This window comes from Bradysia coprophila, unplaced genomic scaffold (assembly GCF_014529535.1).
Source record: "Bradysia coprophila strain Holo2 unplaced genomic scaffold, BU_Bcop_v1 contig_324, whole genome shotgun sequence".
Taxonomy (NCBI): domain Eukaryota; kingdom Metazoa; phylum Arthropoda; class Insecta; order Diptera; family Sciaridae; genus Bradysia; species Bradysia coprophila.
In genome coordinates, this window is record NW_023503584.1 from 3,718,939 (window position 1) to 3,843,881 (window position 124,943).

At 35.0% G+C, this 124,943-nt stretch overlaps 5 protein-coding genes and 1 long non-coding RNA gene across 9 annotated transcripts; 5 read left to right on the forward strand and 1 right to left on the reverse strand.

The window, feature by feature from the left end:
- Positions 1-2,807: 2,807 nt before the first annotated feature.
- On the reverse strand, positions 2,808-74,669 carry LOC119079468 (slo-interacting protein 1). Its single transcript, XM_037187398.1, has 8 exons — positions 74,035-74,669; positions 69,948-70,458; positions 8,711-9,091; positions 5,120-5,308; positions 4,954-5,052; positions 3,804-4,887; positions 3,539-3,741; positions 2,808-3,457 (listed from the first exon to the last, which is right to left on the reverse strand). Exons 2-8 carry the CDS (start codon positions 69,975-69,977, stop codon positions 2,813-2,815), a joined length of 2,631 nt encoding a protein of 876 aa, XP_037043293.1. The 5' UTR covers positions 69,978-70,458; positions 74,035-74,669; the 3' UTR covers positions 2,808-2,812.
- LOC119079489 (protein anon-37Cs-like) lies at positions 18,444-23,239 on the forward strand. 2 transcript variants are annotated; one of them, XM_037187434.1, is made up of 3 exons: positions 18,444-18,747; positions 21,645-22,813; positions 22,876-23,239. In XM_037187434.1, the coding sequence occupies exons 2-3, from the start codon at positions 21,667-21,669 to the stop codon at positions 23,175-23,177; spliced, it is 1,449 nt and encodes a 482-aa protein (XP_037043329.1). In that variant the 5' UTR covers positions 18,444-18,747; positions 21,645-21,666; the 3' UTR covers positions 23,178-23,239. The 2 variants fall into 2 exon arrangements, with proteins under 2 accessions (XP_037043329.1, XP_037043328.1); XM_037187433.1 differs by lacking the exon at positions 18,444-18,747 and adding an exon at positions 21,460-21,572.
- LOC119079462 (xanthine dehydrogenase 1-like) lies at positions 27,074-33,217 on the forward strand. 2 transcript variants are annotated; one of them, XM_037187390.1, is made up of 11 exons: positions 27,074-27,198; positions 28,168-28,340; positions 28,399-28,713; positions 28,780-28,981; positions 29,039-29,262; positions 29,323-29,556; positions 29,627-30,196; positions 30,251-31,301; positions 31,362-31,953; positions 32,006-32,220; positions 32,282-33,217. In XM_037187390.1, exons 2-11 carry the CDS (start codon positions 28,248-28,250, stop codon positions 32,461-32,463), a joined length of 3,678 nt encoding a protein of 1,225 aa, XP_037043285.1. In that variant the 5' UTR covers positions 27,074-27,198; positions 28,168-28,247; the 3' UTR covers positions 32,464-33,217. The 2 variants fall into 2 exon arrangements, with proteins under 2 accessions (XP_037043285.1, XP_037043284.1); XM_037187389.1 differs by lacking the exon at positions 27,074-27,198 and adding an exon at positions 27,349-27,605.
- A 5,341-nt stretch (positions 74,670-80,010) lies between the features above and the next one.
- On the forward strand, positions 80,011-82,142 carry LOC119079477 (zinc finger protein 566-like). Its single transcript, XM_037187414.1, has 5 exons — positions 80,011-80,290; positions 80,378-80,579; positions 80,642-80,745; positions 80,806-80,922; positions 80,987-82,142. The coding sequence occupies exons 1-5, from the start codon at positions 80,111-80,113 to the stop codon at positions 82,115-82,117; spliced, it is 1,734 nt and encodes a 577-aa protein (XP_037043309.1). The 5' UTR covers positions 80,011-80,110; the 3' UTR covers positions 82,118-82,142.
- Positions 82,143-86,936: 4,794 nt separating this feature from the next.
- LOC119079491 (GATOR complex protein NPRL2-like) lies at positions 86,937-94,423 on the forward strand. 2 transcript variants are annotated; one of them, XM_037187436.1, is made up of 7 exons: positions 86,937-87,072; positions 92,579-92,898; positions 92,964-93,120; positions 93,199-93,325; positions 93,399-93,535; positions 93,592-93,820; positions 93,879-94,423. In XM_037187436.1, the coding sequence occupies exons 2-7, from the start codon at positions 92,618-92,620 to the stop codon at positions 94,382-94,384; spliced, it is 1,437 nt and encodes a 478-aa protein (XP_037043331.1). In that variant the 5' UTR covers positions 86,937-87,072; positions 92,579-92,617; the 3' UTR covers positions 94,385-94,423. The 2 variants fall into 2 exon arrangements, with proteins under 2 accessions (XP_037043331.1, XP_037043332.1); XM_037187437.1 differs by lacking the exon at positions 86,937-87,072 and adding an exon at positions 88,838-89,065.
- An 8,108-nt stretch (positions 94,424-102,531) lies between these two features.
- On the forward strand, positions 102,532-103,094 carry LOC119079555. The gene is made up of 2 exons (XR_005088181.1): positions 102,532-102,641; positions 102,853-103,094. It is a non-coding gene; the product is annotated as an uncharacterized LOC119079555 (long non-coding RNA).
- The last annotated feature ends 21,849 nt before the right edge of the window (positions 103,095-124,943 follow it).

The window sequence follows — 124,943 nt, forward strand, 5'->3', positions numbered from 1 at the left end:
AATTATGTGTGTTAACATTAATGTGTTCAGTTTATTTAGATTTATTTGTTCCTTTAAATGTAATTACATTCTCATTAACTTTCTAATTTTACTTTTTGTTTTAACGATTTTCTGTTCATATAATTTCTTGTTCGACATTTTATTTTAATTTTTAATTCTTTTTCTGTGTAATTAATTTTAAGTTTTCTTTTTCATCTTCTTATTCTTTCCTTGTTCATTACAATAATTCTAACATCTCATCTAATGCTTTTATAATAATTTTTTTTTGTGTATATAAATATAGGTTCTACATACGAATTCATATTACAAAAAAGTTCTTTTATTTGCAAATTCAAAAAATTTTTATTTTGATTTTTTTTTTTATGAGAAACAAACACATTTTCAATGCATAACCAAATTCGTAAATTTTAAAAACAAAAATATTTATCGCGCAATACCACCATCGAGAAAATTAATTGTTATTCTCTCCACACAGACTCAAATCACATAATCAGTTGATTACCGAGTCTGTTATTTCTTTTGATTAAGTATATTTTTTAAACGCCAACAACAACTGGAACAAAATGTGAGACTGAATGTCAACAATAAAACTTTTAAGCTTTTTTTGATGAAGTTAGACTTAAATATTTGATTTGCCTTTCACAATGAGATTTTTGGAAGATACAGACATTGAAACATGATTCACTATTATTTGCGAGGCGAAAATTTTTCGAAAATTTCGAGTAGTTAGAAGGGCTGTTTTAGTCGTGAATGAAACTGGGTACAAAAGTTCACTGATTCTCTAATGAAACGATCGGTTTGTCGTCTGTCTTGGACATTTTTCGTCTGTCTTGGTCATTCGCCATCTGTCATGACTCCCAGTTTATAGTTCGACTAGTTCCTTTTCGGTAGCTCCAAATCTTACGAGGGTCAATTTTTACAGAATTTTTTTGCTAGCTCATTTGGAACGTCTTGCGATCGAGAACTCGGGGCAACAAAGATTTTGTAGAATTTCGAAAATGGGCATGGTAGGGTCGGCCCTTCCAGAGCTAGGGCCCTATAGGTTTTTTTCAGTCTTTCGACGATATCTACCGAAATACGCACGCAATAGCTGCTTGTGATATATTAAATGAAAGGTAGAACGAGTAGAACAAAGTTGCTGAACATTGTTTTTGGATAAGATGCAACGTGGGCTTGTTGGGAGGGCTCAAAGGTTACTCGGCCCTAAGTATTTTTTGCACATAAATCGAATAAATCTCATCCGATTTTGCTAGTTTTTGTTTCATTTGAGAGATAATTGAATTCCGAATAGAATGATTGCAAAAAAAATTTCAAATTTGGGCCCTTGGACTAAGGCCGCTACTCGGCCCTAAGTGTTTTTAATCGTAGCTCTTTCGAATTGACTTCGACACACTAGAGCTACGCAGATGTTTTTTGTATTTATATTCGAATTTAAACTGAAATAAATGAAATGAAATGAAAAGTGTTTTTTTGCACATAAATCGAATAAATCTCATCCGATTTTGCTAGTTTTTGTTTCATTTGAGAGATAATTGAATTCCGAATAGTATGATTGCAAAAAAATTTTCAAATTTGGGCCCTTGGACTAAGGCCGCTACTCGGCCCTAAGTGTTTTTTGCACATAAATCGAATAAATCTCATCCGATTTTGCTAGAGTTTGTTTCATTTGAGAGATAATTGAATGCCGAATAGAATGATGGCAAAAAAGTTTCAAATTTGGGCCCTTGGACTAAGGCAGCTACTCGGCCCTAAGTGCTTTTTGCACATAAATCGAGTAAATCTCAACCGATTTTGCTAGTTTTTCTTTCATTTGAGAGGTAATTGAATACCCAATGGAAAGTTGGCAAAAAATTTTGGGTTTCTAAAATAATGTCGTAAATTGTTGGTTTTATTTGAGAGGTACTTCGTACGGGCTTTCGTAATTGCGCTATGCGCAATTTTAAAAATGAACACTTTCAGTAAATTTGACCATGCCCAACTTGACTTGCATTTTGGTAACAGACGCATTAGAGGGTTGTAGACGTATTAGGGTTCTGGGCGTATTACGGCTACGGACGTATTATGGTTACGGACGAAATAGGATTACGGGTCGTACGGGGCTAAGTCGCAGCAAACGCTCCGACTGTTCTGATGCCTTGTTTTGAATATTGTTTTGTTCAATCTGGTGCATCGAAGCTCGGATATTTTTTAGAATAAAAAAACACATTTCAACCATCTTCATCTGTCAGTCCAATGGCACTAGTTTGCATATCTCGTGGGGTAAGTGAACTTTTGTTCCCGGTTTAATACACGACTGACTTAAAGGAAGTGAAAAACATGGCTTTCCCTCTCGAAGTCCGAATAGAAAACAATTTGACGAACATTCAGAATCAAACGGCGAATCAGCTTTTAGTTTCTCATAATATCCCATCCGTCTCTATCACTCCATTTTTAGTGGACTAATCAAACGTCTGTCGATATTAAAATCCTTGTTCTACGCAAAGGTTTTTTTAAAGAGATTCGTGGTGTTCTGGATCGAAAATTAATGTTACAACCTGCATCGACAACTCAAATTTAATTGATTGCATTCGATAGGCATCAACTATCACACTTTTAACAGATGTTAAATATTCGGTCGACCTGACACGAATCTCTTCGAAATTTTTGCATTGTTCGGCTTTGCAGACAGAACCTCATTTGACAAACCGAATTGAAAAACTTCTGCCAAATATCTTTTCAATTACATAAGTATTGCCTCTCATATCTTTACGCGAAAAATAAAAACAAGAAACGAAACCCAAAGTTATTGTCCGAATGGAAAAATAAAATTTAACTAAACCGTTGTGACCGATAACAGGCCAGCTAATTTATTGCTATCGTTAGCGACAACTGTTACTGATTTTTCATTGTGTGCAGCATTATTACTCACAGTCACTGCATTCAAAGAGTCATCTTTTTTCTTATTTTTCACCGTTTTTCGATGGCTTGTGCTGTTCATTTGAACCACTCGATTCCCTAAATTCTTTGGCATTGTAGCATTTGTGTAATATGCTGAATGTACCATATTCACTGCTGGCGCTGCTGTGTTAACTGTATTCGATTGATGATTGATTATTCGTTGATGTTCTGGCAGATGGGAAATGGTGTGATGGAGTTGCTGTTGATGCATCTTTGATTCGTCGATTTGATAGTTTTTCGCTGCAATTAATGTCTCCTGTCTGTAGCGACGTTCCTTCGATTTTTCAGCATGTTTCTTTCGTTCCTCTTTGGTCCAGTATCGGCCAGTTTTCACTTCCGAAATGGTATCATCGTCGGTCGTGAAATCATTCCGTTCCTCGTTTATTTTAATGGCACGATCGCGTAACAGCCGATTACGTATCGGACGTCTTGCTATATACCGCGTACCATCTGGTCGGCGTTTGACCTTCCATTCCATACGTTCTTCACTCGGCTGCGGTTGAATCGTATGTGTGTACAACTAGAAATCGTGATTATCATTAGTACAACTCATGGAAATTCTTCAAAGTTTTCGAAGATATGAAAACTGAACGGTACTCACCTGTTGGCCGCTAACGAATTGGTATTGACTTAAGCTAGGCGCTGTGTAATTCTTTGTTGAAACACTGGAATTTTGACGAATTAGCGCTTGTCGGAACAGTCTCTGTTGCAACAACATCGTTTGTTGCAGGTTCGCAAAGTTTGTGTACATCGTATCAGCGGGAATATTAACAGTGCCTGAGTTCGGTTGTGGAAAATGGTTGCCTGGAAATCAAATTGTTTTTGAAAATTGAATTGAAAGTTAAAAAAATCCATCGAGGACATACTTGATCCATCAACTGTCCTGTTTGCATCTAACGTTCGACTTGCATGATGTTTAGGACTGGATGCCGTTCCCTTGCCTGCATCTTTCTTCGACTGTTTCTGACTCTTTCCACCTTTGGTATCTGCCACACCGTCTCTATCCCTACCTGATCGACCATCGCGACTTTCCTTCGACTTATCACATAACACTAACGTTGATCGATATTGCTCCTGATCTTTGTCATCCGTATTCAAATTCAATTCCAATGTTAACGTGTTACTGTTACACGAACCGCCTGTGTTGTAAGCACTGGAACTGTTCTCGTGATCGTCGGCACTTGAATTGCTTTTCACAGTTTTCGTCCAATTTGTTTGCTTCTGAGTGGCTGCCGGAAACGAGCACGGTCGATTAAAATTTACATTTTGGCAACCGTTGCTCATTTTCAACCACTGCTCGACGGCATTCGGTGGGTCATCATTGGCTTTGTATGGGGCACAGTAGATCGGCTCTAATTCGGAGTCTTCTGGTATTGTCTCGTAGATGTGTTCCGTATCCGACTCGATGGGTGGCGGGATGTAGGGAAACTGTGGCAGTCGACGTTTTTGCTGGTTCGAAATGTCAGATAACTTTAGTGTTGGCTCATTGGAATCGCATGACTTTGTCATCGTGTCTACTGGTACCCGATAAATTCCAGATGAAGATTGATCGGAATTCACGTTGTTTGACGCTTGGCGTTGATTATGCTTGTGTAACAAGATGTGCTCGATTCGATGATCGAGCATAGAAATTTCTTGGCTAACCGATTGCAGATGGGCTTTGATCGATGAGTGGTTCAGATCATCTCCATTCATTAGTGCTTCAGCCGACAATGGCAACGTAGGAAGTACCCGCGACTCTTCGATGTTGTTATTCGGTTGTTGCTTGGGCTTTTCCGTTTTTTGTGTGTTGCACGGCTTGGTGGTGGACTGATTAGATTTGAGGTCATTTGGTGGCTCTGTTACGTCATTTAGTGGTAACGTTCGATCATCTAACATTTGTTCGATAAGGCAATTTTCATAGGTTGCATCCTCGTCGAAAAATTCTCCGGTTTCTAGATATTCTTCGTCCTGAAAACAGACGAATGAGAGTCAAATACTGAACCAGATAGAAAAGCAATCTCAAATTATTCTCACCGTAAATAAGCATCGACTAACTAGGAGTGTCACAGCATTTTTATTTTCGGCAAAAAGTGATTCAGTGTCCTCTTTCGTGGATACATCTCGTCCATTAACCTTTTGATGTAAAAGAAACAGGTCAGCCACACATTCTCAGTTAAAAATTTCGTACGCGAACATTTACCTGTAAGATTTGATCTCCTTGTCGAAGACGTCCATCCCGGCCAGCTACACTATCCGGCATAATATCGCTAATATACACCTCGGTACAGGTGTCGGCATCATCTGAACCAGATCCAGAGCCATTGCCCGAACTGTAGCTGACGGTCAGTCCAATTCGTTCATGACTTTGGCTTTTCCTTAGTGTCACTTCCTGCAATGAAGAAATTTTGAAATCGTCACTCAATTTCTTAGTGTCATAGCATTAAGGACTATGGTTGAAGATTATTCCACATCGAATTTTTCGACAGAATATTTTCTTTTACACGCCGACAAGTACGTTCCATTTCAAAGTCTCTCTTTCAACGCTCATATATGTGCGTAAGTATACTACGAAAGTGCACTTCTTATTTTCTACTTCACCTCCTTCGGTTTCATCATGCAGAGAAAAATATTTTTAGCCGAAGTGCCCTTAACCACGCGAACGTATATGGCAACGATACACGTCTCGGCGGTGAATTAAATCCTTAAAGTTTTAATGTTGTGGTTTTGATTTCGCTTTTGAATGCACAAAGAACGCATTAAAGCTCAACAACGATTTTCTTTTAAATTTTACCAATGAAATTTCGCTGTAACCTCGAACAGATTGAAGCTCTACCATTGAAGTAGAACGATTTTGTTAATCTTTTCGTCAAAAGAATTTTTGTTTTCAATCATGCTGACCATAGTGGTACAGACTAAGCTTAAGCAAAATAAAATTTGGTTAGAACGATTTTCGCTAGATTTTACGGTTTCAGATACAAAAAGAAAACCAGTCTTTCGACCGACAAAAAAAAAGCTTACATAGATGGGCGTGCTTCAATGCTTACAAGATTTATTTGCAGTTTATGTTTATTTACACTTCAACCACTATCCATCCAATGAATTGATGATTGAAGTGACTTCGCTCATATTGGCGCTAGACATCTAAATTGCACCGAAACATCTATTGATTACTATTCCTTTGATCTGTATACGTTCTGTACTTAAAAGCTTCGTTGAAAATTACTTTTATTTTAGGTTAAAGTCAGTGTAAAAAAAGTTTATTGACTCATAGCACCAATATCTTGTTCCTTGTTGAATGGAATAGCACGAAGTCAAGTTGAAATAGCTTCATTTCCAGGACATAATTCTTCACAAACACACCCATCAAGCTACTTATATCATCAAAAAATATGGAAAAATCAAAGGGAAAATTATGAAAACTTATTAAACTATGAAATGTTAAACGAACTAAAGTGTATGTCTCGTCTCATTCTGACTGTGAATTGTGTACTTGACAGAAATGCTATTATGAAACTGATCAAAGGGTGAATTGTTTTATAAAACAAATGCGCTGGTTGCATTATGCATTACGATATGGTGGCGTATGCATGTAATGGGCTTGATACGATATGAAAATAATTTTGTGTTGTTTTTATAAGTCAAGAGTTGGTGCTTAAACTATTTTATTGTAATTTCTTTTTGTTGGATTTTTAAAATTGAAATAGTTTGTTTTCTAGATTGTGACATCATTGTCATCAAATGTATGTCGGGAGTTGTGGGAAACTTTAACAATTTATTGCTCAACAACAGTTGGTGCGGAAAAAACTCACAAAGGAAGTTCTGATCAGCGAACTCTGGGTATCCTTTGCATCTAAGTAAGATTTATAAATTTCACGATATCTGACCAATAATCTGCAAAGTCTTAATTATGGCAAAGTATCGAAAAATGCTGAAATCGTTGGAGTAAATTGACGCACCATATAGTTCATAGCATCTTTGAAAAATTCTAAGAAAATCACAACAAACCGGCATTCAATGATTTAGAATATTTTTGTTTTTATTGGAATTAGAATTCTTCTTTGATTTATTTTGTTGTAGCGAAGCTTCACGTATAGCAAAAATACTGTCTCTATCTAGTGTTGAAATATTACGACTTCGTCGCTCGTTTCTAACTAACGATAGAGAAAATATTGTTCCTAACTTATGCTAAGACTGCTAAGAGGTTGTTTTTAGCAAATTCAATTCCAGAACTCGTCTCCGGCTCGTGCCGGACATCAATCATACTATTTGTAGAATAGAAGGATTCTTTTCAATTTCGACTGACCGAAATCGGCGCTATTTTTTCCAGGACTCTTTCGTGTATGCCTCTAAAAGTAATTATACCTAGAAAGGAAATTTGTACGACGAACTGTGGTCCCAACATCAGTTTGTATAAGATACACATTTCGAATAATTTTACACCAATACATGTATGCGATGACGCTATTTCGCTTTTGATAGTTCAACAATTTGACCTCTTAATTAAGCGGGCAAACAGACATACCAATAAACATTTGGTATTTCATGTTCGGACCACATATTTTACGTAATTTTGTTCGAAATTTCCTCTCTAGGTATAATTACTCTAAGGTATGCCTAGTTAGGCCTCGGCGCTTTGGCCCCAAAACTAGTCTCAGATATTTTTGATCTTTCATACCTGGCTGGTGGTAAGCGGCCGAAAGTCGAAAAATGGGGTTTCGTAGTCCGGATTTCATTTCCGTAAGCTGGCGAGAACACGGGCGTGTATGGGTTCGTTAGAAAGCTGAGGCCGAGTACTCCTGAGCACCTGAAACTTCAGGTCAGGTCAGGTTTTTATTTATGAAGAAACCTGACATGACCTGAACCTGAATTTATGAAACCTGTCAGGTTTCAGGTTGACCTAAATTTTTCATTAAAATTTTCAGGTCAACCTGTCAGGTTTCAGGTCAGGTCAGACCTGATACTTCTAATCAGGTTTCAGGTAAAATCAGGTCAGGTCAAAGTTGATTGAATCAGGTTCAGGTCGAAGCAGGTTCAGGTATTTTCAGGTCAGGTTCAGCTAAACCTGACCTGTTCCTAGCCTTATTAATTACAAACGTAAGTGTAAGTGAAACGACACTATTTACGCTTCTTTTGTTGACAATATGTAGAACGATGTGGAACAAAGCACCTAGCAGGGTAATAGACCCTGATTATCCTGCTAGGTGCTTTGTGTGGAACAATTAAAACTGTAGAATGCTAACCATCTTAATCATCTTAAATTCATAGAAACTCCTTATTATCTTTTGGAACATTAAAGTATAGTAAAGTCTTATATACGTCTGGTGCATAGAGAGCTATTTTCTAGGAACGAAAATACTGTGCTAAATTGTTCGACCAATTCAATATATTGCGATTAAATTCGACGAGTAAAAAATTGTAGAATATTGATTTCAGATTTCATGCAGCGTTGTATTTTCGTTGATAAAAAGGAATGAATTGGAATGGATAACTTGACCCAATAATATATGAATAGCGTTTCCCGCAACTCCCACTGCATCATCTCTCAAGTTTTTATTTTTTTAAGCTTTAGCCATGTATGTATCTCAAGTACACTTGCATATAAGTCAACAATGAGAAAAATAAACATTGACAAATAAAAGCTAAAATAGGATGCGACTGTTCAAATCAAAAAGTTTTTGCATAACTCGATTATTGCGATAAATAAGAAAAACGAAATGAAAGCCACCCACATCCGACTCGCTATTGTCATAACCGAGAGATGATTGATTTTTTTGTAAAAATAAAATCTCACCTCAATATCAATAGCCGGTGTCAAGCACTCATTAAACCCATTGCACGGATGATCGCTTATCGGTGATTCGTTGAAAATTAATTCGTTATCGAATGAAAATTGTTCCGTTTGTATTCCTATCGACACCAGGTTCTTTTTCGATCCATTCTCCAGCTCATGGTTTTTCACTTCTTCTGCGGACACATCATTGACTGTAGGCTTCTCAACTGCTATAGTTTCTAATGATTCACCGATGTCTTTTTTTGTTTCAACTGAGGGAGTCTTAATAATTAGCTCATCATTCAACCGGCGCCGAACTTCGACCAAAATCGGTTCGGGTGCATTAAGAAATTCATTGACAGCCTCCTCGTGTGCTAAGTTGCTCACATCACGACCATTCACCTGAAAATGAAGAGAAAATAATTAATGTAGATTTTCGGAAAATTTTGAAGGGAGTCAGGCCCTGACGTGGTGTTGGTTTGTGGTTGTTGTTCATGTTCAATTTAGTGATCATAGTTTTCAGAATTAGAATTGCAAAATGGGTACTGGATTATAATGAAAGACTTTTCCCACCCAATTATTTCATTGTTCAAATTTGTTGATGCAAGTCACCGCACTACAGTCTTAATCTTACTGTCAGAAGTTCGACTGCCGCTGAATCAGATACGTAGATGGTAACATAAAAGTCTGAGTAAAAGTTTAATTGTACTTACTACATTTTGTAAATATCTGATTCGCATTGAAAGTGGTCTTACAAACTCGTTGACAAAGTTATACAAGACGATATTTTCATGCAATAATTATCATTTGAAGAAAGTTATGCGAGAGCGAGTTGTGTATGGAGTAAGGATGGCGAAAAAAAATCAATGGAAATTGCCTCAACTTAACTTTATCGCTTAGCAACGACGCGGAAAATTGATGGATATTATGATGATGTCTTAGACAGGAATAGTGTACCGCGCTACTTCAATTTCGTTTAAATTATTTAAGATAATTAAGAGACACTGCAAAAATTCTTAAATTAAACTTTACGTCGTAATACCAATTAATGACATTAAAGGTATACCGCAGCATCCCCGACGTATTTATCCATAATACTCTCATCTAAAATATGATTAAAATTAGCCGAAGTAGCTCAAGTTTTACATTCAATTTTTGTGTGAAAATTGCGAATGTAAGGAAAATCTCTTGAAACAAAGTAATAACTTCGTAAGAACGAGAAAGCTTTTCTTGTGTTTCACGCAAACAATTCTTAACAACAGTTTAAGTACCTAAATTTTCCATATATCCATGTTTTCTCGGTATAACGTCTTACGGTGTGTATACACATTCAACTTGCAATTCACTTCTGAAAGTATCGTTACTCTTTCGTGTAAAGTTGGGTAGAATTATTCCGCTCAAATTATTGAATGGTAAACCCATTTCTCCTTGTAAGTTAATAATCCGTTTAACAACTCATTAACATAATTGGCAATTATTTGTTAATGGATCAAAACTAGTGAAATCAGAGCAGAGCTTAATTACCTTGCCGCAGTTGTATGCAATAATTTTTTCCTCTACTTATTTTGATTTCCAGCAACTTCGTTACGGAGATATGATTTTCCTTTGTTGAAAATTTTAATTTAATTTTTTTTTGCTTGTTCTTTCAAAACTTTAAAACGCAGACCAACACCAGAAGATGTAAGGGTTCATTAAGTTTTTGGTAATTTTCTCGTTTTTTTTTTCCGAAGGATATAAAACGCGTGTTTTATAACTTTGAATGGGGAAAGAAATTGTGAAAAAGTAACGTCGAGAAAATTCGCTTTTTATTTCTTTAAAGAAAAAAAGTCGGACGTTTCGTAGAATAACATATCTGCGTTATGTGTATGAGTTTATGGCAAGATGGTGCTAATTGCAATGAACGAGAGGATGAGAGCTATATAGTACAGCTTAAGTAAAAAGTTTTTTTTTTCTTCTTTTTCGCTAAATAAAATAAAAATGAAAAGTTGATTATGGAGTACTTTCGCCAGACGTCTACAAACGAGAGAAAAAAAAAATTAAAGAAAAAAAGACGGCAACGACTATTAAGGAACAAAATACTTCACTGGTGCACTCGTTTTTTTTTTGCTTGTTTAAAATTGATTCGATTTCGCTAAGAGATACTTTAAAATGGTATGGGTGCGCGCTCGTCTGGTTAGGCAAAAAGGGAATTACAAAGTTTTTCTTGTTAAAAAGTTAAATGTGACAAGAAATGCTGTCATATACCCGTCGACCGATCGATTCGTTTTTCTTCAACGTCTTCAAAGCAAATTGTTATTTACATTCCTCATCGTCATTGAATTTACCGAAAGAATGTTCTTGTTCTGGCGTCAACATTTATCTACTTTAATGACTGACAGTGACATGCCAGCCATCACTTTCTATTTTATTTATTGTCATTATCAACACTCACTCGTTCAAATATATATATATTCGTTGTCATAATATTCCGCAGACAAAATACCATTGTGTGTACTACCGAAAATATCTATCATCCCTAATGGCATCGAACAACCTCTTCATACATTTATAGAGACATAATAGAAAAGACGATATGTGTGTGCGATGAACGTTCTGTTGAGCAAACAATACAAAATCTTTAATGAAAATACAATTTGAGCTTTAAATATTCTGTGTCACAAGTCCATAATCACATTAGAGTGAAGGAATTAAGTTTATATCACTCAATGTAAGAGCATCAGCGCTTCCCAAAAAAGAGCTTGCATTCAATTCGGTTTCGGAGAGATGTTTATCATTCAACCCGAAGTGAAAATAATAATTAGCCTGATGCATACGTAAGGAGAAAATCATACCGCTGGTTTAACAATGATATATATACAGACAGACACTCCTGCCCGCACACTCAGTGGAACTCATAGAATTAAAAAAAAAATCGAAATTTTCTTCACCCACTCTCCCCTTTAGCATGTCGAATAGAAGTGCTCCATTGAAAGACAGACATATTGCCACCTTTTTAACGTCTCTTATTCCTTTGACTTAGATCCGAAAGAGATAATTCAATTCTGTTTTGCGTTCTATCAACGCAACACCCGTAAATTACGATGCAAAAATATTTGAATTGAAATTCAACATCATACCAGCCAGCCACTTCTGAACATAGTTGAATGTCTTCAGGCTATCGTACGAGTATGTTATAAAAATGACGATTTCAATCATATTTTCCCTCACATTTTCATCTCAAATTTCCATAATCTTTCTATGACAATGTATGGAACAGCGGGTTATATACATCCTAATATTTATATGTATACACACATCGAACAATACCATCAGTATAAGTATGGTGTTTCAATATTGAACAAACTGAAGGAAAAGCGATTTTAAAGCTTGATGTTGGGAAGATGAACGGTATTCTCGGTTCCATAATGTTGACGTTTATTTTGTTGATGTTGTCATTTGATGTTATATACGAACTCCCCACAGTAGACAATTGTATGTTATGAGAGGGAGAGGTTAAATCTACTTGAGAAATATTCTATGAATGTGCTTGTTTAAGCATTTTTTTTCTTCTCCAGCAGTAATGTGTTTCAGTTTTCAGTTTATGATATATGTGTGCTGGAAGCTGTATGTGTCATGAGAATAAATTTTCAGGAACAAATCAAAGAAGTTGGACTTTGTGTTTAAAATGGTTCGAAAGTTATTTTGCCGGTAAATGTCTGCATTAAATGGAATAAAGTGCCGCCAGTTATAACCTTAGATACAAATTTTCAGTGAAAGTTGGCTAAATTGAAATAGAGTCAATAATGGTTGTGTACGTACGTACAGACTGTACGGTACAGTATCCATGCAAGGCAGGGCCTATTTTACGGAAACATGTTTCTCAAGTTTTTGAAAGTTTCCAAAATGTTTCTGAAAAGTTTCTTAAAGTTTCTCAAAGTTTCTTAAAGTTTCTAGAAAAGTTTCCTTAAGGAACTTTAAGAAACTTTAAGAAACTTTAAGAAACATTTTGGAAACTTTCAAAAACTTGAGAAACATGTTTCCGTAAAATAGGCCCTGATGCAAGGACAAATATTTGTAGAATTGCTTTTCGGACGTTATTTTGAGCATCAAAATTATTTATGTCGTCTTGCCGGAATGGTACGCCCACGTACGTATAGAAAGTGAAAGCCGTTTCTAAAATTTCGGGCGATAGTTAACACAGCAACTTGGAGATATAATTTCAGGTTGAAAATCGCTCGAAGAAATTCTAAAATTGAAAGAACTTCAGACTTTTTGACAACCTTTTCTAGCAGTTTTTGTTAGTAAAATCTCGCTGTGGATTGAATTGATCCAGAATCAGGGACTATTTTGTGGAATCGCAGTCTCAAATATTTCTAAAAATTCTCGAAAAACATTTATCAAGGAGTAGCTCCTACTTTCAAGGCTTCAGCAGCGGTTGATTTCTCTCGCCTCTCACAACTGATTCAGTATTACATATAACATCAAATTTTCTAAAATTGATAGTGTACTGTACAGTATACGGCTTCCATACAGTTCAAAGAAAATGTTCGTCGAAAGTTTTTTCTTGTTGAAATTGCTGAATGGTAAGATGCATTGAGAAATACATCCTTCAAAACTTGGAAATCTTTAGGAAGTTTAAAATAACACAATGCACATCATTAAATGTTCTAAAACTCTAGCAGCAGATTAACGATGGTTTTTTCTCTCTCCCTATTTTACATTCGATTTTTATTTTCTAAGCCATTGAAACTTGTAGAAATTCCATTTATTCAGCACAAACAGTTTTTCTTTCACTGAAAAAGTTTCCAATTCATACGTTCTGTTGCTGAGGAACGGTTAACAACGTTCGGAATGGGCGGTAAAAGTTTTATGATAGGACACATAGAGGATAATATAAGTATATTCGGGTGACTGTGTGGAATTTACATCCAGTCGTGCTATCTCTAAAACTTTCAAATAGTTACACTCGGTGATGAGGATATATTATTGTTGTGATTGTATGTAGGTATTACCAGTAAAAATCAAGTTCAAAAGTCGTAAAATAAAGTTGAGTTTAAGTGTGGCGCCACAAAGTAATAAAAGTTTATGCATTGCATTGACACCTAACTGGAAATTTGTGAATTTTGTTTTGATTCGTGACTGGAAATTTCCGAGCAAATGGTTAGAAAAGTTTTAGCCAAAAATACCAATTCCTCAATTACTTTCGTAGTTGAAGTTACCATATATGTGCCAGAAGCAAAATAGTACAAACCGCGAAACTTTTAAAGCAAACTGTGATTAGTCGGGTGATAAAACTTTGAAGACATTTTGCTGGATAATATATGGGACTTGAATAAATATGTCGAGCAATGGGAACATTTCCTGGAGCTATTTTCGACCACAACAAAGTATCACATGTTTTGTGTGTTGCTTGGTGTACTTTGTATTTATATATTCGATCGCATCAACAGAATTGTTATTTACTTGTTCCGTAACTTTTCCATTCATTGCATCGGAATACACCATTGAGCAGAGTTTAAATGTCTGCTTAACCAGCAATATAAATCTACAGCAAGAGTTAGTACGTATGTATCGTTTGACATTCACAAATTTAAGTGACCGAATTAAAATCAATTTCGTTAATGGGTTCATAATTAAACAATTGGTTATGCTGTTATGCAATCACAGATGAAATGAATTATTTATTGAAATAACTGGGTTTTGGAAATTGGCAAGCACCACAATCAATTACGAATGACAACAATGCAATCGATTATTATGAAGCAATATATTGCAATATTTCGAATCGATAGGAATAGGAGTTGATGGAACTGGTTCACCATTTATGGGCCAACATATTTTTGAAGCGAAATCTTTAGTTTAAATAAATGTTTTGGGTAAATCGTTTTTCTGAAGAGACATGAGACTTTTATTAGACTAATTTTGGACTACACTTGACAAGACTCTGAGTAAAGACAAATCTATGAACTGACCAGCATCCAAATTTATCTGTATCCAGTGAATAAGTGCGAGTATACTGTGTTATAGCAAACCGAAATCAGCTATTGAAACATAACAGGGAAATGTTTTGGGATTTGGTTCCTATTTCTATTTTAAGAAATAGTAGAATTAGTAAAACCATATAAGCCAGCGGATTTGTATGCGTTGGCCAACCAGTAAAACAGCTGAAGCAAACTTACACGCAATGACAATGCCTATATTTCCAATAATTTGATACTCAAACTGCAGGAAACGTTTTGAGATTCGGTTCACAAAGATTTTTATTTTAAGAAATTTGGAGCTTTCAAGTAGGGTTAATGTCAGCCAAACTTAAGTCTAAGTTTCCTTCAGCTCTTTTAATAGCTCCTTCACTCATACAAACATGCTGCTTCTACGACTTCACCATGGCCATTTTTTAAAGTGTCATTTCTAAAAATTCCTAAAAAAAATTTAAAAAAATCCTTGAAAAATTCCTCAAATCCTTAACAGACACACATTAACAGTTTTACTATTCAAATTATTGCTTGATTTGATCGAAGATTTTCAGCTTCATTTGTTTTGAGCATGCTTTTGCTATATAAGACCTCATCAGTCAGAGCTTGTCGTTTATTCTTGCTGTCGTTGTCGATAACAGATGACAGCCGTTTGTAACAGGTTAAAAATTCCTAAAATCCTTGAAAATTCTTGAAACTTCTGAAAAGTTCTTAAATTCCATAATTTCCTAGAAGCTAATTCTTAAACATAGCTAACGCCGACCCGTACGAAACACCTATTCGTATCAAAAGCCTTTAATGTAAAACTCTTCATTTCTCTTACTTCATTTTCTTCTCTGCTGAAAAACTATTCTCCCTTTAAAATCAGTTACATTATCCACTCTTTGCCTTGTTATCATATACAACTAAATTGCCGGAGGCAATATAGACAGCCCCGTACGAAGTCAAATTTCAAAAATTCCTATTTAAACAGCTATGTACCGCTATATTTAACTATATTTCACTGTAAATAAACATTTCACAGATAAATATATGCTATTATATAGCTCTATATGTCTGTATATAGCTCAATATAGCTGTATATGGGTATATATAGATGTCCATATATGGAATCCCTGAAACCCCACACACATAACTAATTATTTCCATGTTAACAGAAACTCTCTTAGTACCATTTTTCCCAAGATACTTCAATTTTACTAAAATCCAATATGGCCGCCGGCAGCCATTTTGTTAGGAAACCGAAAATAGTACCGGCGCTTTACATTCGCTAATACCTTTCAAACAAAAAAAAATTCATGAAATTCGGTCAAAATTTACTCGAGATATTGTCAAAATACACCACGTTCACTGTACTTCCGAGTAGCCAGATAAGAGCTCACTCCAAGAGACCTAGCTCACGCTCCGGAGAACATAATTTCATGAACTTTTTTTTCCCTGATTGGTACGGTCAATACCTATCTAATAAAGGGAAAACAGACGAAATATGTTCAAATTTGGCCGACCTACAAGCAAAAACTGCTTGCCGCCCTGTGCCTGTTCCACACCAAGGGGTCTAACTCACGAGTCGGTCATCCGATTTCCATAAACTTTTTTTTTATCGATCGGTATTGTAAATACCTTTCATTTAACGTATCATTTACAAGTTTAACGTTTAAATGTCCGGAGATATCTTCGAAAAACCGTAAAGCACTTATTGGGCCACAGCTCGGTAGGGGTCGATCCAAAATCACTCATCTTCGAACTTAGCCTGTCTTTTGACATTACCAAACTGGGAAAAAAAGAATTTTCAAAATTGGATGCGTTTTACTCAAGTTATCGTGCAGACAGACAGACGGACAGACGGACAGACAGACGGACATTTTTTTTTCGCGGATTTGGCATCTCTAGACAACCACAATCGGTTTCCCCTTACTCAGGTAGTCCAATTCGACGTGTTACAAACGTATGCGTAAACCTATAAGACCCCAGTACTTCGTACGGGTCTAAAAATAGGCCCTGCTTTATACTGGTTTAAAGTCAGGCACATATGCGCGCAGTACTAGTAAAACTAGTACTAGTATATAAGTAATGGGTTCTATTAGTGGACCAGCTAGTAAAACAGCTAAAGCAAACTTAGGCACAAATTCGGATGACGCTAACTGTATTTCGAATAATTTGATACTCAAACGGTCAATTACAGTTAATAAAATAGAATTCTTGTAAATACATCCTTATAAGAACATGTTTCACCATGATCGTTTAAGACATATCGTTTGAATTTGTAATAGGGTAGACTATACATATGTATCGCGAAAGTATCCATGCGCAGCCGTTTGGATTTAAATTGTCATATTGTGGAGATGTAAAACCTTTTCTGAGGCTCGCCCGTGTTGTAACCCGTTCCACTGATTAAATTTGATTTTTTTTTTTTCATAAAGGTGAGCATGTGAAGCAACCCCGAAACAATTGAACGTTTGACCGTACATACCACATTACAACATGAAATAAATCGAAATGAATCCGTCGATGTTTTTTTTATAATTAGATTTTTGTTCTGTTACCGCACGTATGTGTTATATACAGTCAAATTCAACAGAAAGCAAATTTCATATTCAATTTGTTTCCAATTGTGTTTGTTTATGTAATGAATGTACCAGTCTGTACAATAACAAAAGTTGCCAATTCATTATACATTGTTGGATGGGAATAAATCAAAAGCCCTTAATGAAGCTGTTAACATTTTTCCCACGTATATGCCATATAAATGACCCATAAATTGCACCTTGATAAATGCGATTAAAATATTAATTACAGAGCAAACAAAAGACCGTGGTACACAATTGGAAGTTTGAAAATTAAATTTTAAAACAAGAACATAAACAATACGAACACAGAGGAGAATATAACACCGAATACACACAACAGCATATTAACCCATCCCGAAACAACAATACTATACGATACATGGCAACAGACAATACACAATAAAATCCCATATTTTCGGTATTTATGAGATATTAAACAACATAAAACTCTTTGTAATGGAATTGAATAACATTAGCATTAATTACAGTTAGAAGAGACGAAATGAATGGAAAATGCGTTCTTCCTATCTCTTGCGTATATAGACATAAAAGGTTGATTTATGTTCCATAAGGCAAGAACTCCACTTCTCGGGACACACTTTCACAACTGCTATATTTAAATAATAATTAAAATCCTTTTTCATATTTCCATCCTTCATTCAATTCATTCATTTATACTTTCTTTGAAATTAATTACGTTGCTGATGGAAGAAAAGTACGGGTAACAATAAAAGGTTTCCATCCGAAAAATGTCTTGCTACAACGATGCGAGAACACGACACGGAAGGTAACTTTATAGTTGGGAAACAATTCATTTTCTCGACTGTTATACCATTTAATATTTTAGCTTATTCACGAAAGCTAAACCTGCCTTCTTCATTCGACCGAAAGAGTTTCTACCGCCACCGTATCGTTCGCATCAAAATGTTATTTTGCGAACCCCATTAAGGAAGTGCTCTTCCTCACAGGCCAATGAAACCATTATTAGAAACACTTGGGTCTTTACACTGATGCATGATAAAATTAAATGGAAACAATGAAACGTTATACTTTATCGCCGAGTCTTCCTTTGCATAAAAAGGATATTGTACGTACTCGTTTGCACGATGAGGTTAAAATCATTTTGAAGTTACCACCACACGACGAGAACGGATTGTATGACGTGACATGTTTTCATTATGAAACTAGACGCAATGACCCCTTAATGCAATCAACAAATTCAACGACATTGCAAGTTCTGGGGAAACAGAAACAAACAAACAAAAGATTGAATTTAATTATTAATTTAAAGGAAACACAGACCAAAAGTCGACACTTTTACTGAAATTAGAAAAGTTTCCACATAACATTGCTGGCTGGATGTTTGCTGTGGTTATAGATTCTCTGTGCGATAATTTTCGAGAAAACAACCACAATGGGTGGTCACTGTTGTACGCCGTTCCCACACTCTAACGATGTAAATGGCGACAAATAGGAGTCTTTAAAAAAAAAATTCTAATTGAAAATATTACGCCAGCAGAATTTAGAAGACACACAATTTGTGAGTAGCAATCTCTTTAATGACAATATGGCCTGGAGGTAAAACTTTCTGTAGATTAGATAAGAATAAATTATTATGCAAATTATGGTCTTAGTACGGGATATTAGGAAGAACATAAGCGACATAAGAATGGACAATGTTCACAATAAAATCTTCAATTTTGGTAAATAACAAGAAAAATAATTTAATTCCAAGGACAATTTATCAAGGGCTAATCTAGTCGTTTGGTTGGTATATGTTAGGTTTCAGTTATTGACGAAATTGTGAGTGCTCAATCGAGAACGCAGAATATTCAAGGAATCAAATGTGCGATGAAAGACCGTCGCGGGTCTTTAATTAGCCTTTAATTCCTAGAATTTTTCGTTGAAATTAATTTGATAGTGATTTATAGTGCGGGCATGGAAATCATGTTTTTTTTCCGGTACCTGAGTCAAAGTTTCCCGGTAACCAACCACAAAAAACTGACTTCCCAGTGCACACATTTTCCGGTGGTTTTTTCGGCGAAGGGTTCATTTCCCAGTATAGCGCAATTTTTTCCACCGCTAAAGTGCGTCTTCATCAAGAATTGAAAACGAAGCAAACTTTCGAAATTAACCTTTCACAGACGGCAAGCATATGAACAGTTTTACTATTCAAACTATTACTTCATTTGATCGAAGATTTTCATAGATTGATTTCAGAAATCTTTTACTTCATTTGTTTTGAACATGATTTGTGCTATATAAGACCACTCATTTACAGCTTGTAGTTTATTCTTTATGAACAATTTCTTTTGGCTATACCTGAAAGAGTCTCAATAAATTGCTTCTAAGTTACAGTTTAATAAGAAAATAACCAACGTAAATTATTTGATGTTGAAATATAGCTCTTCAAGCGAGGGGTCACCGACGTCAAAATAAACCCAAAATAATCCCAAATATTCCCAATAATCCAAAATAATCCCTGGAAGTCGGTGACCCCTCATCTTCAAGCAGCCAAGTTAAAATCTTCTTTTTAACTCAATTACGAAAAGTGAAACTTTCGTTATTTTTATTGAGAAATAGTCATTTACATAACAGGAGATAAAAAGGTGAAAAGGCTAGTTTTCGTGTGAATTTTGTTGATCCGAATCGAAGCCGATGCCAATCAAAAACCTGAATTTTGCAAATTTTATACCGAGTTTTGTAATTATTTATGTTAAGGCCTTAAAAACTTTCTACAATCGCTAAACCGAACTGGTGTGCATACGTTATTTTGCACCAGCTGGTCCCATTTGGAATTGTATGTGACCAGCTGGTGCAAAATAACGTATGCACACCAGTTCGGTTTAGCGATTGTAATAGAAAGGTCATAAAACTCGATTAAAAAGAACGATTTTCGAACACCAAACATAAAACATAAATCTACGTTTTTAGGTACACGATATGTATTTTACAACTCGATTTACAATCTATTGTGACAATTTACACAGAACTTAAAAAGTTTTTATCACTCGGTGACATAAATAACTATTTTTAAACTCAACAGTCAAAGTAATGGTCCATTCGTATTATTCTTCTCTTCTATCTGCCAATCACAATCATTCCGGAAACAATTCATTGTGAAATTCTTTAGTTTAACTCTAAATTTTATTGCTAATAAATATCCTACCAAAAAAAGCCTAACAAAAGAATTTCTCTTCATTGGCATTTTACCCTATTACCCAAAAATATTTGGATATTGGTCAACGTTAACTCAGTGATTTAAATCTCTTAGTTACTTTGAACAAACGGAAAGTTCTATTTTTTGTGTGCGCAAATTTTTTTCCAGTTGCCTTTTTTGCCTTTACGCTCAATTGCTTACCTTGTTTTCCCATTTCACATTGAATATCACGGAGCTTATACATATTTTTATAAAAGTCGGAAACGAGGTTTGGTAAAGCGTTTTAGTTTAAAGTTTTACAACATTTAGCTTTGACATAGATGGATACAGTTAGATATTCAGTATGCTGTGCTGTTGTAAGTGAGCGAATATATTTCCCAGTCATTTCAGTGTTATTGTATGCTGTTTAAAAAGGGATGAAGAAATAAAATAGTTTTTCTTCTTCTCTTCTTGCAGCATCATTTTAAATATAAACGCTCACTCTGTTCGTATGTATCTATATAGACGTCGTTCTTGTGATTATTTGTGGATGATGAACCAGATAGGGCACATAATACATAAATTCGGAATGGTACACTGAGCCAAAGACCGCAGAGGACGGATAAAATGTTGGGTAAATAATATGCGAATATAGGAGTAGTGTAAACTGCTACAAAATGATGATGAATGTTTAGAAACTTAATGAGTTATCTAGATCGGGTAATGAGTTTTGCTAGTTTCTATGGGTTTAAATGTTTGTTTGTGAGCAAATAGCGTCAAGCATTAACTGAAAGAGCGTATTACATTTGTGTCGTCTTTAAAACGGTCTTATGTGTAACTGGGCAAAAAAAATTATTAATTAAAGGATTTCAGAACTTAATGAATGGATGGATGCAATGAATTGTTAAAATGGAGATTATTAGGTCATGATGATTGTTTACCGGAAAATTAAAATTCAGTATGAACTAGAGATGGTTTGGATGTTTGATAAAACTTTTTTTTTGTTTTGAAGTACTTTGTACGGTCAGAAAGAGAGTTTTCTGTAAACAAAATATATATGTTCTCGACAGCAGTATCTGCCGTCTGTGACTGTATGAAGCTTTCTGATATTACATTTTGGTTGTGGCATCTACAGTAAACATTCATTTTAAAAAGTCATAAATTTTAAGTTTAACAACAACAACCATGAAAATTCTCAGTTTTGCAACGATCTTTCGGAATACATTGTGAGACAAATCGTGTAGCAAAACCAATCGTCCGGAACGCTATAACCCCGAACAAAAAAAAATTATTTACAGATGGCTTACATTGAATCACACAATGCAATCGATTCAAATAAAAAATTTATCTACAAATTCAATGGATTCGAGTCACGAAGTAAAAGGCGAACATCCATCAGTGGTGATTATTGGCGCTGGTATGGCAGGAATATCGGCCGCTGAAACATTACTCAAAAATGGAATTGCAAATATCAAAATTCTTGAAGCTAGTGAGAGATATGGCGGACGTGTTTATACAAAAATGTGGAACAACGGTCGTTGTGAGCTGGGAGCCAAATGCGTTGATTTTCCAGTCGACGAAAGAGTTTTCCAGACCTATGGAGACATGAGGATATGTAGTGATAAGTCACCGGATTTGAAGTTTTTTAAAAGTGATGGCACTTTGATTGATGTTAAGATCAGTGCATGTGTAAGGGAAGAGTTTTCTAATTTAAAAGATTCCTTCGGACATATGAAATCTATAATCGATCCGTCAACGGATAATTTAACGAGCATAATCAGAAATGTACAGAAGAAATGCACGCATTCTAAAACAGACGATGTGCTGTGTGTAATCTACGCAGTTTTGAATTCACTTCGCTCTCGGTTTGGAACTGACCTGCAAAATGTTAACTTAGATCTTAGCAAGAATAAGATTCTGAAGAACAACAAAATCGACCTTCCGTCTGGTTGTTCCAGCTTTTTCGACACCGCTATTACACCGGAAATCAAAGACCTAATTCTTTTGGGTTCCCCTGTCGGATCGATAAAACGGATGTACCAATGTCCACAACGGTTCATCCGAACTGAAATTTTGAATGGAAGGTCTATCGATTCAGATTACGTTATTTGTACAATACCACTGCCAACATTAATGGCATTGGGAAATGATATGTTCAGTCCACCGTTGTCGCAGATCAAATTTTATTCGATGAAAAAGATTGGCATTGGAAATGTTGAGAGAATTTTTTTATTGTTCCGTGAACCAATCGCTGCTTGGTTCGACGGTCCATTGAATTTTGCTTGGCATCCGAATGAGTTGGAAAATAGAAATCATTGGTCGACTGGAATTTGTACAGTAACAGAACTTGTTAATGGGAGTAATATTTTGGAAATTACGGTAGCCGGATTCCAGGCCGAAGATGTATGTCTATCTTCAGATGAAAAAGCTGTGTCCGATATCCACTCAATTCTACGAAAATTTTTAGGTATTTACGTTTGACAATACTTTCTTATATCACTGTCACATTTTCCTAATTTATTTCGAAAGGAAACGCTAAAATTCCTTATCCAATTGACATTCTACGTTCGCAATGGTCCAAAGATATACGTACGTTAGGCAGCATTGTCTATCCTAAAGGCAGCGCTACCATTGACGATTTGGTAACACAAGAACAAACGGGTGATTACGGATGCCCCGATTATCCACGACTGTTATTTGCTGGAGATTCAACGATAAGTGAACATTTTGGTACGATTCATGGGGCTAGGTTAAGTGGTATTCGAGAAGCAAATCGTATAGTGGAGAACGTCCATACCGGCACTTTTAGACGAAATTATACCTTCCGATAAGTCAATAAATTGTTTTGCCAAATATTTGTTTCTGTAATTAAAGACAGGTGAACAGATGCGCTACAGGAACAAATTGAAATGTTTTCTTTTACAGTCGAAGAAATTTAGTTTTCGGGTTTTCCAAAGATATTAATCTTATTTAACCCACACTTTATCCCACAACAATGGAATCCACAAATTTAAATTTAGTTAACACAGCGGTCACAATGACGGCGCTGTAGTCACGATTTCAAAATGTGATATAGGGTGGATAAACTAAATTTTGGTTTTAGCTACATTTTCGCTTGGTTTTTAATTATTACATTAGGATTCTAAATTAAGAATATCTTTATGCAATATAAAACGTTTGAGTTTGAAAAAAGAGGTTTTGTATCAGTGAACAATATAGGAAAACGTTCAGTACGTCTCAACAAACAAGAGAACGTAAAACATATTTGTACATTTAGCCACCCTACGTCCGTCATAGCTTCTATTGTCTTCAAAAACATATTGTGCGCTTGTCATGATATGTAGTTATCAGAAGTTTGTTTATTTATGTGTCTCATCTAAAATGCTCGCCAGCAAAATTTTGATCATTAAATTCAACGGCAAAATTGATCTAAATGTTAAAATAATTGTGAATAAAAGTGAAGTTACTGTGGTTTTGTTTTCTCCTCATAAAGGAATTTGCATCAGTTCGATGTTAAGTGCGGAGCACCATTAGAAAAAAAACTTGTCGCTTAAGAATGGTCAAAAAGTTGCTGGATGCAGTAGCTACAACTAATGCTTTGCAGGATATAGAATAAAAATTAGAGAAACGCCAAGAGCCGTCCATTTGAAATCTTCATCATCATCATTTCAACTAAAGGCTTTTTTTTTAAACGAAACGGAAGTTCGCTTGTATCATTCGGAACATTCTTTTTGCAAAATTACAATTTGGCATAGTAAATAAATTCAACTCTTTGTATAAGTGAAGCTCATGATTGAGCTCAATCATGAAAACAGAATCTGGCCAGGAATAAGATAAGAATATGAATATGACGAACTTCAAAGTTCATGATTTATAAATGCCTGCTCATGCAGTTATGCTTGCTGTTACGATTTCCAAAGAATTTTAATATCAAACAGAAGTACAATTTCCGAATCGGTTTTCTATTTATTTTATTGTATTTCCGACCTCGTTCTAGAGTAATAAAATTTTCTGTGGATCATTTGTAACTTCATGAAAATATTAAGATGGAAAACCTCAGAAACATTCACATAAAAATTATGTTTTCCTAACTAGTGTTGAAATAGCCTTTTTGCATTCATTAGGAAAATAACTACTGGACAGTCGAGACGGTTTACTTGTAGTCCGAAATTATATTTTGGCTTCGTAGAACACAGATAAACACAAGAGGAATTATATGATATGCGGTACAGTAAATAAATAGAAAGTTGGACTAAGTGTTGCTTTAAAAAAAAATCTTCTGGAAGTGTATCCATCCACACCACACAGCACTGAAGTATCGTCAAAGTCAAATCTACAATATTGTATTGTTTGGTGATTTGTCATATTTTGGAGTTTCTTCACACTTTGGCGATTTTTCTTGACAATTCATCATATTTAGTTGATTTGTTAAATCATCAAGAAAAGTCTCAGAAGTGTGAAGATACGCCATAAAGACAAATTTTCAATTCTCTATGATCCTTGGAGTTTCTTTACTATTGGGCGATATTTCTTGGTTTTTCTTCACAATATGACGATTTTTCTTGTTGAGTTTTCGAATCAACCATAATCAACCATAATGATGAATTGCCAAGAAGAATCGATAGAGTGTTAAGAAGAGAAAAATCGCCAGAGTGTGAAGAAACGCCAAAGTGTAAAAATACGTTTTTAAAATGTCTTTACATTATCTTTCGTAAAATGATAGTTTCCTCGGGATCTTTCGTTAAAGTATGAATTTCCCAGGATCGAACAAGATGCCTTTACTTTACCTGACGTAAAATGAGAGTTTCCTTAGGATCGAACCAGGCAGCATTTCGTAACCTTTATAAAAGGATAGATTCACTAGCATCGAACAAATACCGCCAAATACGATACCTTTCGTAAAAGGATAAATTTCCAAGGATTGAACAAAATCATTGTGGTTGATTTGTTTAATCACCACGAAGAATTGCCAAAGTGTGAAGAAACGCAACAAAGATAAATTTATCATTATTTGTTTCTGTCGGCGTTTCTTCACACCTTGCCGATTTTTTATTTTTGGCGATTCTTCACGGGAATCTTGATTCACGACGGCTACGAGCTTTAGCGAAAAAGAATGTTGTTCCGATCCAAATCTGAGAGCGAACCTCCGTTTCGTTTAAAAAAAGCCTCACTTGAAATGATGATGATGAAGATTTCAGATGGACGGCTCTTGGTGTTTCTCTAATTTTTATTCTATATCCTGCAAAGCATTAGTTGGACCTACTGCGTCCAGCAACTTTTTGATCATTCTTAAGCGACAAGTTTTTTTTCTAATGGTGCTCCGCACTTTTCATCGAGTTGATGCAAATTCCTTTATGAGGAGAAAACAAAACCACAGTAACTTCACTTTTATTCACAATTATTTTAACATTTAGATCAATTTTGTCGTTGAATTTAATGATCAAAATTTTGCTGGCGAGCATTTTAGATGAGACACATAAATAAACAAACTTCTGATAACTACATATCATGACAAGCGCACAATATGTTTTTGAAGACAATAGAAGCTATGACGGACGTAGGGTGGCTAAATGTACAAATATGTTTTACTTTCTCTTGTTTGTTGAGACGTACTGAACGTTTTCCTATATTGTTCACTGATACAAAACCTCTTTTTTCAAACTCAAACGTTTTATATTGCATAAAGATATTCTTAATTTAGAATCCTAATGTAATAATTAAAAACCAAGCGAAAATGTAGCTAAAACCAAAATTTAGTTTATCCACCCTATATCACATTTTGAAATCGTGACTACAGCGCCGTCATTGTGACCGCTGTGTTAACTAAATTTAAATTTGTGGATTCCATTGTTGTGGGATAAAGTGTGGGTTAAATAAGATTAATATCTATGGAAAACCCGAAAACTAAATTTCTTCGACTGTAGATATCTCATTTCACAAAGTGCCAGTTGAAAAAGGAATGACACAGAAATCATTTAACTCGTCAGTATACATATTTATTAGTCCCTCATAAGTCTACGGAATGTGTAGACTCCCTCTTTTGTTTTTGACCCGCCTGGACCAGTTGGTCCTCATTATACCACTTCGCGAATTAACTTCTACAAGAAAATCCAACGTGACGAAAATTATGTATTTTTTTCAAGATCGTTGTCTTATGTTACAGCAAAATGTATGTTTAAACGAATTAAGTAAAAGATTTTGGATCAAACACTAGATAATAGTTGATGTAACAGATTTAATCGTTAAGTATGGCGTGGCGATACTGTTGTTTCGAAAAGGTTTTTCAATCATCAAATTTAAATATTTGAGAAAAATTTAATAGCTTTTAGTGCTGACTTTTTGTCGTTCATAAATCCTTCCATGAAATTATTTAAGGCAAACAATTTATTATTCAAATTTCTCCCTTTTTATATATCAAAACAATTACAACTTTTAGTGTTAAATATTCATCAAATAAATAGAGGATGTAAATATATATCCGTGGCTTATTCCGTGGAATAGCCAATAAAGAAAATAAAAATTCTAAAAACGTTTTCAATATCGCTTGTTGACTTTTTAGTTATAAACAGATAGGAAAGTTTTAACCTTACCCAAGGTCGTCGGTATGAGGTAACATTGAACCCATTAATAATAATGATAACTCCTTTTTATCGATTTCATTTTTTTCTGTACTCTCGTTTTGTTTTGGTCAATTTATTTACCGAATAGTATGGACGTGGTACAAACATTAATTAGATGAGTTTGTAGTTTCTTTCACAACAGAAATACATTTTTTTTTGTTCATCAGTAATCATTTCTACATATTTCAACTAAATTGTGGTAATTCCACCGCTTATTATTCGGACGGATGAGGTAAATATGTAGAAAAAAAGATGGCTCAAAAAATTGACGATGATTTTTTCACAAAATGTGTCTCTACTATTTCCGACATGCGTAATAAATACATTCATAGCCAACAAATTTTTGTTCATCAGTTTTTTTTCGATCGTCTTCAATCAATTCACCTATAATTACATTGTCACCTTAAATTTTATGCTTAGTTGTACAAAGGCTACGGCTAGAAACGGCACTAAAAAAATTTATTCAGATTTTAGAGTCGTAGAATTTGAAAATTCAGTCTTTGAAGATGAGATTTTTTAAAAATTGCAAACAGAAAAACGCGGTTGCAATCAGTGATTCTGTGAGTGGTGACAACTTAAAGAATGCTGTTGAATGTGGTTCAGACGTATTTTTGACGATCAATGGAAAGCCATATCAAGGTAAACGATCTTCAATCGAGAAGAAATCATTGTGTTCCTTTGATAGAATGAGATTTCTACATCTTAGCGAAAAGGGATTATTTATATCTCTTCACAAGAACGATAGAGAAATTGCGTTTCAGATTTATCGGTTCAACCATAGCACTGTCAAGAACCGAAGCTGACTTTGACGTCGCTCAAATAGAGGGCTGATACAGTGCTATGGTTCAACTGACAAACATATTTTTATGCTTTAATGTACTTATCACCTATGTGAGATTACTTTCGTGAATTTAGCATGTAAAGCCTGTACGATACTTGGAGATTTACTTATTATAACTATAGAGTGTGACTTATTGCTTTCACTTCCACTCAATCCATCAGAGCGTACGTTTGTCGATCTATTTTCCAGTTTAAAGTATAGGACGTCATTTATGAATTGTCCCCAAGTAAAAGCCATTATTGCTGGTAATCCCTCCGATATGCCAAAATCACAAATTTCCAAGCAATATCGTTATAAGTGCTATTAAAATTGTATGAAACGGAAATGTTTAACATTCTCAACCACTATTTCAATTTCAAGTCAACGCAACGACTGTTCCAGCGGACACCAGCCTAAACACATTCATCAGAAGTCATGCCCAATTAAGTGGAACAAAATTTATGTGCTCTGAAGGAGGTTGTGGAGCATGCATTGTTAGTGTTAAGGGAATACATCCAGCCTCGAAAGAAGAGAAAACATGGGCTGTCAATTCTGTAAATGTTTTGCTTGTTCAAATCAGAATTTTAAATTTTTAAATAATAAAAACGTTAGTGCTTGACTCCCATATTTTCCTGTCATGGATTGGATATTACAACGGTGGAAGGAGTTGGTAATAGAAAAAATGGTTACCATGACATACAAAAGAGGTTGGCTCATCTGAACGGAACTCAATGTGGTTACTGTTCGCCTGGCATGGTAATGAACATGTACAGTTTGTTGGAATCGAAAAATGGGAAAATTTCGATGGAAGAAATTGAAAATTCATTTGGAGGAAACATATGTCGGTGCACTGGATACCGACCGATTTTGGATGCATTTAAGTCTCTAGCCTTCGATGCCGATGAGAAGTTGGTGCAGGCATGTATGGTAAGTCCACATTTCTTGATCTTTCTAAACATTTTTTGAGTTAACAAATGACCAATGATGTTCAAGGACATCGAAGATTTGCCTAAGATGTGCCCTGAAACAGGATCTGCATGTGCCGGTCGTTGTCATAAATCAAAAGAGACTTTGAGGCTCAACTTCGATGATGAAAAACTCTGGCATAAGGTCACTTCTATCGACGAAATTTTTGACATTTTCGCAAAATCTGATGACACTCCGTATATGCTGGTTGCGGGAAATACTGCTCATGGTACGAATAGAACTAAGCAGATAAATCAGTCGACTAAATGACAAATTCACCCCATAGGAGTATATCGTCGCAACGATAACATCAAAGTATTTATTGATGTCACCGCTGTCGAAACGCTTCGATCTCATTCCATTGGCACTGCTGAATTAGTCTTGGGAGGTAATGTTTCCCTTACGGAAGCAATGGAAATCCTGACAAATGCATCGAAGAATCATGGTTTTGAATACTGTAAGCATCTCGTCGATCACATCGATCTTATTGCAAATGTACCAGTGAGAAATGTAAGTTGCGGAGCGAGTTGGAATATTTAGAGCGTGAAATAACGGAAATCATTTTGATAGTCTGGAACAATTGCCGGAAATTTGAGTATCAAACATGGGAATATTGAGTTTCCGTCCGATCTCTTCTTGATGCTAGAAGCGGCTAACGCTAAACTCACTATTGCGAGTGGCCCTAACGATACGACAGTGGTCTCAGTGGCTGATTACGTTTATCTGAACATGGAGAAGAAAATCATATTGAATGTCATTATTCCTGCATACGACCCCTCAGTATATAGTTATAGGTCGTACAAGGTATCTATCCGCTTCCGCAGTAGAGAATGTTAAGAGAACGTTAACACAAATATTTTGAACATATATACAGATCATGCCACGTGCTCAGAATGCGCATGCTTATGTGAATGCCGGCTTTCTCGTCAAATTCGAGCAAGGTGTTGTCGGGTCCGCGAATATATGCTTCGGCGGAATATCACCAGAATTCGTTCACGCCCGAAAAGCAGAAGCATTTCTAATCGGAAAGAATTTGTACGAGAATGACATACTGCAAGAGACTCTGCATTGCATTGCATCCGAATTAAATCCTGATTGGGTGCTACCGGATGCAAGTCCAGAGTACCGAAAGAATCTGGCCGCAGCATTATTCTACAAATTTGTCCTGAACACTTGTCCCATGGACAAAATCAGTCCCGAGTTTGTTTCCGGTGGAACGATATTGGACAGAGCAATATCGAGTGGTACGCAGTCCTATGATTCTTTCGAGGACCGCTTTCCGTTAACCGAAACAGTGCCGAAGTACGAAGGCTTGATTCAATGTTCGGGTGAATTGCAGTACGTCAATGACATGAAACCAATGAAAGATGAATTGTGGGCTGCATTTGTTCAAGCTACTGAATTGCATTGTTCCATTGAAAGTATCGACGCTTCAGAAGCTTTGGTAAGTGAATTGTGAGACAAAATGTTTAAGTTTTCTGATAGATGAATGTTTTAGAGTATTTCCGGAGTCGAAGCATTTTTCTCTGCTGATGATATACCAGGCGACAATAATTTTGTTCCAATATCTGCTGGAGCAACATTAGGATCGTCAAATGTTGAAGAAATCTTCCTTAGCAAAGGAAACCCAGTGATTTACAACGGTCAGCCAGTTGGTATTATTTTAGCTGAAACATTTTCACTGGCTGTGGCTGCAGCAAAGAAAGTGAAAATCTCGTACAACCAACCGGATCAAAAGAAGCCAATAATTACCTCACTTCCCGATGCTCAGGAGCAGAAAGCTGATGACAGATACATTCCCTTGCCTTTCAAGATAACTCCGACCAGTGACGAAATAGACACGGAAAATGCGACGAAAGTGTCTGGAAAATTTTACATTGGTTCCCAATACCATTACACAATGGAACCGCAGACATGTGTCTGTATACCAGCGGAAGATGGCATACAAGTAAATTCATCGACGCAATGGGTACACTTTGTTCAAATTGCCGTGTCCCGTTGCTTGAACATTCCGAACAATCAGGTGAACATGGTTTTTCGACGAATCGGTGGTGGATATGGTGCTAAAAGTACAAGATCTGCTCTGATTGCTTGTTCTTGTGCAGTTGCCTGTAAGCTTACGAACCGTCCCATTCGCTTCGTGTTGACGTTGGAAGAGAATATGGAAGTTGTTGGCAAGAGGTACAGTCTATTTAATGAATACGATGTGGACGTGGACGACGACGGTCGCGTCTTGAAATTGGTGAACAATTTTTCTCAAGATTTCGGATCAAGTTTGAACGATGGATTCGTTTTCCATACGATTGCTTTTATGAAAAACATTTATGTGAGCGATATGTGGGACGTTTCTTGCAAAGCCCTTCTGTCGGACACACCGTGTAACACATTCTGTCGTGCTCCTGGTACTACGGAAGGAATTGCAATGATAGAAAATATTATGGAGCACATTGCACGGGTAACTGGCAAAGACCCCTTAACGGTTCGAATGGCCAATATGCCGGAAGATCATAAAATGCGGACGATGCTGCCGGATTTTCTTAAAGATATTGGTATGGGTAAAAGGTAACCGAAAAAGTGTGCACTTGTTAACGAAACCTATTATTCAACAGATTTCGATGAACGAAAAGCTGCCGTTGACGAATTCAATCGAAATAATCGTTGGCGCAAACGTGGCATTGCTTTTGTTCCGATGGAATATTTCCAACCCTACTTTGGTACTATGCCCGCATTCGTTGCAATCTATCCTGAAGATGGAACCGTTTCGGTTACTCATGGAGGCATTGAATGCGGCCAGGGCATAAATACCAAAGTCGCTCAGGTAGTTGCTCACTGCTTAAACATTCCATTGTCTTACGTAAGCATCAAGGCAATGGATAATGTTGTCGGGGCGAATTCCTTCCCGACTGGGGGAAGTATTGCCAGTGAAGCTGTTTGCTTAGCGGTGAAAAAGTCATGTGAAATACTGCTGGAACGCATGAAACCGATTCGTGAAGAATTGGGCGACCCGCAATGGAAAGAGTTAACACAGACGTGCTACGAAAGGCTCATAGACTTAACTTGCAAGTCGCTATTTCATAAAGACGAAGTGGTTGAATACACGATTTGGGGATGTAGTTGCGCCGAAGTTGAACTAGACATTCTCACAGGCAATTTGCAACTCAGACGCGTCGATATATTGGAAGATACAGGCGAAAGTATGAGGTAGGCATTCAAGTACGTAATAAAGACTTCGATGATGAGTTTCCTTTACAAGCCCTGGAATCGATGTTGGACAAGTGGAAGGCGCATTTGTCATGGGTATTGGCTACTGGCTTACTGAATATATCATGTATGGTCCGGAAAAGGGTGACCTGCTAACAAACCGAACCTGGACGTACAAACCTCCGGGAGCGAAAGATATTCCCATCGACTTTCGCGTGACATTCTTGCATGACAGTTCTAATTCAGACGGTGTTCTTCGATCAAAGGGTAAAGTGAACCGCGTTCCTAACAATACTGAAACTAAAGGTTTTCTTCTCATCATCTTTAGCTACCGGCGAGCCGCCATTGTGTATGTCAGTTGTTGTTATTTTTGCGTTGAGACACGCATTGGAATCGGCCCGATCTGATGCTGGAATCGAGGACGTTTGGTTCGAAATGGGATCGTCTTCGACGCCAGACAAGCTGTTCCTAAATGCGGGAAATTCATTGGAACATTTCCGACTTAATTGAAACAATTTTCATTCAACTTTCACACTGTAATCCGCATTTTATGAATGTTAAATGTTTGCAAACGAATAACTGCTTAGTGATGCATTAATCCGAAGCGTTTTTTTTTCTCTCTTTATTTATGCGATTTATGTGGGGAGAAAAATACGGACAGCCTAAATGATCAAACTTTTTCTTAAGCAATGGAAACCAGCTGTGCAAAAAAAAAAGAAAAACTTACTTGAAGGAGTCGTAACATGAAATCATTTAGTGTGTAGCAATAACGAAAGAGCTGCTGAATTACACCCTATATTTGCATAAGGTTCTATTCACTTCAAACACCTATCCGATTTTGTATAAAAGAACATGCTCTATTTCCATAATTATTCAACACATTTCATGCCTTGACAAGTCCTGTGTTCTCTTAAGAAATTACTTGCTTTGCTCATACAACATTCCAGACACATTTTAATCTTCCTTCATGGATATTTCTCGCAGCTAAGCATACATTTACTCTTCGAATTTTCCATTTTCGTGCAGTGTTACATTAAACAGACGAAAAGCATAAATGTATTACGACACCTTCACATTCATTTCTTTTTTCCTGTGTACCTTTACCACACCGTACACTACACAGGCTATGTAATACTCAAACTTATGCAAAACGAGAGACGATAAAAAAGCCGAATTTCTGGTTGATTTATGATGCTGCTATTCACAACAAATTGTACAGCCATTTGCATCCATGAATTTTAGTATAAATTTTGATGAATGTTAAGCAATGTTTTAAGATTTAAATGCTCATGAGGAAACTTATCGGTAGCACATATAATCTTCCTTAATCTATCCATCCCATTTGGTTGAATTACGTTATTGCAATCGAATTTATGGTATAGAAATAAGATTATGAAGATATGGATAGCGGGCGGGGTGAAATGGGTGTATTTTAACGGAAGAACATGATGTACATGTAAAGTGTATGCACACTATAGGTCGTATGTCATTTTATACAGTTATATATTGGACCCGTACGACGAACCGGGGATAATACGTTTAAACTTGAGGTGCGAGCGTTTTGGATAAATTTATAGAACAAAAAGGATGTTCGTCCGTTTCATTATCTTTTAAACGGTATGACAAGCTCTGAGCAAAACGGTCTTATATAGGAAAACGCATGTTCAGAAAATATGAAGTAAAAGATTTGAAATAAATCTCTTGAAAATGTTTAGATGAAGTAATAGATCCGACGGTACAACTGCTGATATATTTTGTCTGTGAAAGGTTAATTGAGAAATATTTCTACTTACTCTATTACTTCAGTTAAGACCTCTCTAATAAGATTCATAGCTCTCTAAGGTCATCAGGTAACGACAGTAGAAACTGAAAACTGATTCAGTGCGAGCGTTAAAAGCGTGAATTGTAAAACTGTTAACGGTGTAAGCAAGAACAAGAGTTTGTGACTGCAAAATGTTTTGCAAGCTGAAGCTTTTCTTGACCAAAAAAAAAACATGACAATCTAGGGCAGCACTGGCTACCACATAGCATCAGGCATTTAGCCTATGTACGCAACATCTTGGTCGGAAAGCGTAAACATTATGTGAGAGTAGCTAATATAGGAATATTAATGGATAAGCCCAAAAGGCGCAATCGATTTCATGATATAGTCAGCCTGGGCCTGTGAAAATCGACTATGAAATGACAGTCTTAGAGCTTCGATATCTCGCACGACACAAAATCGACAATTCATGCAAAATTATTGCTAAGAAACATATAACGTTTCGTACGAGTCACCTGCTGCCGGCGCCGGCATGATAAATTTGAATAAACGAAAAGTTCCGCGGCGCGGTATAAGAGCGAACGAAGTGTAATTCGGAAGCTATAAAAATCAATTTGTGAATCTAAATTTGACTCTTATAAAAGTTCGAGGATCTGAGTTAATATATTTTTGCATAAATTATCCGTATCGGAAAATGATACTCTTTGCCAGTCGTATATACTTATAGTATACGAAAGCTCAAAAACAACGAACTTCTGTTTCGGGTTTCAATGTTTCTTATTATTAACCTTCGAGTACGACTAAAATAATCTTTTTGCTGGTCTGATATTTGCGGACTAGACTGACAGTAAATGGCAGCTTTTGTCATATTTAAAAAATATTTTGTCAGCGACGCTTTTCTGCTCGTTCATATACCATTTTCATTTTACTAGAAAATATATTGCCTGCAGATGCAAATCTCTTGGAAACACCCAAAAGCAAACAGCAAAATAAGAAAATTTCTCTCGATTCACTGTATTGTGTAGATGATAACCTTGCCCGTTAAAGGCCAATTTTCCTTTTATTTGTTTTAAAATTTAAATCACAAAATTCATCATCACCACTTCGTCTCTACATTCGTTTTTATATACCACCGTTTGACACGACCGACAAGTGCACAGACCATTCATATTCTAATAGCATGTCGAAATAATTGAATTCAACGATGATATTTTTCGTTTATATTGGAGGAGTAAATGTTTTTTAGTGACTGGTTGTATTGATTCCATTCAAAGGTCATAACATCGCTAAATGAATGTGAGGATTTATACAGAATGTAATTGATATAGGAGCTCATTCTATGGAAGAAATAATAATATAACTCGTTGTGGCTATTAATCATCCCTCTTCAAATGCCAACCCTGCCTCGTGCCATGCCAATCTCACACGAGCAGCATGTTCCATTCTTATCCTGCTGAGTTGCTATATTGTTTACGAGAAATCTGATAAACATTTATGCCAGTGATACGACTGTTAGACGGTTAGCATAAAACATATTATCACCGTCATTCTGCTAATTTTACTGGTCGCTCTTACTTTCAGACGCCTGAAAGATAGATGAGTTGTTCAACTTTCTCCGATTTTCTGGTAGAGACTCCGTTTCGATTTATTTTTCTTTTTTTTTGTGTGTACACACCCACACAGTTATTACAATCGATTAATAGCTGTGCCGCTTGCTGAAAAGCATGAACACAGTAGAAACTTATGTTATACGTCGGTAGGTACTTGAAAATGATTTTCTCGGAAACTGTGTGTACGTTACCGGGTACAACGATCCAATAAAAGTTATTGAAGTTCCATTTATTCGTCTTCTGTAGTAACATCAATAAAATTCAATCTTGCTATAGCTGCTTTGCAAATTTTCTGCTTTCGGTTACACACCGAGATCCTCCCGTTGGAATGCATTCACTACTAAATTTGTAAAAGTTAAACAAATAGAATAAAATGGAGATGCTACAATCCGACGGAAAACAACATTTTTATTTTGCTGTCAGTGCCAGACATTATGTTCCCGAGAGGACACATTAAGTTCGCCTAACATTTTGTTATGCTATTTCCGAAAGGGCGTCTGGTGGCATTGCCTCAAAAATATTCAAGAATCAAATAAAATATTGAAAATGTGAAGAGAATCAATGAAATATTGATGTGATGCTTTCGTATCTCTTTACCACACTGTATTTATTACAGCCAAACAAATCTTGTAAACAAATGCTGTTACTTAACACTACTCTTGTTCGTTGCGGGGTTGACGGTGTCAATGGTACTCTTCTCAAAGCCATATATACCATAATAGAAGGAAATTGATTTCGGAAATGCACGTACTACAACAGAAAACAAAAGTATCACAACATTCTGCAATAACCATAAATTTCAACTGGCATGATATTGTATATGATGAACCAACAGAAAATGATACCGAGAGGGAAGGATGTTTTTCCCCAAAGTAGTAGTTTTCGTAACAATTGAATTTTTCTCGGTTCACCAGATGTTGTTTCAGAAAATTTATATTATGTTCCATGCATATATGTATATAGAGAGAGGCGAAGCAATATGATTATGGTATGTGCGACTGGAAGGGTTTTTCCTTGGGATGAATGCGATGATTTTAAAACTATACATACGAAAGGATCGACGTAATAAAAGATAATGCGTTTGATGTCTATTACATTATTAGATTACCGGGAAGTCACATGTCCCAATGGATATTTGGGAAATAGCCGAATAACTAAATTTCCTCATTTACCAAAATTTCGTTCCAATATTGGCCGTATCCCTTGGCTGTAATTTTAAATTGAATTCGGAAATAGTTGAAAAACTACAAAGAATCTATAAAATTGAACATAAAATGTTATTGGAGCGCAGAAGAGCCATTATGCGGTTGAAAAAATTAGAGCAATTACGATAGTGAATCAAGAGAAAACTGCTGGAATAAAAAACCGCACTGCCACATCGAGTTTCGAGAATTGTTAGGTTCGGGATTAATTGAAATGAAGTTCAGTAAATTATATGCTTTCATAAAGTGGCACACTGTCACAGTCAGCTGTATATCCGTTTCTGCTGAACGTACACCCATCAAGTTGATGTTAACAGCTTTAACTTCGTTCAAATTTTAGGGTAGAATGAACATGACGGTGATGACAATAATTGCCTGGAACATAATTTGATTGAATATATTGAACATTCACTCTGATTTACATTTTGTATCGCGCGCTGTTTTCGTAAATCTACATAATGAAAATACACGCAGACCATCTCTCTACGTGCACACCGTGCTTGATACGAATGTACATTTGACTTGATACGTGATCGAAGTGTGAATAAAATGAACTGTTAAGAGTCGCACGAAAATCAGATCAGAAACAGTTTGTGATTTACTCATCTGAAAACTTACCAGTAATAATTAAGTGATGGACAGACGTTTCAAAACATCTAGATCTGTGTAAATTTGAGAGTTCACTTTGTCGTGAATCCTCCCAAGATTACACGTTGTAAGTAGCAGTACGTTGTAAGCTCAGTTCAATTAAAATTGATCGGTTGAGTCAGTGCATTTAACGGTTAGTGCATAACTATCCTCATTAAATGGTGAAACGGTAGTGCATACCCTGGTGATAATACTAATTGGAAATAATCTAAGAAACAAAAGAAACCGCTCAACCACCCATTGCGTCGTGTCGTATAGAATTATCGTATCTTATAAATGCTGAACCAACTGTGAAAAGGTTGTGAATTGTTTCTAAAGTGCGCAATGTTCGTCTGAAATCGTAAAAAACAATATTCATTCAATGCACACAGACTATAATCCACATCCACTAAAGCTAATCGAAATAATTAGCTCGAACACACAAGACTGAACGAAAGTACCATCGATGCAATTATCAATTGCTTTTCATTAACGATATTCAGTTGAATGTAATCAGCTAGGAAACGTCACAAAACCCATAAACTGATTATAAAAATGTCCCGTACATGAACTTCATACAATCCATCCTACATAATGCATGTGAAAATGCAATCTCTATTTATCACAGCAAAACGTGTGTTAAATCCATGAAATAAATGGCACAACGCTGGATATGTCTGGGTAATGGAAAATGTACAAACTCGATAATGTATTATGTGTGCAATATTCAAACGAACACACAGAAAACGAACCATCAAATCAATTCAAATAAAATTCCAAAAATTTCCACCGCACTGTGTGTGTATACCACCCATCCATTGATTCCCTTCAACATATCAAGTGTATCCGCGTTTCGCGTTTATTACATATTCCATTTCAAAATCAGCCCGCCCACACTCTCCGTTTAAAAGCCATTCTTTTAACACTATACCAAAGCCCCTCATAGCAATTATAGCGTCAATCATGCATTGGAAAATGGCAAACAATTTTATTATGCCGAAGAGGAAATGAAAATTATCAAGCATCATAGTTTTCATTTCAGCTAATTAGTCGCTTGGGCTATTTGTGGACGCAGCCGAAAACAAAAGCGAGTGGAACAACGCTTTTTATGGTACAGAGTGGTGACTGTCAGTGGAGTGGTGTCGTTAATGTAATGAGAGTTTGAACGGTAAACTCTAAATATGCTAAGTTAGTATATATACGGTGCATGTGACAAGTCAACGCCGTGTTGGCCTGGTGGTTGTGAATTATAACCAAAAGCTTACAAAATAATCTTATCGTTTCCATAAAATGTTAAATGGCTTACAGTAAATAAGAGTCAGTTCGTCTGTCGAGGAAGAGCTTAAATTCAGTTCATAAAATTTCGCAACATTTCGAAGAAAAATGAGTCAAGTGCTGAGAAACGATCCGCCACATTTCGTTTCCGATTCCCGTTCCGCAGAAACTAGAGGTGAATTTATCGTGGTGCGTGATCTTAACGGATTACGTGTTACGGTGACTTTATATATATCACGGGAAAATTGTTTTTAGTTTTCTGAAATATATTTTTCAAATCTGAAGAACAAACACCCTCCGAAGCATATATACACGAAGCATGCTTTCTGTTTATGAAACCATAAATTAATCCAGAGAAGCGTATCTCCCCGAACATACATCGTCGATTTATTATTATTTTATTTTGTAATGGCAACGAACAACGAACATAAACTTCTCAGCTAAATTGCTTATGTTCGCTAAAAATCACCTCCAAAATACATAATCATGTGGATGGGATACGGTTACTACATCGAATGAATTTTTATCTCGCACATAAAGACAAAAATGCTGCTCCACGTACAATATACGTTTTTGCTGGCACTACTTTGAATTTTTGATGTCAAATGTTATTCGATGAAATAAACCACCAAAGATTTCGAGCACATACACTGTACCCTCGACTGTACCCATCATATATATAAATTTCTTCCCGAAGAAAAGTAAAGCGGAAAAAAATTGCGACTAAGAACAAACCGCACACATAACTTTCAGTCGAACGCGCTCATAACATTATGGCTTTATTATCCTCAGACTGCTTTTCCACACACACACGACGACGACGACGACTATGTTTTATTATCCAACCAAATGATGTTTTTATTGAAGACATAAAATTACGATAAGAGCAGCCCATTATTATTTTGAAACGGGGAAAAGGTAGATTTATATCAGCCCGTTTCTTTTCCAGTTCGGCTGATACCTTTTTCATTATGGGCAATTTATTTCGGTGTCGTTGATCGCACGTTAAAGTGGTGCCGCGATATAAGGAACCATTAAGTACCCGAGTGCTCCAATGAATTAAGGTTTTTATTGAGATGATGATCTTATGACAAGAAATTATCTTTTTTAATGACGAGAAAATTGGTAGTCATTTTGGACAATTATTATGATTAGATTTGACACAATAAAGCGATAAAAATCACTGTCACAACGAAGGATGATGGAATGGATATAAAGTGGGGACTTTTTTTTATTTTAAACAGAGGTGTTTGATAATTGAATCGGCATAATCGTAAGCAATGTAGAGCAAGTCAAACATTCGTTATCTTGTTTATTATTTACTACAGACTTGACATGTCAATGAGAACTGCCAGAAATATGATTGACTTGTTAATCATAAAAGGAAACCGACTTTTGGAAATGGCTTTTGTTGGTACGTGTTGTCCAAAAATAGTGTATTACCGCATGAGTATATCGCTATTATTCGCAGTATTCGTTCGACTGTTATTTGGAATGTTAAAATTCTGTTCGCTTTGTTTTACGTTAGATAGATAGATAATTCGAAGAACTACTTAAATTCTTCGAACAGCTACCTAGTGTTAAAATTTTGTAAAAATTTCATTCGACAGACTTCACATGGCAATCTTCTGTGAACGATTGGCATAGGTTTGCAATGGTTTATTGAATATTATGCACCTGTGTCCAAATGTTTATTTTGACGAGTTGGTGATTGTGATCCTAAGCCGAAGGCGCGGATCATAATCAAACTCGTCAAAATAAACATTTGGACATAGGTGCATATCATTTTTTATGTGTCGATGCAAAGATAAACCCAAACTCCCTCTCCGTGCTGATGCATAATGTTAGTCTTAACACACAGAGACATATAATAGTATATTACTTCCGAGGTTCCAAGTTGTGTATTTGATAATTGGGGTGTTACAGCCCGACCCGAGTATATTTTACACCTCTGTTCAAAATATTTATTTTCCTTTACTAGGGAGTGAAAATGGAAGAGAAAAACGTTATACTACACTCGGGAAATAATTTGATATTTCGTATATACTATTTACGATTTAGAAATTATGTAACCGAGCCGATTCACCCATCAAATTCAAAAAGATATTTTTAGGAAATGTAAAACTTAGTTGTAGAGTATTGATTAGATTGGAATGGTTACTTCTCATAATTTATAATGGCATTGAATATTGGTCCCGTCAAAACGTGTTTAGGAAAATAAATGATTTGACTGGGTAACGTTTTTAAACTATTTCAATTTTTTCACTGATGGTGGGTCAGATAGAGGTCGGTGCGGTGGGTATGAATAGTAGATTCGGTCTGATCGTTGATTCTACAATGAGGGAAAAAATGATACAAAAAAGAAGAACCAAAGGGTTGATTATAGTAGTAGTGATACTGAGGGTACTATACCACCAGTGGAACAAAGGTGTACTGCATAATCTATGGTTATAAGCCGGGCTATTCACTATTTATACTGTCCGATTTTGCAGACGCCATGACAGTATGATTATCGAGTCTGTTACTTCTTCAAGAGAATGATGCAAAATCTTATACTTCATTTGTTTTAAAATGCTTTCACTATATAAGATCAGATTAGTGAGAATTCTTATTTCATTTTTGTAGTGTCTTTGTGATGTTACAGGTTTCTACGCCAAAATGAACATACTTTGACGTCAATTCTGTAATTGAGCAATCCAACTTGCGTTGGCGAATTTTCATTTAAAGAAGAATGAGTTAGAAGCGATACAAAGAATTTCGTTGTAATGAAAAATTCACGGCACAGTTTAACGATAGGATGACTGACGCCTTTCATTGTACTTCGCAATAAAGAGCATTCATGAAAATATGCAAGACATCTTCTGATAAAGAAGAAAAAAGAACAACCGTACAACTTAAGATTACAACCCCTATATCGTACACAATACACTTTTTTCTGTTTGTGTTTCGGATACATCGCTCATGTGTTCGCTATGAATCGATCCAATATGAAAAATCGATGACTTATATATGTACATTGTTCGGATTATTTTATTATTCGAAAAGCACTCAATACCTCCATACCCATTTAATATCACAACAAAAAAGTGTATAAATTCACAGTGTGCCTATTTTTTGTGTAAGCACATTGAAAAATCAAATTTCACCCGAATCCGACAAAAAATATATCGCACCCAACCCGAATCGTGTTATGCGATTCCATTTTTTATGGTAATGAACTTATTAAAAAGTTTTGCTAACGCACCACCCCTTCAAACTTCAAAACTGCTTTCAATATACGTTATATCATAATAGAAATTGTGTACAGCTCAAATTTGTTGTATACACAAGGTGTGGGTATTAGAGGTGTATTGTAACACTGAAAAACTGGAACGGCAACCGTTAGAATAAATCACTTAAAGCGCTCGCAGGCATGATGAATATTATTAAAATAAGATGAGGGTAAATTGTAGGAGTTGTCGCTCTTCTCCTGTATTCTCCTAACTGAATTTTTAAAATATTTATTTCCTAAAGCCTTTGTATCTTTTCCATTCGAATTTTTTTTTTTATTTTGTTGCCTTGTGTCATTGATATAATAAAATATTTACGGAAGGCTCTTCTGCAGCCTCTTTTCTTGCAAATTTTCTTTACTAAAAGAAAAAAATGAAAATTATGGAAAAACCTGTGCCGTCCAATTTTTCCGCAATGTTGTTGTTGTTGTTGGTTTTTTTTTATCATTTCCCAGTTTATGTTGGGGCGCTATAGTAAACATAAAGTGTGGGTTGGTGTAGTTAAGATAACAATGACTTAAATTGTCGTTAAATATTGTTCGCTTGCGATTGTATATAAGAAGAAGAAAATGTTTGCATGGGACATGGTCGTGTAGCGGGTATAAGGTCATTCGGAAAAGTGTGGTTTCGTGTCAGTTAATAATATTTATGTTTCCCACAAGGGAATTTTAAATGTTTCAAATTTAATCACGAATTACTTAATCAACATTTAAATGGTGCATTTAGTCGGATTTTAGTTCATTTTATGGCATTTTCTGCGTATAATTTAAATAAATTCATCGAGAAGCGGATTATTTGCAATATGCCATTACTTTATGTGCACACCAATAAGTCGTTCGGGCGGAAATAAATTACGTGCTGTGTCAGATTGTAACAACATCTTTACACGAAGTATTTTATGGCACTATATTCGTAAAGTGAATTCATGGATTTTATACACCGTCAACAGTAAATATAAATGAAGGAAACGATAAGCTTTCGTTCCAATGAAAATGACAACTTTTCGCCATAATTTATACAATTTATTGAGCAACAGTGATTAGGATTATAACATTTAGAGTTTTACTTGTTGAGTTGGTGACGTATCTTAATTGAATTTGGTGGAAATCTTGAGCAAAATTCAAGAAATCAAATGACATTGTGTTTAAAGTTGCTGAAGGAAAGAGGAAAGTAAAATTCGACATGTTTTTATTTTTAACAGTTGTTGTGGTTTGTAATTGTAACACAAAATTTGTCTAACAATTTAAAATCTAGATTTTCAATTTTAGTATTTTACGTGTTACGGCATGTTTCATTTTCATTTACATTGCCTAATCTCGTAAAGCATTGTACTTACGAGGTTCCAAGTTGTTATTTGACAAGTGGGGAATACAGCCCTCCCCTTCGGGTCGGGCTGTAACACCCCACTGATCAAATACACAACTTGGAATCTCGGAAGTAATATACTATCACTCGCGTTGTGAGCAGGTACAGTGAGTAAATCTCTAAAATGTTTGATTTCCGTATATTTAGCTAATCCTTCTGTCACATCTTTTGACAGCTTTTTACGTTTTAGTACGTTTTCTCTCCCAGTAGCAAAAACCCAATCCCAGCAAAAAAAGAAACTATATTAAATGCCGCAAATGCATTTGAAAACGAACATTCGGTGAAATACTTTTTTATCACACCAAATGTTTATCATTTTATACAAATATGATCATCTTTATAATAACATCGGTGAAAAAAAAACCTTATTTTGTCATGCAAAAATATAGATAAAAATTGACAAAATTGCCTACCACAAAAATATGTCGTCGATTCTCATGCATTTTTTATGCATAGCAAAAGAAGACAGGATCAAGCAACGTAATATTTTGTCTCACATAAAAGTTCAACTTTCTTGTAAGACAAATATTACGTTGCTTGTTCCTGTCTTCTTTACCTATGCATAAAAAATGCATATAAATCGACGACATATTTTCGTGGTCGGCAATTTTGTCAATTTTAATTTTGTTTTCGAGATCTCAAAATTGTTTCTTCCCCCGAAGTAATCCATGAATCGTCTGTATTCAATTCTTTTTGCATTTAGAAAAAGTTGCATTGAATGCAAACAGAATTGAATACAGACGATTCATGGATTATTTCGGGGGAAGAAACAATTTTGAGATCTCGAAAACAAAAGTGAAATTGACCAATTTATCAACCTCAAAAATATGTTGTCGATTTATATGCATTTTTTATGCATAGCAAAAGAAGACAGGAACAAGCAACGTAATATTTGTCTTACAAGAAAGTTGAACTTTTATGTGAGACAAAATATTACGTTGCTTGATCCTGTCTTCTTTTGCTATGCATAAAAAATGCATATAAATCGACAACATATTTTGAGGTTGATAAATTTGTCAATTTTTATCTATATTTTTGCATGACAAAATTAGGTTTTTTTTTTCACTGATGTTATTATAAAGATGAACATATTTGTATAAAATGATAAACATTTAGTGTGATAAAAAAGTATTTCACCGAATGTTCGTTTTCAAATGCATTTGCGGCATTCGATATAGTTTCTTTTTTTGCTGGGATTGGGTTTTTGCTACTGGGAGAGAAAACGTACTAAAACGTAAAAAGCTGTCAAAAGATGTGACAGAAGGATTAGCTAAATATACTGAAATCAAACATTTTAGAGATTTACTCACTGTAATTAACAAAAATTCAGAAAATTAAAATCTAGATTTTCATTTGTTTAACGAAGTTCTTGTGGAATCAATTAAAAACTACAAGAACTCCCAAATCAGAAAATATGTCGAATTTCTTTTTTATCTCCCCGTACACAGTTAGACACATGTAAGTCTGCAACGTATGGTGGAAGTGTTAGAGGAACTTCAATATTAGTAACGATATAGATTGAGAAAGTCAAATAAGAAACAAGTGCTTTTAAGCACTACAACACCTGTTTAAAGGCTCTCTTTTGAGCAGGGAGACGAAATTTAAACTCTATAACACAATAGTAAGGCATATCCTTGTATGGATGGATGTGAAACATGAAAACGCACTCAATGTAAACAACAAAGAGCTGAGTGGTTTTTTTGGTGGTGAAACGTAGGAGCAATCAAATCAACTATGCTTAAATGGGGAGGCCATTTAGTAAGAATGTATAATGATAGAGCAACAAAAAGAATACTTGACAAGAATTGTAACATGATTGGAAGTTGAACAAGAGGTAGAAAGAGGGATCAACACTCTTGAAGATGACGTATTGAAGCTGAAGGTCAGCAATTGGAAGAGGGAAGCCGAATATCTCCAGCAGTGGTGAAGTGTGGAGCAGACGGCCAAAACGGATCAATAGGGCTGATAAGTAAATAAGTAAGTTACTCCAATGGAAGCTCCCAAATTATGTCGAATGGGAATATTGCTTATAGGATCCTCGCTGTCCAACTGGCATTAAATTTACACCATAATTCTGCGTCCCAGTTTACACAGATCTGCGTTTTTCAATTGTCAAATTTGGCTCTGAGATTAGTTCAAACTTCAGAAAAAACTATTTGTCCTTCTCCTCAGCTATTATTAAGGAGATAGCTGATTAACTGCTGTGAGTTAGATCGCGCACGGAGGTCTCCGTTGGGCCTATTGTGCTACTATCGACGATTTGTTTCGGTTCTTTGCTGATTCCTGGAATCTACCTGAACTAGCGATGAAGTTCAGGACGTCCTTGGGTAGCATATGTTTGATGGACTGGTATTGAATGGTGTAGCTGCCTAGATGCTTCATCCTGTTTAGAATGTAGGCAGGGCAGTCATTATTTCAATGATGAATGGCTAACTCAGCTCGCTTTGATACAACCGTGAAGAGAATTTGTTCCAAAATCTCTTCAGCTAACAGTAGTGTTAAGCAGTATATGAAGAAAGATAAAAGTTGCAATTATTTTCTTCAATGGGTTCACCGCATCGTGGCCCATTTAATTATCCATACAGAATGTTTGTTGAAATGAAAGAGTTGCCCAAGCAGATGATTGAAAATAATCCGATTAACAAGTTTAAAATACAGGATACCCTTTATCTGGTGCGATAATTCAATTATTTTACAACATCGCACTGATCTCGGAAAAATCCGGATAGCATGCCACAGTGCCAATTCAAATTAAAATAATGTTTCGAACCGAAAACCATGAGATAATCCCACAATACGCATAAAAAGGGAGGAACAAAAAAGAACAAAACTCAATTTTCATAAATCTCTAAATAAATACACCGAATCCCTCTATTCATATAATTTGTGGTGCTACTAAACATCGATACAATATTCACCGGCCATCAATTCAATTCATTTTGTTCGTATGTTCATCCTCACAATGGTGCAGAAAAAAATCCAATCTCGTTTCAAAGTCCTTAATCTCTTTTTACAGCAACAACAACAAAAAAAGTTCGGCTATACCTATACGTTCGTCCATGCCTGGATTGCCTTCACTCTTGCCGTTCCGTTCCGAACGAATTGAATTATCTTCGCTAATTCCACAGAACCATCGCATGCTAACTATCCATATTATAAACTAGGCTATATTCATAATGGGATCGGATGTATCACGTCACATATATACACACATTGTTGTGCGTTAGTTATTGGCGTGCGTACGTCTATAAATCGTTTCGTTCCTCTTTTTCGGATCTTATTATGGTCATTATACGGATCAAAATGGAGGAGAGAATGTAAGCGAATTTGGACTCCCCAAAAAATTATTATCATAAAAATGTCAAAGACATAAACCATTTATCAATCTCATCCTTATACTTTAATCCTCCGCATGTATAGGGTTTTTTAACGCTCTCTCTCTCTGTGTGTGTCTATCTATGCAAATATACAATGTACGAACGTGTGTAGTATACAGAACGTTCGGTTAGGTGAGTATAGAAATCGGTACCTTTCCTTGTAAGTTCAGTGTCGTTATTCATCATAATTTAACCCACCTTCGTCTGAGCATGCAGTACAATGAATATATTATAATTTATGAGATTATGGTATGTATATAACCCATTGTCATCTCTTGGATATATCTGGATAAAATGTCATGGCTGGTAAAAAAAGTATATATTAAGTATGACTATGTGCCTTGTAAACATAAAAACTGAAAACAAAATTTATTCAGAACGAAGGAAAAAATGTTGTTTGTGCAACGAATATTCTTTTGTTAGAAAATCGAATTATGCCAGGAATACGATTCCTTTTCGGTTCTCTGCATTTGTAAAATGTTAGAAAGCAGCGAAATGTTTAATATCAAGAAAAAAAACGAGCCATCAGAACAGTCGGAGCGTTTGCTGCGACTGAGCCCCGTACAAACCCGTATATCTATTGCGTACGTGACCCTAGTGCGTCTGTCACCCTACTTTGACCGTAAGCCTATGCGCCGGTTAAAGTAGTTAAAGTAAAATTATTATGTAATGTGTACATCTTAGAAATTGCACATAGCGCAATTACGAAGCCCCGTACGACGTTCCTTTCAAATAAAACAAAAATTTCAAATAGCCCTAAAATTTTAATTTATTGAGTATAAATACACATAGGGCCTAGTATCGGCCTCAGTCCGAGGATCCAAATTTTTTTTTTCAACTACATTCTATTCGGCCTTTGATTACCTTCCAAATGAAACAAAAAATACGAAAAACGGATGAAATTTGCTCGAGTTATATGTAAAATACACATAGGGCCCTAGTAGCGGCCTTAGTCCGAGGACCCAAATTTAATTTTTTTTCAACAACATTCTATTCGGCCTTTGATTACCTTCCAAATGAAACAAAAATTACGAAAAACGGATGAAATTTGCTCGAGTTATATGTAAAATACACATAGGGCCCTAGTAGCGGCCTTAGTCCAAGGACCCAAATTTAATTTTTTTTTCAACAACATTCTATTCGGTGTTCGATTATCTTTCAAATGAAACAAAAATTACGAAAAACGGATGAAATTTACTCGAGTTGTATGTAAAATACGCATAGGGCCCTAGTAGCGGCCTTAGTCCGAGGACCCAAATTTATTTTTTTTTCAACAACATTCTATTCGGCCTTTGATTACCTTCCAAATGAAACAAAAATTACGAAAAACGGATGAAATTTGCTCGAGTTATATGTAAAATACACATAGGGCCCTAGTAGCGGCCTTAGTCCGAGGACCCAAATTTAATTTTTTTTTCAACAACATTCTATTCGGTGTTCGATTATCTTTCAAATGAAACAAAAATTACGAAAAACGGATGAAATTTACTCGAGTTGTATGTAACATACGCATAGGGCCCTAGTAGCGGCCTTAGTCCGAGGACCCAAATTTATTTTTTTTTCAACAACATTCTATTCGGCCTTTGATTACCTTCCAAATGAAACAAAAATTACGAAAAACGGATGAAATTTGCTCGAGTTATATGTAAAATACACATAGGGCCCTAGTAGCGGCCTTAGTCCGAGGACCCAAATTTAATTTTTTTTCAACAACATTCTATTCGGCCTTTGATTACCTTTCAAATGAAACAAAAATTACGAAAAACGGATGAAATTTGCTCGAGTTATATGTAAAATACACATAGGGCCCTAGTAGGCCTTAGTCCGAGGACCCAAATTTAATTTTTTTTCAACAATATTCTATTCGGCCTTTGATTACCTTCCAAATGAAACAAAAATTACGAAAAACGGATGAAATTTGCTCGAGTTATATGTAAAATACACATAGGGCCCTAGTAGCGGCCTTAGTCCAAGGACCCAAATTTAATTTTTTTTTCAACAACATTCTATTCGGTGTTCGATTATCTTTCAAATGAAACAAAAATTACGAAAAACGGATGAAATTTACTTGAGTTCTATGTAAAATACACATAGGGCCCTAGTAGCTTTTCACTTCTAAGGCCCTAACTCACGGTCCACTCACCCGATTTTAAAAAACTTTTTTTTCCTGGATTGGTATTGACAATACCTATCATTTGCCGTGTCATTTACATTTCCATCGTTTATTTTGCCATAAATATCACCAAAAGACCTTAAATCACTTTGGTGGCCCTAACTCACGAAGGGCCGACCCGAATATGCCCATCTTCGAACTTAGCCTCACTATTTTGACTATCTTTCAGGGGAAAAAAAAATTTTTGAAATCGGATTTGATTTACTCAAGATATCGACGTGACGGACAGACGGACAGACGGACAGACGGCCCAAATTTTTATTGCAGATTCGTCATCTATAAACATAGGCAAACACTTTGCCCTTACCGTCTGCTTCGAATTCCATCAATTACACACGGCATCGTAATCCTATAAGCCCCTTCGTACTTCGTACGGGGCTAAAAATTACGAAATTCAGAGAAAATGTAAAATTAAATTCGTTTTCGAAATAAATGTTGTAAACTGTACCGACTTTTGTTGCCCGAAACTTGATGAATTCACATCGTATGAAATAAAAGTATTGCTACGTCCTCTACTATTAAGAAAAATAAGAGATGAGCGCTACCTTGCCACACGTCTCATTTGTACAAACGCGAATGTAGTCGCACTTTTCGGGTCCTAGGTATGAAAAATACTATTTCGTATAATTTCTTCCCACTAGACGGGCTGTCGGGTTGTCTCATGTTCCACTTTTTCAACATTTCAACAATTCCAGCCAGTCCATATTTTTGAAAGAGACTAGTATTTTGCCATCCCTCAGCCTAAACATAATTGATGATTGAATTCATGGAATTTTTCTCAATTTCTCGATCCAAATGAAAGACTTTTTAGTTAGTCGAACGTTTCGCAAACTTTATTGTTGCATCATCAGCGACGAATGTCTAAAAGATTTTACAAAAATAATGCATCAGAAACACTCTCTACTGTACAATCATTAAATTCATTGAAAAATTAATCGGAAAAGGATTGGGAAAACTTACAAATAATTGAATTAAAACGAAAACTTTGGTCGTATGGACCAGTATCAATGTTTACTATTTACAACTTTGACACTTTTGCATCTGAACTGTATCAAACTCGTGGAAATCATAAAAAACAGAAAAAGAGAATGCTTTCGTCCTAAGTGGAGCGATGAAACTTTAACACAACAGACTCTTGTAGGATGCACTTATGTTATCCGTGTCTCTTCTAAAGTTCATCGTATTCGAACGAGTCAATATATGTAATGACTCTAACACTTTGCGTTTGGTGTATGTGTGCTGAACTTCCAAAATAGAAGCTTTTCCTCTATCTGGCACATGACCAGTGTCGTAGAAATGATGAACTATGGCTGTGACTTCTTCGAGGCTATTGGTTAAGTTGTAGGTTGTTATGTCATCTTCATGCTGGTCGATTTTTGTAAAATCTTTTAGACATTCGTCGCTGATGATGCAACAATAAAGTTTGCGAAACGTTCGACTAACTAAAAAGTCTTTCATTTGGATCGAGAAATTGAGAAAAATTCCATGAATTCAATTTACCATTCACGATCAAGAAGAACCACCAATATTTGGTCCTCTCAAATAATTGATGATTTCGGCGCTATTTAGTTTCTTCGATTCATGCTCCCTTCGATAGTAAATGCGGGCCTGACCGCACGTGCGGTAATCAATAGCCCACAACGCTTAAAAAAGTGATTAAAATCATCAGTCATGATAGTGTCAAACACGATTTGTTTTGTAATGTGTTTTGAGTTGTAAATACGAAATTTCACAGCTTTAGGGTAAATCTACCGGATACGAGCCCAATAACTTTCCGTTATTCTAGGCGTCCGTAAGTAATTTAGATTCGGTTCATAGGGCAATAACATCAGCTAAGGTGACGGCGAGCTGCTGGGAAACTCGCGTTGGTATGATACATAATGATACATAAGATGACGCATTTTGTATAAGTAGTGGCGATAGTTATGCCAGTACCACTACACCAATCAGAAGACACGAAAGCGTTATCAGAAAAGATAAGTTAATTGACCGAGTCAAAATCGTCGATCATAACAGTAACTTGCCGACGTTCGAACGGAAAAGTGTTTAAAATTGCTGGGATGAGACTTGTCAATTCGTGGACTGAATGGGAAACATTAGAAGAGGTGGTCGTCGGTAGAGCGGACAATTCTTGCTTCCCACCGATCGAACCAAATTTTATGGAACCGACAATGCATCACAAAGAAATCGAGGATCGATTACCATGGCCGATGGGACGAAAGAGACAGGAAATCATCGATGGGGCGAACCAACAATTAGACATGCTCGTTGCGATTTTGGAGGGTGAGGGAATTGATGTAAGGCGACCAGCGTCAGTTGATCATTGTATTGCGACAAAAACACCGTCATGGTCAGTTGAATCACAATACGGAACTGCTTGTCCGAGAGATGTCATGATTACTTTGGGTGATATGATATTCGAGGCTAATATGGCGAAACGATCGAGATTTTTCGAATATCTTCCATACAGGAACGTAATTCGAGATCTGTGGACGCGGGACAAAACTATGTTGTGGAAAGCCATGCCAAAGGCTAGCTTCGACAGTGATTGCTTCGATGTTGATTTTTGGACTAGAGAAAAGACTGCAGGTGACTGCAGGTACACACTTACGGAAAAGGAACCGATCATGGAGGCGGCCGATATTATTCGATGTGGCAAAGATATCTTCATTCAGAAGAGCTTAGTCACCAATGACGCTGCAATAGAATGGCTTTCACGAGAACTGGGTGACAAATTTCGCGTACATCGAATGTATTTCCCGCAAAATCTTCACCCTGTTCACATTGATGCTACATTTGTCCCACTGAGACCCGGCCTATGTTTGACAAATCCGGATCGATTACCCGACAAAGATTCGGCAAAACTTTGGTTGGACAATGACTGGAAATTTATAGTTGCACCGCAGCCGGTATTCGAAGTTCCACCTCCATTTTGTCAGTGCTCAAAATGGCTGTCAATGAATCTATTGTCTATATCTCCAACTAAAGTGATTGTTGAAGAAAATGAGAAACCGCTACGCCATTTGTTGGAGGATAATGGCTTTGATGTCATAGATATACCATTTCGAAAGGTGTACGAATTTGGTGGTGCTTTACACTGCACAACGTGGGATATTCGTCGGAATGACAGCTGCAAAGACTACTTTCCATATCAATAGCAAAGATGTTGTTCAGGTTTAGTTGAAAAGACGGTAATTTTCTGTAATTTTGTTCTTTAGAAACTATAAATTAAAGATTAGTCGACATGTCTCGCTTGATTCCTGCATTTTTCAATTAATTCGATAAAGTCAAGAACACATGAGCAATTCTCCTTCGCTACAATTAGATGTAAATAGTAGATGTAAACATAGCTCGGTTTTGCCCGGTGAATTTTGACAAGTCAACCCACATAAATTATATGGGTAGGGTAGACCTGTCGAAATTTGCACAGTGAACTTCACCGGAAATTGCTGTACGCTTTCTAAGAATCAAAATGGGCTACATTTAAACACGTGATTGTCAGACCGGCGTAGCGTAATATGGCACACGGCGTGAACACAGTCACAGTGATCAAACTTCTTAAAAAGATAATTCGGACACATTTTTATCTTATCGCATTTTGTAAAAGGAGAAATTAAGTATAGAGAACTATGCAAAAAGGTATCTGTTACATTAAAAATTTACGTGCTACTCTGCGAAAAATTGATTTCGAAATTTGCCTATTTTCACGCCGTGTGCCAATTTCTCCGACACCGTCAGAACGTCAATTTATTAATTGGAAATTTCGATAATGTGTTTCGACGAACTCTGCCTGATGCAATTTTACATAGCGAAATTTTGTGTTTAAACAAATGAAGTAGAAGATCAATCTGTTAAGAATTTTAAGCACCTACGAGAATTGAGCCTTTTTTAGACAAACATATAATTACTCTAATTTCGCTAAGTTTGTCTAAATTTATCTAAAGTATGTATTACAAATTTAGACAGATTTACCGAAATTTAGATAAACTTGGCGAAACTTAGATAAACTTAGCGAAGCTAGAGTAACACTCAGTACTATTACAATAAATGAAATTACGTTTGAAAAGAGAGCAATAAACCCATTGCAAATTTGTAGACTACATTTGGACAGGAAAATATTCGTTTTTTGATGATTTCTCTGAATTAAATTATTTTTTTTGAAAAAGTAAAGCTTAACACTCAAAAATGTGTTACTTTCAAAGGAAAAATTGGTTTGTGGGTGATAACTGAGCAGATTACATAAATTCACACAATCTGCACATATTTCTCCAAGTGGATTAAGTCAATGACACTATTATGTCATTGGATTAAGTTATGACTCACAAACCAATTTTTCCTATAAAAGTAACACATTATGAGTGCTTTAATGGTTTTACTTTTTCAAAAGAAGATATTTGGTTCAATGAAATCATTGAAAAACGAATATTATTCCGCCTAAATGTAGGCTATAAATTTGCAAAAAGTCCATTGCTCTTAAGTACGATTCTGATTAACCCCATGATCTAAGGATTTGACTGTTTTATTTTGCTACAAACCAAGTTGTTTCAATCAGGAAGTTTTTCGATAATGTCCACCAACTACATCATTTCTTATTATAATACAAAACATGTTTTTTACAGCAACCAAACGAGAAAAAAAAAACCAACTTTCTGAATCCAAGCTAATTAATTTATATGGAGGCTGTGTGTAGAAGTCAAGAAAAAAACATAAATTCATACATTTAAACACCCACAAACAAAATTACGTCTCGAAGCAGGATAAAAGTTCCAGTTTCTTATTTGATTTGAGCACAGGTTGTTTTTATTGTACTTATTGATTGCTCCATTACATCTTCGAGTCGATCTTCTTATTCAGATCTTATATACAAATTCAAGCTGTTTGACTTCAAAAGAAAAACAAATTCGTTTTTCTTGCGAACAAATATTTACTTAGCATTGCGATTGCGATTATTTTTTTGTTTTTTTCTTTCTTTGATTATTTTGTTTAGATTACGCGAACAAAATTTTTGATTTGAAAGATGCTTTTGAATCGATAATTTTATTACAATGTATTTGGATTGTAAGACGTGTTCTTGTGTGTCAACATCGCCATTTTGTCAGATAGAAAACTGCCGAAAAATTGGGAATGTTGCACTTGCTACCGTACATTACTGTTGTAGGACTATGTGTCATTCAATGGGATTATTTGATTTTCTAACAATAAAACTGGGAAAATTTATTTAAAATTTATTTGTCATGGTAAATTTGATTGATTTTTGGATATAGCTAGTAAAATCCCGAAAATTTTTATTTTGATAATTTTGTGAATCTTAAGCTTTCATCACTATAGTCTTCATGTTTCCATACTATTCATGTTTCAGGCACTCCTCCCGACACCCTTAGCATGTAAAATCCCTTGAATAACTCAGGATAAACATGAAAAGTGGTCGTTGTCATTCGCTTATTGACCTCGGATGCGCCTCGGATCATCAAACGTCACTCGAAAACTCCACTTTTCTTCTTGTTATACCTAGTTATGTATTTATCTGTATCGTGCCATACCGTTGGTTGGTTGAACACGGAGCGTCACGTAGGAGTATATGTTTTTCGAGTAAACGAAATGTGTGTCTATCTATGCTCAATATTTGCATACTAAATGGACAGCACTTTCGATATTATTTTTGGGGATTCTCTTACTCTCTTTGATGATGCAGTACAGTTGCCCTTAAATATAAATTCACCAACTACTCTACCCTATAGCCATAGCCAAAATCCAAAAGATGTGCGTAAACTAGCGATTGTAATACAGAGTCAAATGTTACGTTAGTTCTTATAAAATGACATTTGTATAGTACACTAAAACCGAATTTTAAACCCTGTAACGAAAGCATGTACACATCGCTGCATTCATATTTACATCACCAAATTTTTCTTATCAAAATATTGTCCGTCGCATAAACAAAGCCCGTCTCAGATGGTACTTAAACATTAAAAATTATGCTTTACACAGCGTTCAAATGACATGCAGCAACAAAAAAAATTGGACTGGGTATTTAAATGTATAAGTTAAACATCATTAACAATCCGGGGACAAGAAAAAAGTTTACTTGTTCCAAATCGTGAAGAAAAGAAACAGTTACTATGACAAAAGTTTCTTGACAACTTTTCATGAAGTGGTAGTGAGGAACATTGCTTAATCATTACATAAGTTACTTATGGAATCGATTATGAAAGGAAGACGAGAAAAAAATGGATGGAATAAGCACATAAGAGTTTCTTTTTACTGCTCATTATTTCTATTCCGTTCTTGAATAGCATTGCTAATGTGTAATTAAGAGATCAACAACTTTTTAGAATTTCTTTTATAGGAAATGAGATTAATGATAATTAATGTAGAATGAAAATCGGTGAAACCAAGATTGCTGTAAATGAAAAATTTAGCAGACTGTGTACGAACAAATGACTATTAAGTCTTTGAGCGAAATACTTCAGCTGAATGATTTATTAAGAAAAGAATGACACTTGCCGGCGAGATTTTCAAATGCAATCTTCTAATTAAGAACAACTAATTAGTGCACTATCCGTTTTCAGTAGAATTGACAGACGTGCTACTTGTTCTCCACTGTATTTTAATCTGTCTGCTAAATTTCATTAAAATTTGAAAAACAATTTTTTTCTTGGTTTTGTAGTACCTTGCACGTGACTCAAGATTTGAGTATTTTCTGTTTTCATAAAGTCCACATGTTTACCACTCGAGACTCTCGAGTCGAGAGAGTGAAACAGAAATGTCTTTCGTGGAATTACATGATCCGACAAGTTCAATTCATTCCACATGCGATTATTATACATGTGGTAACGTATGTAGAAAGTGGAATCAATATTTCGAATTAGACTGTAATGGTCCGATCTCATAATCCCACGAATATAGTGGAAAAAAGACAAAACCATCAAATCTTGATATTTATTTCAAGTTTCAAGCCAAATGGTGCAATTAAGAAAGACAAAAGCAAAAAAAGACTCTATCGAAGTTAATGAATGAAAAAGATTTCCAAATATACTTCCACTGCAGTCATGATAGAGAACGTAAACGGGAACATTTATTCCAGGCGCGGATCCACCTATGTGCGGTCGAGGCGGTCGCCGGGGGTCAGAAAAAGATTTTGACATAGAAAAAAATTTTTAAACTAAAAGCCGTCTGGGTCAGAAACTGTTTCTCTTCTATCCGCCTGGGTCAGAGCAAAAGCTGAATCCGCCCCTGATTTATTCATCTTTCTTGCGTAGCGTTTCAAGCTCGATTCATCGAGACTAGGATTCGGTCCTTGAGAATTTCAATGGAGAAATATCAGAGATGTAATTACTATGTGTTGAACATTTGTCGAGATAGCAACTATTTCGGGTAGCATTGAGTCTCGGTGCGTTTTAAGTGGACTTAATTAAGGGTGAGATGCAACTCAAATTTTTCTCATTATTCACACTTCATGGTGACTTAAATTGTTTCTTGCAAATCGTTCTCATGTTTTATCGACGACTAATCCCTAATCCTAATCCTAATCCTAATCGACCACAACGAAAAAAGTAAGTGATGAAAGCCAAGTAGTTGGTATTCTTAAATAGCAAAGTTTTTCTTCAATCTAATGAAGTAGTAGATTTTGTATTAAACACTAAGTGGCATTGCATCAAAAGAAGTAGCAGATGTCAAGATTAACAATTAACGAATTAACTGCTTCAAACCTACTTTCTTACTCGACTTCAATGCGAACTCTCAAAGAAGCTTCTATTTATTTCTTCTGATCTGAAAGTCCTGCATAAATTCCAATTAATCTGAAGTTTTTGCTTAAATATGTCACAACATTTAATTAAGCCAACACCGACATCCTCTGAATAAATTCAATTTATTCCAACTTGACTTACTTAATACCACGCGTAATACGGAAAAATCTATTTCCTTAAATTTCCAATTATAATTGGTTTTGTATCTCGTTTCGCTTCTAATTATAACAACAAAATAATGTTGTCGCACACAGAAAACACAACAATACGAATCAGAAATGTAAATTAATCAGAAACAAAACTAAATTCCAATTTACCATCAAGAACTTACTTCACTTTACCTTGCTTCGCTCATCTGTTTAAAGTTCATCTTAAATAACTTTCTTAATAATTTTCTATTGTTATAGACGGTTGATCTTTAAGGCGGAAAATTTTCCCATTATTTGTATGTAGAGTTTTTGTTTTCGTTAAAATAGATAGAGAGAGAGAGACCATGTTCCAAAACACCGTCGTCTTTCTATAAAATGTTGACCGTTCCTCCCATCGGAATCGGTCAATTGGAGTAATTGGCCAGCCGGGGCTGTAGTTTAAAGTTTTTGAATTTATTACGGGACACATTCGTTATTTTATTGATCAATTTCCTCAGCCATTATTCACTGAAACTATCAATCATTTTACCCTATTAACACAAAATCCAGCGACCTTTCATTAATGAAAGGTCATTTCGCCATGAACACTACATAAGTTTTAAAAGTAATTACGCAGATTTTCTGGACAGAATTTCTTAAAATATGATGAAGACAAATTGAAATTCTGAATAACATAAAAACCCACCTCGTATCCACATAGCCCACGTACGAACACAACAATTACATTAAATTTCATCGGACACTCTGCTATACATTTGCTTCATTAAAAATGATTTTTTTTATCAAAAAGAAAACACCGACGAAGTGACATAAAACTGATAAAACCGAAAGTTTTATGCGATTATAAATTTGTTTCTCCTGCGACTAATACATAGTTTCAAATCTCTCAATATCTCCGACCGAAAAAACCACTCTATATAAATACACACGACAAAGGCATGGAGACATTACATTATGTATACATGGAGTGTCTCTTCGTATATGGGTTTATTAGATTTATGTGCAATGTCATTAAAGTTCATGTATTCGTATATCTATAGATATATGTACATAGTATAGATATGTTTATCTTAGCATACAACCGAACGAGAAAGGTGTCACCTATTTGGTGTGTGGTATAGTCTCTTTGATAGAAATTCACAGTCATAATTTACTGACATGAATATCTGGTGTAAATGCATATCCTGGCGGTATTGTCTGTTGTTGATGATGATGATGATGATGATCGTAATTTTCGTTGGGATATGTGTTCCGGGAGAATGTCAACTTTTCGGCTGACACACCGAGTCGAAAGTCCGTGTAGAAATTTTGTTAATTTAAATGAAATTAACAGCACCCATTGTCAATAATTAAATGCGGCAAAGGAAGAGAGAATTTCCTTGGCACAATATATTACACGTACAGAAGCAATCGATTAAATTTGGTTACGTCGAACTTAATCCAAACAAAACTAACAAACATGGTACAACTATGTAATCACCCCCAGACCTTAGTCATATACACCTATGTATGTATATATTCAGAGCAACCCCTATAAAATTTGATTTATGCATAAAAGCGTCGTACATGTTACTACACTTTGCCATACATGAATTTCATATAAATCATACACGACGTTCAGGTGTAATTAAATTTAAACTTGAAATTTGTGTTTAAAAGCAGAGCGTAAACTTTTATGCCTTAAAGAGCATTTGCATGTTGGGTACATATCGGAATTGAAAAACATGAAGCAATTTCTTAGATAAATGGATTTGTTTCGTATTACATAAATGTCGTTCGAGGCATAATGGAAACCTTTAAATTGGTGACGACGGTGAAATCAATAGTTCACGACTTTTAATGTATTTATTGCAAGTTTATTGTTGTTCAATCTAGTTCACGAATGCTGTGACAATTAAGTATGCAAATGAAATTGAGGGTTTGACTTTCAACACTAATATGTGAAAGAAGTTTTGAGTTTTTTTTTTCGGTTCATTATACGATACTAGGCAGTGTGTTTGTAATTCTTGTAGGTCGTGTGATAATTGACTCTTACATTGCTATTGAATTTAATATTTTCCTAGCAAACTCCATTCACCGATGGTGGTGAATAACACCCACAAAATGCAATTTTGTCGCATAGCCACCTCGTAATCTTTTCAATTTTTCCCACATGTAAGGCTGTCGGTCTCAATCCCGTGCACTCAACGCATCTGTTCCTGAACGACCAATATAAAACTTGAACAATTGAAAATTGTAACGATAAAATCGGATGTAGCAATAAAAATAACACTCGTTCAGCGCTCCATTCAGGACAACTCTCAAATAAAGGAAATCGAACAAGTTTTTCCATCGTAAAATCCCATTTAATGGACTTCCTGACGTCTTAACCACATTCAGCATCGGTAAATACAGTTGTTAACAAGTCATGCGATTTATATCGAAGAATTACGTTATGTCTGAATGAATGTATTGGGAGCTATAAATAATAAGTTGCAGAAGTACAATAATTCGTTTCTAATTTTCTTTTCACCTATGTGCGATTGAAAAGCGGATATTAAATTCTGTATACAATTTCTCGTGACAAGCGACACATATTGTGTGTTATAAAATAAATATGAAATGCAACACCGCTGACAATTTCATACGTTCAGTAAACTTTTACTCGGAGAAGCATCTTAAACAGTTTTCAATTTACGTACGATCACACGAAGACATATTGTGTAAGAAAGTAATTATAAACCAAAAAAGAAATTATATTTAAATCAATTGGAAGTGATATTTATTATATGCGATCATCATGACACCAATACAGTGTGTGTACTGATATGTATACACCGAAATCGGTCATATGTTTGAACTTCAGAGTGTATAAAGTTATAAATATTAATTCCGAATTCCGAGAAGAGTAATTGAAGGCACTTAAAGACGAATTATTGTAATTATATGTATATATCCAAAGGTATTATTGGAATTAAAGAACGAAAAAAAAAGTCTAAAAATATTCCACCGTCAAAAACTTAACTCGACGAAACTATAACAACGTACAAAAACGAAAAATGTTGTGTGGAGAACTTCTGTTTAATCTAAACGAACATTTTATGGGAAAGGGTATTCACCATATGCAACATCAAATCAACACATATATTGTTCATTCCGTAGATGTGCTGCACAGTTACAATTTCAACTTCTCTGAAAATTGTAATGTACTTTGAATGTACCATATGATTCTAAATGCTCCTCGTGTGTATACATATGTATATATCTCGTGCACACGTATCTCGAACTCACTATATGTATATACATGATATACGGTACGAAGCCAGCCGAGTTGTATTTTTTCTTCTGTTTATTAAACAATTTCGAGTTCTATAATTGAAAATAACCGGAAGGTGAACGTAATAAGAAAATGCTATTTTTAATAGACCGCGCGCAATAAGCGTGTGCATTTTCAGGTAATATTTTTTCGAACTTTTAGGTAGAACAGAAAGTAAACTCTTAACGCCTACGGATTGGAATGGCTTTGTATATCGAGGTTTTCTTTATATCAAAATTGCGAAAAAAAAACAAATAATTCAGAATTGCCTGTAGTTAAATGTAATTTATATTGTAATTTCGTATTTTTCACAGCGATTCTGTAATCTGTTTAGCAATATCCCCTTATTGACTTTCGTGCAAGTCACAACGTTTCACAGCACGTTCCAATTTGAGCGACATTCAAATGCTTCAGTTAAAATGAAAATAAAAAGCGAAGAGACGAAATGCAAAAAAAGAGGAAAATAAAGAACACAATATCACCTTTCCACCAATCTTGTATCAAACCCTTTCCTAAACAAACAATAAAATTGAAAAACTCTCACCCTTCAGCAACAACAACACCGAGCATTGAATTAAATCCTTCAAGGTGTGTACGTACACACATGAAACCATAAGAGGGGATAGACGTATAAGTATTAGTGTGAAAACATTACTTTCTCGATTACTTCTTCTGCCGTCTATATATCAATATGCCGAATAACTTTGAACCATGGGCTGACAATTATACCAATACATGCAAGGTGTTCATCGTCCTGCAAAAAATTCCTTGTCTACTCTACTGTAGTGCTTTCTAAAAGCTGATTCTTTTTTTTATTGTTGTTGTTTAAATACGTCAATGTCACTATACACACTCGATTCGATACAGCGAATGGTTGAAACATCATAGGTTCAGTCATTTGTAAGAATGACATGTCAGAGGTTCAATGAATCGAGAACGATCTATCAAAAGAATAACGAGATATGCGGGCCATACATTGAGAGAGAGAACGAATGGAAAAATGTAACTAATCGTAAAAATGGAACACGATTTCAGTTACGTTTTCGAGTGCATTCGAAGTGAGTGGAATGAAGAAAAAAAAATTTGAATCAAGAAAAGAAACTGAAATCTAAAACGACTCACTCAACCGTTAGAAAAAGGGGATCGAATTCAACAAATGTTTAAATAGTAAAATTATTTCCAACACTTTCACATGTTATTTCGTATAAAACATGGAGCCCAACCGGTATGAAAACTTAAAACGAAATAAAAAAAAAACTGAAATTCAATCATTTTCATTGCGCCTCTATGTTTGGGCTACCACCACGTAACAGAATTGGTAAAAAAAAATCCTCTTTAATCGTAAACAATTTATCAAACTAAAGTCAATTTATCACTGTCAACAATATAACGACAGATATGTTTGCATTATCGAAGTCGATAACAAAAATTTTGTTTTTTTTTCTTTCGTGTCTTCTAGCTCTCTTATACACAACACACCTAAAGGTACGCGCACCAGACCCTAAATGTAATGAAGATTTTTGTCTGTGAGATGGATATGATTTTTTTCCGTACTGTTTTTTCGATAAAAATGGGAAAATTTTCTTTTACAATTTTCTTTTTTTCTTCGGTTGATTTTCTTTAACGTTTATTGTATATGGTAAGGTTACAACATGAAAAAAGAAAAAAAAAACGAAAGAAAATTGAAAATCTCATAAAATTATATTACCAGATACACTCTCGATGTACATTGTACAATGTACATTCAATTTATTTGCTGGATTGATTTTGGTATGCTCGATTGGGTATTCAGATATTGAAGATATTTTGAATCAATGACTTTAGTTCGAAAATGCGTTTAAGGAAATACTTTGGAATCATTTATGCAACAAGCTACTCTACACCGGTTTATCGTTTCCTTTTTTTTCGTTGATAAAACGAAATGTCGAACAAATACAATTCATAAAAAAAAACGAAAGATTGAGAAAGGCAAACTTCTTATCGGTACAATAAATTCACTCACCATTGTACACCGTACAAAATATATTCGAAGCATATCAATCGAGGATTGATTACAGCTATACGGAACGATTAAGAGAAGGGTGGTGGTTGAAACGTTTCGGTAATTATTTGGTGCTTCGACCGGTAAGATAATTATGGACTTAATTAGATATTGTTTGACAACATTAAGAATTACTGGTAATTATCGTTGCGCAATTATGATCAGACAATTTATTAATGGGACGTGTGTGTTAATTTACTTAACAGCAAATTTTATTTGATTCGTTGTACCAACACAGATCCCAATTTATTATTCATGAAGTCGTTTAGTAATTTATTTCTGTTTACCCATACAATTGTTGAATACAGTATAACAGTGGAAAAAAACCCGGTCATATATTTTGGGTATAAGCCATTCCATAAAAATTTGTTATCAAAACGATGGTATTATGGGACAATTGATCTCACAATAAATCAAAAAAAAATCGCTTGATTAGATTAATAACGAATGTACGACGATGTACTGCTGAATAAATATTTGAACTTGATCTAAGATCAAGCAATATTTCTATCATCAAAACACTTGAATCGATTTGAAAACAAAGAGTCGCCGACTTCAACGAGTAACGAGTCATTTCACTAGTGGGGAATTGAAGTTTTGACAATTTCGACACAGATTATTCTAAACAAAGACTTGTTCGATGGTAACCCAGTTACAAGGACAAATTTGTTTTATAAAATTAACTTTGTTTACATAACACGACCCTAAATCGACCGAATTTTGTCAGTCGCCTAAAAAAAAACATGAGGCTGTTTGCAGTCGCGATGAGTATTTGTAATGTGACCTGGAGAGAGATTACGGCGTCAGTTCTCTTTTCTCTATTCAATCAAAACTCTACTGAGTGAAGAATTCACTCTTTCACTGGAAGATGTCGCTGCGACAAAACCATTGTCAACCGAAAAATAATTAATTTTTTACTCGACGGATTTCAATTAAATAAAATCAATGAAAGTGTAAAACAGGTATGGTCTATTGTCCGCCCGGAGGACATAAAAATTTGATTTTCGTACTTAAACGCACTCATTTTCAAATTATTTTGACATAAAATGTGAGTGCGTTTAAGACGAATTCGCCGATCGACCATGCCTGTTCTAGACTTTCATTGAATAAAATGCCTTCGTATTGCACATGATCTCAGGACTCCGGAACAGTAATCAGTTTTTCAATCGACCCTATATCGGCTTGGCGATAAGGATTTGAAAAAACGTTTTCTGTCATTGCATCATATTCTTTTTTAAACTTTAATCGCTGAGCCGAGCCGATAATGAAAAACTGATTGCTGTTTCGGAGTCCTAAGATCAAGGGCTATACGATGGCATTTAATTTGACTGAAATCCGTCCAGTAAAAAATTAATTATTTTTCTGTTAACAATGGTTTTGTTGCAGCGACATCTTTCAGTGAAAGAGTGAATCGTTCCTTATCAGTAGAGTTTTGATTGAATAGAGAAAAGAGAACTGACGCCGTAATCCCTCTCCTGTAGCAAGAACTACTTAAGTAGCGACAATTTTGATTTTTAAAAAATCTTAAAATAGCTTCATGCGGCCTCGTGTCTACACATTTAGAGCCTAATAAAGTACTTTGCACTCGATGTCATTATGTATCCATTACATAACAAGGGATGAAAAGTGGAGTTTTCTTGGGTATTTTGTTGATCCGAGGCGAAGCTGCGGTCAATAAACACACGACAACATAACTTTTCATTTTTATCCCGTGCCGGATTTTATACACCTTTGATCTTAAGAGGCATCGATGCTTAGTTAAAATTGTAGCCTACATTTGTGCGTCTCGTACTTCATTTTTCATGAAATATTTTCATTAGAATCCTGTTTGAAAGAGGTACGACCGCAATAACGACCACGTGTGAGCTTTAAATACAAATTAGTTTTGGTTGTAGTCGGTTGACCAGCTATGAGAAAAGTCAGCAGTTTAACGAAATTTTTATAAAATGTTCAATTTTCTCAGAGCTGGTCAAACTTCTACAACCAAATATTTTGTCTGTTGAAACCTGCCACATTCGTGGTCTTTATTGCGGTCCTATATTTTTGAAAAAAGATTCTGATGGAAAGAGATCATCAAAAGTAAACTAAGATCCAGTATTTAAAAAACGCCCAAATGTTTCCTTTTCTGCAAAGCATCGATGCCACTTAACGTCAATTTACTTTCCTTCCCTAGTAAATAGTTTTATTTGAGAGCAAAATACTATAGATACTTCTAATACTGCATAAAACCCAATAAAAAGAAAAGAAACCTTCGTTGCAAGGTGTATATAAAAGGCGTCAGGTTACACTAACTCTAACCACGATTTATAACAAGCTCATTGAATGTGTGAGATTCGTAAACATTTTCACCTTTTCGATCTTGAGTTATTACCAAAGAACTGACTTCACGCTCTTTTGACATGCTTTCACTGTACCATTGACTAAAATAAAATTTAAAAAGAACGAAAAGTGTACTTCTCAAAAGACCGGTCAAATGTACAATCACTCCCCTACATCGAAAGCTATTGTGACATGTTATCACTTTTTATACTCGAACCATAAAAGTTACAGCTTAGCTTAGAGACTGTGATAATGATATCATCGCAATCTTGAAGGGATACGTACAGAATCATTGCAAAAAAAAAAGTAATATTAACCACTGTCCGTTTGCTCCCAGTGTCATCACAGTTCAATAAGTGCTGATGAAAGTCACCCAGAAAGAAAATCGATGAAAGGTATTACCGATGGAGCTTTGAAAAAAATAAATAATAAAAAAATCTGTTCGAGTGGAAACACCGGAGCAAAGTCCCTATCTCTGGTTTCTATGAATTTATTTGATGGCATCGGTTTTCTCATTTAATATTGTATTATTAGCCCGGCATACGGCAATAAATTTTCACAAATTCCATTTCCATATAAATTGTTTTCTTATGTCCTTAATTATGCTAGCATATTATACACTTAATGTGCAACGCTTAGCAGTTTAACTCTGCACTCTGCATACAAGTAATATTTTACACCATCCTAGGTATCGGTAAGTTATGCAATTAATTAGACACAACAATCGATTTCTCGGTTAATTTGTTTGGGTAATGTAATACGTAAGTTAATTATATGAAAATATAATTCAGCAACAAGATAACTACAGCACATAGTAGTGTCTACCAGGAAAACATGGTATAACCATACAACGTTCTGATTAAATTTAGTGAATTTTCGCAATATTTTTCCGAAAGACATTATAAATGAATTGTTTGTATTTAGGAAAATTACGATGAATATTTAATCGAAAATAATAAATCATTTCTCCGGATCGTAATTACAGCCAGTATAAAAGAAAGTTAAAAACATCCACACCCCAAACCGTAATGATGGAATTGATGTTATTGAAATAAATGGCTGAAAGAATTTTAAAGTTTATTCCATCCATAAATCCATTATTAATCTACGATCCTTAATGATTTCAGTATGTAATGAACTTCCAGCAATTATAATATGAACGTGTTGTATACATTGAACATATGTATCATATATATGCCAGAACTTCAATCTATAGATAGGTGTAAATCGTCTACACCATCGTGTAAGCATTACTACATGTGTAAGTAGCAAAGTATAGCCAAGTATATTTTCTGCATATCTATTTCGTTGTATATTATGTGTTACAAGCGTTGTACTCGCTGTCTGGGTTATTATATTTTCATTCATTCCAGATAATCCCTTCATATATGGTTGCCGGTATAGTGTATATGGAATTTTTGTAAATTCGTGTGTGAGTGCGTTATGTACAAAATTGTGGAATGTTTTCCACATATTATCGTGGAGCTCAGTATAGTTATACACCATGTGTATATTTTAGGCGATAAGCGAATAACTGACTGGTGTTGTTCTTGATGCAATTTTGTTGGTTGTCGATTTTCTATTATGACAGATTGTGAAACGCGCTTATCGTCTTAATGAAGAGGTTAAGAAATCACATTAAACTTAAACACATTTTATATTCAATTAACAACACCAGATCTGTTCATTTGACCTGCACGACGCAGAGTTAACGGAAGAGTATATCGGGTGTTGTTTCTATTCAAAAATAGAAAGTGCTATGTCAGTCTGATTGTATGTTTGTCATCGTTTCCTAATGGATCGTTATCGATTCATAGTCCTTTCTTCTATGTTCTATTGTTTGTGATTTTATTTTGGTCTAAAGTTCATATGTTCGACAACTTTCTGAGTTCATGGTATAGGTTTGTTCCAAAGTTTTTACCGATTTTTTACAAGTCGAAAACGAATGAGAGCATCCACTCTGTCACAATTTTTTTTATGCTCAAAACAAACGAGGCATAGGTTTGTTCCAAGGCCATATGAATTGTCAAATTTCATCCATATAACCATAACCTCAATAATACCTCTGTGTAAATCGCGTAGGCGACGTTGGTCGGTTTGTATGCAATATCACGTAAGCGACGTTGCTATGGATGAAATTGTCGTTGTTCGGGTTGTCAAAGTTCGTGTTTACAGTTACTTGACGAAATTTTCGAAACTGTCAAATGAAGTTAGAACTTTTTCTATTCAAAATCGCGACTGCTGCATCTGTCAATGAAAACTAGGACCAAAACACGTTTTCAATGCCACGTTTGTTTTGAGCATTATGGCTCTGTAGATGACATTTTGACAGCTCAAATAACCTTGGAATAACCTTGTAAATATAGTAAATATAGCACATATGTAAGTTCGATACCAATGACATCATTTTTTAAAATGGTTGACTATTACACGCCATGTTCAAGGCTGTTTGAAACTTCATTCATACATGTTAGACATGTCGAATTTGAACAAACATTACTTGTAATTACGTCAAAAGATAAACTTCTCTCTCGTAAGCCAAATACTATCATCTGTTTTGCTCAAACTCTCTCTCTCTCTCACTCTCCCTTGTAAGACAGATGGTGTTATTTGATTGGATTGCTTCCTATCTTTTGCTCTCTGCACTTGTCTCATAATGATGCGTTGAAATTGGCTCATTTGTTCTCCCACTCATTCACTCAGAGTTCAAATTCTTAGGCGCATTTACGGCGCGAATTTCAAGAGTTTGAAGATAGTTGAGGTTTCTGACCCAAAAACGAGCCGTCAGAACAGTCGGAGCGTTTGCTGCGACTGAGCCCCGTACAAACCCGTACATCTATTGCGCACGTGACCCTACTTCGTCCGTCGCCCTACTCTTACCGTAAGCCCATTGCGCCCGTAAACGTCGTAAAATTCTTATGCAATGTGTACGTCTTAAAAATTGCGCATAGCGCAATTACGAAGCCCCGTACGACGTTCCTTTCAAAAGTAACACAAACTACACTTCCCACTGATCAGTGATTTTGGAATTACCATTTTCACCTATTTATATTGATTTTACAAAAATCCAAAATGGCGGCCGACAGCCATTTTGTTAGGAAAGTACAACGGCAGCTTTCCATTCGTTAGTACCTTTCAAACAAAAAAAAATTCATGAAATTCTGTTAAATTTTACTCGAGATATTAACAAAAAACACCACCTTCACTGTACGGCCGAGTAGCCACATATAAGCTCACTCCAAGAGACCTAGCTCACGCTGCGGTAAACCGAATTTCATAAACTTTTTTTTCCCTGATTGGTACGGTCAATACCTATCTAATAAATCAAAATCCATCTAAATCCGTTCAAATTTGACTAACCTACAAGCAAAAACGGATTGCCGCCCTGTACCTAGTTCACACCAAGGGGTCTAACTCACGAGTCGGTCATCCAATTTCCATAAACTTTTTTTTGTGGATAGGTATTGTAAATACCTTTCATTTGATGTATCACTTACAAGTGTAGCCTTTAAATGGCCAGATAAATCTTTGGAAAACGTTAAAGCACTTAAGGGGCCCCAGCTCTGGAGGGGTCGACCCAAAATCGCCCATCTTCGAACTTAGCCTCACTATTTCAACTACCTTTCAGGGAAAAAAAAAAATTTGAAATCGGATTTGATTTACTCAAGATATCGACGTGACAGACGGACAGACGGACAGACGGACAGACGGACAGACGGACAGACGGACAGACGGACAGACGGACAGACGGACAGACGGACAGAAGGACAGACGGACAGACGGACAGACAAAATTTTTATTGCGGATTCGTTATCTATGAACATAGGCAAACACTTTGCCCTTACCGTCTGCTTCGAATTCCATCAATTACACACGGCATCGTAATCCTATAAGCCCCTTCGTACTTCGTACGGGGCTAAAAAGTTTCAGATGGAAATCATGTCATCATTTCAACTTCCATTGGGTTTCTCTTTGTATCCTGGGAATATCAATCGTTTAATTTTTACTATAAACTTGGTTTAAACGCCATACATTGACTAATCAAATAACTTAACTGATGATAATTATACAGATGAGAACACATTTTACAATCTTTATAATTTATATGCTTGCGAGTCCTCCGTTACAGCTTAGGGCATATACACTTTCCCAACTTCTATGCTCTAATTATCATTTATCGATATAGCCCATCATCCATTTACATTTGACTGAAACGAGTGTGGACGCAAAAGCCAACATTTTAAACTGCAAAACGTTCAGCCAATTCTAACAATGCCCATGCAAATGTAAAGTCGATATGACAGAAAATGGAGACAAATTTCGTTTTCTATTTATCCGAAGGGGATTTTGTATCACCCATATCTGTATTATTGCGTTCGGAATCGTTCCGTATATATCCTTCAATAGTATTGCTATCCTGCGGGGTATATTATCCACCGAAAGTATTACCAAAAAAAAATATAGATAAATTCCCATTAGGATATGTTATACACATGTATCGCAAATATTAAAGGGATGTTTTCGGAGCGTGGTGAGCCGGGTACGAGAGAAGAAAAAAAGAATTGTATAAATAAATGGAAAGAAAAATCTTTAGTCTATCCATTCCATATTCTATGTCCAATGTAACACAAAAAATAAATAGAATCATTGATAATATGACTCGCGAAGATTTATTTTTGTGCGATAGTAGGTTTGGAATCACAAATATGTTTGTGGTGCAGGCAGAGACGTTGAATATCTTTTTTTTTTCTTAAGGAATAAAAGGAAGTGGGCTGTCGTCATAAATATTTGTTTGCAAAAAAAAATATATTTTTTTAGAGAGATATAATGTTTTATGTCTGCGAGCGATATAATGTTTGTCTGATTTGATAGAAAATATTTAATGTGCTTAATGACTATGGCGATTTAGAAGGGTGGAGACTAAATGGCTAAATTTATCGATTCTACAATGGTATCGTTCATTTTACGAAACATTGCCTTACGTGATATGAATTCGAAAAGGGACTGGAATTTGCTAATAAGGAAATATGACCGCGACGTAATAACAATTTATTTTACAAACACTTTCGTCTTCTCCCTCGAATGTTGGATTGAAACTTATTAGGAATTTTTTAACGAAGAGAATATTGAAATAATAATTTTTAGAAACGGTTCCAGCTCCATGTGTTATTGATAGTATCGACGAAAATAAGCAGCATAAGTCTTCGTTAATAGGTTAATCCTCTCTTATACGAAAATGTTTGTTAGCACAAATGAAGTACCAGATTTTATATCAAACACCATAAGATGGTTCAAATAACTGAAGTAACAGATCTAATAAATGTTTTCCGTTTATGACGAGGGAAAAATATACGTAAATTTTGTTGACAATCGCTTAGACTTTATGAAGACTTTCTTTACCGTTTTGGCTGGATTTTTGAGGATTTTCTTCGATTTCAATAAGTTTCCGTTGAAAGAATTTTCCGAAGATGTTCTAGTCTATCCGCTCCTTGGTTTATGAAGCATGCGATTCTAAACAGTAGTCTTATCAGCAACATTGGAATTAAAGTTCCGAATTCTCAGAATTTTTTTATTTATGTGCACCCAATTCATCGATTGACAGATTGTCAGAGCAAAGTGTAGATAAGGAAATTTTATATTCCAAAGCTTATGCTGTAACGATTGTTGTTATCGTAATATTTAAGTTTTGATGTGTTTCGGAGCTCAGTTATGACCTAATTAATTCTATTATGTACAGATAAACTTAATAAAAAAAAGAAAGAAATTAGTTCAAATAACTCACCTTTAATATGATGAAATTTAGACATGCCATAACGCCGTTCTTTGATGTATTCCCACACCTTGAGCAACGATCAAACTTGACTTTCTATTATTATTATTTTCACATTTATATTACATTTTTTATTGATTTTTTTCGTGTGTTAAATAGTGATACACTCCTCTCCGAATATTATCCGAGAATACAGCTCCTCAGATTAATATATATTTAATTCGTCAGCTATGTAACTTTGAGATTTTTGTAACACTTCACTTCACTGAATTTAAACAAAATATGTTTTATTGAACATATACACAATATCCTCAATGCTTACACTATACACTGCACACACACATTTATTGTACAGATGTAATTAAATATCATTTGATATCATATATAGTTAAACAATACACTGCAATGCATCAGCTCACAAATCACCATTCAACCCAAGATTTAACGATTTAGCCCATGTGTTGCCACTGTTCTTCTCTATTATGTTATAGTCGAGTCGCACAGCATCCAGTCGGCATTTTCTCTAATTAAACAAATTATATTTTTGAACAAATGCACCATTGTGGCTGTTGAATGTACATATAAACAGAGTGGCTTTACTTTTTTTTTTAAATGTAACATGTGGAAAACAGTTTATCGATGGGGAACAAAATTAATTTTGAAAAAAAAACGTTTAAAATTGTCAATCGGGGGGACATTATTTATTTAACCGAAAATGAAAATGTAAAAAAAAAATTGGCGCTGAAATCAAAACCACGTACGAGACATGGTTTGGTATTGGTACGGTGTGGTATGGTTTTTGAATGGCGATTCACTGCCGTAACTTTAATTGATATTTGCTGGGAGGAATGTATACTAACTTGAAAGTAAACTTTCCTCCAATGGGAGGGAAATGAGGAAGCGGATAAGCTGGCTAAGGCAGGCGCGGTGGCTCAGGTAGATGGTCCAGAATCATACTTGCCGATACCTCAATCTGTGTGCAAAAGAGCACTGTAAGACTGGGTTATGCGTAAACACGTAGCATACACAAGCGTATGAAGGAGGCTGTCATGCGAAATGCTTCTTCCCTAAGCTCAACGAAAGATAGGCCAAAGTGTTGTTCAATGTGGACCGGAGTCACACAGCAACCGGATGCTTGTAGGAGCGATTACCGGGCGTTGCGGGCTCAACGCAATCGCATAAGTTGAGGCTTTCGGAATCTCCAAGATGTCCCTCCGACCGAGAAGAAGAAACGGGCACACATTTAATATAAACTATTGCCCCTTCACTTAATGCGCGGAGACAATGAAGTGGTATCTTCAAAAATTGCTGCAATTGGACTTGTCGTTTTAGACAGGTACAATTAGCGAATTATAATAAAAATGAAATGTCATGGATATTTGATATTTTAGAAGAAATCACATCGTCAGCCTAATAAATAAAGCTAAATTAATCAGATTCCATTCCTTTGTTTCAGACATACGATTTTGGTTTAATATCAAATCTTTTACTTTTAGGTATACGTTAACGAGTGGCGTTGTGCTGATTATTTGAATTTGTAGATTTTTTTGTGAGGTCTGGTCATAAGTCTTTGCACATCGTTTTAATTATGGGAGGGGATAAACTCAAAACAATTTTTGTTGGTACTCTCAGACTGTCGCAAAATTATTATTTTGACGCGACACTTGTCTTTAGGTCTATTCACCAGAGCAATGAATTCGTGAGTTTTGTTTTCAACAAGGGCAAATTACATGAAATTTTAAAATTTTTAATTGTCGCTGTGCAAAGGCAAACCCTATTCATGCAATCCATTCAAATGAAACAATCAAAATAGAAAAAATGTAACTTTCGTGATCCTATTTCAAAAAATTGTACTGCTCCCTTTCACACTATCTTATATTTTTTTTGCTATGTTAATGACTGTGTATAACGCTTGCAATGCTTCCTCAAATACATTTCTCTCTTTATCTGAAAAAACCATCTATATAGAGATACGACAAGCTATTCATAGGAACGACATTGCATACAAAAACCATCCAAAAACCAAACTCAGAATTATTAAAAAAAAAAAAAGATAAATCACAACATTGAAACCAACCGCATACATATACCAGTACAATCGATTCGTGTGCACACCGCCATGCGATTTCATAGTGATACAGAATATATATATAGGGATGGAAAAAAGAAATCTGCTTATTATTCCTTAGTGGTATTTTGGTTCTTTTTTCCTTCGTCTTTCTCTTTTTCTGGTCAGAAAAGAGTATTTTAGTTATGCATGGCAGATATTGTCCCCATTAATTTAATATTTTAAAAGCGAGTTGCTTTAGAAGTTTAATTCCAAATAAGAAAAATAACAAAATTACCTAATACTGGGCACATTGACAAGATAGGCCAATATTGTGACTTTTGAATGAATGCTAATTTGAAGACTTGTGTATCTCACATTATACATTGTACGTGACTGGGGGAAATTAAAAACAAAATCGTGAAGAATCCACATCGTCGTCGTTCTTTTGCTATGAGAGACAGTCAGACAATTTTTTTCGTAGACTTTTTAAATTAGATAAAGTTTGTAACTTAGACGTGTTGCTTTGCAAACACAACTCTGTTTCGAGTGTATAACAAGGAAAGGACAGAAATTCCACATAAAACTCTGGTGGAAGATAGGTTGTAACTTTATCTTTCGTAAATAAATTGGTTTTGTGGAAATGAAAGAAGGCAGACAACCTCAGAAGATAATCAGTTGTGTTACAAACAAAAACTTATCCCAACGTATTGAAATGGTAGAACTCCGCAAACGCTTTCTACACCAAACATTAAAAAAAATTAAGTTCTGAAAGAACATGGTAAGATGCCTACGAAGGTAGCTGACCCCCAAATTTGAACGGTTCGGTGGATATTTTCCATATAAATTGTTAAGACACCGAAACACAGAAAATTCTCTTCAAAGTTTAGAGAGGCGACAATACAAAATGTGGGTGCCACCGACTTTGTGATCGACTCAGAGGTGTCTCAACCAGTTTTTTTTAGAACCTACACATGAAATTGCCCTTCCAATAAACGGTAAGGTATAAACATCGATTCTGTTACTTCCTTTGATCTAAGTATCTCGACTGATCAAAAATCTTTTACTTCATTAGTTTTAATTTAATAAACACTAGCTGGACATCAACATCGCTTATATTAATGCCACCGCTGTCGATAACAGATCACAGATGTCAGAGCCGACTGTAAAAGGTTAATGGCATTTAAATGGATACTTATTTGAATTTATGACTCGAGAGTTATCGCGATGTTCATGCAGACGACTATTTTTACAAAAAAAAATAAATATTTTCGAAAATGGTTACATTTCGGTTTTACCGATTCGATAGGATAGGATTTATGGAATAAAAGCCATAAAAAACGCTACAATGTACGTCGAATTGTTACAATAAAAATTCTGTTCATTAAAACGTCCGCCCATACTGTACACATGTTTTTCCATGGAGTATATGTGTCTGAAAATAAACCTAAATGAAACATTTATAATTTACGTTTGCATGTGATAAACGGACGTCGTTTATGGACAGTTGCTTAATGAATAATTTAGGAAAATATGTACAGCTCTATTGCAACTATTATGGATATTGATGAACACGAAACGCATTTAGAGTTGGGCAAATCGAGTAACGACAAGAACGTCGATTATAAAATTAAATTCTAATCAGCAAAGAGTGGCTATGTACTGAGTACTTCTATAAGTTGAACTTAAGGAACTCATACTCTTACATCCAGAAGCGATACGAAACCAGAGCCTTTGGTTTTTGTAATAAATCTTCGAATCTTCAAATTATAGAAGGGACACATAAGAACATGGTATACTGAACATGACACCCCAATTTTTTTTTATCTTTAAGATTTATTGTTTGTTTTACATAAAGAATCAAAATAAGGAAATGAATTGTTATCCTTTCGTCTCTTCGATGGATGACTAATACATTTCATTAAATTACTTTGAAACCGTTTCAACGAAAAACTAGATCTTTAACGTCCCATCATTCAAATATTCAAATTGTATTTTGCATGCCAGTCTGTTGAACAGTACTTACAAACATTAAATTCTATAAAATGTTACCATTTCAATTTCAATAAAAATATTTCTCAAGCTATATTCCAGCACACGAGAATATATCACGATGCATTTCTTCAGAAATCAATTTTGTAAAGTTATTCTCAACGGTATTGAGAAAATATCAATTGTTGCATTGCCAGTTTGTTCACATTTTGCATTTAATCCTCATATATGTATATATATGTGCACAGAACTTCATCATAAATAAATAAAATACGAGACGCAAAACGCATAATAACTTCGACTTTTATGTTACCGAGTGTTCAACACCATACCGATATTCTTTGTAGCATGTGTGACTCAAGACCGAAAAAAATGTATCTTAACAATAACTCAACTTTTGCACTCTATAAGTAAAAGGTATTAATTTAGACACCGTGTAAGACGTAAAGACCTTTCAATTTAACACCATTCAATTAGAAGAAATTCATTAACAAAGTCACATTTCACTGCCATTTCTTGCTTTTTTTTTAAATATTTACCGGAAGATAAACAATTTCAACGATGGCAAATAAGAAAATTTAACGAAACAACAACAACTCAAGTAAAAGGCAACAAAAACTTGATCAAAAGAATATACAAAAAGACGCTGGAATCGAGCGATAACATACATACCAATACGATGTTGGCATTGCACTGAATCATTGTCGGTGTTGTTTTGATTTCAATTTGGAAAATGAAGCAAAATGCGAGAGCAAGAGAATATGAATGGAGGAAGAGTAAAGAGAACTGCGAGAGCTAAGGAAGTAAATATGGAAAATGCATAGTATATTGATAAGTTCTGGGGGTGTATTCTTGAAATGTGGAAAGGAAATAAAATATAGAGGAATCAAGTGACGAGAATATTGACATTAGATGTTTTCCTGTCAATGTTAATCGGTGCCGATTAATTTATCTCACGAGCTCTTTGAGAAACAACAAAAACTAGCCTCAGGTTCGAAAAAAAAGGGTTTAATTCAGACAGTGAGAGGAAATCTGTTAATCATATAATGTTTTGATGAGAAAAGTTGTCTTTTGCGGATCAGTCGCAAACAGCGGCAGTATCATTAGTCCAATACATTAAGATTGGCTCGCTCGGTAAGTGTTTTTAATGTAGATGGTAGCACGGGGTTTCGGTGGGTTTTGAAAGTAAGTTTCTGTAAGATGCCCACATTGCAATGTGAAATTATGTCCAAGGTCTTTAATTTGTGCTACGTGAAGTCCTCTTTAACCAAGCGATCAGCGTAACCTCCCAATTGAAACATCTTGAAATTGTCAATAACGTGTGGCAACGTGTTAGGAACAAAAATCAAATCCCACCAGAAACTGGTGGTGATCTACTTGTCAACGGACAATACATAAATAAATTCCTTAATATATTGTAATTCTGACTGTAAAAGACATCTTCTGTCACTTCATCAAACAATATTTTCATGGACAGTGTCATCAAAAATTTATTTTCCTAGCAAAGGATTTGGATTTTTAAATTTCGTATCTCAAAAGAGTGATTTTGAAAATCGGAATTTATTTTGAAATTTAATATCGATGAATATATGAAAAAATTATTACTTTTATTTACGAAAAACTGAAGATTCCTTAGTGACGAAATAATTGAGTTTATCTGTCTACAACGATAATCTCGAGCTTATCCCTCTAGGGAGTTTTTGTTTATCTCGATATATCTGTTCTCGACAGATAAAATATGATATGCACCTTTTGCCAGACTGTTATTTTGACGTGTAGGCATTATGACCCACGCCTTCGGCTAGGGCAATAATGTCCTACACGTCAAAATACCAATCTTGGCAACAGGTGCATAATATATATTAATTTTAAAACAAAAACAAAATTGAGGAAAGTCCGCTTGTTTGGTAAGGCTTCACAAAATCAGTGCTAAATTATACTTATTACAAAATTTTGTTATTTTATGCATGAAAGTCCGATGCATGCAGTAACCACGACTTGTCGATGTAACGATGACCAGATTTTTTAGATGAAATTTGACCTGCCAAAAACATTTGGAGAGTGAGGGAGTTGTAAATTTAGCTGGAATTAATAAAGACCTTTCTTGACTACAGCTTAACACAGCATCCAACTTTTTCCAATTAAGAAAAGATGTCTCTGAGCGACGGTTTTGTATAACTTTAATCCCAATCAACTCAAGAGCTTTCAAATGATACCTCACTTATCATACTGGATATTGTAAAAGGGCTGGTTGTGTCACATTCATCCTGTGATGTCGAGCTACTCAAAAATTTGGTAAAGCGTTAAAAAAAATTGAATTTTTTTAAAGTATGACTTAAATTATGATGCAATTTTCCAAGGTAGAAAGAGAAATATAATTTCAGGTTAGCTTGTTATAAATTTAATCAACACCGAGTTATTATATCTAATCTAATTAAAATTAGATGATGAAATTTTATGAAAATAAGAAGAAGTATCAATGAGAAAAATCGGCAAAATGTTAAATCGACAAGAAATAATAAAAAACCTCGATATTTCACGACTATCGATTTAAAAAACGAGGAAGCGAAAGTTGCGCATTACCACCTGCACTAATTGAATCAACAATTTACTGCTTCCTAAGAAACACTTTCAATGCAAGTGATGTAATTCAATTCCAGTCGCATCCCTTTTTTTCATTGAAAACGACAACATCAATTCCTATTATCTGTTGAATTTCTTACCGGCTGGCTGCTTTCAATTCGAACTATACTACTACTCCAGTTCGATGCTTTCAACGAGCATAATCTTTTTCTGCTCATAAAATTCAAATTTAACTTCACATTCTTACAAAATTAACAGACATCTCTTTCTCTATAGAAGACTCGGTAATATTATTTAATGTTGCATTCAAAAAGAAAATTCTTTTTATTTTCCTGCAGAAGAAAAAATATGATTTTCCTCTCTGCAATAGGTATGGTATAATATTACAAAAGCAGAGCAAATCTTAATTTTATGCGGTGGCATTTTATACAGAATTGAGCCGAGGTATTATTTCTTTTCCTTTTTCTTCTTTTTTTTTTCATTTCTTATACTCGCTCTGAATTAAGGATTTTGATTAAGAAATGCGGTTTATGCAAATCGTCAACACAAAAAAATACTGTTCATTTCAACGTATAACTGGGGATTATGTCTCAAACAAAATATATTTTATTCATATTTAAATTCAATTCAATTTTCCTGAATAAGAATTGCACGAATCTCTTTGTCAAAGGCTCTTCATATTCGAGCGGTAGAGTTTATTCTGTTGTTCAGGAATAAGAATATTATATATATTTTTGTAGACTAAAGGCAACATTAACAGTTTCACACTTTGTCTATTTTTAAATGTTTAATGCAAGCGTTTTGTATCACCTGTATACTGCAACTTGTATTATCGTCAAAAAAAAGTAAATTAAATGTGCAATAGGCTATGGGTCTGGTCTTGTATAGATTTATAACAAAATGTCTGTTGGAACAAATGAAGTAAAATATTTTGTAGCAAAGTAAGGAAGAGTTGCACAGTTCTGCACGGCGTTCGAACCAAATAACTCCGGACGAAATATACTCGAATATTTTCAATACACTCAATAGAAGAATTCCTTTCATTTTATTTATACTCTATATACGCTCATATATCCAGTATATCGAGTCTATCTTCATATATTCCATATATCGAGTATAAGTCGGATGAGTTTGACAACCGCCACATTGAAATTTTTTACGCGATGGATTTCGATCAAACAAAATGCCAGTGTGTAGCTTGTGATATATTCGATTATATCGAATAAGTCGATTATATAGTCGAATATATTTGATATTTGCGAATATAGTCAATATATTCGAATGTAATCTAGTATATAGTCGATATATTCGATGATAGTCTAGTATATAAAAGAAATTTTTTCAACAATTTTGGTCAAGTCAAAGCAATACAACACTTTGTCAATGTTGAATTACTGACCAAGCAATACAACAATTTTTTATTAATAGTATATAGTCGATATATTCGATGATAGCCGATTACTTAGTTGATATATTCGAATATATTCGAATTTAGTCGATCATATTTGATATATGCGAATATAGTCGATATATTCGAATGTATCGAGTATTTAGTCTATATATATTCGATGATAGTCGAGTATGTAGCAGATATGTTCGAATGTAATCGAGTCTATGGTCGACATATTCGATGATAGTCTAGTATATAGTCAATATATTCGAATATATTCGTGAAACAATAGACAATTTTATTCTAAATAAATCAAATCTTAATATCATATCGGACATAGCTTTATTTGAACGGTTTACTAACCTGGGTACGAACTATCAAAAATAGCTTAATGTTATAATAACCAGAACATCAAAATCAAATTAGAAGACAGATACCTACGTTTAGCATACATACAATTGGTAATTGAAGACCGTGAGTTGTACGAGATGGAAGACACATACACTCGCGGAATTTTGAAAACCGACACATTTTCTGTTTCTGTGTTTTACTTGAGTTTCTGATTTCTCCATATAAAAATACATGCAAAATTCACAAAAAAACGGTAAAACACAGAACAGAAAATGTGTCGGTTTTCAAAATTCCGTTGGCGTAATACATTTTCTTATTTTTGAGTATAATAGAAATAGTGATACCTCCTAAGCGAACATCTCGACCAATTCTTTCATATATAATGAACCATAATCCCTATACGTACATTTTACACAAATCAGATCATTCCTGTGGCCCAGAGAGAGCCTGTAGGTTACATGTGTGAGATGGAGCCAGTATTTCATTAGCTTGACTTCTTATTGATCATGTTGACTTCTCTCGAATATAAATGTAAATCTGAAACCCAAACCAACTTAATGAGAAGAAAAGTTAGAGTTCGCTAGCTAAATTGAAAACTCTTCTATTTATTTTTTAACCGACACATCTATGTGCCTGCTAAAAAGAGCTAAGATTTTGAAAAACGGCTAAATATCGCTCAGCCGATATTGGTCCTATTGAAAAACTAATTACCTTGCCAGACTCCTGAGATCACAAGGATCACTGGCATGTTGTTTGATCGAAATCCATCGCGTAAAAAAATTCATTTTTCTACATGTGGCAGTTGTCAAACACATGCGACTTATACTCGATAAACGGAATATAGTTGTTATACTGGATATACTCAGAATATACGCTATATACTCAGTATAAATAAAATGAAAGGAATTCCCCTATTGTTAAAATTCATAATCAACAAAACGTCAAACAAAATACTGTATTAACTAAAACCAAATCCAGACTTAAAGGTAAACATCACAGGCAATCAAAACGGAAGGAGTGAGCAAATGCTAGAGGCTGGAGAAAGCAATATCACAGTTAGTTTATACATCGAAAAGGCGACACAGCACTATAAACGTCACTGTCAGTCATTACTCTAATTTTTAAGCTCTCTTTAATCGCCTTGCAACTCAATAAACTCCTAACACAGCCACTAAGCCTGTTATAATCAAGGATCGCCTGCATAAGAGCCGGGTTCTGTAGAGACACATGAAGCATATCAGACTTCCGGGTACAGCGGCCACACGATGGGAATGAATCAAAAAATTGTGTTTAGTCGAGCTCAAAACCATATTGCGCAAAAGAGCCACTCTCTCAACAATGGCTAGTTGTTCAACTGGCATCAGATTGGTGCTGTACAAATAAATGGAAGACGTCAAACGAGGTCGGTAGTCCACTAAAATTCTAACGTATTCTAAAAACTCTACTCAGTTGCTTAAATACCAATAATTCAAAAAAATGATTTTCTTTCCAAAAGTTTGACTCAAAAATTCCATTCTATTTCCACAATTCTGTCGGTCTCTTTTACCACAAATTTCTACAGTCAGTGGTTGAAATATTCGCTTTTGCCATCATACATGGCATTTAATATTTTTTTTATATTTCCCGCCAATACTATTTGACATGACATATCCAAGGAATGAATTCATTGTGCTGGCAACGCTGCAAAATGTCATTCTCTATCAAATTCAAAATATAAACAAACTTTATTCTGTCGAAGCAAATGACAACAAGACATACCATGGTACGGTAACAATATAGTTTTGTGTGATTGATTCTTATAATTCATTCAGTATGAGTTCCCCAAAATGCGCTATAATTGGATGCACAAATAGCAAAGTAAAAACGCCGGAAAAGTATTTCTTCCACTCTCCCTCAGGATCAGGGGAAAGGCGACATGGGTGGATGAAACCAACGGGAAAATGGTCTCTAGCAACATCAACAAAATTTAATATTTGTGAGGACCATTTCGATGTAAGTTGAGCTTAATTCAGGTGTTCCTATCCTTTCGATATGGTTGACTTGTCAATGAATAAAATTTCAATTTTTGGAACGTTTCAGATGGATACAGACGTTGAGTTTTTCAGAATGAATGGTGCTCCTTCACTGTATAAAACAGCCTATCCACATCGTAACCTCACCACACCTGAAATGGCATTGCAGGCGAAATTGGACAAGTTTAATTGGAAATGCTTTGTTCCGAGCTGTGAGAACAAAAGACTGATGTCAGATCGGAATGTGGTTTTCTTCGCGGTGCCAGAAGGTAAATAATCATTAGATAAGCTAGCAATTTCATCTTTGACTCAACGTTAACGTTCTCAACAGGCCTGCAAGGACAGTTGTGGAGAGCTGCTGTTTTTGAGGATAAAGGTTTCACGAATGGCTCGTTGGTTAGTGACCTTGAATTCTGTTGTGAGGATCATTTTGACGTAAGTTTATAGAGTACATTGCGTCCGTTGCTTCTTTTAAAGAATATTTTCGTCGAACAGATTACAAAGGATTTTCACAAAAAATTTAGCATTGGCACGTCCATCGAATACACAATCAATGCTGGTACAGTTCCGTCATTAAATCTAAGTGATTCGAAACTAGACATTTTGGACGACGTAAGTCTTACCTTTCCATCCATTCTTACCTTTATTCGGCTCAAATTCAAAGTCCAATTTCCAGGTAAAATTGAAGCGCCTCGCTGATATGAATCTTCATCCCAGAGTGATACTAAACAACAGATTAACCTACCTGTACGGTTCAAAGTTTCCGCTATTAATCGAAAAACTTCAGATGACTGACACTTCGTTTGTGGCTGTGAAAGAAGATGCAATTGAATCAAATGGAACTGTTGAAATAAAGACCGAACCAATAGATGCTGCGTACGAATACGAATACGAAATTAGCAATGAATTGGTCCGAAAAGCAGAAAAGTCCTGCTCTGACACAAATCCACTGGAACTTGATTCGGAACCTAAATATAAACCGGATGCCGAAGCATCATCTACGAGCGAAGAAAGCGACGATCTAGATGTAACAACTGACGACAATTCATCCACAGACGACGAATCGTTTGAACCTGACACATCTGATGATTCAACAGAATCAGAAGAATCAGAAGGTTCAGAAGAAGCAGAAAGTTTGGAAGATGAGGTCAAATCAGAAGGTGAATCAGATTTAAATACAACCGAACGCTTCGAATGCCGCTACTGTCTGCAGTTGGTTCAAAATTTGGACAGACATGTGGAGCGAATACATTGGAATTTTTCGAAAAATGTTAACCGAACCCGTTGCGGATTGTGTCCGTTAATATATCCACGATCAAAAGATCTGCGCAGACATCAAATATACGTCCATAGTGGTAATGCTTATGCTTGCGACATATGTGACAGTTTGGCACGAACGCATGAAGCGATTCGGATCCATATCCTACGGGAGCATTCCAGCGAACGGACAATGCTCTGTCAGCATTGTGGTAAAAGTTACAAATTTATTTGGCAGCTAAAACGTCATGTGCGAAGCATACACATCGGTGTTGAGAAGCAACGTACACACGTTTGTCAGCAGTGTGATAAGAAATTTTTTTCGGCGAATGACATGACAAAACACGTGAATTCGGTGCATTTGAATTTGCGACCGTACAAATGTGATGAAAGCGGTTGCAATAAGGCATTTAAACAACAGTTCCATTTGAAAGCCCATCACGCACAGGTACATGCCAAGCAGAATCGCTATTCGTGTTTGATTTGCGACAAAAAGTTTTCGTTGAAAGGCAACTTAACAGCGCACTTGAAAAATGTCCACAAAAATTGAAATACAAATTTGTTTGATTAGTTAATGCGACATCTCTATAGTGTGTATCAAGAAGGCTGTCATCTGGATTATTACACTTAGCTTCACATATCTTCAAACAGAAGTCCACATTCTTCACAAATCCTTAAGCACACAACCTTCTAGAATTCTTCAAAGATCTGGCTACCATTTGTGCTCTTCCATATTTTTCCTAGTTGCACGGACCTGTCCAACGATTTAACAAAAATAGCTTTAGCAAGAGTTCACAATACTTCGACTGATTTGGTAGTAAATGATAGATTTCGAAGGTACTCATCAAGAGGTTTTTAAGAGGCTTTAATATGCGAACGTCACTTTGCGAAATCTTCGACCAATTGAAATCCAAGGGGTCTCCGAATACAGCTTTTTTGGTATGGATGGATTCGTTGGACTCTGCTGAGTCATTTGTAGAAGAATTATTTTTTTCAAACACTTTCACCTTAGGTGTGGACCTCTGGGAAAAATGCACTACACCGAATGGGGCAAAAGCAGAGCCGTGGCCAGACCCAAAACTTAGAGGGGGCGCGCGCCCCAAGAAAATGTTTAATTGGAACTTTGATAATACAGATATGCGCATTCTTACAACATATCACACTTACACAGATAGTAAATTACTGAAGCAAGCGTCACACCAAAATTTCTAAACTAGATTTTCTATGTGATAGAAGTAGACAATTTCGAGCGAAGCGAGGCGAATTTTTTTTCGGATAATATCTATGATTGTAGTAAAAATGGTTTTCCGTTCATAATAAGGTTATTTGTCACATCATTTTTCCTATCTTTCGATTTCAAGTTAAGCTTCACCGTCAAGAATACCTTGCCGTTCAGGACTATAACGTTTTAGTTTTAGGCTAACTGAGCCCGATTTTTTCGCTGTTTGCGCGTACTGGTCTTAAACGAACTATATATAGACTGGAAATTACGAACAAAATTACGTAAATAATGTGTTTCCAACATGAAGTACAAAATGTTTGATAGTGTGAGAATTGGTGTGCAAATAAGAATTTGAATTTGTTTACCACACAACACTTTTGAATTTAAAAAAAAAAATGGGAAAGATTACCTTGACGATGTCGATAGAAAGTTTCAGAGACCGGAAGTGTTACTCGAAAAGAGTTGTTTTATTCCAATATAGTAGATACGCAACCGGTTATCGGGAAAATAATATTTTGGAACATACACTTTTGACATAGTTAATTTATGAATAACAATTAAAACTTGAGACCACTTCTCTTGTGCTAATGCAGTCTCTTAAAATACGCGTCTGCACCATACTTTTACTATAATGATTATTTGTCCCGAATTTCAAAGACAAAACTGTGCACTGTGCGTTGTTCGCGGTAAATGAAAATCTATTTGCTAAATTAACAACTATTAAAAATATCAACGCCTACATGTATTGGTGCAACATTTCACGTAAAATGGTACGAAATATGCATCTTATACAAATTGATGTTGGGGACACATTTTATCGTACGAAATAAATAACAGTCTAGTAATAATTCGTCTAAGGTCCTGATAAGTACACGTACATACGTACAAATATGTTTGAGTTATTAATTTAAAGAAAAGTCAGAGTATATTTTCATTTCATGCTTGATGTTTGTACCCAATTGCTTGCCAATGTTTGTTGAAGAAAACTCAATTACAGAAAAAATTAAGTAGAAGATCTGCCGCGCAGCGAAAAAAAAATCATAAGCAAGGAAAGACGGAAAGTAGAGTTACCAAAGATTTAAAGTAAAACAGTAATGTTTCAAAAATCCTAGAGGGGCGCAAGTTTTTCCAGGGGCTACGGCTACCTGGCTACGGCTCTGGGCAAAAGTGTATTTAGGCAATATTCTCCTTACAACTAAATGAAATTATGGTCAAATACTAGCCTCAACAAGGTACACATTTAGCAGTATCGATATGTTCGAGAAAGTTCTGCAGTACTTTTACCTCGAAAAATTTACGATTTTCGAAGAGGTCCGGAGGACGGCGCGATCCTGATACCTGCAAAGTAATGGTATGGGATGTCATTTCTAGGTACCTAGATAAGAACCCTATAAAAATCGCCAAGGTTAAGTGGTCGCGCCGGCAACAGTATCACTTTAAAAAAAAGAGCTCAAAAATGACACCCCCGTTAAAATTTGGTCACTCTAGCTGATATTGATTCCTGAACGCTAACCTTTCGATTGACACCTCAAACGATATGAAATAAGTGTGATCTGTAGTCACGTTTTAGCAGTAAAGTCGACCTACGACGAAGCTGGAAAAACTTAAATTTATGATCGGCAAAAAAATTATGTTAAATTGATTAGTAGGCCTGAAATATGCCTTTACACCATTACTGCTACGAATTTATTATTTCCGATGAAAGGTAAGTGATATTTACACTTAAAAGCAATCTCATTGCTCTCAGCCATAGTGAAGGAGGCAAAGGCGACAACTTCTAATTACAAAAATAAACTACTTTTCATCGGAAATATTAAATTCTAAACGCCCAGATGGCGTCACACTCGCACCATGGTCCAAAGGGAAACGATTAATTTGGGACGTTACCTGTGTCGACACTTTGGCAGCATCATATCTTCACCTTACAAGCAAGGTAGCAGGTTCAGCGGCTGAACGAGCATGCCAACAGAAGCACAGTCATTATACGAAACTCAAAGCGTCAGGTTTTCTGTTGGCTGGTTGAGCATTCGAAACAAGTACAAGGAAACAAAATTATTCGTAGATTCAATTGGCAAAATGTTAATTGAAGAAACTGGTGACATTCGAGCAAAACAATTCTTATATAACCGTTTATCTTTGGCTACTCAACAAGGCAACGCAGCCAGCATTTTAGGTACCCACCCAACAAACAATAAGTTTGACGAAATTTTTAAGTTATAAATATTTGAACCTACACATGTAAAATGATCACAATTTACTTGGATTAATTAAACAAATTTATTATTTTGCTTTAAATTCTAATGTAAAAACTATAAAGAGTTATTTCAATTTAACATAATTTTTTTGCCGATGATAATTTTAGTTTTTCCACCTTCGTCGTAGGTCGACTTTACTGCTAAAACGTGACTACACGTAGAGTGTGTGTGCAGTTTGTATGGAGGTTATTTAATATAACTCATAAAATTCGGAGACCCATTGGTTTCAAATTTCATATAAGCTGGTCGGAGATTTCGCAAAGTGACTCGATCTACTTGTTAAATTTTTATTTTCTGATTTCGCTCTTTGTTATCATCATCGCACCGTTAGAGTATTTCTACCTACATCGGAGTGCCTATTTTAAAGCATGACTCGCACGAACTACGTTTACAAAAACGTTATCCGTTTTGCATCCGTTTACGCAGAAAAATTGAACATGATTCCGTTTTGTCACCGTTTAGTACAAAACTTTCTCTCAAAAATTTATTTGGATCCACTGGCTTTTGTTTAACCTGTTACAGACGGCAGGAATATGACCAGTATTATTATCGGGTCTATTACTTCAATCGATCGAAATATTTAAAATCTTGTACTTCAATTTTTTTAACGTGCATTTTACAACGTAAAGGACCATATTACCCAGAGCCTGTCATTATTTCTGTCGTCGTTATCGGTAAAAGATGAACAGTCGTCACTTTTCAGACCATGTGACAAATTAATTGTCAATTTTTCGACCATAAAATCATAAAATTTCGCGAATCAATTCAATGATTCGTTGAACAAGAAGCCAAACATAATCTTAAATATTCAGGCTAACGACAAACTTTTTTAACAGTGTATTAGCTGTGTGTGTTAGCTGAAAGCTCTCTAAATCTTTACTCAGTTGAATTTTTTGTCGCTTATCTACACTAGATGATATCCTAACGAAAATACAGTTTACAACTGAGAGTGAGCTTTCCATTAGTGTGGCTGCTCCATAATTATATATCAACGTTCATTGACTTTTGTGATATACCAGCAATGTGTTGTCGCGTGTGTAATAGGTGATATCTTGTTGATATCTTGAAATTGGAAACATGATGGAACTGTAGTACAATACAATTTTGCGACATTTTGAGCATCAGGAATGCATTGGTTAAGCATTAACTCTAATGAAATTTGAATTGCATTCAACAGCGCAAACAGAATATGTTTCACTAGTACACTCACCACCTCAACATTTGGATTGTTAGATAACATTCATAGCGGTGCTTGTGTAAATGGTAGATAAGCACATGTTATAGTGTAGACTGATGCTGATACGATACGATTTACAATTACGTATGTCTTAAGTATGGTTTCCACTCAACAAAAAGTACTCCGAGTGAGAGCCGTGAGAAAGCAAGCTGTCAAGTAAACAAAGCAAAAATTGAAAAAATTCAATTTTGTCTCTCACACTTTTTTCGTAAGTGGAAATCAAGCATTACACTTCATTGCATTTTGATTTCATTGGTTTTATGTTTAAAGAACTTCCGTGAATTCATGAACTCCTCTCTTTATGAAACAGATAAGAGAAAATTTCCACAGGGTTCCGTTATAGCTTCAGGAAAACACATACTCAATAATAGTCTCTACTAATTCAGACACTGTACACACAGTCGTGCAAGTAATGTGAAGCAACACGAGTACACTAATTTTTGAGTTTATTAATTTCAATAAACAAATTAACAGCTGATAAAAAAAAACCTCTTTGCCATAGTGTGTATGCTTTCTATATGTCCAGGCAAATATTATATTCAATTAACATATCATGCGTTGTTATATGAGATAGCTTAAGTCAACAGCAATGTAGCAAAACTTTGGAAAATGAAAATCGACTTTGAAACACGAGCACTTGTAAATGCTTCTGTGTTGTGTATTGTAATTATCGTCTTCTACATATTTACGATTCTGTATGATAGCAGATACGATGTCAATTTAAAATTCAGTATAGAGCCAGCTCTTCACGATAACATTGGTCATTTAAATTAGCTTAACATTTTAAAGCGGTGAGTATTGAAACGGTTATACGGTTCGGGTGCAATAAAGAATGTTATTTTGTGCTTTCAATGCGGAAGTGGTAGTGTAAGCTCAAGTTGATTATGGGAAAGAAAATCTTAGTGAGTTATAAAGCTTCACAAACTATTAACTTTTGTCAAATGTAAGTTGAGATTAAAAGGTTGAAGTTCAGAAAGTGTGACTCTGATGAATTTTGTAAGCAAATTTGAGTAAACAAATGGGATGAATCGAAGCTCTGATAATAATAATGTTGATTCTTTAAAGTCTATACCATACCATAAAGAGATTATTGTTTACTGTACGGTATGATTGTGAGTAGTTGCGGGTTGCGTTACTTCTTTCATTTTTAAATAAATCTTGAACGAAATCTTGTACTTCATAACTTTTAACATTTGTCATATCAGACCACATTAGCCAGAGCTTATTGCTCATTTTCACCGCATCAATCCATATCAGATGATTATATATGGCCATCCAAAGCAGGTTTACTTTCAGTTCTATTCACTACTTATCATCATCTATTCACGGTTCGTCCAAGTGTCTGTATAGAAAAACTAAATATAAGTATAGGCGTTCCAGGCACTATGGCTTCTATAGACAGACGACCTAAATAAATTAACAAAAAAATATATTTTGTTTTAACGATCGTTTCTTTATACTAAAATTGATTTAAAAATAAAATCTTTTTATTAAGACACCCGAGGCATAAAATGTAAATGCTTGAGTTTGTATATTTACGTTATATTATTTCTGATGTTGACGTTGTCTATTTGATTAATTGGTGAGAATGACCAATAAAATTATGATAAATTAGCGACCTTAAATTCTTTCAATAGTTCAGCAAAGCGCTCATCGCGTCGTCACGGTTTGTACTTATTATTAGCGGAATGAGAAAAACTTTTGTTGATCGGGAATTGGATGAGACATTTAGCATTACGTATTCAGTTAATAAATTTTGTGTGAATACAATTCAATTGCCAATCTACTCTGCAATACATTATTTCGACCGACAAATAACCATAATTGTGTTAGGTGTATGATATTCCCGTCTACCGACTATACTTTCGTGGTATTTTCTCCGACAAAAATATTATTTCCATGTAAGGGTGAACTATCACAACATATAGTTTAGTTCAGACATGTTAAGTTTCCCACGAATTTTGATAAAGTTCTCAGCAAACATAAATCGTTGAAGTTTTAATACAAAATCTGCCTGCGGACAAAAAATGTACAGCTTTCGTCTGTTATATTCAAATTTACTCAACAACCCCGCGGATTGTTATTCTAGGCTGTTTGGTTTAGATGTGAAAATGCAATATTCATCGAATTTTCACATAGTGATAAAATAGTAGAAAACACATTACAACCGAAGTGTGGATTCCGCGGTTCGAAATACGAATGAATTCGTACCGAAAGTGAGAGTTAAGAAAAGTTTAAAATCATCGATGCGCCGTATACTAGTCTTTGATCAATGAAAATGTAACGCAAGTTAATTATTGTGACGATTGTATTGCCAATACCAAAACGCAATTGTATGCGATAAAGCCGCACATTTAATTTTCACACTGTAGATATCGTTTAGACGAGGCTATTGTATGCTTATCGTTGACTGAAGTTAAATGCACTCGAAACCGAGATAAACATCTCTAAGAACGACAACCCAATTTAAACATGCAACAACAACAAGAACTTTTCTCAGTTGATTATATGCATGCAATCTCTGGAAGACGACTTCAATGAAAAATACAGAAACGATTCAGTTTGAATAATTCAGTTAGACTGATCGGTAGATGCATGTGTAAAATCAGTCAACAGTTTTTCTATTTTTCGTTGCTTGACTAGAATATTTCGAATTTTTCTTTTCTCAAATTCAGTTGTGGTTGCGATATTTTTTTGATTATATTTGTATACATCTATACGAAGGAAAGCATGTGTATATCGCAGATGAGTGAAGCTTATAAATACAATCTGGTGGTTATCAAAGTGTGTTTCTGAAATAGGTTTTTATGAGAGTTACAATTGTATTTTTGATGATCGAAATTAATTGAAACTATGCCTATACCGAAAATTCGACTCTACAATGTGTGCATGTGTGAGGCGGTTATTAATTTTAGAAATAGTGGTCGCCAACAGTAATGTTATTCAAATGAGAACTTGTTTCGTTCTTGTTGGTTTAAATTGTTTTGATGCACCTTTGTATGCATTTTGAAAACTGGATTGGCCGCGACAGTGTCGTTTGTAATGAGTGGGTCATTGGAATATTTTTGATTCACTGGAGCATGCTGCTGATCGACATGTTATATATATAAGACTTTATTCACACTGTTTTTCAACAAAAGTTGCCATACGACTCAGTATTCTAGACAATTGGCAAGTTAGTTAATTGAAATGGAAAAAGTGAATGGATAGTTGTTTCGATTTGTTCTTATAAAACTTATACGTTCTGTTGAAAATTTTCATTGAATTGAGCAGACTCGAGAGAAACTATTTAGGTTTAGGTTAATAGTACTCGAAATGATTCTGACTCGAAATATGCTTCAATCTGAACCCGAATTTCTGTCTTTGATCAAATCCAGATCGACCTTAGACATGACAAAACAGGTCAGATGATTTTTTATTAAAACAATTTTCATTTTAGATGTGAGTCTGATCGACAATTTCATATGCAGTTTCAGGGAAGCCTGACCTGTTCCGAGTTTTAGTTTGAAATGTCTTTTTTCGAACTAGAATTTGAATATTTCGTTTTTTACTTGCTACACGTGTTATGGTCTAAGAATATATTTTCTTTTGGCCATAAACACATAGAGTACAAGAACACTTATTCGAGAGTTAGAAACTTGATTTCATAACACGGGTAGCAAGAAAAAACGAAATATTCAAATATCATAGGAAAATGGGTTAATTTGTGGTACATGCAGTTTTAAATTTAAGTATTCGTGTTGGAGGATTACACATGCAATCACAACGAAAATAAAATTATTTTTTTTTACAATTTTAATAGATTGAGTGCAGTTTCATAATGCACTGTTTACTAGTTCTGGTTTCACTGTTACATAGATATTATGTCCTAAATGCTAGTGAATAGAACTTTCCAATAAAGTTGCTTAATCGGTTTTATTTCTTACCCCATGCGAAACTTGACCATTACATAGCAGTTTGCCACCTGCTAATACTTTCGTTTCATTTTCCGTGATTTCCTTTCCCATTGGGCATGGGTAGGCAATAAACAAGAATGCATTGGTTGCTGCTGCATAATTATTTCGGAAGGAGCTTGGTGAAGCTCGCAAAAACACTGGTGTGTTTTTGAACAACGAACTGCGGAAACTGTTTTTCGACAAGTTTTTCGCCTTCGGCTCGGATATACAAACTACACGCTTAACGGAAATACAGTTACTAAATTTTTACCTCATGTACTGAATTAATTTTGAAACATCGAATGTACTTAAATGGAGTTTCCAAAGTGTCGAAAGTGACTTATTACAACCCTGTTAATGAAAATTAAATTGACTTTAAGCATTATCACCATAACTCGTGAAAAACTCTCGTTTTCGTGTGTTTATTGACCTTGGCTTCGCCAAAAGACACACGAAAGCTCTACTTTTCATCTCTTGTTATGTAAAAGACTATTCTAATGTGTGGCACAGAGATGAGCTGGTTTTCCGAAAAACCGGAATTTTCGGTTCGGTTTGAACCGAACCATAAACTTCGGTTCGGTTTAGACCAAACCAAATATTGCGCTTCGGTTCAAACCAGACCGAAAAATCCGGTTTTCCCGTAAAACAATATGAAATGCAGCCAGACTCATCAAAATTGATTGATTTGATAATAAACTCACCGAAAAATAAGTAAACGGGGCAATTGTATACGAATTGTACTGAAATCAGAAAATCTCTTGAACATGGTTTCTCACACAAATTGTATATTATTGCTCCGTTTACTTATTTCCGGTGAGTTTATGATCAAATCAATCAATTTAGACGAGTCTGGCTTCATTCTTATTGTTTTACTGGAAAACCGGAAATTCGGTTTGGTCTACACCGAACGTTTATGGTTCGGTTCAAACGAAACCGAAAATTCCGGTTTTTCGGGAAACTGCGGGAAAAAGACCGAATTCGACTTTTTCGAAGAATTATTTTCATTTATTAATTTTCACGTCACTCAAAAACAATAGATGTGTCTTCGTCTTCGAATATTTGTTGCTTTCGGCAAGCTTAGAATCCAGACATGACAACTAATCCATCCACAGTCTTCACTCCATGTTTCCGATATATGTGTGCTTCACGTTGTACTTCTACAGATTTAAACATTGAAATAAATTAATAAATAATTTTCTTGTCGTACGCTAAAGCTAAAGCGTTCGACACGCTTCTTGTTTCAAAAATAATAACAATAAGACATACAGCACGAATCCAACAAAATTAATTTACATTTTCGTCTAATCGACGCATCAACACAACACATTCGAAATCTGCCGCTCGCATAATATTCATTTTGTCGTTCGACAAAACGCCGTAACAAAAACCCGAAAAAAATACAAACGCAGTTGTACATGTAACGTACAACAGTTGTATGTACATGTTTGTACCGAAGTTTTCAAAATGTGATTTCGTCGTAAATACTAAACAATATGTTATGAAACTTTGGGCACTGAAAGATCTAATTTGGATTCATCATTCTCAACTTTAATATCAAAAAAATGTTTCGTCGTTAAGACATGGCAGGTATGTGAAAATGGACAATGTCGTTAAAAAATCGACGGTAAATGCTCATTTTCACATACCTGCCATGTCTTAACGACGAAACATTTTTTTGATATTAAAGTTGAGAATGATGAATCCAAATTAGATCTTTCAGTGCCCAAAGTTTCATAACATATTGTTTAGTATTTACGACGAAATCACATTTTGAAAACTTCGGTACAAACATGTACACACAACTGTCGTACGTTACATGTACAACTGCGTTTGTATTTTTTTCGGGTTTTTGTTACGGCGTTTTGTCGAACGACAAAATGAATATTATGCGAGCGGCAGATTTCGAATGTGTTGTGTTGATGCGTCGATTAGACGAAAATGTAAATTAATTTTGTTGGATTCGTGCTGTATGTCTTATTGTTATTATTTTTGAAACAAGAAGCGTGTCGAACGCTTTAGCTTTAGCGTACGACAAGAAAATTATTTATTAATTTATTTCAATGTTTAAATCTGTAGAAGTACAACGTGAAGCACACATATATCGGAAACATGGAGTGAAGACTGTGGATGGATTAGTTGTCATGTCTGGATTCTAAGCTTGCCGAAAGCAACAAATATTCGAAGACGAAGACACATCTATTGTTTTTGAGTGACATGAAAATTAATAAATGAAAATAATTCTTCGAAAAAGTCGAATTCGGTCTTTTTCCCGCAGTTTCCGGATAAATGGCTCATCTCTGGTGTGGTATTGTTTGGAGCGACGTATGAGATTTACATTAATAACGATTTCATTATTTTCCAGTATTTATGCCGAAATAAAATCAATCTCTGATTGTTATCTATGGATCAAATCTCAAATCACAATGGTGTCGAGTCCTCAGAAGAGCAAATTTTACAAAATGGATTAAGTGAAGACGACGACTACAAATATGAACCGTATAATGACAATGATGTAGACGATCCAGAACCAGTCAAATGTATATTTTTATGTGAATTTCATCCAACGGCTGGTCCGAAAATCTCATGCCAAGAACCAGCTGATTTCATATCGAAAGAACTTTTCAAAACAGTCAGCCGATATATCATACCAAAGATTCAGTTACAACGAAGCTTCCTTAGTGTGTAAATTCATAGAATTTTCCTGCCTTAAACTGAATAGACGGAATAACGTTGTTGATGTGTTTCAGATCATTGCTCGGGAAGAAAATACTCGGTTATCCGGTTCGAATAGACAACAAACAGTACACGAGAAATGCGTTCTACTTTAACTTTTGTTTCGTTTTCGCTCCAACCACTCGGACCGTTGTGTATGAACCAGTCGTACGCAAGCTAACGGAATACATGGTAATAACTGTTCAACCCCTCTTTTCTTTGTATCACTGTTGTTGATACAGCATTTGAATCTTCTGAAATTGATTGCAGTTAACAATGGAATTGTCAACGAAGATACTTTCTCAAATAAATGATGCGGCACAAGTGACTCGACTCACCAGGCTCCTAGCACAAATTCGGAGGGACATCAACAGAAAACGAATGTGTATGCTTCAAGGTAACGTACAATCTCAATTAAGTGATGAAGAGCGCTCAAGATTTTAAAAATTAAAAAAAAAACTTTTTTGCAGAGGGCAGCACTATCATACCGTTATGTGTCGTTCCACATTACCCCGAACAGCCGGCAGTGTATCCACATAGTGCAGTTATATTAAATAGTAAATTTCATAAATATGTTCAAACACAATGGGATCTCACAACATTACGAGTACATTGAGGTAACATCGAACCTGTAAGACGTTTTACCTGATTGAATTTTTCTAGATCTTGCCTTACATAAATGGCTTTAATCATATCAGTCGAATATCAGCAATGGCCGATGTAGCACAAGGCTTAGTCATCGATTGTGTAAAACACTTAGTTCTATTAGGAGTGGCCGTTATCGTTCCAGTTTTTCAATATAGCAATGTGTATCGACCGACACCGAAACTGTCTCAATTAGCAAAGTGCCACCTATTGCAGGAACGTTGCATAGAACGTTGCTCCAAATCAAGTAAGTGACAGACAATTTCCCATCTTCTGTTATAAAGATGGCAAAATTTTTATTCAAGATCTGCGACAAGCCAAAGTACGTGACATTTTCCGAATCTTCGCATCGATGGCCCATGGAGCCACATTCGGTGAATTGTGTGTCCGTTTCAATCCGGCCGCACTGAACATCAGTGAAAAGCAAATGGTACTGTTCGGTCTGTTAGAAGGCCTAATTCGACGTGTCGACAGATATCCAATTACGGTCAGCCGAAATCTGTTCTACGACGACGAGGATGCACTTGCATTTCTGAACAAAAAACCAATTGCGCCCGGTCCGATAGACACCTTTGATCCGTTGTTTGCAACGGATGCTCCGCCACCGAAAGATCGAGTCAGTCATCCGTTGCCGCGAGGAAATAACAAACGGCAGCAATGTAACGGTAATAATGGTACTGGTAACCAGCAATTGTGCATTTACAACGGTTTGAAATCATTGGACGAGATTTGCTGCACTAGGGGTATTAGTTCCGGTCAGCTTGAGATGCAATTAGCCAAAGATAGGCATGTTATCGTACTTTTAAAATAAATTTTTGACAAATTGTAAATATATTAAACTCAAAATGAAGAGTTTTCCTCCTACAAGCATTTATTGTACTTTATTGTATTGCCCTTTATACATACACTGCCATTCAACAGTATTGAGTGCTTTGAGTGCTTTCAGTATAAATTGTCAAAGAGATGGAGAATGGTACCGGATTTTCACGAAAGATGGCGTCTTCTCAAAGTTATACAAATTATACTCAATGATCAAATACTGTTGAATTACAGTGCATATCTAGCATATTTTCAACAATTTTATCAAGTATAGATCCGTTGATTGATTAAAAGGTAGCCGAAATTTTATTGTGAATGACTGTCACTATTAGACAAGACTATTGGATATAGATGAATACCTCATCTGTTATTCCAATCAACGACAATGTAGCAAAACACGTCTTCAAATATTTTGTAGTTTATATTGCATCAATTGCCTGAAAAATGTTGCATGGAAAGAAGTAATAGACCCAATAATTGTACTATAGGTATGGATTCCCAGAAGGTTCAGTCGAAGTATATGGGATTGAGAGACCCGTACTAGTACTCGCGCATGTATACGTGAAGTATGAACAAAAATAGTATTTTACCTAAGGCATGCTAAAGGGCTTTTTTAGCGAACGAGAGGTTTCCAGCACGTGTCCAAGGCGTGTTCTGGAATCGAGTTCGCTAAAAAAGCCTCTTAGCATAAGTTAGGAAGGTGTTGAGGAATTTCGCGCCGTGTCATTCACAATAACCCACAAAGTGACATTTTCCTTACACAAAATGTGTCATTTTGTCAATTATTGTGAATGACGTGGCGCGAAATTCCTAGCAGCTGTTAGGAACAACGTTTTGTTTATAGTGTATCGGAAATGAACGACGAAGTGGCGATATTTCGACACTACATAAGCAAAATTGATTTTTTTTCAATCACCAACTTTCTTGTCGGGAAGTCTTAGAACGAACACTTGTTTATGTTAAATTTTGTAAAAGGAAGATGATCTTATGACTTCCTGTTGCATTTCGTATATTAGAACATCCCACTTTGTGCAAGGAAAATATGTTTGGTGATGTTTCAGAAGAACGCGCAAGTTTTCTTCCTTACAGCAGATATGCGTCTTTAGACGATTATACAATTCAATCGACCTGATTTTTCAATTTATTTCTATACTTAGTAATTCTTTTCGGTTCTGTGCCTGATTATTGCAACTATAATGCGAAGGTGTCCGAATGACAACTTTTCTATTTTTGTAATAAAAAACAAAACAAAACAATCATCAAAATAGTTATGCAACACAGAGAAAAATCCTGGATTAAAATTTAAAAACGAAAATTCGATTAGAAAAAGGGACCGAGTCTTTGAAGTGAACCTTTCGAATGATTTAATTGAAAATGTTTCAAAAACTAAGTGTGACGTATGTAGATTTAAAAAAAAATTATGTCTAAGGGGTACTTCGTAACGTACGTCACACGTGTGAAAAGGATGCAAGATATGGTTATGTTATGAGTTGAAAATCTTACCTGTATCAGGTAACTTTGTCTCCAGGTAATGTACATTATCTGACACAACTGTATTTTTTGTGTGAGTCTCTGCAGCTGTGACACCTATTGTCGATTATCATTAACCTCTAGAAGATTCAAATTTCAAAAACAGATTAAAACGAAATATTTGAAAAACCTCCAAAAGTTTCTAATCTTTCGAAAACCTGACAGTTAAATCCATGATCTTTCTCTGTGAACCCAACCCATCGCTTAGCGTAAGCGACTAATATTAGCAAGCCATTTTCTATTGGAAATATAACGATCAAAATCCTCCAATTAAAATTCTTTTGGATACAAGAGAAAAAAATAATAATAACGTGAACAAGAACTTGTCTACATCAATGTACATTTGCCATTTCAAATACTAACTTGTCTACTGGCTGGGTGGATTACGAAACTATTTAAACTAGAACTTAATGTCAACGTGTTACGAACTTTACATATTAAAAAAACGTTTCTTATGCTATAATGCTTTGCCGATCCGAAGCCGGTATCAGGTATCTATAGACGGACACACAATAAAATAAGCATTTCTATATTATATCTTTCTTCTATCTTCTATCCATATTTACCTGACATAAAATTAAACATGCAAATGATAACGACTTTCAATTTTTTCAATTCCAAGGCTATCCAGCCACATATTTTATTCAGAAAATATTTAAAATCGGAACGGTTTTAAATAATAAAAAAAATTTGACTTCTAGTTTAGAGGAAATGACCGATATCGATCGAATAGGAATGATCTTACGATCGTTTCAAGGATTTTTTTGTTTTTGAATTTCATGCTAAGTTTGGAAACAATTATTTAGGTAACTTTATGTCCATTGCTTTCGCAGATATGATTTCAAAGATCAATTACTAAACGCATTCTCTTAGTAGCTGAGTATCAAAAGAAACGTCTTACGAAATGGCAGCCAGCATAGAGAAAAGGCCGCAGCCAGACTGAATTTTCAGGGTGGGTTTAGAACCGTACTTTAATTGTATGGAAAAATTGAAGTATAATGGTGGGGCTGATGATTATCTGCACTCAAAAATTGCATGAGCACCTCAGAAATGTTTAAAAATAATCTCAGAGCGAACCATCATCTCATAAAATATTATGTGTATGACGTCCGACAGTTTTATTTGTTCTACACGTTGTAGAACCTAAAGAAAGTTGTTCCACTCACAAGTACGTGTGGATTGGAATAAATCCGAAGACAACTGATGTATTTCACCCTAGCATCTTCGCTTTCACGTTGGCGTAATCAGATCTTTTCGAGATTACCTCTCAGTTTGCGTTTCGAAGTTCCTAGGAATCAGGCTGGTTTTGAAAAGATTTTTGACAGTTTTTCTAGTCCAAATTGTAGACCATAGGTAGCAATTTCATGATGATCCGGTACCCGAATCTCAAGATCCAAGAGTTCCATGCACTAGACAAAGGATAAATATAATGTATGGAGTACTGGAGTACTAACTCTAAGATGCCTCTTTGCTTTCCTTAAGAAAACTGTTGCACACATTGAACATTGAAATTAAATATGAGAGAAGCCTTTGAGTCAATTGTTATCAACACCGACGAGAAAGATGACAGATGATTTCTGGCTGTTTGTCGATTTTATAGAAAAACGTATGGTAAAACATTTGAAGTAAAAGAGACACTAAGTGATATGTTAAGCAAATGAAGTAGCAGATTATTTGGCTATATCGATATCATTTTTCCGTGGTTGTACCAATACATACAGCTCTGCGTGAATTGAATAAGTTACTTGAAAACTATTGACTACTCTATCCTCACTTATGTCTGACAGAACCAGATTTTTTTGAACCGAAAAGGTCAACTACCTTCAAGATTACGAAACAGTCGGCATATAGAACAATACACTAATACACATCAACCAATAACATCACTTTTCATAGAAGAAACAACAGGTTTTACAATCCTTCAACTTGTAAACGTTAAACTTCTTAAAGTTCAAGGCAGCAGTAAAATTTAAGATGAAAAACATATTTCTTTCATTCCGTAAAAGGCGGTCTGACGAAGAATATTTAAGACAAGTTAATAGCAACACGTATTTTATTCAATGTGAATTTATATGGTACTGGCACCCTTTCGAAATATGAAATGAAAAGTTTTTCTTTAAAAAAAGGGATATCTCAAGTCCATCATAAACAAACAGTTTCACATTTTCTCCTTATATTTTTCTTTCGTCAACAAACTTTTCCATTCCGTTTTTTTCTTCTTCTATTCTCCATTCTGTCAATCATCAACAATACTATCGATATGCTATCCCCGTCAAAAAAGAAATAAACATTACATCATCGCTCTGCCGGTCTACACACTGCACAATCACAGCCCGATTCACACTCCTGCCTATTTCAGAATTAATGAGATTTTATTATGCGGGCGGTCAAAGTTAATCGAAAAAGTTCCGAAGCCATCAGCATGAATGAAAGTGAATCAATTGTTTTGTGTGTCTTTGTTAACTCTTTTTTTTTGCCTTGCTTTGCTTTCCTGAGAGCAAAGTAATTTTACCTTAAAAGGGTCATTCTAAATGGACAGTTGAGAACGGAATTTAATATTATCTTCTGATTTGAGAGCGTTAAGACATTTACGAAACCATTTCTTGTGTACACACAGCCGCTTGGAATTTTATTGTTGATAAAAGTTTCGTTTGATGATTTTGAATTAAATTTGGAGTAAAAACCAATTCGAAAAGTAAATTCAATTTCAAATTGAACTGACGACGATAAGAAAACGATTCGGAAAGTAAGAAAATGTTTGTCGAGGTTTTTGAATTTGTTTAGCTGATGAAACTGATAAACTGTTGGTATTATAATATATACCTGATACAAAGGCAACCGAGGTAAAAATTTTAACCTTCACACAGACCGCATACAATGCATATCACTAGCGTGTCTATTGAATTTGTTACTTCGTTTGGTACAACTGATGCCTCACTTCACGCAAACTGTTACATGATCTTTTACTTCATTAGTTTTAACAATCATTTTAATATAAAGACACATTAGGCCAGAGATAAAGTATTCTTGTCATTGCTAGTCAATAACAGGTGATAATCTCTTAGTTAATGCGGTTGGTGCTTCTAGATTTACTTGGACATAATGGTTGTCATGCATGTAGTAAACCTGTTACAGACGGCAAGCATTATGACCAGTATTATTATCGGGTCAATCCCTTCCATAGATAAAAATATTTTTAATCTGTTGATTTCAAATCTTGTACTTTAATTTTTTTAACATGAATTTGACTATATAAAGGACCATATTAACATTACCCAGAGCTTGTCATTATTTCTGTCGTCGTTATCGAAAACAGATGGATGTGACAGGTTAGGACGCAGAATCTCTTGCAATATCTTTACTTGTAAACATAGGTGAATTAGTTTAGGTCAAGTGACACATTATTGGAAAAATTCCATCTTTACTAAATGTTGTTTTATATGCTAAACTCTGCACCGTTCTCTTTGGAACCAATTCTTAGCCTGCCTCTTTCTGACTTTACCTGCACCTGACTTCAAAATACCTAATATAGTCAGTTTCCGTAACCGGAATAGTTATCATAAAGTAAACTGTTTCAGTTCAAATTTCAGTCTTGCCCAATATCTTTTCTGGCCGATAGCATTAATAACGGCAATGTACACGCCAAAATAACAACCACGAACGTACTGTACTTTACGTGATTAGGCAAGGGGATGTTGACTAGTCTCTTATATATCTTACTCGCTGCTCATGATCGAAACACTGTGGTAAACTCAAAAGGAGATACATCCGAAGCAGCTAAAGCTGCTTAACCACCCTCCTAGGTTTTCTTTATGGGACAGATAAATGGCTTGTGAAAACTTTATTCAGACTACAGATATTCTTGTATTACTCTTACTCACTCAGTGCAAAAACTGCAGTCTGTATAATCTGTTGGAATCAAAGATTGACTTTGAACATTTATTCAAAATTAATCCTCCTATATAATCTAATTTTTGTATAGGACCTTTAATGATTCTACATAATAACAAAATTCATCCCGACGACGATCATCTCGGTAGGTGAATTATTTGTATTAGAATAAGCAATAATTATCATCAGGTGTTGTGTGTCACTCGCGTATCTTTCGTTGGATAACCTCTAACGAAAATGGACAAAGAATTACAAAGATCATAGCTCTTTCTGCGGAAGAAGTTTTACACTATTAGCCTATTTAAATTTTCAATGAATAACGGGAAACGTTTATTTGGTAATCATTTATTTAAGATCCGTTCGAAAGTAGCAAAAGATTTTTAAAGGCGTAAATTAAACAAATTCGGTGAAACAATTTGTAAAAGGATGAACTCACTTTTCCCAAAGAAAAAAACAATCACAATCGTCACGTGACAATAATCCCACGACATCGATGTTCAGCAAATTAGCGAAAAAAAATATATTTTTTACATATCAAAGTTTGCAACGTTCGAAAAATCCAAATAGTGCGTACAACAGTTGTTACTGCAACTTAAATTTATTGGTTCAATGACAAAATATAACAATTAGTTTCCCTTTGCACGTGAAGTTACGGGGTAGGGTAATCTCGCACACCACACAAATTCATGGTGTGCGAGATTCACCTCTAAGTGGTGAATCTCGCACAGTCATGACTTTTTGTTACATGTCGTAAAAGGACGCATACTATGATCGCGTGTGCGAGATTCCCCGACACCGAAGTTACGAACATGAACTTTTAAAAATTTTAGCGCTCACAAAAAGCGTACCATTTTTGACACCTTTTGATCTAGTACGTTTAGCACTACCATTTTGACGCATATCAATCAGAAACATTGTTGATGTTTACAAACTACAAAATGGTTCTTTGATGCAATTGGAATTTTGTAAAGTTTGAAACGAAACTCGAATATTTTAATATAAATGTTTAGTGTTTGATGACCAAATGTTGTACAATCGATAGGCCTTATCTTTTCGCAGGTAATTTAATTCATAAACATGCACTGATTCAAATTTTTATTTTCGAAAAATTGTTTTAGGAAAATGATCCAGCAGCAACTGCTTACATTAGATTAGATTATTGCCGGTCCGAACTTGGAACTTTAGAAAACAGATACTTTTTCTTTGAATCGATGCTGATGATGAGGCCGATGATGATATTGTCTCCGTAAACACGAAATTTAAGCGACACAAAGATCTCAACTCCGCCCCTCAAGGCTCTTGGAACATCGTGTGACTGAAAATCTTAAATCGGTTTGCTGACCTCATGCATAAAAATTTTGTTCTAGGACACCCCTTAACTTTCATTTTTGAACATTTGTTCCGAAGAGACCAAAGCTCTACGACGCCATCTTGTGGGCGTACCTACATCAAAGTTGGTCCCCTTTTTTGGCACTTTCTTTCACTTTTCTCGGAAACTAAACCATGGAATCTATTGATATGCACCTTAATCGATAGGTATTTTCAGTGGCTATCTACGATTTCAGTTTCATCTAATCCTATGGACACGTTTTCGAGAAAATTGAGAAAAACCACCCAAAAAACCACTTTTTGGTAATTTGCGGTGGCTCACATGCATGTGGCCGCTCTCAAATGTTTTTATTCGGACCTCGAAAACCCCTCAGACACAAATTTCACGCCAATCCATTAATTTTATGCGAAATGGAAGCCAGTTTTCGTTTCAAAAATTCCGACTTTGAAGCCACCTAGTGGCCAAGCGACGCATAAAAAAATTTTGTGACCCACATTTCCTGAATCAGCATCAAAAGCTCTACCGAAATCAACCGTAAAATCATTAGGTCCGAGGTACGGCCTCAGTCCTAACGTAGGTCCGAACTCGACTTTTTCCCATCTCGCCACCCTAAGAAACGCTCCTATCTACTTTTTAGATTTTTAGAAAGTACGATGCCCTGCGGGCATCGTGTAATAGATGCCGGGACAGTTATGAATTAAGGCGCAGCGCTGCGCGCTGCGCTTGCAATAAAAAGCCTTTTTTAGAAGTCAGTGTCGATATTGTTATAAGAACATAAATATTAAATGTTTACAACTAACAGTCGTACGGCTACAACCGCTCGTAACTGACTTGTACTTCAAATGTATGTAATATCCAAATTGCCATTATTTCGAGAAGAATAACCTACACTAATCCTTTCCTTTCCGCTTTAATGTCGAAGTGAGTGTACGAACACGTTCTTGTTTCAACAAACAATTAATGTATCAGGCATGAGCAGTAATTAATACGAATGGATGATAGTAGATCCATTTACATTATTTGCATACGTAATTATACATGCTGCTCAAACAGATAAATATGTTTCATGCCTTGTCTTCACTTAACATTATTGTATATCCGTTCGGCAATACAATCCATGTCTCAATCAAATATTTTTCTCATGTTCTTGTATCCTGAATTTTATATCGTAAAATAATACACCGCCTCTTCTCACTCACTCACTTGCTTCCCTCTCATCATCCCTGTTGTGACAAAACTCCTCATCCTTCTTATTCCTTTCAAAAGGAAAACATACAGACAAAAAAAAGCTAATTGAGAATTCCACAAAAATATAGTGTGTAGATGACAAATTTTCTGTGTATATAAAGTGCACAACAAAATTGGAAAAATTGTTATAACACCGCCGCAATTGAAAGCAACAAGAACCGTTTCAAAAACGACGAAAGAGAAATTCTATATTTCCCTTACAACAGAATTTCATTTCGCATCGCGACGCCGAACTGAAAGGACAGAAAAAGTAGATATTTGGAGTTCAACATTTCGAACATTTTTTGTAAAAATAGGTGTTGTCTTACACCAAGTCGTTCATTTTCGTAGTTTCGGTTGTTTATGAAAGTGAAACACATTGAGCCATTCATTTAATTGAACAAAAAGAAAATTCAGTTGCACTAAACGAAAGTTGAAATTCGAAATTTTTTCTGTTCTTAACATTTACGATAAATTTTAAGTGCACGTTCTCGAAAACAACTTGAACTCTTTGGAATAAATTCATCAACACAAATTCAATAGAAAAATTTTCCATCAACAAGCTTCTATCAAAACACAATAAAGTAAAACCTGTTGATAATAACAGTCAATTAAAAACGGAATAAGTTTTCTGAACGGGAAAACAATATTTTCATTAAAAATTGTATATTGGCAGACCGTTTTCGCTGCGACTATATAAAGTACCGAACGATAAAGAGTGAGAGAAAAGAATATCAAAAAGTTTAAAATTTGGTGTTGGCCTTTTGTAACGAAAATTCAAAAAGGAACATGCGGTATTTCGTGATTGCATTAATATTCATTTGTGTGGTATCGCTGGCACACAAAACCGTGGCGAACTACCTTGAGCCAGGTAAGTGAAGAGAAAATATAATGCCAACCCCTTTTCCATTCATTAGAATATTGCTTAATTTACGAGAACAATGTAATTGAAAAGTTAAAATGCCATATGGTAACTCAATTGAACTCAATTGTATTCTTCACTTCAATCTCTTGTAGAAACAAAAGGATGGCTAACAATTTCGAAACAATTTTTCATATTTATCATTGTTCTAATTGTTGGACGAAGTTTTTATGATTAGCATAACATATGGCATAGCTACGTAAGCATTAGTGGAGACTGTTGCATGTTGCTATTAATCGATTAGATAAGATATTTCGATGTAGCGTTAGTGTATTTATGATTATGATATAGACAATGAACGTACTGTGTTGTGTATATAGTTGACGATTAATTTTTCTACAAAATACGAACGTTAGAATGAGAAAAATATTCCAAGAAATATATTATTCTACTTCAACGGTGGTGTGGTGTATTAAGGACGTTTTATTCTCAAATCAATTTTAATGATTTTACGAACATATTCATTTCCTCGACAGTAGATTACCAATTATGAATACCAATTTTTAATTAACTAGCAGGAAGAGCGAGTCACTCTTCTTGCACGAAAACTGTTCATAGTCATACATAAGAAGCCATTTCCTTCATTGAAATATATTGCTTACAAGGAGAGGTAAACTTTTACCGACGTGAATATTATTTAACTTTACTTCACGTTGATGTTGTAATAATTGCAACTGCAACCTTCACCTCTAGCATCCCACACGTCAAAACACAAATCTAAAATTAGATGCACAAACTGCTCTTTAAAAACCCATTCCGTTTCATTCCCCATTACAACAAGCAACATCGACGGTTCATTTTATAATTTATTATTTAACGGCTCTGCTTCGGATAGTTCATTCACTGAGCACTCAGTAATGATAAATTCGTGAAATTTAAAAAGTCAAGGATTTTAGATACATTTATAAATCTAGATCAGATTCCTCCTAGGAAAAGTCATGTACAATCAAGTTGAGGGGATGTTGTACGAAAATTGCTACATTTACGCTGCAAATTATTAAGTACAATAATTTAAGATCGCTATATGAGAGAAATGCGAGTTAACAATGAACATTTATACGTATATAAATTATGCAACAGAATAATTATATTACAGAGTGTTATTACCACGACGGATAAATAAAATGTGAAATTCTGTACCACGATGCATACGAAAAATTAGATAAATTTTCCAGTGTTTTGTTGAAAGTACTTTTCTTCTGACTAAGAGAAGTCATACAAAATTAGTAAAACCGAAAACTGTATCGCTGCAAAGGCTAAATTAATTAAAAACTATCACAAAGTAAGAAAATTTTTCACGCTACTTGAAAGAGTAGTTCGAAAAGTTTAATTGATGACGACAATGAAGATTGAAACTATGACCTTTAAGCATGCATACAGCAACAAAATAAGTGAATATTTTAGCCAGGAAGATGCGGGAATTTACAAAAAAAGAGAATTAAATAAATTTCTCTGGTGACTTTACGATTTCCTTTTTAAAGAAGCGAAGTGGAAACCGACGAAAATGTTCAATTCAAAAACGTTTGTGAATCGGTTTTAAGTCAATAATTTGCAAAAATGTCAACAAAATTCATAAAAATGCAATTAACATTGCAATGATTGTAATTTTATCGTAGCCTAAATTCAATTCCAATTTTAGATTTCATTTTGTATACTTCTTTGCGAAGATTATAAAATTAATAAAAATTTGAGTTAAATAAAGAATTTAAAACGTGTGACAACAATGACTAAGATAGTTCATATAATCAGAAATATTATAGCTGACAGCCTAAAAATGTTTTACTTTGAGTTACGTACACATATTCGCACCATAACATTAAATTTGAACACTGCCCTACACCGATCAAATTCTGAAATAAGTACATTATGTAGAACACACAATTTTAAACTGTGGCGCTCTTCGCATTTTGCAAAAATTAAAAACAAAACGAACGAACTTTCTTACAGTGCCAACATTGCAAACATAAAAATACAATAAGATTGCAATATGTGTAATGTTACTGTAATAAGATTTTCCCGGAACTATATTATTACAGTCACGCACCTTTGATTTCTAAGGCCAAATTGAATTCCAAAATTATGCGACTTGTGTACTTTGATAGAGCTCGTGAAAGTTCACCAAAGTACACCAATGAACCCAAAAAAAGTTTCGTCCAGGTGTGTGCACTCTCTCACTGAACCCTGTAATCTTGCAATATTATTACGGAATTCGGAGGGTTCAGTGAGTGAACCTAAGGACTTGGACCAAATTTTTTTTGGGTTCAAAAACCTAGTTTCGTGAACTTTCATGAGCTCTTTCAAAGTACGCAAGTCAAAAAATTTAATATCGCTCCATAGCCTTAGAAATCGAATCCGCGTTTTTGTGATGCAATAATATTCGTTTGTTATCTTATTGCGTTACAAACGAATACTATTGCAACTTCTGTAATATTGTTACAGTTTGGTGTAATATTATTGCATGTTTGACATAATGTGCCGTTTATTTTCGGTTGTGGTTCTTTCATTATTTTTGGTTTTCAACAACTTTAATTGTATTGTTGGTTTTCTAATATTGTCCTTTTCTTGGTAATGGTGATTGTAAACTCAATTGAAAGAAGAAAATGCAGATAATTTCTAAAATTTGGAGCGGTTCAAAAATTGGTTGCAGAATCTTTTGATATTACGTTTTTCAGCGATTAATAAGGTTTGGCTAGATTTGTATTTATTTGTTCGTTATGACTATCACGTATTTTTCCGAAATTTTAATTTTTTGGAAGAATGGTATGAAGACGTCAAAGTCAATGGCTCAATAAGATTACATCACGGAACTGCAATCGGAAACATTGAGCAATTTTATTATTAATGTGTTCCATTACAACATGATTTGTCGCAACAGAAAGTAATTTTTTTGTAGTATCGTTAATATGACAGAGCTAGTAATACAATACGAATGTTCAAGTCTCTTTATTTAAACCTAATCTTCTTTCAAATTCCCGCATCTTCCAGGAATGAAGGCTAAAATGTTCACTTGCTTTGTTGCTTTCAGTATACTGAATTACAAATTATTGTATACTGTAATTATTATCGAAAAATCACCTGTCATTGTCGTAATTACCAATTTTCATTATTGCAGTCAATAATATATGAACAGCTATTTTTGATACAAATATCGAAATGGTAAAGCTTCACATTTGGATGTGTACAAGGCAGCACTGTTGCAGGAGAGGGATTACGGCATCAATTCTCTTTTCTCTATTCTATGGCAACTATAACGATAGAGTACTATTCACTATTTCACTGAAAGATGTCGCTGCACCAAAGCCAATGTCAACAGAAACATTATTAATTCTTTACTTGACGGATATTAGTCAAATAAAATGCCATAGGAGTCCGGAACAGTAATCAGATTTCTCAATCCGGTCTATATTTTCTTGCAGATAAGGGTTTGAAAAAACGGTGGCTGATATAGAGCCGATTTAAAAACTGTGATTACTGTGAGAGTCCTGAAATCATGTGACTAAAATCCGTCGAGTAAAAAATTAATTATCTTTCTGTTGACATTAGCTTTGGTGCAGCGACATCTTTCAGTGAAAAAAGTGAGTCGTACTCTATCTGTAGAGGAAATAGAATGGATATCGTAATCCCTCTCCAGAGAGCAGCCTTGATGTGTATAAAAATAGTCTGTTTAGTACAGTGTACAACACTCGATTGAATGATTGATTGTCCAATATAAGTCACCTGCTATTTCGTCAATTTCATACATGTATGCAGGCAGCCTTCGGATTTTGGAATTATTTCCCAAAGGAACAAGAAAACAATCTCAATTAACTCTCAAGAGGAACAGTTTCTGTTTCTACAAAAAATGGTTTCGAAACCAAACTCAATTTTATAAAAATTCGAAAACATTTCTAGGAATTTTAGTACCCAACCAGCTATCGTCAAGAAATATCCCAGGACCGACAGTAGAAGTATTACCCAGAATTACACGAAAAACGTATATACTAATTGGATTACAAAAATAGGCTTCCAAAAAAGCTTAAAAGCACTCGTGATTTAATGATTCAATCGATTTGGTGGGCAGAGTTTTACATGCATCCCTGAGCAGAGTTATTTGAAATCGGTTTAATTGGGGCTCGTTTAGTGATGACGGGTTGCATAAATACTTTAGAAATTATTTTTAATCCCATTAAATTCGATCCATTACCATTAACGTCAGTGAAATTTTTAACCGAAATTGCCACTTAACCGATGGTTTTTATTGATGGAATTCTTGGTAGAGATTTTTATTGTACGTACCTGACAAAATTCATAAAATGCCGGATTTAGGTATTACACGAGGATTTGAGTTAATACCTAGTCAGTGGATTTGCACATTCCGGTAAAAATAGTTTGTTTTTCAGTAAGGCATTTGATAAATGAGGGTTTTTGGTTGTGAACTGTAATAATCTACAATTTAGAATTGGCTAGTAATCTCTCATTAACAATGACGACAAAAATAAGAGATGTGATGTTGGCAATGTGGTCTCTTATATGACAAAGCGTAGACAAACTAATGACGTAGATTATTTGATGAAGATAGGTGAAACGAAAGAAGTACTAGATTTGTTCGGTATACTGATTATTGAGTTTGATTATTGAGCATAAATTTTAGACCATAAAATGGTCCATACCAGCCTCTTTTCTCATCCATACTCTATGCTATATGAACGAAAAGTGCAAATTGATTTTTAAAACTTACCTCTGATCGTTACAAGTTTGAATGAAAAATTGATTACAGTTTTTAAGCACAACCTCGACAATCGACATTTTTTTAGGGAGGACGGGGAGATCTACAAAATTAAACGACAGAGAGAAGGTGTGCAAAATAAAAGCTACAGGATTCACGAGAATCCTTTTATGCTTGAAAATTATTAAATTAAAGTGGATGTGAAGCAAAGTCTTTGATTTACATTCTAAATTGATAAAACTCATTACGTTAGAAAATTAAATACATTTGGTCGGACGTATTATTAACGCTTGAAAATGCACTTTCCCATACGAGTACGGTCTTCTTACACACCTACGCCAACACTTTATTTCACTTGATTACAGTGGGAGCAAAAACAGTTTTAAGTGGAAAACCCATATAAATTGCTGTTATGATGTTACACCACACACAACCAGAGATTCAATAGAAGATGTTGCGTTTATATTGTGATTATGAAAATCCCTTAGTTGTTAGTGTTGTATCTCAATATCCTTGCGGGCATCTAAATAACTTGAAACCACACGCTCCGCCACATAATGTGAAATATAGAATTTTTTCCTTTTATTATTCTGTGACGCTTTGGTCTTTTACTCATACACATAGACACAAAACATTGAGTTATTTAATGGCAGTGTATGTGGTAGTGGTACATCAAACGTAATCCTTGAAGTAACGCAATATCGCGAAATATCGTTGGAGACCGGCTTTGTTTGTGGATAAGAAAATACAATTTGTCGAGTTTATACGCAAGGATTAGTTGTATTCGCCTGAGATATTTCTGGAATTTTGAACGGATATTGTAATGCGATGGTTAACCAAAAATTGGTTTACATGGGTCTTTTGGAGGAACTTACAGCAACTTTTAATGAAACCAACGTAATTAACTGAAGCGGCTTCGATAGAATGTACAAATTTTTTATTTGTATGTTGGATGGGTGGGTGGGTATTTAAATTTGAAATAGTTTGAGTATTAAATCCCTTTAGAGTTGGGTTATATTTCACTGTACGCATCGGAAAGATGAGACAGTGAATCATTGTGATGGCATACGGAAGTAGCGGCAACTACTTTTTTCGTTTAACGACCGTAATTGTCGTTCCTTGAATACCTATGTCGAGCAGTTGATTCGCTGGGTAATACCAACGGATTCCCAAAGAACGTATTTCTTGAAGAAAAGAAATTTGCCCACACAAACAGACGTTCCCATCGTTTCAATAAAGTGGCTAACGCTACTTCGTAATTAAAAACTCATAAGATTTTCGTTGAAAAAAGAAATCAAATTTATTGTTACACACAAAGTGCGTATTACCCACATAAAAGACGGCAGCGAAAAATATAAAATTATCGAGCGTCTAAAATGTACACTCACTTTGCATATACGACTACATCACCGCACTTAATCATATCAAATTTATTGACACCGATCAATTCCATTTATTAAATTTTGGCGAAGAAAAAAATCGAATTTTCATCGATGAAAAATTATTATATTTGAACGTGTGGGTTGGGTTGGAATGCTGTGGATCGTTTTGCTTAATGGTATGATTGGCAATTCTTTTTTATAACATGACATTTATCAAACATATAAAGTGAACAGAGAAGCCAAAAAGTAAGATTCAATTTACACACTTCTTCTGTATGGAAGAACACTTTTGAGACTATTTTGCGGCATTGTATAACGTGTCGATTTTGAAACAGGCGACGATGGAGGTTTGGTGTGATATCATATGACTAAGATTTTGTTGTTAGCTGAATAAATTATATTCAATCTGTAAATGCCACTACAATCACTTTATCAACGTTGACGGTTTTTCCATTTGTGAGTACTGCGAGTAGTGCGTATTTTCGACTAAGTCTGTGTATCATGTAACCACTCGCTCTATTCTTTACGAAAAAAGTCCACAGCATCAGCGTCATCATGTAACAAGAAATAAGAGGAAATTTGATTTTCCAATATTTCTTACACTGGTATATGGCAGAGATATCGGAGATATCAAATTTCTTCGTTTCGCTATTTTATGAATGGAAGTTTGCTGGTTTTCATTCCTATCTTAAAAAAGAGAGTCGTTGAGGGCAACAAAAGTCCTTAAAAAATCATCAATACTTGGGTTGGTAGACGTTTCAAGGATGTCGCCCTTTATCAATGATATATACTAAGACGCATTTACATTGTAGGTTATTAAGTTTAAATGTAAAATTGGTGCGTTTTGTTAATACACAACAATAGACTGAAGCCGTATTTATTAGTTTTCTAAACGAACACGTTTCTGTGGCTGTGATGCACATAAAGCATTATAAGTTCTGAGTTTGACAACAATCAATTCCTCTACCATTGTAAGAACTACAATAGCCGGAAAACTTTCGCCCCACTGAGTGTGTTTTGTAAATATTTGGTTTTGCACCACATGGAAACAGCTTCACATGCAACAGGCAAGCTGTACGTACCGTATATGATATGACCAAATATTATTTTATTTTGTTTCAATTCTGCATGAAAACTTCATTAAATTAGCCCAGAAACGCTTCATTTCAATTTCGAAACTTTTTCCTTTCGAGTGGGTCGTCTCACGCAAATAATCGTATCGTAAAGTGTATGGGTCCGATAGTCAATAGGTTGCGTTTGGTATTTTTAGAATTGTGAGATCTCAGGCTGTGAGATATAGTAGCGATAGAAACTAGAGCCAACAGTGAATAAGTTATCGATACGGCCAGAATAGGGGAAAAATCAATTCAAATTGTCCCATTGTTCACAAAGTAAAAATTCTGATTGTTGTATACCAGACCATATTTTCTATGAATCTTACATTAATCTTTTCAAAGTACCATTAGATCAACATCGATCGGCTGGCTAGATTCCGAGAAATTATATTTTGAAAACTTTTTGATATTAGAAAACGAAAATGCTATTCGCACACTGTCAGGTATAGTAAGGAACATGAGTCCAAATATTATTTTAAGGACAATGTTCGTTCAGAAACTGAAAATCAATGGAGAGATGATAATATAATGAACAGAAGATGATCGTGTCAGAAAAATTACGTAGTGGCAGCTTTCGAAACCAAATATTATTAATGCCTTTCTGCAGTCTTTTTTATCAGAATATTAATTAGATAAAATTGTCACTTGAGTCTATCGAAATATATTTAGCTGGATATTTTTTGAAGGCCATTTTTCCTTTCTTGAATCGTATAGTTGACGTGTTTGTTTTGTTCCTACTTCATCCTTCTACAAACTGTATTGGGAAGGATTTTGACTTGTTCCCACTGAATTCATATTTCAACAAACATTTCAAGGAAAGAGTTTTGTTTGTTCCTACCGAATTCAACCTTTTATATACTGAGTAAATTCATACTTTTACACATTGCATGGGGAAGGTGTCTTTTTGAACGATGACGGTTTTTTCTTACTGTATTTATCCTTTGACGAAATGCGTCACATTTACTTATTTTGTTCGACTTTAACAAAATGCCTTGGGCTCTACATTAATGAAAGCTTCACGTGGAATGACCACTTGACCGAAGTCATTAGGAAAATCTCACCAATCATCGGTGTTTTCAGGCGTCTGAGGTTTCTGATACCAAGACGAGCTCTGTTCGATTTATATTTTGCTTTCGTGCACTCGCACTTAAATTACTTGAATCCGATTTGGAATACGGCATAAATTGGTGCATTGAATGATCTGTTACTGCTCCAGAAAAGAGCGCTGCGTAATATGCACGGTTTGATTTCCAGAGATTCTGTCAAAGACTATTTCAATGGATCGATTCTACCGATCCATCATCTCAATGCCCTTCAGACAGCGATGCTAGTTTTTTCTTTGAAGAACGACCTGATGAAGCATGATGTTGAAGTGAGAACAAATGGTGACATCCATGACCTTTCGACGAGAGGAAGGGGTCTCCTTCATCCTTCGTTTTCCCGAACCGCCTCTGGACGGCAGGCAATAGAAGTCCGTGGTTTCTGTTTCTTTAACAGTTTACCATCGGCATTACGTGATTCAAATAGAGCGACAGCGTTCAAGTGCGATCTGAAAAGTCATCTGCTCGGTATTTTCAAGTCATCTCTTGACTATGTCTTTAGTTGGTGAAAGTACAACTACTTCGTTTCCTGTGCTTAGACGCTGTTCTGCTTTGGTTACATAAATTTTTTTTGCTGTTTTTATATTTAAACGAATTTCTAGTTTTAATTTTAATTCGATTCATTTGATTTATAGATATTTTTTTTCCTCTTCTTCTTTTGTTTAGCTAAAATGAAAGCAAAATAAAATGATCGAGTCTGGTTTTTGACAATTGAATTTCAATTGTCAAAAACCAGAGTCGATCATTTTATTTTGCTTTTACCTTAATTTCTTAGTTTTTTCGATTTATTGATTTAATTTTTGTTTCTTTTTTTCGTTTTATTTTTCTGTGTAATTGATTGATTTATGGTGGATTTAATTTTAGTTGATTGAAAGTAGCAATTAAATGATTTAAAAGTAAACATGTACAGGCTCTGAGCCTTCAATGTTTTGAATGGAGAATGAATAAATAAATAAAAAATAAAATAAAAATACTTCCTCACATTGTACGAATAGCCAAAGTATTTTACATGCTACATGCGTCGAAAACCGTGCTTTTCATGTTTGAAGCACGTCTTTCGACGCTCTCAGCATGTAAAATCCATTACATAACTCGGGATAAAAGTGAAAAGTCTCGTTTTCGTGTGTTTATTGACCTCGGCTTCGCCTCGGATCAACAAAATTCACACGTAAACTCTACTTTTCATCTTTTTATCCCTAGTCATTTAGTATAGTATTTTACATGACTAGGGATAAAAAGATGAAAAGTAGAGTTTACGTGTGAATTTTGTTGATCCGAGGCGAATCCGAGGTCAATAAACACACGAAAACGAGACTTTTTACTTTTATCCTGAGTTATGTAATGGATTTTACATGCTTAGGGCGTCGAAAGGCGTGCTTCAAACATGAAAAGTACGGTTTTCGACGCATGTAGCATGTAAAATACTAATAAAGTGACTATTAATAATATGCAAATGCGCGCGCATACCTTAAGAAAATGCAAACTTGCTACGTGCCCAATAGACAAGCTCTGGTTGCGGTCTTTTATAGTGAAATGTATGATGAAAAAATTGAAGTAAAAGATTTTGTTTCAGTCTGTCAAAAATATTGCAATCAAACTAAGTAACAGATTCGATCGTAATACTGGTGATACGCTTGCCATCCGTGATGATTAAGGGTCTGTAGAATAACAATGTGAACACTCCGAGTCTCAATAACCAAGCAAACAGTAATTTGTGTCAATATTCACTGGTTGTGGACACTATTCAGGTTCATCGACAATGTCATGCCAGTGTTCGAAACGCATTAATATCGCGTTTTATAGTATCATCAATGTAAATATGGAATTGTCGTGGCAAGTTTTACAATAACACGGAACATTCCACACACAGTCGCACATCCTTGCCGGCACGGTATATAAAACATATATCCGCAGAGCGGATAATTTCCTTTATTGCTTGTTGATTGGATTTCGAAGTTTATGGTGTGAAGTTGTTGTGCGAACATGTTTTACGATAGTTTTATGCCAGTGTGACTAACAAGTATTTAATTATATTATCATCAGTTGAACGGGGACGGTTTGTATAATGGAAATAGGAAATAAATTCACTGCATCAAGGCATTTTGTACTCGTACGAGCAGATAATGAATTGGAGATATCTGGGTTTGTTTTGTATGTACGGGGTGGGACTTAGCATTTATTGCCGACAAATTCGGAAAACCGTGTTTTGTACTCAATCATCGTTTCAACAATAATCTGATAAATTAACTAGAGCGTGTGAGCAATAAATTTTCTGAAACAACTGTATTATCATCATGGTGATGTGCTCGCTCATCTGATGAAGAAAACTGGAAAATCTTCGTCCTATTGCCACTGTCAATATTTGTTCGACTTCTGAAAATTCACAGAGCAATACAAAAGCTGTTGTTTTTTGACGATGGCGTGGCTGCGTGGCGTGGGTGCATTAAACATAAAAAAAGCTCACTAAAGCGAAAATGTTTAAGTTTCTTAAATGATCCTCTTTTTACTGAAATAATAAAAACGTGAAACTTGATGTGACAGCGACCTTTATGGCAATTCATCTTCCGCACCTAACATGCGATGCATAAAAGGAATTTCCACATCATTAGTCTAAATTTCAATAATCTCAAATCCAGCATCTTTTATTATACATACACACCAGACACTGTCATAATATTACACTCCATGTACTCCATGGTAAGAGACGCTTTTTCTTGTTGGGTTTTATTCGTTGTGTGTTGTTTCCACCATAGTAAATGCTTCAATATCGTTTTTCTATCTGTTTAAACCTTCAGTACTTTATTGCCAGCAGAATGAGAAGTTCAAAATGTTTGTGGCATGTTCAGGCGCAATTCTGTCGTATAATATTGGCAGGATTATGGGAAATGCTACGATAGAGCTTAATCAACTTCATTTGAGGAAATGAGTTTTCTCGCTAAATTTCACCAGAGTATTGAACAAATCGTTTACAAGCAATTGTTGTTGCTGGTTGTTATGTTTTTGCGGTTCTGTTCACTGCAAAATAACCCATATCGAAATGAGTTGAATGAAAACCAATTATTTATTATTTAACGACACCGTGAAATGTTATTTTGGCATTAATGTTCACCAAATTTAATGTAAAATCTGTTGTATGTGTTCAAAGATCAACTCTCTCACACACAGTAATCCCTCTAAATACCACTGCCGCGCCGTCAAATATCACAGTGCAATTAAATGAATAAATTTCGAATTCGAATTTCGTTTCCATAAATTTCCCATATATTTCTTTATTAGATGATATTATGAGGAATATGTTTTACGTGGGAGGTAACCTCCAAAAACAGATAAAGGATTAAATCTTACCGATACAAACGTGAAGGTCATGCAGCTCTGTGAGTAAAATATTCATGAAGCGAACGCCTTTCCGAACTTAAAATTAGTTTCAATTTAAATTCTGAGAACTAATTATTTTCATCCATTATATTAGGATGCTACCGGATTCTACAGTAACTTGTAAACACTTGTTAAGCATTAGCCAGAAAACTAATAATTGAAAAGCTTTACGAAGTTCGGGATTTAGTTGATTTCAAGATTACTAATTTCCATACACTTTCAAACAAAAGGTTTACTCAACCTATACTGAAAACTTGAGAATCCGTCCTTATAATCACTGAGTTTGGAATCATACACACTTTTGAAGAAAAAACCTTACCACCAAAAATGCATACTTTTCCAGTACGAGATGAAGTTTCAATGTTTTAAAATCGTAATAAGTACTATCCTGAATGCTTCGTATATTCGCCAGAAACATGAGTAACTCAGATTTTGACCGAAGATAATATTATCGCATCAAAATTACGATAATCTATCATTCGTTCCTTTGTTTAAGACCCGTCAACTTTTCATGCAAAATCTTTTACTTCAATTTTCAATAGTTTCTACGTAAATGTTACTGTATAAGACCACGTTTATCACAGTTTATTGCTTTTTATCATCGCTGTCGACACCACAAATTACTATTCTGTCAAAAATGACACTAACTCCCCAGCTAAGTGACTAAAATCAGATTTTTGCTTCAGTGGAAATTATCGCTGATCAACCATCATTAAAAGGAAGTACGCACAATGTCGAAATAATTGTTTGGGTCGAATAACCTGTCGCATCGTTGGCGCAATTATTTATCTCACCCTAATAAAACGGCAAAGGATATTCACCTTGCTTAATAAAAGAGAAATTAATTAACCATCAGATGTATACCCCTGACTTTGTCATTGAGAACATTTACACTTATGTTAACCGAATATCTCAGCTTTTATACTGGCTATTCTTTAGCAAACGAAAATAAAATTACCGAAAAGAAAACCCTGGAGCATTGCTCGTATAATGTGGTACGTGGCTCGGTACGTGGGCAGTTTATTTTGATATTGTGGTGTATTTGACTGAATTTAATTCTCTCTGTTTTTTTGCTACATTTGCTCGTGCTCACGTTATATGTTATAGGAAAATATCTCTGGGGACAGTTGTTTTGACGCGAACAATAATACATATTGGAGAAGTTAATAGCAGGTGTACAACGGGCACTGGCAGGATGATATAGGATAATGTAGCACTGGTCATGAACTTGACGAATTAATGAATTGCCTTCGGTTAAAAATATCTAATCAATCAATTTCGAGATCTTTTTTTATTGTGGGGGTGGATAGTATAGTTGTCACATGCATTCTGGATTAGATAGATGGATGTTCTATCCCATGTTGAGCGAGTGCTGTACAAACAATCTTTGAGGCAGATAGATCGATAAAAATATTGGCCAACGATCCAGGGCCAATTTATTGAAAATTAATTGGCTAAAATTGGTAACATTTTCCAAAAATTGCTAAAATTTACCAAATTTTTTTAATAGTTGTGAAAAGTTGCCAAAGTTTGCTAATTTTTTTCAGCAAATTTTTGAACATTTTAGCAAAATTTGCTAAATTTTAGTAAGGGCAACTCTTACCAAATTAATTTTCTAAAAATATGCCCTGCAACGCTCAGTTGCGAGCTTAGTAAATCTGAAAATTGAAATTTTTCGAAGCACTTCAAACGCATAGCGACGTAATCATTGAATCCGTTGCTTCTTTTGTTTCTTTCGTTCAAGGTGGTTCCTAGTACAACATACGAAATATTTCACTTCTGTTAACTTACATTTTCCTGTATACAATCACCGCAGAGATAACGAATGACGAAGCTTTTATAATTTAATGAATATTCCGTCTATTAATCAATTTTAATAGAGCTTTTGAATTCTGTTCCATCCAATGCGCTTGTCAGATTTTACATCTTTTTTTGAAAGAAAATGAATGTAAATTTTATTACTGCAACAATGTCAAATTTGTATCACCTCCAACGCACATGTGAATCTAATATTTAATTCAGTGAATTTCAATACATTCCCTCAATGTCGTAAATCTTAAATACAATTTTTTTTTTCTCGTAAAAGACTTTCTGACTAGCTGCCTCATAACATCCGGAAGTGAAATATGATATTTCACATTTATTCAGTGCACATTATAAAGATAAAAAAAAATGTCGACCGAAAGAATAGACGAATTTTGTAACGTTGAAAAAGACCATGTTTTCATTGACAAAGAAAAAAAAAGCGACAAGAACAACACAATGTTGAAGAGAGATAATTTTATTAGATGCCGAAAATGTGTTCTTTTGTGTTAATATTGAAATTATTATACCCGACTGAGGAAATACATTTTCATGAGTTTGTTTATACGTTTCGTTGTATGATTATCCTACAACCGTACAAAGTGAACGAGATATTGCACTTGTTTGCTAAAAATAAAATTCTAAAATTAAATTCGACCCGCTTACCCGTCTCCGGTGTAGGTAAAATGTGAAGCAATTACTTTGCAAGGACGTCATTTTTGTTCACAATTTCCATTCATAAAAGGTTGTAGCAACGAATTGAATAAGAGGAGCAAATTAAACTTCGTGTGAGTCAGGACCTATTGCAAGACCGCAAACTTACTCTTATTTTGTGTTATAACAGTCGCCCTTGCGGGTATTTTCTAAGCAAAGAAATTTAGCTACAATTTTGAATGATTTTTCCCTTTCAACAAATATACAGAAGAAACGGCTTTTAGTGTAAATAAAGTTAAATTAACAGGAATGAATGTGCTACGGAAAAAGTTAGGCGTGCTGGAAAAACAGATGAATATCGGATTTTCGAGCTTAAAACTTAAAATTTTAATTTAACTCTGAAGCGTTGAAGAACGACTTTAACATGGAATAGTATAATATGACCGAACATATATGCGTTTGTATATCAGAGCGGAAAACAGAATTAATTTTCTCAGCATTTCCGATTAGCTGTAGGCAATAGGATATGTGAGAAAATCAATCTTAAAGTCATATTCAATGGGGAAATCAGTTGTCACTTCAGACACAGAAGCTTTTGTATTTTTTCGAAACATTTTGAAAACTCGTCCTACTGTCCTACGTAGGACAATTCTGCTAAACCATTCTCATACATTTTTATCAAAATAAAATTTTTGTTCGGTTTTGTTCGGTAGAGTAGATGTGGTAGATTCTGATAAAGACGGGAATCTGTGATTTACGTTTTCCTTCTCGTTCGTGGAATGAAAAATTTTGCGACAATGTGTGAATGAATCACCCCTTGGTATTGTACTCGTTAGTTAAGAGAGTGCAGGGCTAAAAGCTGATCGTATTCACATATTTTATGAATGATACGCAAAATTGTTCGAATTCCACGTATGAAAAGTAGAATATAAAACGCAGTGATGGTCTTTGAAAATTGACCCTACTTTTCGCTCAATCAACAAATTTCCATGTCGTCCAACATATTTTTTAACAAATGCAGTCATATTTGATTCCATAGTACCACATTACTGGTTATGATATTGGATAAGTTTGATAAGAAAGTCAGCCGCAAAAGCCATAAAATTGGTCTTTGTCAGTAAGAAGAAGTCAAGCCTGTGTACAAGTCTCACAAAAAAAGGAACGAGAAAGATAGAATTACGTAATTACGTTCCACTATTAAAATTTTTACTAGTGATTGTAATTCGGCGTTTGTACGGAGAAGGACACGTAAACTTTGGTGGGACCACTTAAACTAAAACTAAATACAACTAGAAACAGGCAGCACCACTTAATTCGTTCTTGAGTCAACACTCGTGAATTCATGACCTTAGTAAGATAAGATATTCCAAATGTAAAATGTTTTTTTTAAAGATTCATTTTATTAATCATTCCAAATAATTACTGAGTGGAATATTGTCTATCTAGTATCAAAATATCACGACTTTGTCGCTCATTTCCGACACACTATAACCAAAACGTTGTTCCTAACATGCTAAGAGGCTTTTTTAGCGAACTCGATTCCAGAACTCGCCTCTGGCTCGCGCTGGGGAAACCTTTCGTTCGCTAAAAAAGCCTCTTAGCATGCGTTAGGAAAAATACTAAAATGCAAGAGAGGTTGATGTAAACGTTTATTTTCACGGTCTTACGAACTGTGTACTAGCCTTCATGTGAGGATTCGATGAAATTAATTTTTAGGTTCATTTGTCCACCAATTCATTCACTTAATTTCTAAGGAGCCTCCACTGAAAAATATGGTTTTTCGATAGGGGACGTACAGCACGGCGTCAACTGTGAAAACTTCTATAAAAAGCTTTATTGCATTGCGCATCCTACATTAATATATCGATAAGTTGATCGTTTCCGCAATACAATAAAACATTATAAGATACCAGTGAATATACCACGCACTAATACTCTTCTGTATATTACACGTATACTCGTTACACTCGTGTCTGTGCAATATACAGAAGAGTATTAATTCTCGGTATATTCACCGGTACCTTAAGTACCATAAATGTCTGAAAATCTTATGAACTTCACCCTAAGACAGATCTTACTATCGTTTAAAAAGCAGCTTTAATGGTTGTTAAAAATCGTCTAACTAATTTCCATATTTATCCCGTCTGTCTCCATTTGGCTTGTTAACTCTACGTATCAATTATTAGAACAAAGAAAAGTGTTCAATCATGTTCCTACGTTAAATCATTAATCAAAAAGAAGCTTGCAGACTCAGACAAATGTAACAAAACGTGAGAGTAAACACAATGACCCGATACACCCACGGAGCTAAAAATTAAAAGTTTGCAAATTGATTTTAAAAGTCCATAATTGAGTTTATGTCTCTATACGCCTCAATATTATTATTACACGATAAATTCATGTAATCAACATCAACATTGTAGAAAATTCAGGTTGACATAATGAAGACAATTTTTCATTTTATGGGCATGAAATTACAAGCACGAATAAGGCGAAATTAGCTTTGAAAAAACATGGGAAAATAAAGGATTACAAATTACAACATGTGACATTCGTTTCTAATGAAGAAAGTTCTGCAACTGCAGTTGAAGTTTCCATTCTTCAACAGTTTTTAAAATAATCCAAATCATTCAATCGACCCATAGATTGTATGAGTATCTGGCAAACATGATTTCACGCTCTGTTTCCCATATATCACACTTAAACCAGCGAGATTAGGTTTCAGACAACAAATTGATTTTGTCTTTTTTTCCATCAAATCGATCGACTTAGAGGATATAGAGTGTTACGAAAGAAAACAAATTCAAGTTTACCAGCAACATTACACGAACCGTAAACAGCCAATGATATACCTAATTTACTGGTAATAACACAACACAACAGAATGTGCTCAAATAATGAGAATCTTAGAAAATATCGTCCGAACAGCATGAGACAATATTATGATACAAAAAATAACATTCTGTCTGTAACTGTAGTCGTGTGCGCTATATGTGTAAAAGGAAAATATAACGAGAAATGGCTAAGGATATATGCAAAAGTAATAAAGGAACCGACAGTAAATAATGATAAGTTGTTTAACCGACCACGCAGTCATTAAAACATTTCTCGTCAAAGTGCTGTCAACGAGCTTTTTAGGAATAAAATTGCAAACAATATCGAGGGGCAAGGAATATGATGAAATAATGGGACTCGTGTATGTTGCAGGTAAATAATACAGCGGAAAAAATCACGTTAGACTATTCAGTGCTCGGTCACAGGTGTTACAAGAGAATCCAATTTCACTGGTAATTTCATTCGTATCTTAAGTTAGACAGCGAAATATTTTTGAACGGTCAATCACCATTTAAAAGACGTATTTACGACCCAAGTCTTAACAACGTAATTTCCCCTCGAGTTATAGCAAAATAGGAAATGATAAAGAGTTTGTGTAAAATGTAGTAAATTGAACAACAAACACTTTTAGCGTTGGTGGAAAAACACATAAACTCTCAAAAGATTTAATGTACTGTACAGTGTGTACACACACACTTGTGTTCTGTATAAGAAAACATTGTGGAAATAAGCTTCCTTAAGTGGTCCATCCCATGTTACTCGGAATGGTACATCATTTTACGATTCGGCATTTCGTTGAGGTTGGTTTTATTTTGAGATCCGTACTTATTTCGAGACTTAAATCTCATTTAGTTCACGTTGGCCGTACAAAGTAAAAGAATTTATTTACTTAAATAGTAATCTCATGGATGTTATCTTGTACGTCGTACAAAAAGATTTTCGGAATTTAAAAATTTTCCCTGAAAAAATGTCCTTACGTACCTGATACAGAAATAAATTCCTTACGAATGAATATTCCCTTTAATTATACCGTACAGAAAAAAATAATCATTTATTTCGATCAGAAAAGTGATTCGTAAGAAGGAAAGAAATAAAATCTGAAGTTTTCCCCGGCGTTAAATGAGTGGGTAGTGGAAATATTAAAAAGAAAATGTTGGACACAATTTTGGTTGTCTTCTGCGGTTTTAATGGAGTACAACAACAAAATTTGTTGTCGAATCAATCAAGCAAGATAAAACCGGTCGTTCGAACTTTTTTCTTTTTAATAATTTCATACAAAAAAGGACCTTTCCATTTCAGGAACAATTTTCTTCGTTCTGGTATTCGTAAAATAGAAATTATAAACCGTTTTCTGTACGCCGAACAAAGGATTATGGTATAACAACGAGGGTTTCCTTCTGTGGTTGGAATATTTCTATTTAGATAAACTCAAACAGTTCCTTTAGTTGTCAGCATTGGTTTTACTTAATGAAGTTAGGCCGAAAACTTTTTCACTTTGAAGTAATTTTTAACACGACTAAAGTGTTATGATGCAATCAGGATGATTAGGACAGCATTTAACGATTTACATGCTAAACGCTTTCCTCTTTCCCTTCCCTTCCCCATCATTTAGTTTTACGTTTGAACTTGAGTATTAAAACCGAGAACAGCAGAATGAAGTTAACACAGACAATATCTGAAACATGTCATGCTCTTCTGTGCGTTGTTATATTCTGTTTATTTTGGTTACTGTAATTTGTCACCCAAATTGTATTGGACGCCAGTAAACACCGAAAAAGGAAACCCGAAAAACATTTACTTTTCACAAAGTTTAATTGGAACAAATTTAACTCTTTATCACAAGGAATCCTTATTGCTGCTGCGTCAATTTGAATTTATAATTTATCTATAGGCATAATGTTGATAAGATATCTTCTCAAAGGATCTTACAAAAGCAAATTATGCGTCGCGATGGAAGTAATAATCGATTTCCTGCTAGATCAATTTGATGTAACAATAAACATGATTCGTTAACTTTTACGTTACACCTGACGACAGGGAAAAAAATGTTGTCGGAAGTTTCTTTTTTCTCGTTCGGTTTGAAACAAATTTAATTTTCTTATTTTCATTCAGAAAGTTTTTCTTTATAAAGCCAGCCCTGCGGAACCGGTATTGGTAGTATAAAGTTTAAACTATATGTAAATTTGTATGGGAAATGTATTGGGAACCGATTTCTTTTTTCGATTTAATTTTTTTTCACTGCTGTTATATTCTAGGCCGATGCCACCCATAATTTTTTCCGTCTTCCAAATGGACAACATGTTGTGCTTGTCATCTATGACAACGTTAGAATATATATTATGCTGAACGCATGTCTAAACATTGAGTCATAGCTAAAACATTAGTTAAGACCATGGCTAGCCATATGTTAACGACCTCAGGCTTATGTGTTTCAATATATAAAAATGCAAGCCACAACAAACGAAGTAAGAGATTTTTTAAATTAACGTTAGGCTACACTTTCAACAATAGAAGTACCAGATTTAACGATAGCATCGCGATACGTCTGCCGTTCCAAAATGGTTAACCGATAGAACTGGTATTCAGATAAATATTTTTTCTTTCAATTTCTCCGATTCTATGTAAACTTCGCTGAATTTCTTTTAGGACTTAATGAGTTTTAATATGCGTCAGGATAAAAGTGTTCAAACAACTGAAACACTTAAGATAAATTGTGTATTTTAAACATGACGCAGTCAGAACAACAGCATTACATTCATAAATTTTACTAATTTAAAATTTTCCTTTCAACAAATTGTTAATTTGCTATGCCACTCGTCTTTCTTAAAATGTTGGGCGGTGAATTTTTTAAAATTTTGACTCTTCAAATTAGACTAAAAGCATCGACAGAAACCATTTCATTAAAATCGATACACTTTCAACCACGTGTCTTGTGGCGATGAGACTTCCATTTCAAAGAAAGTATAGACAACTCGCACATAAATCATGTATTACCCGGCGATACATATAACATTCCCTTAATGTTCTTTTCTTCCATCATTTTATTATTTGCAACACGTGCTTGGAATGTATGAATGGATGAATGGCACGTTAAAAACTCAATACAAAATAAAGTCTCATCTTAGATACGAAACAATGTAGCACAGCGTATAACTTGTCGTCCCACAGCATTCCATTATGATAGAGCATCAGGGAAAATTATTTCGTGTCACAAGTCAAAAGCTCAGTGGAAGGAATTAAGGTAAATGTCAATAAATGACAAGGAATTTTTCATCGTTGATAAAACGTAATTTTCTGAATGACATTGATTGCGTAGATATTATTAATCGGATGGCAGGGCTTATGAAGTGGAAAATTATTTTAAAAGTAATTTTCTTTCCTGTATTTGTTGTCGTGATGGAATTTCATATCGTTGTCTGGGGTTTGATTATTTTTTTAATAAGCAGATAACATCAGAATTCTTCCTTGTTTGTATCTTTCATAACAGCTGACTACAGCACGTTGGTTGTCTTATCTGTTTTCTTTTCGTCTAGATATTCTATTACTAGATCGATACCAAATCTTTTACTTCATCCACATCCTCTCGAATTTCTCCATTTATGGTATGGTATTTGCTTTTCGTCCAATTCCTATTTTGTTTTATAGTAATTCTAGATACGGCTCTGTTTTGCATACTCTTAAAAACACTTTTTTTCGTTACTAAAATAAACGGAAATCTAATAGCCTAAAGGTCTTCTTTTCTACCCTGCTTAGATAGACACAGAGAGAATGTTTTGATGAACTTATGAATACAACGAACGCAATCAATAATCTCGAAACAAACATTTCCCACAAAATCAGATAGCATCCACTTTGCATTGAATATTAATTCTGTGTACGATGGATGGGGGATTTCGTGTCATAATATTATTCGAATGTGGTTTTCCTTGGTATTATATTAACATAAAGTGAATTTGTGGTATGGATGTGTGTTGTATAGAAGTGTTGTCACAAATCTGACAAGTTCGGTAATTGCGAACAACAGGTGAGGTTCCTGGGATGGATGTATACGTGGAAATGGTATTATTCCCTTGGCAATTCGTGTATGCATTTGGCATTGTGGATAATGAAAAACTTTGTTAGCCTTCGCATTGAATAGGAAAAATGAAGTTAAAAAGTAATTTTAGTGAAAAGTTTACGAGGTTAAAGTAGAGCTTTTTTTTAGAAGAAATATTTAACGTGACATGGTGTGGACAGCAACAGTAGATGAAACTTGATCTCAATATAAATAACAAAAAAAAAAGTTACGGGTCAGGGTTTTTCTTTGAGGTGGGGTCCGCCCTTAAGTAAGTTCGATTTGTTGGTATTTATATTTCGGCCTGCTACAAAAAAATCTCCATTTTAGTAAAGCAGAGAAAAGGGACGAGAGATTTATTCTGATTTGGAAACTTTTATAGAAATATACAGTAAACTATGTGTAGGTGGTTGGCACACAGCATGACAGTTCACTTTCTTCTATATTCGAAAAACACTTTTTTTTGCATGTAACTGTAAACGCAGGTGATGATGAATCTAACTATACTAATAGTTAATAAACAAACAAACCTTCTTTTCCAATCGGATTCTCGTTTTTTCAACAACAACGACCCATATAAAAAGAGATCTTATCCATTAATGCGAATGTATCCATCAGCGCCCCAAAA

Excerpts from the sequence above, each read along its gene's own strand:
- LOC119079477 (XM_037187414.1), top strand. The coding sequence starts at position 80,111 with ATGAGTTCCCCAAAATGCGCTATAATTGGATGCACAAATAGCAAAGTA. Across the intron at positions 80,291-80,377 it reads TTTGTGAGGACCATTTCGAT|ATGGATACAGACGTTGAGTT; the intron begins GTAAGTTGAGCT and ends GGAACGTTTCAG. Across the intron at positions 80,923-80,986 it reads AACTAGACATTTTGGACGAC|GTAAAATTGAAGCGCCTCGC; the intron begins GTAAGTCTTACC and ends TCCAATTTCCAG.
- LOC119079462 (XM_037187389.1), top strand. The coding sequence starts at position 27,473 with ATGAGATTTTTTAAAAATTGCAAACAGAAAAACGCGGTTGCAATCAGT. Across the intron at positions 31,302-31,361 it reads GGATTTTCTTAAAGATATTG|ATTTCGATGAACGAAAAGCT; the intron begins GTATGGGTAAAA and ends ATTATTCAACAG. Across the intron at positions 32,221-32,281 it reads CGGTGTTCTTCGATCAAAGG|CTACCGGCGAGCCGCCATTG; the intron begins GTAAAGTGAACC and ends CATCATCTTTAG.
- LOC119079468 (XM_037187398.1), bottom strand. The coding sequence starts at position 69,977 with ATGGCATGTCTAAATTTCATCATATTAAAG. Across the intron at positions 5,309-8,710 it reads CACCGGCTATTGATATTGAG|GAAGTGACACTAAGGAAAAG; the intron begins GTGAGATTTTAT and ends TCTTCATTGCAG. Across the intron at positions 3,458-3,538 it reads AATTCGTTAGCGGCCAACAG|TTGTACACACATACGATTCA; the intron begins GTGAGTACCGTT and ends CACGATTTCTAG.
- LOC119079489 (XM_037187433.1), top strand. The coding sequence starts at position 21,532 with ATGAAAATTCTCAGTTTTGCAACGATCTTTCGGAATACATT. Across the intron at positions 21,573-21,644 it reads ACGATCTTTCGGAATACATT|ATGGCTTACATTGAATCACA; the intron begins GTGAGACAAATC and ends AATTATTTACAG. Across the intron at positions 22,814-22,875 it reads AATTCTACGAAAATTTTTAG|GAAACGCTAAAATTCCTTAT; the intron begins GTATTTACGTTT and ends TTATTTCGAAAG.
- LOC119079491 (XM_037187436.1), top strand. The coding sequence starts at position 92,618 with ATGGATCAAATCTCAAATCACAATGGTGTCGAGTCCTCAGAAGAGCAA. Across the intron at positions 93,326-93,398 it reads ACGAATGTGTATGCTTCAAG|AGGGCAGCACTATCATACCG; the intron begins GTAACGTACAAT and ends ACTTTTTTGCAG. Across the intron at positions 93,536-93,591 it reads GGGATCTCACAACATTACGA|ATCTTGCCTTACATAAATGG; the intron begins GTACATTGAGGT and ends GAATTTTTCTAG.